The sequence below is a fragment of the Pelmatolapia mariae genome, linkage group LG17 (assembly GCF_036321145.2).
Source record: "Pelmatolapia mariae isolate MD_Pm_ZW linkage group LG17, Pm_UMD_F_2, whole genome shotgun sequence".
Taxonomy (NCBI): domain Eukaryota; kingdom Metazoa; phylum Chordata; class Actinopteri; order Cichliformes; family Cichlidae; genus Pelmatolapia; species Pelmatolapia mariae.
Window position 1 is genome coordinate 28408292 of NC_086242.1, and position 144179 is coordinate 28552470.

At 38.1% G+C, this 144179-nt stretch overlaps 5 protein-coding genes across 5 annotated transcripts; 1 reads left to right on the forward strand and 4 right to left on the reverse strand.

The window, feature by feature from the left end:
• Positions 1–927: 927 nt before the first annotated feature.
• On the reverse strand, positions 928–18386 carry LOC134615704 (fetuin-B-like). The gene is made up of 8 exons (XM_063460292.1): positions 18321–18386; positions 4681–4924; positions 4192–4305; positions 3882–3969; positions 3543–3709; positions 3105–3215; positions 2705–2791; positions 928–1688 (listed from the first exon to the last, which is right to left on the reverse strand). The coding sequence occupies exons 2-8, from the start codon at positions 4894–4896 to the stop codon at positions 966–968; spliced, it is 1506 nt and encodes a 501-aa protein (XP_063316362.1). The 5' UTR covers positions 4897–4924; positions 18321–18386; the 3' UTR covers positions 928–965.
• A 12281-nt stretch (positions 18387–30667) lies between these two features.
• Positions 30668–36918, forward strand: rgs4 (regulator of G protein signaling 4). The gene is made up of 5 exons (XM_063500992.1): positions 30668–30820; positions 31137–31244; positions 32751–32815; positions 34612–34775; positions 35152–36918. Exons 1-5 carry the CDS (start codon positions 30777–30779, stop codon positions 35395–35397), a joined length of 627 nt encoding a protein of 208 aa, XP_063357062.1. The 5' UTR covers positions 30668–30776; the 3' UTR covers positions 35398–36918.
• An 18910-nt stretch (positions 36919–55828) lies between these two features.
• On the reverse strand, positions 55829–67837 carry rgs5a (regulator of G protein signaling 5a). The gene is made up of 5 exons (XM_063500501.1): positions 67702–67837; positions 66923–67036; positions 65163–65224; positions 60396–60562; positions 55829–58868 (listed from the first exon to the last, which is right to left on the reverse strand). The coding sequence occupies exons 1-5, from the start codon at positions 67743–67745 to the stop codon at positions 58704–58706; spliced, it is 552 nt and encodes a 183-aa protein (XP_063356571.1). The 5' UTR covers positions 67746–67837; the 3' UTR covers positions 55829–58703.
• A 21545-nt stretch (positions 67838–89382) lies between these two features.
• On the reverse strand, positions 89383–91206 carry rgs16 (regulator of G protein signaling 16). Its single transcript, XM_063500829.1, has 5 exons — positions 91078–91206; positions 90777–90860; positions 90604–90665; positions 90272–90438; positions 89383–90184 (listed from the first exon to the last, which is right to left on the reverse strand). The coding sequence occupies exons 1-5, from the start codon at positions 91119–91121 to the stop codon at positions 89969–89971; spliced, it is 573 nt and encodes a 190-aa protein (XP_063356899.1). The 5' UTR covers positions 91122–91206; the 3' UTR covers positions 89383–89968.
• Positions 91207–106225: 15019 nt separating this feature from the next.
• On the reverse strand, positions 106226–130965 carry LOC134646913 (regulator of G-protein signaling 8-like). The gene is made up of 5 exons (XM_063500952.1): positions 130711–130965; positions 115262–115375; positions 113617–113678; positions 109858–110024; positions 106226–109220 (listed from the first exon to the last, which is right to left on the reverse strand). Exons 2-5 carry the CDS (start codon positions 115360–115362, stop codon positions 109026–109028), a joined length of 525 nt encoding a protein of 174 aa, XP_063357022.1. The 5' UTR covers positions 115363–115375; positions 130711–130965; the 3' UTR covers positions 106226–109025.
• Positions 130966–144179: the final 13214 nt, after the last annotated feature.

Here is a 144179-nt window from a genome sequence, read left to right on the forward strand (position 1 = left end):
GATGACGTATGAACCCTGCTTCCGGGTTCAAACTACTCTACGTTTATTAAGGCTGTTATGTTTTTAACATGTTTTAATGCTTTGTATTGTGTTCTGGTTGTTCTCCGTCCGTTTTCAGGATACTGCCATGTGATTGCATTTGTCCCTAACCATTTAGAACCCTCACGTTAACTTTTATCGAGTGGAAAAAAGTTAGCGTTCATCCTCCAGCTTCACTGTGCTAATGTGTTAATATTATGCTAACTTCTAATAGCTGTGTAGCTAGCTACCACGTAGCACATCATTGTATACCAGCTAGTCCAAGTTCAGTAACACTAGAAAAGTCACTGCTGTCTAGCTTTCTGTCTTCATTTATGTGATAGCAGAGCTGTACTTTTTACACCTGGTAAAGCAGCAATGCCGATCATTTCATTAAAGATCAAGAGATTTAGAAAGTTTTTAACCCCCAGTGATGCCACAGTGTTCATTTGACTTTGGGACCTGAGGCGGAAGTTGGATCCAGAAACGGCTAATGGTGTCAGATTTAAAGACTGGATTAGGTTATGGTTAGTGTGGCAGGGCGTGGGTCGTGGCGCAGCTGTGGGGGAGGCGGACACAGCTGAGCTCGAACAGCTCATCATATCTCCACTATTAAACAGGCCTGGACCTGAGGAGTTTTGGTTGTTGTTGTTGTGTGTGACTGTAGCTGAAATGCTGCAGCTGAGTGTTCTGAGAGCAGCAAACGGGAATAAAGTGTGTTAAACGAGCGAACTATGTGGTCAGGTACGTCATTCCCGTTACAGTTAGGTTTAGGCCAAGGGTTTAGGGTTAGGCGTTCATTTTTGATGGTTAGGATAAGAAGCTAGACACGTGAGAAGTGATGTGTTACAATGACTGTGAATGTTTTTATTGCAAATGTATCATATATCATAGAGTTTTCCATTCTTTGTTACACTTGAGTCATTGTGTACATCTAATAGGCCATGTTATACAGCAAGCATAAAAAAAGCGTCCTCAGCAAAGAGTTTCTCCACCAGGTCACGTCCTGCCTTCGGGACAGGACACTGGTCTGAGACTGAGGTTGGGAAGGGCTCGACGGCAGGTTCCATTTCTCCAGGAATCTGGGGGTCGGGTTTAAGTGGTAGAGTGACTCCGAGCTCAGGGCCACCAGCAGGGACATCAGGGAAGGAAGGCAGGGTCACAGGCTGGCCCAGAGCTGGCAGCATTGTCACCATGCCTTCTGGGTGGTCGTGGGGTGTGTTCTCATGTTCGTGCTCGTGGTGATGGTGGTGGTGCTCGTGTTCATGCAGGTGACCGTGCTTGTGATCGTGGTCCAGCGCCAGCTCGTGGTCATGTTCATGGGTGTGCACACCTTCAGCGTGCTTGTAGTCGTGGTGTTGGTTGGGAAAGTCACTGCTGTGGTTGTGTGCTTTGTCGTGATGAGTGTGCACGTGATCGTGGCTGTGACTGTGGTCATGGGAGTGGTCATGAGCGTGCCTGTGTGTGCTGCCTGTGGCATGGTCATGTGTGTGGTGGTGATCGTGGTTGTCAGCATGCTTGTGGGTTTGGTCATGATGAGAATGGCTCTTGGTGTGATCGTGTACGTGGTCGTGTGTTTGGTCTTGTTCGTGGCTGTGTGAGTGTGTGTCATTGTGGCTGTGGTCAGTCTCTCCGCCCAGCAGGTGGAGCTTCTTCTCTCTCTCAGCAGCCTGGAGAAGAGATAAAGAGTATACGGTACATTACAGTAAAGCAAAATCCAGTGACCCTGTGAATAAGTGCTTACAAAATCTGACCTCCTTCAGGTGGGAGCAAATTTAATGGTGACCAGAAAATGAAGCTGTCTTACACATGTTTAAGAAAAAGGTATTAAAAAAAATAAAGTCAAGATGGAAGAATTACAATCTGAACTTCTGCTAATGGCCCCATAAGGATTCTATGATTTGATCATAATCTATAGTGACTACCGGATGAAAACTCCTATATTGTAATTGTTGGTGATTGTTGTAGTTGCTTTTTTTTTTTATTATCATAGGGTCTTTATTTTACAACATTAAGCACCTCAAGGTCACTCTTGTTTTGAATTGGTGTTATATAAATAAAATGAAAGGAAATTAAATCAAATCATTCAATGATATTTTGATTGCCCTGGTGAGAATTTAGCTGTATCATCCGATTTTGTAATGTTAGAGCTTGAAACAGTCTAGAGCAGAAAAAAGGTATCAACTTTTACTTTAAATGTTATGACTGTAAAGATGACACTGTGTAAGGTTGACTAGCTGGATCCTGCTTTTCACCATCCTACCAAGCACCATTGTTTCAAAGTAAAACCTGCCACTAACTAAGCAACGGAGAAATTCTTCTGGTTCCTGTGGTATAACAGTTTACAGGTTGTATGTAGAAGTATGATGGACGTTATGGAAGAAAAAAAAGTGTTTGACATCACAGATAAAAAAATCAAAATAAAACTTGACATACAGAGGAAGACTTGCTGTCCAATAAAGGAAGCAACCAACAGCTAGGACAAACACAAATTCCCTGTTTTGTAGTTTTTCCTAATTAGAGTCAACAGTTTGTGTTCATTTGTTCAAGATCAGAAGCGGGAGACAAAGGTTTCAAAGGTTTAATTCTAATAAATTTAAATTTTAGACTCCATCCTGTATGTTTTTTCTGTACTATTGAAAGATGTTAAAAAAAAATACAGAGATCATATCCTGATAAGACTTACCTCAGGCTCATAGATCTCACACTCTATGTCGATGATTTCATCATTAGTGGGGGAGTGGTAGAGGGATGCCTTACAGAAGCCCTTGTGCTGAGGAGAGAAAAAGAGGAAGAAAGAGCAGAGAGGAATGCCCATTTTACTAAGGTTTAAGAATTAGAAAAACTGAATCTAGGAATAATCTCCTGCTGACGCAAACTAGCCAGTAATATAAAGCTAGAACACATCCTTGCTCGAGGCTTGACTGTAAACAGAGGACTTTGCTTGTAGTGATAAAAACTGATAGCCCCCTGATTGGAGAAGCCACAGTGGAGTAATTTCATCAAGCAGTTTGATCAAAATTTCTCATTTAAGAAATTCAGTTCAGATAAAATAAAAAAGTTGTGAAGTGTTAATCTTGACTCACGGCGAACTCGCAGTTCATGAGGGGGCACTTCTCAGCTGTTGCTTCTGCGCTGTTGCGGCAGATGGTCTCCTGGATGCTGAATTCCACATTGTAATACATACTCATGGCCATCTGAACACACAAATAAACAAATGTTTAATTGAGAAAATCATTTGCAGGGGAATTATTAAGTAATCTAGAGTGGTGGGAATAAAAACTGTTGAACATGAAAAGCAGGCCCATGAGGTTTGATGGAAAGCCAGTATTTAGTCATTTATTGATAAAGATTTTAGATTAACCTCTAAGAAGGATATTTTTGTGTGATTTCAACTAATCTCTGGTGTCAGAAATTCAGTCACAAAATTCTCAGCCTTGACACTGTGTGTTATGGAAGTTAAGATGATAGGATACATTATGTCACATGTGCTGATGTTCCTTTTGGAGGTATGGTAAGCTTACCCCTGCTGCAGCACGGCAGATTTTGAGGAGAGCAAAACGATTGGCGAGTCCGCTTTCATTGTTGAACTTTTCCAGAGAGTGGGACACAGTCTTCTGAACGTTGTTATTGTCGTGGTGAATTAAAGTTGGGCAGTCAGGACACATCTCATGTACTCTAGCTGCAGGAACTGAGTAGAACAAAAATTGTCTTCAAATTTTCATACATTTTGTGGTGTGCAAAAAAAGCGCTGTCTCAGATTTTGACATGTAGTGCCAAGTGTTGCCCTACACGTCATTTCTTAATGTTTTGCAAAGAAAACTGGAAATAGGTGAAACAAAGAGATGCAGTAATTTTCATACCTGGTCTGATAACACAGTTGTATTTGTAGAGACGCTCCACTCTGTGCACCTTGTTGATGAAGATAGCAGCTTTGCACTGTCCATATACCTGCAAACAGAAATATATATTTCACTGTACTGTACATAACAAAAGACCTTTATTTACATTTTTGAAAATTCTATTAAGGCATTTTACAATTTATAAAACACTGCTTATCGATTAAGAAAATAAAAATATAATGAACACAATTTTATTATAACAGCTACTCAAGAAAGCCTTGAGCAGAACAGTGTGAGTACATGCACTTGCAGAGTGTGTGTCTTTTCTAACCGGCATGTTTGCAGTGGGACGAGTCTCACAGCTCTTCCAGTCCTTCTTGCTGAGAACGCTGCATTTGGTCTCCACGACATCCAGAGTCAGGTAGAAGACCACACAGTTCTCTCCCTGTAACACACACACACATACAGTTTTATCAAAAACACAAACATTTACAGCCATTAAAACCTTAACAGAATTTAACAACAGTTTCTGGTTTTACTTCCCGAGATCTGTGAAATCTCCTGATTTGTAAGCTTGACCCCTTGCAAAATACAAACACTAGTTTTTTAGTGTTGCAGGTCTAATAGTTCCTTTCTGCCCATCTTTCTGTGCAATTGCGCTGTAACTGTTGCTGCTCTGTCTCCAGATTTCAGCCAAACGCTTTTCAGTCACAACACTTTAAATGTCTGGATTGTATTGAAAACTAAAAGTGTCCCAGTAAACAAACAGAAATGCAATGAACTGAACTGGTTTGATACTGCAAGCAGCAGCATTGCTTACATGTCTCTTTATGTGGGCGTTGGACAGGCGGTGCAGGCTGAAGATGTAGCCCTCCTTCCTGTCCTGGTTGATTTTGGTAAGAGCCAGCTCAGCAGCTGCTTTTGTTGATGCATCTTCACATGAGCCTGGCTCCATGTCACCACGCTCCACTGGTGCACCATTGATGGTCAAACAACCCAACGCCAGCATCAGTGATAACAGCACGCAGGTCTTCATGGTGGTACACACGGTCACACACAGGCTTCTAGAAGAGATGTGCAGTGGAGAGGTCACATTTTATATCCTGCTACTGTCGCACACACAGCTCCTCCTCCTGTAAAAAGTAAATATAACCACTGACCCCAACTCCTTATATAAGTCATGCTCATCTATCAGGCAACAAGTCAAATACTCTCCAGACTGCACAATGGAGCTTATTAGCTGAGATATAATCATCTTTTCAAGAGTCTTTCTTCTTTGGGATCAATGGGTGCAGCCAGTGGGTTTAAAGTCACATGTTCCACTCTAGCCACTGAGATTAAGGACAAGGCTTAATGTTCGTTAAAGACAAACAGCATGGACAAGATACAGGACCACAGCAGTCAATGATCTAAAAAGACAAAGAATGTTGGAGAGTAATCAGAGCAGCTACTGATCACTGTACAACTTCATATCAGCTAACTGAAGCGATATCAGGTCACCACTGTCTGATTAAATCACAGAAGAACAGTGGGGCTAACTGAAACTATCTTCTTTTTCCACTGCATTTGGAAACACAAGCAGTGTATGTATAGCAAGAACTTCATAACATACAAGGACAGCATGTTGCAAATAGAATTGATACATAGTCATAGACATCCCAGAATACTCACTAAACCTATGCATCAATATTTAAGAAATACAAAAATAAAAGACATTGCCATATACTTAGCCTTTTAAGTACACATTATTGTTTCAATATGTTTTCAGTTATGTTTTTCATTTAATTAAAGCTTAAACATTTTAGTTGTTAGTTTATTATAATTTCCTAAGATTAAACTAAGTGGTTTTGTTTTTAAATTTGTGTTGTTACACTTAGCATAGCCCCACAGAGTGCCACACAAACCCATTCTGAATGAATGAATTTGTCTGCTTTCTTTGGTCATGCAGTTTGCCATTTTTATAGCTCTACATTTATTCTTAAACTGTGTGATCTCATCCTCTCCCCACTCTTTCTTAACTGATCATATTCACTTCCTTAACATGCTTTTTGAACCATTTTTCAGAATAAATAATCTAAGTATTACATCAGTGAACGCCTCCCTCTTCAGTGTGTGCAAGTAAGGTATTTAAAGTGTTATGTTAACATTCTAACATTCTTTGGTCTTTACTTGATGCTGTGAGGATAAACTGAAGCAGAAATGGAAGATGAGACTTTAGGTGTATTACCCCTGTTACTAAATTTGACCCCGAATCCCACTGAAGGGAATGAGTTGTTACTTGTTTTCCTTTAGCTGCAGTGAATGATGTGACCTTTGACAAGCATAAAGTAGTATTTTTGGAAGAACAAGGTGATATCCATAGAGTTATTAGTAAAACAATTAGCTCTCAGGGTTATTGAAGTCATGTGGGATCATCTTGACACAAAGCAGGACAAAAAGCAGCCACCATTTAAAGAAGATCTTTGGAATGTCCTTCAAGAATTCTGGACTTACTTTCATGTAAGTTTGCAAATGTTTCAGAGAGAAAATGCAGAGGTATTCCATAGGTGAATATGCAATCATAACAACCTGCAGTGTTTAAGTACATACTAAGGAATGAAATTTTGAGTTTCTTGAAACACACTATCTTATTTCAAGCACAAGGTGGTGCTACAGTATAGTGCAATATCAGACCATCATTTTGCACACTGAGGTCCTGGATACACTGGTCATAAGTCTGAAGCTATTCTGCACTTAAAGACGCAGCACAAAATGCATCATTCAGCATTTATCAAAAGACACAAAAGACATTAAGAATTAATGAATAGTCTACCATGTGTATGTTTAGTTAGTGGTGTATGTATATGTATATGTACATATACGTGGGTGTGATACTGCAGCAATGTACATTCAAAATAAAAATTGTATCTATAAAAAAAAAAGTGTCAAATTATTGAACCCCTGAAATAAAACAAGATGAAACACAATTGTTTCTGATGCAAGGTACAATTAAACATTTGACTCCAGTCATCACTTTGGCCAACTGAGTGGGCCCAGTTCATCCTGATAACAGGAGGAAATCATCTCAGTGACTTTGAAAGAAGGCTCATTTGTCAGGGCACAGATGGCAGGAGCTTTAATCACAGACTGTTCCCCTGGCCAATGCCTCAATGGGAACAGTGACTAAGCAACATCTGCATCCAGATCTACTGAAAAGACATCAATAAATAGGTAGGAAGTCGTAATCAGCAGCGCATATATGCTGACTCTAATGCTTTTGATGCACAAAACAGCAGCTTCCTCAGGTACCTGAGAAAATCTGCAGACTGTAATCAGACTGTTGAATTAAGAACTCTAATTAAAAATTATAATAATGCGTGATACGGATGTAGTCTGTCAACCCCTTATTATAAAAACGTGGATTTGGAGACCCTGTGGTGCAAAAACCACAGACAATGTTCTACAGAGATGTGTGGAAAAATACTGATACGGTCAAGTGAGTCATCAGCAGCTGAGGAAGTGAGTGACACGCACAAAGAGAACAAAACTCACCACTTGATTCCCTCAATATTAGGGTCAAGCATTCAGGCCTATATGCTTTGGGGTGCATTTTCATGTCTTAGTGTCAGTCCATATTTTTAGTCCATCTTATTTTACAGGGTAAGGCCCGGCACATCAAGTTGTTCTGAATGATCACCTTTAAAATGTGAGGAAACACTTGTATCCTGATAGGACTCGTCTTTGATAACTAGCCTCAGTCCACAGGGTGAGCGCATGAAGATAATCTCTTCCTCAGTCGTAATGAAGAATGGGACTTCCAGCCGACTTGGACACTCAATGCTAAGGAGAATTAAAGCTATTATGGTGGTAGAACAGCTTTTTAACAAACCTGTTTTTTTCTGACTGTTTTTGAACTGTCAGCAAAACTACTCATCATCGAGTATGACAAATGTGTGGGATTTGTTTGCATTTACAGAGAGCTTGTGTAAGGTCGCCGTCTCACATAGTCAGAATTTAGATAGATCTCAAACGTCAAGGGTCAGTGGATTTGTAAACAATGACTCATATTATAAGGCTATAACCTGTGCAGGAGAAAGAGAAGGGTTTCGGGGGAAGATGAGGAAAAATTGTAGCTCTTGGCACAGAGAGAAGGGTTATCTCATCTGTCTTTCAGATCTCACAGGTTACACAGGGAGTGTGTAATACCACTTCAGCATGCTCAGACCTGGATTTGTTTGGAACCACACTTCATATTGTGTAAGATATAATTCATTGGGATTTTACTGACCGGTGCAATATTTCAGACACATGCTGTAAAAGGTTTAATGCAAACATTAAATGAAAAAACTGACTTTCTTGTCTGTTTCCTCCACAGACTGTGTAAAAGATGGTTCTAGCCACTTTGATGTCACCCAATAGTTTGTGGACTCAAACTATGAAAACTCAGCATGAGCATTTCTGGTAACTGCCATACAGTTTTTTTTCTTTATTTAGACAAGGGAGTGGAGTGTTAAACTACCAGGGAAGGCTGGCAAGCTTTCTTAACCCTCATGCCTCCATGTATGTTTGACATTTACAGACACAGCTATTTGCTAATTAGTACTAATAAACTATTAAAATGCTACATAAATTTGAATGGTTTGTATCTCACAGCAGATAATATAATTTCTCAGATTATTCTGTTGTTCCTAAAGGCACAAACATAATCAAGAGGACTATGTTATGGAGTCCATCTTAGAGACTCAAATTAGCAGAGGTGAAACATACAGCAGATAGCTATCACCTGCAGTTACCTGTGTCAGCACACACACTGATGAAAACTACCAGCCCCTAACTAAGCCTTAACAACAAATGAGTAGGTTTCTAATAAATTGCTAACAAGGTGATTTAATTGCTAAATGGGAGTTTATGGGGATTGATTTTCCTTTTTAGTCTCAAGTGGCCATAAGAGGAACTGCAGGTTTCAGTTCCCTAAAAAGACAGAACAAAACACACGATTTAAATTCTGTTGTGTCACCTCTTTCTCCATTCTGCTTTTGGTCTCACAAATCTCTACACTGTCCCAAAATAAAATTGATGAAATAGATTAATGTATAAAAGGAAATAATCCACAGCACAGAGAACCTTACAGAACCTCAGAATTCAAGCTACGGTTGTTAATACGCCCTTAGTTCTGAAACATCCCATAGCTTTTCTGATTGTTCTACTCCAGTTTGCTATAATGAGCACTGTCACAGTGTTTACAATGTTGCTGACTGGGAAAAGAAGCTATGTTGATCTGAGGTATTCCAGTACAGCCGCTTGGCTCCTTATATAGACTGTCTGGCACAATCCAAAAAACCCTCTTTTCACATTTAAATGCACACAGAGCTGGCACAAAGTTTGAGTGAGTGTCAAAATCTATTACATTTATGAACTATGATGCATAGTTCATAAATTAGAGGTGATGTAATCTCCCGGTTTATCATGCCAGTTATTTACTCTGAAACTAATTTTACCAGTGACTAAAGAAATGTAAATCAGTGCTTTTGTTCTGCTTATGTTGTATGAGTTTCCTGGACACTTGCCAGACAATCAGAGAGGAAAACTTAAATGTTTTAAAACTCCTTATAATCAGGATAATAATATGAATATAACTGGCACACAAATGTGGGACTATTCGGAAGAGCAATAACGGGTTAACTCCAGTATAACCAAAATTAGCTTCCTTTTAATAAGCTGAGTTGTACATGAAATGTTCATTGGCTAAGACCTAATTAAGATTTAAAACTAGATGTGGAAAAAAATTTAAAAATTAATGGACATAGTAAAAATATATAAATAAATTGTTGTGGCATGAATGACGGACTTGACTAGACCACATAGTTTGTTCTTTTAACCTTTTTATTCCGGTTGCTTTTCCTCTAACACATGGATGCAGCTTTTCAGCTGCGTCCCCCACACAACAACAACATCGACCACAACCTCAGGTCCCGGCAAGTTTTATACTGGGGAGGCGTGATGAGCTGATGGAGCTCTGGTGTGTCAGCCTCACCTGCAGTCATGCCACATACCCCCACGGCCCGACCTAATCCGGGGAGCCTTCTGGCCTAGCCCTATTCCCCCCTGCCACGAACGGGAGAGGAAATCAGGATACGACCATTGGTGTCCCCGACCCCATGGACCACCGGCAGGGAAGGGTTGGATCGGGGGGCCGACCGTGTGTCCAGCGGCAATCGACTTTGTGTTCAGCGGGATCTGGGGGCAGACTGTGCAGGCGGCGGACGCGCAGCAGGCGAGGACGTGCAGCAGGCGAGGACGTGAGCCGAGGCTCACAGTCAACTAGATAGGTGCAGGACCACTGCAGCTGTTCCCCCTGGCAGCGAAACACCGCCACCTGCTCCCGCTGCGTGGCCGTGGCCACCATTCGGGCCAGCGCCTCCACTGACTGTTCCAGTCATAGTTCCGCCATGCCACCTCCTGGGTTTCAGCACCACTGTGGCATGTATGACGAACCACGCCCCGCCACAATTGTATTTAAATTTGTCTACTCAGCAAAATGCATTTACCAAAAGTGTGAATAGCCTTTGTATATTAATTGCATTAATATACAAGGCAAAAAAAGTGTTCTACAAGGAGTTGAGCTGTCTGGGAGCAGATGGGAGTTTGGGAAAGGCAACAAAATGTACAGCCTTGGGAAAACAGTCTATTGTTGTGAGTTTGACAGTATCAACAGCAGAAGGGGGTAAGCAAGTGACAATCCAAAACAATGTGGGACCATTGCTGTCAGGGAGTTGGAAGAGGGTGGAGCAGACCAGCTAGCGGAGAGCTTCCAGACTTATTATGTGGATAGACTTGAAATGCAGACACATACTCTCAAACATCTGGTTAGTGTTGGCTATCAGAACAGGTGTTGAAGCAGATAGATTGTCACTGTGGTAAGAATGGCACAAGCAAACATGGAGGCATCGGCCCAGTGGATGACGTAGGAGCGAATGCTGGACAACACATACAAACGGTTGGCAGGACCACCCCTAGGACCGGGCTCATACTTTTGAGGATTCCTAACCAAAGATTCTACCTCCCAAGTGAGTAAGCCCACAATGCATGGCAGAGGGAGAATTAGATCTTAGAACCTAGAACTTTTTTTTGTCATTGTACAGTTTCTTGCACAGTGAAATTAGGTAGCAAGACCACAAAGGTGCGAAGGTAAAGAAAACTATATACAAAAAAAGAAAAAAGAAAAACAATATAAGAACACTATGTACACTATGTTTGGGTTACAGGAAGCATTGTGGGGGTGTGTACAAGGGCATCGTAATAAATTATAATAAATAATAAATAAGAGTGGAAGGGCTATGGGTTTTAAGGATAGGGATGGAAATTGCACATCTACCAAAATATTGCACAGGAACAAAATATTGCATGAAAAAAAAACAAAAAAAAAAAACAAAAAATGGCAGCAACATAATAAATAGCAGTGACAGAATGATTGTATGGGAGAGGTCTGCTTACACTCTTAATTTGTATTTATGGTTCTGACAGCCCATGGGTTAAAGCTGTTCTTTAGTCTGTTGGTTTTGCACCTGATAGATCTGAACCTTGAATGGGTGTAGTGGTAAACAGATTTTTTAATGTTGAGAAAGCCTTTTGACTACCATTATTTTGTTTAAAAGGAACCTTGGTTAAAGTGAGAGCAGTGAGATAATGCAACCTTACTGTAATTCCTGTTGAAACAGCAGCAGAAATTTTCAGACCCATTAAAACGCTGCAGATGCCTACGTGGCAGGAACAGGCCAGTGCACAACAACCTGAAACTTGGCTGGATCATCTCTTATCTGCTCCTTTTCAATAATATACCCCAGAAAAGACAGATGTGACATGAAGTTTGCATTTCTCACCCCTGACTTAGAGTTTGTTCTCTAGCAGGCATTGGAGGATTTACCTGAGATATAAATGATGCTCTGTAGAACTTCTAGAAAAGATGAGAATGTCGTAAGATAAACAAAGACAAAAGAGTTTAGAAAATCATGAAGTACATCACTGATGATTGCTTGGGAAACTGCCAGGGTATTTGTTAGACCAGACAACATAGTGAAACACTTAAAATACCCCGCGTGTTAAAGGTGGTCTTCAAATCATCTCCCTTTGTTATGTGAATGAAGTGGTAACCATCGTGCAGCTCAACTTTTGTGAAGATGGTGGCCCCTGGCAGGGTCCAGAAGCTGAGGATGTAACGGCAGTGGATATTTATCTTTCAGTTATGTTGTTAAGACTGCGCAAACCAATGCAAGGATGGAGGGTCTCATCTTTTGTCCATTTCAGACTTGATCCTTTATCAAATACTGACCTAAACTTACTTAAGGACAAAGCAGTAACTGCATACTAAAGGTGATCTTGGCCCCTCCAGAGGCATATGTGGAAATTTGCTGTCTAAACATACACCCACACTTCTCCAACTCACTAGAAAAAAACTCTGGATTAGGAAGGGCTCTTTCCGGAGGGTCCAAAGATGGCAGAGCAGGAGCTGCTGGAGGTGGTGTTTTAGAGACTTGCACAGGAAGGGAAGAGAGAGAGGTTAACATGCCACTCAACTCCACAATCTTTTGTAGCATTGCATCTTGCTTCCCTGAGATGTGCCGAAGATGTGTCTGGATAGTGAGAAAGTGACTAAACGGAGCGCAGTCTGCACAGTCAGAGTTCTGGAGGGATTGTTCTGCCATGTCTGAGCTTTTTTTCTGAAAGTACTGAATAGGCAGACACAATGACGAAGTTCATGGAATTTATTTACAGTGAATTATTTAACAAAAAGACAATGAGATCTTCATCTTGTTCGCGCCAGTGGAAACTCCGAGCCGTCTGAGCTCCAACTTCTTAGTTACTAAAGACGCCCATCACACAAAACTGAAATCGTCTTTTCACTCGATCACTCAGGTAACTCACACCCCAGGTCCTGATGTGCTGCGCAGTACAAAACAGAAGGTAAGTTGTTCAACATTCCAACAAAGAACAGCCAATTCTACTGACTCTTTCTTTGTTAACAACAATAAACATCATCCTTCAGCTTAAATAGGGAGCAGCTGATTCCCTAAATGCTATCAGGTGAGGCAATCAGCTCAGGTGCCCAGGTGCTGGCAGGTAAGAGCAGGAGGAGGGCCCACATCTAAAAAACAGAGTGTGTACACACACGTACAAAGAGAGAGAAAGAGACAATTGGCCAGGAGGACTGAAATACTATGATAAAATCAGTGCTTTGCAGTAGACACAGTTTTTATATAATGAGAGACACCTGAAGAGTGTTCTTAGTGCAAGGGGAAACACTTGTGGCAAGGTGTAATCTGACTTGGTGGTCCTGGTTGAATTCATTAACATTAGTTACCATTCCTTAGTGCTCTGGACAGCTTCACGGATACTGATGGAAGTACAATAAATGCAGAGAAAAAAAAAGTATTTTTCAGCATTTTGCATAACTTTTGCTGTATCTTGCACAAGTAACTCGAGAAAGATAGATAACCACACGAATTAGAAGTTAAAGAACAGCGAATATTGTGCATACATATGTACAGGTGAGACTGCAGATTCTTTTAACTGGATAAAAAGCACCTGGTTCCTTTCATGTGTCCCATAGCAGCTATGGGCTTTTTCAAGTTTTGTCGTTCTCTAGTTGTCTAACACTGATTAACATGTCTTGAGCCTTTTATTATTAATTCTCCTATAACTTTAGTAAGAATGATTAGTGGTGGTACATCCAAGAAGAAGATTTGAATACTTTTATCACTGAAAGTTTCAACCCATAAAAAGCAGTGCAGCAGGTTTCTGCCATGTGATTCTGTTGTTGAATTTCCTTTAAAGGATGTAACAGCTACACCCCCAGTCTGACTTTAATGAGGCTTTTAAAAAGAGAACAGTACATGTTGTTACTGACTGGCCACGAAGAACCTTAATAATATATGCATGCATTAAATTGGCCTGTTAACTTAAAATGGAAAACAATCGTTTCAGTCTTAAAGTGCATCAATGGATCAGGTATAACTATTACTCTTTTTCTTGTTTTTTGAGTATTGTTAAATTAATGCTGCCATTAAGTTACATAACAAGTAACAATATGTTCCAGTTGCTATTTTCTGCTTTTCAGTTCAGAGTGAAATACTGAGCTTAAACACTTAACAAAACACTAAACGTAGAAGCATTTGACTGTACCGCGACCCTCATTTAGATGTTTTAATGTGGCTTAAAGTCCTGTCTTTATCTAAATCAGCTGTGTCTAATTAGAAACCTGTTATTTTAAAAATGTTTTTAAAATCATACATCCGTTTATATCACCACATACAAGTTTGAACCCAGATTAAATCTACACTGTTGTGTACAATGACTTGTCCTTGCCCTTAAGTGTGATAGTGAAGAACAACTCAGAGGAAATGGCCTGAAATAGTATTTTCCATGGCAAACAGAGAGAGGCAACAACACTGACTGCAGTTTAAATCCTAAATTACACACCTCATGACTCGCTAATGGAGGACTTTGTGTGACCATTTAATCGGCAGTGAACTGACAAACACATGCACGAAGACACGGTCTGACACATGCTAGTTTGCACGCACATGCATGCAAAGATAACTTCAATTGCAATTTCACAGACCAATATATCGACTAAGCAGACAAACACAGGCTCAGTGAGTGTCAGCTGAAATAGATTTTCCTGAGCTCCAATCCATTAGCAATAACTGTGTGAATAAAAATGCTGCTGTTGTGAAAGCACTCCATTGTATGATGTAGAGCTGATGATTTTAAACCATTAGTATTAATTGTAAGGCACACTTTAATTATGAGCGAACGCAGTCAAGAAGCTTTTTCTTGTGCAATTTATTGATTTAAAAGAATAAAGCTGAGTCTAAGTGGCAATCTCAAGGGCTGTAAAATGAAGCTAGAATGAAGTGTCAGAAACTGCATGTTCTAGACTGGCCACTTAAGGTTTGCACATAGACTCTTATGATCAGCTGTAATATTTGCAGCCTGGTTCAAAAAACACTTGGAGGTTATAGGGATAGTTTCCCTCTTGGGTGAGTATATTTTTTCATGACTGACCAATTTATTAGTAACATTTATCGTTAGAGACTTGGCTTTTTTTAATTGATAGTTCACTAGCAGGGACCACTTCCTTGGTAATAATGGGCAATGAGGGATGAGGAAGTGTGAATAGTGCTGCGGTTTGGGGAAGGCCTTGAAGGGGACTGACGGCTCTCGGGCCGGGCAGAACCCCATGTACTAACGAGAAATAAAGGGAGGAAAGGAAGAGAGGAGAGGACAGGAGAAGAGAGGAAAGAAAAACAAAAGGGGGGGGGGGCAGGGGGGGGGGCATGAAAATGAGAACAGCAGGTATTGGAGAAGGGGGGGTTTTATAGCCTGAGGCCGGAGGGGGCGTGAAGGAGGAGTGGTCCCGCTCCTGAAATTCAGATGATATCTCCACATGGCCTGACTTAGATAGTTGTAGCTGATTAGTATGCTAGGTCTTGCCTTCATTAACTCAAGTTGTTAAACTCGAAAGAACAAGAAGTTTATGTTTCAGTTTTACTGAGTGAAGACCTCATTACTTATCACTTATTACAAAGTAACACGCTACTGTAATTACATTGTATTACTTTTTTCAGTAATGTACTAATGTAATGTGTTACTTTAGTTACAGTAATTACACTAATTACAATTATGTTGTTATTTGTGTTACAAAGGTTTTTTTTTTTTTTTTATCTATCTGTACATCGGGAAAGAAAGGTTGAGGGACCTGGTGGAGCGGTGGAACAATGGTAAAGTGCAAACTGCATCCAGGGAGAAACAACTGCATTATATACTGCTAACATGCTAATACTATGCATGCCGAACCCAGCCCAGCAGCCAGAGCTTGAACTTCAACTGTTAACAAAGATAGTGTTGAGCAGCCATGATTGTAGTCTCTGTTCCTACCTTTTTCTGTTTCTACAGTATCACTGTGACGACCGCTTTAAAGTATCATTGGGCTGGTTTTCAGTTCAGCTTGTTGTTGTTGGTTTTGTGCTCTTACATAAACATTAAAAGAAAGAGTTTATGTGTGTCATCATTAGGACAGGGATTTGTGTTGGTGTGCGGGACTGTAGCTTCAGCTTCACATTGTTAACTGGTAATTATGTGACAGTGCTTTTCAGGTCATTTTAAATTATAAGTAGTTTAATGAACTACTTTCTGTTATAAGTACTTTGGTAACATACTGGATTACTTTTAAGAAAAGTAACAATACATTACTTCTTTTGAATAACTATTCCAGGTGTCAAAATATAGACTGGTGTTGTCACAGTGCCTATGTTCATCTTTTGAAAACAATTCATGGTTTACCCTTGAAACTTTATGCCAGAAACCACGTCATATTTTAAGAGGATGTTTTTGTACTGACATTATTTCATTGGAATTGCTATAATCTGTGTATTGGTTTATGGAGGTGAGATAAAACATTTTCTTCCTCCAGGATTTGCCAGGACTTTGTAGGATTTGTCAGCTTTCACCTCTTTAGCTGGTCATGATGGGCCCCAGGTACACAATAAAAATGTATGCCACCTGAGTTGGAGCTAGATAATTACCAAGCCTCAGGACACCAAATTGTTTTCTACCTCTTTCTTTTTTTGGTTTTGAGTATCACAATAAATATTACACTGAAAAGAAGAAATACAAGGTCTGACAGGGAGTCTGCTATTATTAAAAACATTCTGCCGAATGCCTGATACACCATATGTGTTCTGACAGTAAACAGAGAATCCCTTTTCCTTCATGTGATATGAGACCTTGGCTTTTGTTATTACACATACCATGCCTCAGGAACAGCTGTGGCCTGTAACTACAACATGGTGATCTGGTGGGGACATTATAACCAGTGAAAACACTTCGAGGCTGCAGTCTGCAAGCGTACAGTCTTAAAGCTCGTCTCCAGAGGGGCCTGTGGTCAGTCTTGACTGCAGTTGTCAGTGTTTATATGACATAAGCACAGATTATATTTAAGTGCAAATTATGTGTGTGTTTATATCGTCATCTGCCAGGTTGCAGAGCAGTAACAGTTTCACAGACTGTTTGATTTGAATGTTTGGCTCAAACTTTCTTTCTACTTGTGAACTCATTGTATGCACAAAGAATGAGTTCACTGTTATGGAAAGAGAGGGAGCGAGAGAGAAAGAAAGAAAGAGAGAACACGCGTGCGTACAAAGAGGAATGGAGTTATCAGTTGTGAGAGTGACTAAAATGGACTTTTTCACATGGCACCATTGACACTTTAATTAGTGTTGAGGAGATTTGCGGTGAGTGCAGTGTCCAAGTCAACAAACATTAGAGGTGTCCAGCCAACAGGAGCCAATTCAGAGCTGAAGTGAAGCTTTGTTGAGCACAGACAAAAGATTGTTTTTGGTGTTAGGCTAACAAGTTGTAATAATAAAAACAGTTAAAAAAAAATCAACAACAGAGGACGTGCAAGAATTCATACTTGAAATCTTTTCTTTGTGAACTCTGTGGAGCGCACATGGGAAACATCAGTTTGACAGGAAGCAAGTGGAATATTTTTCAACAGATGTCTTCTTTTTTTTTAACCAATATCTGTATTAACAAGAAGGCCAAAAATACCTCATCGACCAAGTGCGACCTTGTGTTGATCTACTTGCATTACATCATTTGACACATTTTCAGATGGGCTCACAGCGCCAAGCTAAAACTGTCCAACATCGCACAGATTCTATATGCACAGAAACACACACACACACACACAGCTCAGTGACTCATCCATCAGCGCTGTCTCCATGTCAGATGAAAGCAGTGATTGAGGCCACCCAGGAAGAGTGATTTTGATTGTGAACCTGCATGTTGTTCCACACGTAGCCTCTTCACAGCTCATTATGGCCTGTCATGACTGACTTGCAGACAGTGTCTAAAAACAATCACTATAGCAGCGCTCTCTCTTCCTTTGCACAAAACACTCTGAGTTTGCTGCTAAGGGTCATTTAGCAGAATCTGGAAAAGTCTACCGCTTTGTTTGGGTTCGATATGCTCACAGTCATCTGTGAGTGAATAATAAAAACTGCCATCACAATTATTCCTGAGGAACCCATTTATAATTCGAGTACTTGCAGTTTACAGTAACGCCACAAAAAACATCCTTCGTTTAGCAAGCTATGACTTTTCATTAAACAAGCATTCCTGTCATGGTACCTTATCCGGAGAAGCTGGGATGTAGGAACTTGCATTGTGTTAACTGGATTGTTATCAGTGTAGGCATTTCCTAAAAATTCTACATTTGCTATAAGCAAAAGAAGGAATGGAACAGAGACTGGAATTTTAGCAAGGGATAAAATCAGACTACAAAAGCCGCTTCCAGAGTGGAGAAACAAATAGGTCTTAGAATTTTTGGAGAAAGTCCTCTTTACTATTAGCGTAACTTAACCCAAAACAGAAAGCAATGATAATCCAGAGCTAAGCCTGGGTTCTTTGTATCCTTACCAGCAGTGGAGGTCCTAGCCTGTTTCGTGCCCTGGGCGAACACCCCCTCTTCACTATCCCTACTAATTAATGTTATCTTGTTGTATCTCTGTTGTGGCCAGTGCTATCCTCTATGCTGTTGCATGCTGGGGCAGCAGGTTGAGGATCACAGATGCCAACAGATTAAATAAACTTATCCACAAGGCCAGTAATGTTGTGGGGATGGAGCTGGACTCTGTCAGGGAAGTGTCTGAGAGGCAGATGTTGTCCAAGATAAGGACAATCATGGATAATACCTCCCACCCACTCCATGACGTACTGGCTAGTCACAGGAGCACGTTCAGTGAGAGACTGAGATGACCAAAAAGCACCACTGAACGAGACAGGAAATCATTCCTGCCTGTGGCCATCTCCCAGTACAACTCCTCCATCTAACACACTGTAAACACTGCAATAGTTACACCCTTTTTATACACGCTCTTTTCTACTCTGTAATATTCTTGTCAATTTTCTTGATATTAATTTATAATCATCTCTGTTAATCCTTGATATTTAGAACTGAGTGATCTGTATATATTAATGCTTTTTCTTAAATGTGTAAAATCTGTAACATAATGTATTGTTTGGAGTTTAGTCTGTTACTGTTACTGTTTTTACAATTACTTCTTGGAGCAATTGTAACCCACATAATTTCCTTAGGGATTAATAAAGTATTCTGATTATGATTCTGATTGTTTCAGGATACATGACCTGCCATTATTCAATGACACATCTGCTTACCTGCTGTATCTTTTGCACCTGATGGCTTTGAACTCTTCTTGTTCATCTTCCATTGGTTTTAATTTTGCACTCCAGTATGAACACCCATCCCCCAACCTGAGGTTCACCACAACATTACAGACCTACACCTTAGTTCACAGATTCGCTTTGTCTAGGGTTTATTTCTGGGATTTCGCACAACCCAGGAACAAATCATGAATACAAAATGGGCTTGGATTTACAACATTATGAATGAAATGTGCTCTATTTGGAAAGAGCCGCCCCCCCCCTCCCCTTTCGGCAGGTTGTGTGTGAGACTTTAAATCATCAAATTGTAAATTATAAATTTTAAATTGTTATTGATCCCTTTACCCCTGGTCCTAAAGTGTATATTTATTTTCTGACTCTTCTTATATTTATTGTTTGTTTACTTGCACTGCTGTAACTGGAGCCTCGTCGTCTCGTCTCTCTATATACTGGACTGTATGTAGCGGAGATGACAATAAAGTTTACTTTGACTTCAGCAGTGAGCAGGCGCACCGAGGGCTCTCGCGCTCACTTTTCACGTATAGAATTTCGAAAAAACACCGGTGCAGGTTAAAAGTCTGTATTATAATGTCTGGTGTTTTCGTGTTTGTTGGTTTGTTTTTATTTTGTTTTATTTTGCGAGTTTGTTTTTAGATACTGCTCCAGCCAGCCAGAGAATCCCCCGCCACCCTGCCCTCTCCTCCCTGTGCAGCAAGCAGCAGGCGCACCTCGCAAACGGAGGGCGCCCTTACTCCCAGCAAATGGGCGATAGAAAACCGATCGGTGGGTATGCCATCCCCAAAATGAGCTGGCATGATGTCAGGGCAGCATGAGTACGAGCAACTTTTTTTGCCAGTCTTTCTAACTCCTGGCATAGACTTTTTTGGTCTTTGAAGCTATCCGACTACATGTGAGTGTGACAGTCTGCTAGAGACCAAAGCAATCACAAAGTGGCTTTTCGAGCAGCAACCTCCTTGCAACCTGTCCCACCAAGCAACAACCATCACCTTCCAGCAACCACTTGCCAACTGGTTGGGGAATCCACATTTTTCACTAGTAGCTGGAGGACACCATGTGGTTGCCGACCAGTCTGTAGGCCTGTGTGGCGGAAGCTTGACATGGGTCATTATGGCCTTAAATAAACTCCTGTTTTCATTTGTTTTGTTGCTTTTTAATATTAACATTTTTAGCAACAAAAAGGTGGTTAGTGTTGTTTAAATCTTTCTGTGTGGCATTTGCATGTAGTCTGGTTTCCTCCCACAATCCAACGACTTTTATATTAGGTTAATTAGTTATTCTAAATTGGCAACAGAGTTCAGGTAGTTAAAGTGTACATGGTAAATAAGTAATACTGAATGGGAAAGTATTTGCTTTTTGTCTAAAGCTCTTTGCGTTTGCTAGAGTCACAGTGGGGAGAAGAGTGGTTGGAGACCGTAGAGTGGTTGGAGACCATAGCATGACCAAAATTATTGTGACCATGTGCAATGAACTTGCACTGTCAGCTTCTGGGGAACCAACTGGTCATCGAAAAAAATTCACTGTAATCACTGGCCAAGCACTATTTTTTCACAGTTGCAAGGAGGTAGGTGTCATGTTTTAATTCTAGTTATAGATTCTTGTCCATATACCTTATCCCACAACCATTTTCTTCCACTATTTAAGTCAGCTTTTTCCTGGTAGTTCATGCCCACCCCTTCAATGGCTCTGTGAGCCACCAGGGGTCACCATACCATGCAAGCCAATAGTTTAATTGGAGGACTTGTTATACCTTAGGAATACATCAAAGCGTTTGGTTTCTGATTGGCTGACTTTGCTCCTTTAGTCCCTTGGTTTTGCTTCTTTGGTTTTCAGAATATTTATATATTCAAATTCACAGAAGGATAAAGTAAATACTTTGCTTCAAAATTGTTTCAGAACAATTCAAACCAAAAAAGAAAAAAACAAAAACAAAGAATCTTTACATTTAAAAGGAGAGCATTTTTGCACAGATATTCAAGGTTGCCTCACAATCTGTCCATACATCTTTTTTCATCCCCTTATTTTTCTTTTATTGTCATTATAAGGCTTAAAGCCTGCTGGATAGTTTGTTGTATGATCCATGTTTACACAAGCTGATTTGGGACTGCTTTTGTCTTATTCGATCATCAGAAATATTTAAATCAGTCTCACATCTATGTTGTGCAGTATTAGGCAATATTTCCACTGGGAGCACTTTGTTTTGAAGAGATATGCATCCTCTGTGTTTTCACAGTGGATGTGTCAGTCACACTTTCCCCTGATTCACAAATAACTGAAGTGAAAGAATTTCATTAAGTTCATATTGGGTTATTTACACATCCTTTAAAGACTGAGGCATGATTCTACGAACAATGCATGTAAATTTAGTAGGCCCAAATGTGAAAAGTAATACTGATATTTTTAATCGAATTGTAGAGCACAGTAAACAACTCAAATGAAAATGGAATGATGATATCATAGGACGGCTAGCTGTACTCCGTTACTGTATTAGATTTACCCATCACATTTAATGTCTCTCCAAATGACAGATGCATCTCTTTACCACATGAGATATGCAATTATCCTTCACTAACTGTCCTCTACAGAACTGATGAGAACAAAGTCGACAGCTTATGAAGGGCTAGGTCGTCCTTCCTCAAAGGGGTGACTAGATCACTGGGGTTGAGGAGAAGCCTGTGTGGGATAATTTACTGAGATTATGCCATTTTACCAAGGCTATTCCCTGCCACCTGATGTGCTTTATGAGGATCTATATCTAGCTGCCTAGGCTGTTCTTGACCTTTGGAGCCATTAATGTGATGGGAAACACACCCTCATGCATTAAACACACCATTAAAAAAACCCCTGACTGTTGTCTACCTACCAAGCTGTTACCTAAAATAACTCACTTTGCAGCTAATATTATTCACTTCACTTGTTTTGAGCAAGCAATCAGTTGCAATGTTTTGCTAGGGAAATGCAAGCTGCGGAACGCGTCCATGAAAAGTGAAGATTAACACTATTTTGAAAGCACATAAGCACCATCAACCCATCAAACAGCCCCCACAGACTTAACTTCAAGTGTCAAATTAGGTGTTTTTGTCAGAAAAACATAGCACTCAAGCTGACCTGTTTTTTTTTTTTGTTTTTTTTTAAATCTTTTGAGCTCAAGGATTTCTTGTTTTGCTGTGTTTCACCTGAGAGCAGTCTCAGAGGAGTCGTGTTGTGAGATTTCATTTGGCCAAGAACTACCAACCCACTGCTGGATTCAAAAGTCTCATCTTAGTCCAGACTTCACAAAAACATTTATTTTGCCTGAACTTTATATTTGGAAGACATTTTCTTCCAAAGAAACTTGAAATTTTTGATTAACAGTGACATTCTAGGACCAAGATTGGTTCAAGCATATTAATAATAATACTAGATTTTATTTGAGGGTGCCTTTCTAAAACCCAAAGTCACCTCACAAAGAGAAAAAGACATCAATAAAACAGTAGATTAAAATAGATTCTAATAAATTAAAATACAAAAAACAGCAAAATACAACCACAAAAAACAACAACAACAAAAAAACAAAAAACATGGTAAAATCTGTATTAAGTAAGCCAGTTTAAACAAGTAGGTTTTGAGTTGTGACTTAAATATAGATTCCCTTTTCTTATTTCTTAAGGCTGAAGGAAGTGAGTTCCAGAGCTGAGGAGCAGAGCGACTGAAAGCTCTGTGCCCCATAGTGGTAAGGCGAGCAGAAGGAACAACAAGATGAGTGGCAGATGAAGATCTGAGAGAGCGGGAAACTGTGGTGATATGAAGCAGATCACAGAGATAAGGAGGGGCAAGGTTATCAATACACTTAAATGTGAGAACTAAGATTTTAAAGTTTATCCTGGCTTCTATGGGCAACCACTGAAGCTGTAGAAGAATTGGGGTGATATGGTCTCTTAAGGGAGTACGAGTTATGACCTGAGCTGCAGAATTCTGAAGAAGTTGAAGTTTATGGAGGGACTTACTGGGGAGACCAAATAAGAGGGAGTTGCAATAATCGATCCAGGAAGTAATAAGACTATGGACAAGGATGGCAGCAGCATGGGGAGTAAGGAAGGGACATCTTCTACCTAATCCTTTGCCCTACATTCAAACATATTTTTGTGCACCATATCGTAAGTGTAAATTCATTTTTGGTCATTTGACCTGTCTTTGCTACATCCCTACCTGGCACTAACTGGTAAGGCTTAAGAGCCAAAGTACATTGTAGCCTTTTTTTCCCCTTTCTTCTCAATATTAATACATTAAGAAAGTTTTATATGCAAAATAAATTGAAAACTGAGCAACATTTAGTAGATAAAATAAATGTATATTTCCAAATCATGCCATCGAATTTAGTACCTAGACTTCATGTTCACTCTACTGTTGTCTTTATGTGTGTAATTCAAATTAGGATCCTCTGTGCATTTTCCATAAGCACACACGTCTGTGTGAAGCTCTGCATGTGCCAGGAACACGCAGAGCCATCATCACCTTGCTGCTGTGTAAGCCTGGCCTCTGGTGCGCTGATCATATCCTGCTGTCTGGTTAGCAGCAGGAGATAGCATGGCAAAATTCATTATCAGTTCCATGCTGACAGAAACCAAACAGAACCATTTTACCTGACCCCACACCATTATTTGGAAAGCCAAACTGTGAAGGAGAAACAAAATATCTGTTATATGAAAAGCTGCTGATCTGTTCGGTCTGATTTGTGAAGCTTGTTTTTAGTCGCTCAGCACTCCTGTGAGCTGCCGGGGTGTTATATTGTACCCATTCAGCATCATGGGGAGAGCAAGAAAGTGAAAGAATACAAAAAAGTTGAGCACTTGTGTAAAGGGGAACTAAAAGTGAAAGACACAAATCTGCAAATCATTTAAAATGTGCTTGAATTACTAAAATAACATAAGAAAGATGAAAACTTAAAGGTGTTTAGCACTCAGCCAACTGGTGTGCATAAACAGATAAAACAGATAGGAAGAAATGTTTTCATTGTTAAACTGCAAAGGGAGCTTTGCCATAATTGGTATAAAATATAAATAAAGGACATTTATAGAGAAATCTCTGTATTCCAGGCACAAGGCTGAAAAATATTTTTGTATGGCTTCAGGCCCTCAGACAGCACTGCATTGAAAATCTGTAGCAGATGTCAGCTCATGAGCTCAGGAAGACCTCTGAAATCCACTGACAGTGAAACCCAAAAAGCAAGCGAAAACTCTTGCGTGCAACAGAAAACATTTATAAACAAACGCCAGACACGGCACAATCGCGCCTATCAAAATCTGAAATTCTTTTTTGGAAATCGGGGACAGCACATCCCTAGGGCCAAAGAAGAACGGGACCATCTGGCTTGTTAGCGGCACATGATTCAAAGACCAGCAACTGTGACGGCAAACGGCTACATAGCATGGGCAACTTGCACATCTGTGACGGCGCCGTTGATGCTGAGTTACAAACACAGGTTTGGGAATGGAGCCACATACTGTGTTGCAATCCAGATGACATCTTTTTCAGGGAAGGCCTTGTTTAATTCAGGAACAAAATGTCCACCCAGATTCTGCACGTCATTGCGCTGTAGAAAAAAGGGTCCAGGTGCTAAACTGGCCTGTCTGCAGTTCCAACCTGAAAGTGAAAAACTTTTGGCTCACTGAGAAACCAAAATATGACAAAGAGCTTCCTGAACATTGAGCAGACAAAACAGTCCCATTTCTAAACTACAGCAACTGGAATGTTCAGTTATCAAATCCTTGTTTTTGAGTGTTGTTAAAAGAAGAGGCAACATAGCACATGGGGAAACATGCTCAAAATCTTCTTCTTTTGATGATTATATTTAAAATGAAAAAAGCTTCGAGTTATTATAGTCTGCTTTCATTTACATTTTACAAAAAGCCCTAAATTTTACAGTATTATTATAACCACATTTTCTAACCTGCAGCTGACATAGAATGGCTAAAAGCTCTTCATTCACTTATGAGCATGTAGTCGGCGAATTGGCTTTCTCTTGACAGAACATCATTTTAATGCTTGGGTGGAAATCTCTGTTTTAAGCCTTGCAGTGTCCGCAGATGCATATGAAAGGACTATTCTATTCAGACACATTCACAAATACAACGTGCAAATGAAGAAGTGTCATGTTTCTCAAAGTTTTCAGTAAATAAGTTGTAGAAGGCGGTGGTTTTAGGCTGGATATTTCAAGTAGTTATTTTGCTTGAAAGTGCACTGCAAAACTTGTGAAAAAAATGAAAAAAAAAAGCCAAAAGCACATCAGAAGATGATGGGGGCGCCGGGAAAATACCATCCACCAAAAGCACAAACAGCACTAACAATCTCCTCCCTGAGTGCGTCCAATTTTAAAAGGACTGCTCTCACTGTTTGGAAATCATTCTACCTTAAAAGGAAACTGCTGGCAGCCCTCCGTTGTTTAAATGCCTCCACATGTTGGCTGCAAATCTGAAAGGTACGCTCTTAGAACTTTTGGAGACAAGAATTAAAGCTGCTGCTAGGTATCAGATCAAAGGGAAAAATAATGCATGGCTGCAGCTTTGGCTATGAGGTCATGCGAAAAAGTCGCTGGGACAAAGAGAAGGAAAGAAGGAAATGATCCTCATTTTCAAGGATGCATTTATCAGAAGGTTATCCTCCAGACTTTGAACAAACCTCAGCTTGCTTATCAGTTAATCTTGTTTATATATTACCTGTGAGCAAGACAGATGATGAATTAGTCTGTCCCTTTGGGTCGAGATTAATGAGATGGTCAAAACAACCTGCTCAGCTTGCTCAGTTTGAGATCCAACACTTTAAAAAGTGCTCACAAAGACTGATACATCAAGCTTACACATATTCATCTGAGGTGCCTAATCATCTCCCTTCTATTCTATGTTTAACATACTCACTATTTCAATATTTAAGAGAAACAACAAAAGAAAGGAAAGAAACAGAGATTTTAAAGTCACAGTCTACCTACCGGCAGATAATTTATTCTCCTGACATAAAACTGCATCAGGTGTAAACAGGGAAGTGAAAACATTGCGCCTGCAGTACTGACCTGAAAGTTCCCCAGATAAGAAACACATAGGCTGCAACTAATGCAGCCCCATACAGAACAAACTGTGATGCACTGTGTATTCTGACACCTTTCTGTCTAATAAAAACCAGCATGAACTTTTTCAGCTAAGTGAGTTACAGTAGCTTGTCTGATGGATGGGATCACACCGACCAGCTTTCGCTCCCCACGTGCATCGGTGACCCTTGATCGCTCTTGACCTTGTCTCTGGTTCACCACTGTTCCTTCCTTGGACCGCTTTTAGATGCTGACAACTGGAGACCCAGAACACCCCACAAGTCTTGAGGGGTCTAGCCATCACAGTTTGTCAAACTCACTGAAATCCTTATGCTTGCCCATGCACGTCAACTTTCAGGACAAAATGTTCACTTGCTCCCTAATATATCCCACCCACTAGCAGGTGCCATGATGAAGAGATAATCAGGCAATTCACTTCACCTGTCAGTGGTCATAATATTATACCTAATCAGTGTATATCATTACCTGTACTGAGTTCTCATTGGGTTGCTCACCCCTGTAACGCCAAGTGTATTACATTTGATACATGAGCTTTTATGAGTTCTCTACATCATCAGTGTGATTACACATGACAACAAATTAGATCTTATATGTATATGTATATATTTATTTAATTGTGAGGGGTTTAGGTTAAGATTAGAATTTTCAGGCATCTATTTCATGGTCCAGGTTTTACGGGGTTACGTTTTTCAATACACACATTTAAAGATGTTTCTTCTGCTTATTTTAAAAGTGCCGCTGCTGATGAAGACACATAGTCTTATATACTATTAGAAAACAAGCTTAGAGTGTGTGGGCTGGATGCAATTGCAACTGGCCAGAGGAAAAGCACAGAACACTGGGGTGGGTACATTTCAGATTTCAGGTTTATTCTTTGCAATCTGATTGCTGTTCTGCAGGCTTATTGTTCAAAAATAATTACAGGTTGCAGGATAATGATTTTAACCCCTGATTGATATGCAGTGCTTTAGAACACAAAGCAGCCTCTTTTGTTCAGTATTCCATTTTAGTTCGTGACTTATTTGTTAAAAAATGCCTATCTGCATTAATATCCTCCACCATTCGTGACTCCTTACCTTTAAATTAAGCATGCCGTCAGAAACTCAAAAAAAGAATTACCATAACAACAGCCACTTGGCTGCATCCTCAAAAAATCACTTTGGGCTGGTTTACTGGCTTCTGTATTCAAGGATAGATACATGGGTGATTGAATATTGCGTGAAGTCAGAAAAAGTTCTTAAGGAGATGCTTGGAGATGTAAAGTAGGAGGAAATTGCTGCAGAGGACTCATCAGAGCCACAAATCAAGTCGTGTGGGGGACTTTGACTTTCCATTTAAACAATTCAGGGCAGCGTAAGATTCATAAGATTCCAACCTTCCACTGGTTTGAATTTACTGGGTTTAGTTTTATTTGATAAAGAAAACATTTACTAATTTACAAGCTTAGCAATCCCTGGGCACCTTATATGGTAAAGACCATCCAGAGACTGAAGAGTAGACTAAAATGCTCAGATGTTTTGGAAACAATAGAAACAGGGTCAGCTATGAGACAGCACCTTACCCGAGTCTCAGTTGCGTCACACAGTAATTCAAGGTCTGTGTGTAATTTGCTGAAATTTGTAGTGGCACATTTTGTCCCATATTGACAGTTGAATGACAATGAGAAGTGGAGTGGGTTGAGTTCAATAGGGTCAGCAGGTTTAGTGCTGCGCTGCCGTTTCTTGGAGTTTGACTAAGTTGATTGTTGTTTTTATACTTGATCAGAACAGTCAGTTCTGATCTACAGTAAGAGGAAAAACTGAAGTTCTCAGTGCTATAAAATGATCTTCTAAGGTAGTGAGAAAATGCGTAATGTAGTGAGGAAATGTAGGCAAAATGTAAACAAAGCAAAATGTGTTTCATATAGTTCATATTCTGCAAAGTGATATTTTTATAGAACCGGTAAACACTCCATTCGGTGGCATTTAATGTGCAAAAGCACAACAGCACTACAGGAATAGTAAGCTTCTCTTCTGCTGTCTTAGATGATGAGTCCCACTTCTGATAAGGTTGGAGATTGCATAAGGATAGTGGTGTGTGGTTGCTTTTTAAAAACTACTTACCCTGACACACCTAATAACGGGTGATTAAACAAAACAAACAGACCAGATAAAAACATACCCTTTCTGGTTAAAGAGAGTTTACACACTTTTATGGTGGTAAGATATTTACCATTAACTGACAGCAGTGAAAGAAATCGACAGCTAAATTAAAGCATCTTTACCAGATGAAAAATTATAAGTAAAAGACCTGCATGCAAAAACCTCAAATAAAAGCATTCCTGTGTCTCTTTTTGAATTTGCTCTCTGACCTGCTCTCTACCCGTCCTTCATAGAATGTTTTAGGATTAGGTTTATTATAATGACTTCACAAGGTTAACCTGCTGCTTTCTACAATGCATTATTAAACCACATATATTCTATGACTTTGACTGAGCTCAGAGACTCAGAAATTTAAGCTAAAGCTACAAAATGAAAAAACTGAAGAAGTTTAAAAGACAGAGAATGTTGACTCTAAACTTGCGCAAGTAATTTGACGAATGAAATCAGGGTTGTGTAATTATCAAAACAATTGTTTTTTCTCACATGTACTGTCTCTTGAGAGACATGCTGAGTTTCATATTGAACTCGCCTGCTCATATCAGACTCTTGCTCTTGTCATTGTGGGAGGTGGTCTTCCCTTCTTGGTGATCTCAGATGTTTTTCTTGCCATAGTGCTAAAACAGCTAATACACTCACACATCTTGAGGAAAATGATTTGCAATTTATCCACTGTGATATAAAAAAAAAAAACTTGCTGCCGCACCCTCTTAACACTTAAGATACATTTTCATTGACCTTTCCTGAAGTTCAAGTAGTTTCCTGCTAATGTATAAAATGAACATGAGGAATATAATAGCTGACCTGAGTCTTGCTGACAATAGCTCAGGGCCGGCTTTTGTCAGCAGGGCATGGCCACACCTACTATAATGAAAGAACTTAGATGTAAAAGCTAAACGTACTGTAGCTTTAAGAGAGAAAAAAACCCAACTGAAGTGAAAAGAAGGCACTGTATTACAGAATGAATGCATGATGAATGGTACAGTAATCAGAGATCCACCATAGAACAGCATCCTTTCCTATAGGTTGCTTTCACTACTTTGTCACTGTAACTTATCTCTATTTTTACCTGTAACTAGCTAAGCATTGGTTTCCTGTCTTGCTCTGACTATGTGTCCATGTGGATATGTGCTATATGATCCCTGGCTGTAGACTTCCACAGAGCTAATGGCACAGTCAAACCACCACGGAGAACCCAGAAAGTGAAACTCTGAGTATTGTTTTGTATTTTCAATTATAAACCAAATCCTGAAATGAGAAACCTGATGAGGACAATTAGAATTACACAGAGAGACAGTTATTGTGTTTGTGAAGGAATGGGAAAACTGCATAATTACTTTTCAGACTGATTCATTTTCAGGCTGTAAACTCTTCAAAACAACAGCTCCAAGGTAGTCATCATGTCATGACATGAGTTGCTTAGCTAAGTAGAGAGAAAAGACTCAGTAAGCAGTAAGCCAACAAAAAGGAGACCAACAGTTACAATGGCTGCAGTGTTCATTAGAGTTATCCTCAGAGAGTGCCAATTAACAACGCATTGGATTAAGTCCCATATTGATGCTTTTAAGATATCTACTGTAAATAAATCTCTAATGGCCAAATTGCTGGAATGAAACCATTACTGTTTTCTGTAACACATAATAAACTGTTATTCAGGATGCTTATTACTGTATATTATAAACGTTATAACATTTGTGTCTGGTAGGGAGTTGTGGGAGTTTTGATACAAGTGTCCTGGTGGACAGATCTGCTGCAAAACATTCAAGGCAATTATTGATTTGATGAGATTATAATTGGATCCTGAAATCATCTAATTTACTGAAATGTGTTTATTGCATGCATCACATTATTAATAATGCTATGTAGCACATAATTCTCTTTAGGTACAGTAGTATAAAAAAATGGTTGTTAATGCTTGAATATAAACACTCGCTGCTGTAAGCTGAGTTAACAGTAGGTCCAGCAACAAAGGTCACATTTTCCAACAATGACCTCACAGAATGCATTGAAAACAAGAGTCCCGTGACAATTTCCAGGTCTGGATTTTAGATTTGCTCGGTTTGAAAAAGCTCTGTTTTCTTCCACGTGATGTATGACTTCACCAGTTTCTCTAATGCCTTAAATCCCTCAGTGAAAAACACCTTTATTGTGGTTACATGTGATCCCATCTGTTGTAAATGTTCCCCTATTTTCTCTCCCTCTGTTCCTCCCTCTCTGTTGTCCCTTTCTAACTGTCTTACACTCCCCCACCCCACCCCTCGCCCGTCTGGTGGGATTGTCAGTCCATTTTGGAGGTATAAAACCACTGCTGGGGGTGGAGACAAGCACAGCTTGCTGTGTGATACTGAAAGACTCTTGCAAAAACACCGCTGCTCACAACCGTGTGGTTGCCTCTCTGTTGTCATTTAAAACAACAGAACTGACTTTGGATTTTTAGATTTTTAACCTTCCATCATGTGTAAAGGACTTGCAACACTGCCTGCGACATGCTTGAAAAGGTAAGTGCAATATTCCTTGAACAACAGGTGGATAAAAGCATTATTTCAGAAAAAGAAGAAAGACAGAAAGAAAAAAAATTAAAACATTGTTTTTGAATATGATGTGTGTACATGTAAAAAATGAAAGAGCTGTTATTTTACAGCAGCAACTCAAAATCTCAATTTAAATATGGAAAAAGAGGAACTAGCTGGCAAGCTGTTAACCACTTGTTTACACAGATAAAGGAAGTCTCTGTGCAGATATCACTAATGGAAACACACTGACATTTTCTGAAATGCATTTTGCTCACGGTCCTCTCGTTCTGCCTCTCCACAGTGCCAAAGACATCAAGCACAAAATAAGCTTCTTACTCCAGAAGCCTGAACCTCAAGCAGCAGATCAGAAGCAGATGAAAGAAAAATCAACCACGGCTGCTGCAAAAAGGTTAGAGGAACAAGCCTCTCTCAGCTGAATTTGCTGTTTAAAAGATGTGTTCTATGGTTTTTTGTTTTTTTTTGTCTGTCCCATTTGGTTCTTTAGCCGTCAGAATTGTTGTCTGAAGACCAACAAGGATACCAAATGGATTTATTTTGCCAAATGGATCATCATGGCATTGCCGTATTGGTCCATTTGATCAACCTTTGTTGTTATTATTTATTTTATTTTCGGTTGTTACAGATGGGACAGATGTGTTCTATGTGCTAAGTTGCACATCAAGCCTCCTTCGAAAGAGAGAATTTTTATGATGAAAACTAAAATCAAGCCTGCCACACATGCTGCTTTAAAAAAGTATATTGCGTTTCCAATCTGAAGGAGTTGAAACTGCTTAAAAATGTGATGGCGGTGTCTGTTTTAGATCAGTCTCCTTCAGACTGATGCAGAGCTGAATTAAGTTTATTTTTGACTTTAAACTCAGCGACTAGCACCTAACATGGCACAGATAAGAAAATCCTGGCTCGTGCTTTAATTCAAGTTGCAGACCCTTAATATTGATGTGCCTCTAAATGAATCACTGAAACTCGCAGGACTTCTCTGTTATCTGAGGCTTGTTGGGAAAGAGATAGGGAGGTGATTAGAAAATAGATGGATGGATCTTTCCACGTAGAAGATGAGCTCACTTTGACGCAATAGGCTGAAGAGCCATTTCATTTCATGGAAAATAAATGATTTAGTACGTTTTTTTTTTTTTTCTCATATTGGCCCAGTGGCATAGCCAGTGCCTCCTGTAATTGGACATAGATGTGATGACTTGTGTGGCTAACAGTCATTAAGCTTTTATAGTTGATAAATTCTGTATAAATTCTGAAATCGAATTGTGTTACTGAAGAGCACAATGTATCAGATTTCTCTACACTTCCAGAGCACGTCTTCCCACGGGAAGCCTGTTATTGTTCTTTATGAGAACGTTTGCATTGACCCTGCTCGCATTGACCTTTGCTTTTTAGCAGCATCCCGAGACAGCTATGGATGATCAATATTCAGTTTTCCTGCTATAATTGCACAGCAGCAATATCAATCACTCTATGCACAACACAAAGACTCGATGTGGCGCTTACATAACGTTGTGTATAATGCAAATTATGATTCTAAATGCTGACTATATTAGTCTTTTATAACTGAAAATTATCATTTTACTATAGTCTGGGCTTGCTGCTGTCAGATGACGTCCATTGGCATGATTTGATTTGCTGTAATTTTGATAATTGAATTGTTGTGACTGGGATTTGAATGTGTTGTTCTATTTACAGCAAAAGATATCTCATACAGATATCTTTGTTGTCATGTTTTGCTATGTTGTTAAGAGATGTTTGGTGGCTACTTCACCTTTTTGGAGAAAGTACAACAAAAAGACTAGATGAGAGACAAGGTGAAAATGTCCATATGTACTTTATGTAAAAATGTTTTTCTGTGCAACCTTACTTAAAATGGCATTGATCATTTGTGTTTTAGGGTGCCTAATACAGCTGAGGTGGAGAAATGGAAGGAGTCTTTCAGCCATGTGCTGAACAGTGAAAGTAAGTATTACATTAGTTTCACACATAAAAGACTGGATCTGAATTAGAACAAATCAGATGAGGCTTTTAATCCAAAGCTAGCTGGAAGAACTTCTGACTTTGTCATCCCAATAATAATAATGCCATCAGCTGTACGGCAGAAGCTTCACTCATTTGTTCTCAACAAAATGTGCCTGTGGCTTTATATATTTAATCATTTTCATGTAGTACAATACAGTTGCAATCATGGGAAAAACTGGCTTTAGCATATCACTCTAAGGATTGACAGTAAGGCTTTGGTAATCCCAAAAGTGATGCTGAAAATCAAGCTGCAGAGTTGAAATAAGCGCAGCATAGCAGATGGTTGGGTTTGGCTAATTAAGTATCATCACTGTGCTCATTACTGCTGTTAAAAGAAAGTTAAGGGGACTTGGCTGGGACACACAAACACGCAAATGGAGCACACACACACTCAAGCACTTTCCAGCACATTCTCATGCTCTAGCTTTTGCTACGTGTCACGAGGCACTACTAGAGGGCCTCTCAGGGCGTGCTGACCAGTGCAGAGTGTGCACGTGTGTGTGTGTGTCTCTGCGTGTGTGTGTGTGCGTGCGGACGCATAAGACCTCTGAGAATCATATTGTCTGCGTGTGCATGGGGAGCAACGGCCTTACGGGAACCAGTGGAGTTCTGACCTGTTTCTTTCCATGACCTCCAACATAGTTATGGCTTCCTTCTGCTGTCCCTACTACATCTGTCAGCTGCTACTGGTCCTTCATTTGTTTACCATATTGAGACCTCAAAGGTCTTCTCAAACTCTTCTTGTAGTCATGTTAGACATGTGAGACAAGATGTAGCTTTTTAATATAAAGTAAATCAGTGGCGTGTTCGTGTCATGCTACAAAGCAATGTAAAACTGGAGTCCAGCACTTGGACACGCTGCAAAAAAATAAGGCTGGTAAAATTCTTACCCAGCACTCAGAATTTATGTATTCATGATTCATTGTTTTCTGGCAACTAATGTGCAGTTGGGAGCTGATTAAAACTCCTATTGGGGAGGTGGCATAATTTTTGACTAAGTCTGGGCAGGTGCTGGTACCTGAAATTGGACTGCTCTATCTAATTCTGCTGCATTATTCATCAGGCAGCCAGCCAAATTAGAAAATTTAGACTGGCTTTGATGAGTGCAAAGGCTGCCACACCATTATATTAGAGCATTGATTACACTCTGGTGAGGCTTATTCATTTTGCTTCATTAACACACTGCTTTATCTTTTTGGCAATGCTTTACAATGACGACAATGTTTAAACTGAGACTTAATTAAACTTTGGTAAAGACTTATTTCACAAAAAAAGAATAGTCTTTACTAATCATTAGTAGTGTTAAAATGTAAGTTTATATAATTAAATTTCGCTCTGCCAAAATTCTGACCAAAACTTTATCTAAATCTAAAAAAACAAGGAAAGAGGAAATAAACATAAATAAACTAAATTAACCAGTTAGAGAAGCAGGACACAAGGTTCACACTGAATTACACAATCGCCATGTCACTGGGCTACTTACATGTGCTTTATACAAGTGTTACAAAGGTCATCTGTGAACATGATCTTAATGGTTACTGGAAAGTTCCAGCTGGTTTACAAACAATTTACCAACTAGTAAACAACATTATTAATTGTAATGTTATTAATTAATAGTTTATTAATAACAAATATATATTAACTAAAGTTATTAAGTTGAATAAATAAATAAATGGACTATGTGACTATTGAGTACGGTTGGATCAAAAGAGACACATTTTTCTTTCTGTGTTTAGTGGGTCGCACAGTCTTCACCAGCTTCCTAAAGTCGGAGTTCAGTGAGGAAAACATGGACTTCTGGATGGCTTGCGAGGACTACAAGAAGACTGCACCTACCAAGCTAGCAACCAGAGCCAAGCAGATCTACCAGAAATATATTGGTGCAGATGCTCCTAATGAGGTAATCACAACAATACTGAAATAAAATGACAAACAAAATCAATTTGATTAATAAGAATAAAATCCTTCTACATAAAAGAAGATTACTTGCTGGGCAGGTAAAATATGACTCCCCACACCCCAATACTATACCTGAACATTTACCTTCAAGTAAAAAAATAGTCCACCTTTACTTTTAAGATATCTTTCTTCTTTACTTTTTTCATGTATTCATTTTATTGATAAGCCCATCTGTTTCTCCTGCCTCGCATCAGCAATGATCCCTATTACCAAAAACAGTTGCTGTTTCTCTGTGGCAGCTTAAAAGTTTAGGCTCTTGATAAGTGAATACATTAGACCAGTACGTTTCACTTTTCTTTCATTCTGTGACCTTTTAGGTAAACTTAGATGCAGCGACCAGAGAAAAAACAAGACAGAACGTCGAGAACGCCTGCCCTTCTTGTTTTGACGATGCCCAGAAGATGATCTACACACTGATGGCGAAAGACTCCTATAGGCGCTTTCTCAAATCCAAACTGATCCAGGATCTGTGCCAACAACAGAGCAACGCTGCTCGGGAGAAGAAAGAGAAGAGAAGCTGTGACATGACTGACAGCAGTCAGGTGTTAGCTGGTGGTGCTTAGTCAGGACGAAAGAAGGAAAAGCTCGAAGCAGGTGCCAAAGACCGACAGTCAGTTAGGGCTGACACTGGGAATGATAGGTTTGCTGGGGTGTTCAGGGTTTCTAGATAAGGAAGGAAGAATGGTTTTGAAGATGTCTGATGAAGGTTCATGTGAGGTAGTTTTTTTTTCTTCTGTTTTTGATACTTGCTCTTTATTTCTGGGCTTATGTGGTCACTCTTGTAAATATTTATATATTTCCCATTTTTGCATTCATCAGGTGAAATGTTCTACAGACTGACTGGATGTTTAATATTTCCATGCACACGGGAACAGAGAATGTAAATACATCATTGCATTGTGACGTTTTCCTTCTGGATTAATTGCAAAACACAATCTGATCTCCAAGCTGTGACCAGGTTATCTTGATACTTAGAACAGAAAACTATTGAAAGCTACCTCCAGCCAACAGACACACAAACTGGTGCCACTGGAACATTTTCTCAATGGAACGGCACAGATTACTAGTTTAGCTATGTACAGACCTGAATATTTAAATTAATACATCAAGCACTTTTTAAATAATGCCCCAATTCCCTTGTGTATAGGAGTAGAGTCTCCAAGTTTAAATGTTGTACAATTTTATACAATTATAAATATAAAGTAATAATTGACCCTGGTACAGCTGGAACAACAACGTACCACGTATACTGTATTGATTGGCTTTGCAGTTAGTTTTAGGTGTCACAACATGGTCACAGATTGGTTATTTTCCATCGTGTTGACTTATGGCCTCACAATTTAGTGGTAATGGAAAAAAGCTTTATATAGTCATTTGAAGTTCCAACTCACTATTTAATACCATATGTTTGTACAACAGCCCATGGTTGACACTGATGTCTGTTTATTCAAGTGAGTAAAACCCGGTGTATATCTCAACACTTTATCATGGTAACAGCTGCCTCTGCTGTTTAAACATCCTGACATGATCTCTGCACTGTGAAAACACCGACTGACTAGTTCTCGTGGGAATTTTAGGCATGTTTTAATATTAGTAGAAGTAGTAATTGTCATAGAGTCTGTTAAATGGAGTAGGATATATTTTTAAAGCATTTAGAAGTTGCGCTGTTTGGTTTCAGTGTTTAATGATGCCATTCGTGCACAGTATTTGATCATGTGTTCATTTTAACTGACCAAATTTTTGGTGGCCACACATTCTACAATGTCTTATCTAAATGTATACTGTGATGATAAAAAACTACATATTATATGTAAAAGAACATGTGTCATTGTCCTATTTCTGTATATGGCTACTCCCAAATAAAACCCTGTGCTTAATGATGAAAATCTGTGGTTGTATTCACATTTTTGTTTTTTGTGAGCTTTGGTGATGCCACTCGTGGAAAGTGTTGTGGAGTTGTACTAGCTTGCAGATGCTCTTTTAAAATGTGAAGCTGAGAGAAGGTGGCAGTCAAAATAATAGCTGTCCTCTGTACCTACTAGCTGACTAACACAAGTGGTGAAATTCTCCTGTAACTATAGGTAACAAGATGTGAAGTAAATAAATGTGGCATGAACAGTATGTTTGTGTGTGACATGTTGCTGCTGGAGGATAAGCTCAAACACACACTTCTTTGTTACACAGTTACACTTCTTATGACTCATCAAACATCAAACATATTGTGTCATATTAGCAAATGGATCACCAAGGACATGAGGCTCGATTGATTATTAAAATGACATAATTTCAATTAATGCAATTTAATATTATTTCAGATTTATAGATAGAGTACCAATTCACAACAATTCTCAAAAGGCATCTAATGATTTAAGGTAAAAACTCAAATATATAAGAAAAACCCAACAATCAGATGATCCCCTCTGCTACTATGTGGAGGAAGAAGTACTTAGAAAATCATCATATAAATGTAAGTTAATTTATGCTATTTTACTGAATCAAAAAAAATCTTAAATCAAATTTTAATGAAGAGCAATGATTAAATTAATGTTTAAATAAAAACTGTGTTTTGCAGTATTGGTTGTAAACTGATAACATTTTATTTCATGTAGAGATCAACACACGTTTTGATGCCAGTTGACTCTTTCTGTTGTGATGTCTAAAAGAACTTTTTCATGACCTCATCACCTCATCTGTCCCTTCATAATCAGACAGTAATCATCTATAATCAGCAGGGAAAAGGTGGCCTCTTCTATATCTAGCATTGATTGCGTAATGTCTGCAGATTATAGATGATTATCAGAAGGTAACGTTATTATTGAAAAATTACCAGAGAACATTTCACACATAGGAAAGACGGGTTTCATCAGGATTAGATCATTTTGTTATGAAAGCATAATTTATAGAGGTGTTTAATACACTGTCTACAATTTAACATTCTATTACTAAACAGTTTAAATTTTAAACTTCAAAACTTACAAGAAGCTACAAATAACCTTCAGACCTCAAGCTCCACTATTCATACTCTGGACCAACTTTTTGTTTGGATGTGCCTCATTGAAGTGAACAGTGTTTACAGCATCTGTGTTCATACCCACTGCATAAAGATGCCTATTTAAGGGGAACATATCTGAGAGCATGAGCAACTACACAGTAAATAACTGATCAAATCTAATCTGGGAATCTAACTCGTACAGACAAGGAGACGGCAAACATGCATAAATATTTGCTTTTGGGTAATTCTGCCTGCCTGCTTTGCTGCTTAGTAAGAGCACCAAAATAGAATATAAAGTGCCTTGCTCCTTTAATAGAGGCAGAATCTCTAAAAATACTTGAATTAATACTTAAAGAGCATCCTTCCAGATGAGCTTCAAAGTGGGATTAGTGGTAGCATGACTGAACTGTTGTTACGAGACTTATGTTGTTTAAGGTAAGATTCCTTCCTGTGGAAGGTTTCTGCAAACACAGAAAGAAAAGGATGCACACATAGTTGTGTCTGCACAGACACACATTCTCGTTTCTGTCTGATATACTGCTGTACGTCAGCTGCAACATGCAGGAATTCTGCAGCTCGAGTAAATCACAAGAAAGTGATAAATCCACTGGTGTGCTTGTGTGAATATTTCTCTGTCATCTAAAATGTAAAAGTGTGAGAGGAGTTTGGAGAACAAGTGAGGACCAGGGATGAGGAATCTGGACAAACACACTTGGGACTGGAGCTACAGTACCACTGGCTAACATTTTTCTGATTTCATTCAATACCAGTACTGGGGCACAGTGATGGGAAGGTCCAAACACGAGACAAATTAGTTCATTAATCAAGTATTTTTTCTGGTCACTCTGATGAATGATTTGAGGCGTTGTGAATTCCAGTCACGCACAAATTTTATTTCTTTAGTTGTTCCAAGAACGATTCCTTCTTTAAGCCATTTAATTATAAATATAAGATAATATGGTTTTAGTTGTTGAACTGTTGAAATCAGCTCTTGAAACTTTGTTTTTTTGGGCTGCTTTGGGAACATTGTATCAGTATTAATATAGGACTATTAAACACGTCATTCTCTAAAGAATGGTCAATATAAATGAATAAAACTTAAATCATTATAAAACTGTTTATGTTTTGTGGCCTACGATGGACAGGCGACCTGTCTGGGATGATAGCTGGGCTAGGCTCCAGCATGTCTGGCACCCTGAATTGGAGAGATGGTTAAGAAAATGAATAGAGGAACTGATGGATGTATTATGACAATTAACACAGAGCTAATTTGTCCCTCTTAGAATGTTAGGAATCTAAATATAGTGAGACACATCAAGGATCAAGGTTGATAAGAATGACATGACTACATTTAAAAGGTAGCTTGTAGTTAGCAAAATTAAAACTATTAGCTGTGAAACTCTAAAATGCTTAGTAGATAAACTTCTCTGGGCTTGTTTTTTTTTTAAAAATCTTATTAATAGTTAAGTAATTACCATTTTACATTAAGCCTATTGATTGTTGCTAATTTATGGTTAGGGAGTGATCATCTTGACTATTACCAAAAGAGAATGTTGACTCCTTTGTTTAAAACAAATATTAAAACATAGTACTTCTGATCTTTATATGTGAACATGTAATGCAGCTATAGCATAGAGGACAGTCTCTGAGCTAAGACAGCAAACAACTGTTTGCTAATGTTTTCAGCAGCATCACGATACGGTCTGACTAACTTTTACAACTGTGATTAAAATTATAAAAATTTGTTAATGAAAAAACTTAACACAATTTGGTTAGTGAGCATGTAGCCATTGCTGTTACCAGCTTGACTAAGGATTGCACTGATTTTAGAGAGCATCTGTCTATGCAAGTCCGATTTTGGGAAGCACATTTCATTTGTCCCTTTAGAACTACTGTAATAACTGGTCATCATCAGCTTGTGAGGCTGGCTTTAAAACATGATCTCAATCAAAATTGCAAACTCTTTCTACATTTTTCTATGGCCATACTGTGCATATATGATGTGTTTTAAACTAGGTTGTTATTACATGAATTTGTTGTGTAGCCTATAAAACTGGTCCACAGTTTAGGTTACATATTATATTAACAATTCATTTTATTTATTTATTCTTTACTCTGCACCTTAGTTCATATCCTCTCTTAAGTAACCTCACCTTTCTTTCTTTTATTTCTGTTATTCATTATTTATATCCTTATTTATTAAAGAAAGTAACGTGAAATAAGGCAAATGCCCCCTGTCAAATCTGGCTGCCTGTCCAATCCATATGCTCCGTGGGAGTACACGGACTGCACTTATACTCTCAGCATGAGCTGTTGAGCAAAACCTTGGCCTTTCATTTTGGACCCACTGTCACTGTGGTAGAAATTGTAACCCTGCACAGTGACCTTTGAGGATAAATCTTAGCAGAAGTTGCAAAGGAAATGCTGCAGTGCAAAGGCAGCTTCATCAGAAATAAATGAGAAAACTCAGCCAGGAAACTGAAAACATTTAGGATTTTTGATCCTTTTTCTGTTTTTGGTCCTTTTGGCTTCACATCCTAGAATTAACTTCCCTAAGTGGTGAAGTGTCTCTGCTTCTCATCCATTCAATCACCAAGTACAGTTTGCAGCCTGTCATTGAAACTCACCCCTTATTTCCTCCAGTAACATGTTTTCCCAATGATTCAAGGACTTTTTCTGATCTCAGCAGCTGATTAGAAACTCCACAATAGTTCAGCATCAGAATCAAAACAAACCTCCACATTTAAATGCTCATGTTTCAAGCAATACTTACTAAGCACACTGTGAGAAAGCTATTACTAAAGACTATTTTTAATTAAATGCACCAGTGAGTCCCGAAATTATTTCTGTTACCAGAAAATTCAGCAACTTCACATTGATCACATCACACCATTCACACCCTATGTTGAAACCTGGCCTCTTGCTGACAGTAAAAAATGCCCCAACAGTCTGCTAACTAGACATCAGACTTCAGAAGGAAGACCACAAAAATTCCGAGAGAAACGTCACAATTGTATAACACTGATGAACAACGTGCAGATTTGGAAAAGTGTGTGCAAGGCCTGCTGTTGGCATAAACACTGTCAGTGGTTTGTTTTTGCTTGTTCTTCATTCTTGTTGACTCTGCTGGACAGCGTGGCAATAAATCTCCATGAGAAATGTTTAACATTTAGAAGCAGATTCTGAAAACTTTTCAATTACAACCCGATTGTTTATTGCTTGCTGAGAAGGACTATAAGCAGTAAATACCCTCTAAGTCTATTTTTTCTTGTTGGATTTCTACCAACATTTTCTCTGCATTTTATTGTGAAAGACCAAGCAGAACATAAGAATGGTACTTTAACCTGGCAGTCTGGCTATCAAGTAATAAATGTGTTATGAAATCTAACTGAAACATATGGGTCTAACTGTCTGCTTGGTATGTTCTTAATGGGAAACACTGCACACATTTCGATGATGTCATGATGCTGACATACTCATGTGTTTATTTCCTTATGATTTTTGAAGTGTTTTTATTTATTTATGTATTTTGTCCATCCTTAATTATGATTATCACCTGGAAATTTGACCCACATTTAGGTCCTCCTCACGTGGTTCTTATTACAGAAGGTATAAAAACATACCTATGTAACATTTTTCACCCTATATTTAAAAGAAAAAGCAAAAGAGCACTATTTTTGAGAAACCTCTGCAGCACCAGGAGAATCTTTTCTGTCAGTCCACATGACATTTGCTGAGAGAACAACATATATGACTTCAAGGGTGTGTACCGCCTCCTTTTACATCACAGCAGCCACAGAGGTCATAGCATTAACAGCTGACCACCAAAACAGCTGTGGTCCTGCTTTAGCCTACAAATGTAGAAGGTATGATGCTGCTTGCTGCATTTCTCCACCATGCAGATTGAAACTATACCAAAAGCTGTGGGTTGTTGAAGGTCTGTATGGTCAGGGATAAAACAAGTTAACCTGGCTTTTCTTAGTGCTATCATCCATCTCTCCAGGTAACAGACCAGCAACAGAAAAGAAAAACAGAGAAAATGGCTTTTCAGAAAAATACAGGGTATGTGAAGCCCTGGTGGAAAGACAAACAGAAATGATTCGCTTTTCTTCCAGCCACAGTGTACAGGTATTCTCACTGGTGTAAGAAAAGTAAATAAAGCACAATATAGGCTGGAGGAATTGGAAAAGGTTAATTGAAGGCAAAAGTAGGTCTTATACAAAACTGACATGTAGCTCAAAGGAAAATATAAAAGAGGACATCACAAAGAAGAAAATCAGAGAAACTTTTTTAAAGCACAAAAAACCCCTTTCAACAGCATGAAAACAAATATAAATAATTAAAATGATTGAATGACCCTTCTATTGGGGGGTAATTGTTGTTGAATAGTTATGGTCACTGCTATGCCTTTAGTATTTCTAGTGTTCCTTTCTCTGCCAAGTTGTTTCATTTCCTGGGAGTTTCTTTGTTGGGATTTTTTCTTTTGTTTTGTCTCTTGAGTGCACATCTGTCTATTTCTCTCTTTATTTTCTCGTACACTCAAATCTTTTGTCTTTTTCTGGTCATTTCCCTGTTGTGTTTAGATATGTGACCTGTACTTTTAAATCCTTTCAGGGAAAAAAGCCTCTATATCATTTCCTCAGCACTTTTTCTGGATCTCAGTGGAAAACATCATAGTGCCAAGGTAAGCGAGATAAAGGAAAATCATAGAGCCTGGTGATCAGAATATTTGACTCTACCGAGCAAACCCTGGATTACTTTGTGATTTAAAAATTAAAGTTGCTGATGTGGTTGTAATGAAGCTGCAGCGTTGCCTTGATTGAAGAAAAAATGTCCATAAATCAAAAAACGGACATTGTTTTGGAAAAAATTACATAAGTTTATGTGATGGAATAATATCTGTTCACTGACATTTACGACTACAGCATGTAATCGTTTACAAGGTGGTTCACATCCTATGGCACTTTTTAATGTTTAAAAACTATAAAAATATGACTCAGTGAATGCATAGGTGTGGTGTAATATACTGTACAAAAATGAATGTCAAGTTCAAACATGTTTTTTGTCAGGTCCATGAACACTAAGTGGTAAATTAAGATAGAAACTACAGTTCCTAACATGATCACTTAAGGCTAACTCAAAAAGTACCCATAGACTCCCATGTCAAAATGGCTAACTTCAGGGCGTCAAAAAGCACATTTGAAGCCTGGTACAGAAACATTTTTATTCTCCATGGCTTTTGTCTCCCTTTTTAACGACTCTAGTGTACAGAGGGTGGACAGCATTACTAAGCAGCATAGCAATGACATCAAAGTCATGAAAATTAGAATTTGTGCATGCTGTGTGGTCAAATGTTTGTGCCTGTTGGAGACCTTTCCCCTCTTTGTTCTCATCACTGTTGGAGTCATTACTCAAAAAAGTAATCTATTACACATATTACACAGAACTCTTCTTACATGCAATGGAGTACATAACTTAATTGCTCCCATGAGAGAATGATTAGTTACGCTACTCGTTGCCTTTCTTTTTCATTTCCTTATGTAAAATGATCTGAAAAATATTGTTTTATAATTACCAGTCAACAATATAAATCTGAGGCTACACCCCAAAAACCAACACAAATCCCTATCGTAATGAGGACACACATATGATCTTTCTCTTTGTAGTTGGGTGTGAGCACAAAGCCGACAGCACACAGCAAATATCAAAACCTAGACTTTAATCTCCACAGGGACTCTACTTTTAATACATCAATGTAGAACTGTAGAAAACAAGGCTGCAGCATGACTGCGCATTAGTTTGTAACCTGTTAAAGTTCAGGCTCTGGCTGCTGGGCTGGGGTCAGCGTGCACTCAGCTTTAACATCACTCTGGGTTCTTAGCTAGCTTAGCATTAGCATGATGTCTATACAGGTGCTTGCAAAGAGCTGAGGTTAGCTGTTTAATGCAGTTGTTTCCGTCCTGGATAAAGTTTGCACTTTACTATTGCGCTCTTGCTCTTTTGTACATTAAAAATAAATAATAAAAGAAAATCTGTACCATAGACTGTGCCACTATTTTCCTCCTCTGGTACACAAACTGAAATGAACTGAATGTAGTGCAGGATAAGTGGAAGTCCAGGCAAGCACACTAACAATGTAGTGGGTAAAGTCACATTGTCTATGTCCGTTTTTCTCATATAGTTTATTAATATTCCCTAGTAAAGGGTGCGATGGAAAGTTTGAGAAGAAAAAAAAAAAAAAAAACAAGGACTAAATGTAGGCTACAAGTAGCATCTATTGCACTTTCAAATTTAAAGAAACGGACACATTAATGAATGAATGAATACAAGTTACAAATATAACATAAATTAGTCTGAAATATGCCATTATTCATAATGAATGTTTTTACTCTTTTTTTCATTAAGTGAATTTTGATGCTTTTTATTTTGAGTAAAAATGTAAATGACTGCTTTGTCCACATAGTATTTCCAAAGTGCAGTGTGGCTACTTTTACCTAAGTACGAAATCTGATGATTTATCCACCTCTGCGTACAGCACTTGTGTTTGTGTATGTTTCTCCGCCTGCAGCTGTAATAACAGCCAGAGTCTGCTCAGGCTCAAACTCCCAGACCTGAGCAGAGCTTCACTCAGTGTTAATTTGCTTATCGCTGGATGTTCTCTCCTGCCTTTCTAACGGTAAGCAGCTGTGAGGCCTGCTAATTAAAACCTGAAAGGAGGGTCTGGTCCTCTAATGTGATCATACATGCAAGGAAGCACGTACCCACTGACACGTGCACGCGCAACGCCACTAATCTCTATTGTTCGAGCACATGCACACACTGAGTACATAAACTATATACATTACTTGGTCTGCATATCTGGATCTCTGGTTTATAGGACAGTTTGGGTAATAAAGACCACAGGGCTAAAATTGATTCTTGGGTTAAAAGTTGAAAATGTGTTTTTGAACTTTTTAATGCTTTTTTTTCTGTCCTCTCGCAGTTGGCAATAATTGAGCAATTCATGCACATAAGGACTTCTTAGCAAAACTCACAGTTAAACTCCAGAATGAAAACCTTTTTTTTTTTTTTTAAAAATGACCTCTATACTGTAAGTAACTATGCCAACATTTCCACTCCCGCTCTATTAGTCTGTCGTACATTATGTCATAACTTCTACAAGAGCAGAGTTCCCTGTGGGAATGCTTATAACGTTTTTTACTCACTAAGCAGAAACTCCCCTGTACCTGCTTTACCATGCTTTGGTCTGCATGTGTGCAATTTTTTGTGATATGACAGAACTATAACACCTAATTTTAACACTGTGTTTTTGTATGTGTTTGCCATATTTGCAAACTGTTGTCCTGGGACACAAAATAATCATATCTGTGGAAAATGCTGTCTAAAACTTTACAGGTGTGTAGGCTTACAGCCGACATCAAAATAAAGAGCTCAGTTCAATAACGGGTGAGGTCTCAGAGCTCATTAGGGATAAAATCAACTGATGTGTGGTGAAAGCACATCCTTTGAAACCGTTTAGCATTATGGATATATTTGATAATAAATGTAATTAAAATTGACAATTGCTGCATTGTTTGTACTGTATCGGCAGTACACACAGGTAATTCCACGGATCCCTTTATTTGAAGTGCAGTGGCATTGATCTGTCAAATAACACAAAACACAGTGAGAAGAGATTTTTTATGTTTTCACTGCAAACAATTGGCCTGGCTTCTGCCGATGGGCCTCTTTTTTTGTTCTCTTTGGCCCTTCTAACTCAGATCAACATTTTAGAAATCACATTATCCAATATATTGTGTAATGCAGAGAGACTTGGGGAACACAAAGTGCAGTCTTAGCAGCAAATCAATTTATGTGTCCTCGCTGTGTGAGATAAAGGGAGGACTTCCGGTCTGATCTAACCTTCTTTGTTGAGGTAAGGAAAGGAAAATTGCTTTTTTCTAAAACTAATGAAAACGGATCTTTCCCTCCAGTTATGCTACCATACATTTTAAAAGTGTCACACTCGTTTGTCATTTGTTAGCTAATCCCATTATGCCACTGGACTGACTGCTCTGTCTTTTAATTTGCTGACTAAGTGATATAATTACTTTAACAGCAGTCTGGCAGTTATTGGAAAGCACATAGGGGCTGAGGCGAGTCATAAACCATAAAATGACATCTTTGCCAAGTTTGACACTTAAAAGATTTGCGATGATATAATTACTTACACAGGTAGGTGAGCCAGCTGGGATTTATACAATAAAGCAATTTTAAGGATCTAATATAGACTAGCTTCTTTTCTTCATAATCTTTGTAAGTGGATAAACATAAACATAGTGATAAACATAAAATGACTATTCGTGTACACTGTACATGTATGTGCCAGTGTAAACAGGAAGCAGAGGCTTGATTGTTTGTCATAAAGAGTTGAAGGACATATCGTAGCTGATTCTATCAGGAAATAATTGTGAGATTGCTTCCAAAAGTCTGTTGTTGATGTTGATGAAAATACCAACTTACTAAATAGACTACTAAATAAACTGTTGACCAGGTTGTCTAAGTGTATATAATCTATTTAAAACCCTTTTTGTGATATCATAGTTTCTAATATTGGTATTGGTAGCCGATGAAGTCCAAGCTTGGTGTCTGACAGTGTCCGTAATGTTGACATCACTGTCACAGTTTTTGCCTACTACATGATTAAATAGTGATGATAGACTATTATCGGTTATGGTTACATATTAATGTTTCACACATATCTCGCATAACACGTTTATTAAGCATAAATAACTAAATGTTAGTGAGCTATTTCAGTGCACACAACAAAATAATAATAATAACAAAGTAATAATCTCTTACTTACTCTGATTTATTTACTTTCTCTAAGTCTGAATAATTCATCTTTGTCAGGAAATTAATCATTAAAAATGACCCAAAGAGGACTGAATTTGGGAGAGTGAATTTGGCTTTCAGGATATCATGCTCTTCAGCGTTGGGATGTATTTTGAGTTTGCAATGCAACAGGAATATCATATCAGTGCAATTTAGTACCCTAAATAGTACCGATTTTGTACCCAGTCCTTATGAATTCCCCCTACTTCACTGACTTTTCCATCAAAGTCCAAGAACAGTGTTTAGGAAAAGATATAGTAATTTTTGGGACTTTTCCTATCTTCAACTTGCAAGACATTCTCTAAAAATCAGTTGGAATTGACCTAAAGGTCTGTTTGCATGTATACAAAGGACAAAACAAAGCTTAAAAATACACCCATATGTATGTGGACACAGTTGGAGTGAATGTTATACATCCTGTCAGCTTGATCTGACAGACACATGCAGCTGGGCAGGCAGGCGGCAGGTCAGGAGCTGATTAGCTGATAAGAAGCAGGTGTGAAGGCTAAACCCGTGAAGGAGAGGGTGTCTGCTGGGCAGGTGTAACGTGACTGGAACTGGCAAATAAAAGACTTTCCCTCTTAACCATAGAGTGTCAATCCACATGTAGACACAGCTGTGAAGGCCACTCCACACTAAAGAGTTAGGTAGGAATCAAAAGGTATATCAATATCCATGCTTGCCACTAGGCAAGAAACATCCGTCACCATGGATACTGATACACTCTTTTCCCTCTTGATACGGCACGTTCTCATGCGTCATCTCCTTGTAAATACAGAGAGCAGCATGCTTTTAAAAGTAAGTGGTTTCCAAGTTTCATGCACAGCTAAATTAATATTTTTGATGCAGAAACACTCATATCTAATTATATGATATATATCATTCATTTTGTGAAACAAGTGCATGCATTTGTGTTACCAGATTATGATATGTAGGTCAGTACCCCCACAGACTCCCTGTTACTGGGTTTTGAGTTCACTTGCACTCCACACCATCTGGTTTGGATTGATCTAGAAACATGGAAAACATGGAAATGGAATGGAAAGGAGACTGACTTGGGAGTTGCAATATTCATTCTTTTAAGATTATTTACAGTTTATTCCCTTTAATATATGATATGTCTGTATTTCTTCTCCTTGACATCACTTAACGCTCTCTTTTCAGAGGGCAGAATCTCTGTTTGGTCAGTCAGTGATTTGGTTTTAATTAGGTTGTCTCTGGTTAATGATTTCTAGCAAAGGAGACTGTTATTCTGAAAACTCTATTTGAATGCTGAGCTTTGGATTATGTGGTTTTTATAGTTTAGCCTGTTTTGTGAACTTTTTCTCCAGATTATAATTATTTATATACATTTTATTTTTTAATGATCCCACAGGTGGAGTAATAAATATGTTGTTTATCAAAAAGGAACAAGTAAAACATAAAATTATACCAAGTAAATTTATTGCTGTATTTCTGTAACAAATAAGACTGAAGGCAGAACTTGTGTATGCTGTTCACAGGTATGGAGACCATCTGGCCTTTAGACTGGTGACGTGCTGCGGTGCTACTCTGCTACACGTGACAATTTTCATCTATTATATTACCTCTCCAGTTTTCATGGAGATGTATTATAGCTGTACCTTGGAGTTCTTATATTGAGTAACTATGCAGAGAGTTTATTATGGCTGTTTACTGCGCTGTGGTAAATCCACCCTGCTGCAGGCCATGGGTTTTAACTCCTGTTGTGAGTTACTGATGCTCTAGTGTGTGATGAATCAGATGCATTTTAATTTGACCCAGCATGCCAGAGTGCAAACTGTTCTCAGCGGTGGCAGTCATCTGAGCTTTCCTTTATACATGCAAAGAACAACAGTTAGAAGGCTTCGCTTATTAACTCAACTGCTAAAGGTTTCTAATTCATATATCATAAAAGGAAATTTGGTTTCTGTATCTATAGCTTTCTGGTGATATACACCTTTGCCCATATTATGCTTTTATTGTCTGTGGGCAAGTGTTTCAAATTGTGAGTGTTATATGCGTGAGTTAGGGTTTCACCTCCAATACCTGTATAAACGATTGCTGTGTAAATATAGTGTGCAAAAAAACAAACAAATCAAAAACAGATCTTGTTTCAGATTAAGTGCAGAAAAAAGAAATCCCTTGTAGAATTGTAGTTCTGCAGGTGTTTCAAAATCAAATACCTGCAGAACTACAATCTCTATTCCAAAAAAGTAAATATAACCAGAATATAATGATTTAAAAATAAATAATCTAAAAAAATCAAAAAAAAAATATAGTGTCTCTTTTTGAGTTTGATGGCAGCAACATGTCTCCAAAAAGCTGGGATGGTGTCAACAAAGAGCTGTAATTAGTATTAGCTATTAGTACAAGTTAGGGCAGAAAAACTGCATCTTCAAATTGTGGAACATAATCAGAAAACATTTTCCTCAATATAAAATTGTGAAGACTTTCAATGTCTCATCACGTACAGTACATAATGTCGTCATAAGAGTCAAAGAATCTAGAGAAATCCCTATGCGCAATAGACAAGGCCAGAAAGCATACTGGATGCCCGTGAGATTCAGGCTCTGAGACAGCACTGCAGTAAAAACAGGCATGAGTCTGTCATGGAAATCACTGCATGGGCTCAGGAAGACTTACAGAACTCATTGTCTGTAAACACAGTTCACATGCCATCCACGAGTGCAGACTAAAGCCCTATAATGCAAAGAAGAACCAATACATGTGAACATGATCCACAAACACTGCAATCTTTTCTGTCCCAAATGGACTGAAATGGAAAACTGTTTTGTGGTCAGAAAAATCAAGATTTGAAATTATTTTTGGAAAACATGGACTCCATGTCCTCTGGACTAAAAAGGATAGGTACCATCCAGTTTATGATCAGACCTAGGATTATTGAGCAGCTAGAATCCTATATCATGCAAAAATGGGACAACATTGCTCTCACAAAATCCAGCAACTGGTTTCTTCAGTTCCTGGACATCTACAGACTGTTGTTAATGCTACTCAGTAATAAAAATGACTCTGTCCCAACTTTTCTTCAATGCATTGCTGCCATCAAATTCAAAATGACCCACAATTTTTCTTAAAATTGTATATTTTCTCAGTTTGAACATCTGATATGTTTTCTATGTTCTATTGTGAATAAAATATGGGTTTATGAGATTTGCACATCATTGCATTCTGTTTTTATTTACAATTTAAACAGCACCACATTTTCTTTTTTTAGAATTGGGTTTGCAACAGACCCTAACAACCTGGTGCATCTGATTGATAAAAAGCATGGGCCCAACAAGAGCGATATTGTTATTGTATCTTTATTTCAGACATATACAGAAAGAAAAAAAACAATATATACACAAGTACACATACTTGCATTTACAAATACGAATATATATGTAAATACACATACGTATGTGCTCAAATAAAAAACAAACAAACAAAAAAAAACACAGTCCAAATGAAATGAAATGACAATTATTAAGTCTGAAATGGAGTAGGAAGAAGTATAACATACTTATTAATCCCTACCCCATGCTCAACATTCTATTGAATCCCACCATTCATTGTTACCCCTAATTCCCATCATCACTTACCCCACACAATAAACAAGGAGGACATGTATAAACATAGCTACAGTGATAGATATAATTTAGATACGATTTAGCATAGTTAAATATACAATGGGTGATCAACTTTATCAGTTTCATATTCTTCCAAAAGTAGTTTTCCAAACATCTTTATGAACTGACTAATGATTGAACATTGCTGTAGGTCCACAGTAAAACTGTTCCACAGTTTTACCCCACAAATAGTAAGACAAAAAGTTTTAACCTTTGTCCGTGCTTTAAGAGTCTTCAGATTTAATTTTCCCCTCAATTCATAGTCCCCTTCTCTGTCAAAAAACATCCTCTGTACATTTCCTGGTAACATATTGTATCTGGCCTTGTACATAATTTTTGCAGTTTTATATTTTATAAGATCCATAAACTTCAGAATTTTTAATTTCAAGAACATGATGTTAGTGTGGTCTCTAAATCCTGCTTTAGTAATCATCCTGATTGCTTTTTTCTGAATTTTACATAATGGTTGAAGTGAAGTTTTGTATGTATTTCCCCAGATTTCCACACAGTATTCCAAATATGGCAATATAAGTGAACAGTAAAGTACCCGGAGTGATTTGGAAGGCAAAAAATGTTTAGCTTTACTCAGTACAGAGATGCTTCTTGACAGTTTAGCTTGTATATGCTTTATGTGAGGTTTCCAGCAGATTTTGTTATCTATTATCACACCCAGAAATTTTTGTATGAGAAACTTGCTCTACTTCAACATTATTTATTAACAATTTTGCTCCAGCATCTTTTTTACAATTTCCAAATAACATAAATGTAGTTTTTTTTTCAAATTTAGTGATAACTTGTTTCTGTCAAACCATGTTTTCAGTTTAATCATTTCTTGTGTGACAACTTCCAAAAGCTGCTGTGAATTCTCTCCAGCACAAAAAATGTTTGTATCATCTGCAAATAAAATAAACTGTAATATATCAGATGTTTTACATATATCATTGATGTACAGGATAAACAGCTTTGGTCCCAATACTGACCCCTGTGGAACTCCACAAACAATGTCCAGGCACTCTGATTGATATTCACCAATCTTCACAAATTGTTGCCTGTCTCTCAAATAACTCCTGACCCACTCTAGCACCACTCCTCTAATGCCATAGTACTCCAGTTTATCAAGTAATATTTCATGATTAATTGTGTCAAAGGCTTTTTTTAGGTCAATGAAAATACCAACTGTGCATTGTCTTTGATCTATATTGTTGGTGATATTTTCAATTAGTTCCATTAATGCCATAGATGTTGATCTATTTGGTCTGAAACCATACTGACTGTCCATTATTATTTTATGTTTATCTATAAATTTGTCAAGTCTATTAATGAAAACTTTTTCCAGTATTTTTGAAAATTGTGAAAGTAGAGAAACAGGCCTGTAATTTGTGAATTGGTGTCTATCTCCATTTTTAAACAGTGGTATTACTTTAGCTGTTTTCATTTGTGTTGGGAATGCACCAGTTTGTAGAGACAAATTGCAAATGTATGTTAAGGGTTTAGAGATGCCGTCGATCACTTTCTTAACGATTTCCATATCAATGTCATCAAAGTCTGTAGAATTTTTTGTTTGTGATTTCCCAACAATATCAATTATTTCCTTTTCTTCTACCACCGTTAAAAACATTGAATGAGGATTACGGTCAAATGATATCAGTCTGTAAGATGTTAGTTCTCAGTTAACTAAACTGGAAAATAACTGGGAAGATAATAAAATGAAAACATAGATGGTGCTGCAACTTTTATACAGTGTTTTTCCAATGAAACACATAGAGATGACTGAAGAAAGCAAGAAAATGTCCCACATCATTTATGATACTGGGTCGCATTACAGATGTGAGGAGATGATACTCATTATCTGAACAGTAAATGCACAGGTATACATTTAAATTTTGGACACTTTCTTGTCCATCAGAGAAAGTAGGTTTGATGATGGTGATGATAATGGATCTTTCCACAGAGCAAAAAGGGTAAACACTTTTTTTCAGGAGATTCAGATATACTGAATGACAACTGATGGTAGAAATTGAAAAGAAAAATGGTCCAGGATAAAACTGAAATCTGCAAAGCACTTCTGAGATGTTTGGAACCAGCTTGATGGAGAATGTTGTTTTTCCTGAAGTCCATGCCTTACACCATTCAATGCATGGTAAAAGTGTGAGGAGATGCAACAAAGTATTAACTGGCATATTTTTCCTCATGATCCCAACAGGAGATATATGTCCTATCCTTGATCTGCAAAGGAAAAAAAACCTCACAGCCTTAATTAAAATAATTTTACATGTTTGAGTTGTTTGTTGTGGGTTGATTGCATAATTTTTTGCCAAGGCTTGTACACTGGTCATGCATGTGTTCTTATATGATTGTGGTATCTAAAAGAAGAAAAACAAATGATGATAAACAGTGACCACCAAAAAGTGTTTATGATGAACTACTTGCTAATAGCTAATCCTATATGTGCCTGTCCATTTTTATTTGACACCTTCTTAAATGAAATTGTTACAAAAGCAGGTTCTGTTTTTGCATTCACTAACTGATTACTGTGCATGAGGTACACATTTTTATTCCTTTCATATATGTTATGACGCAAGAAATTGATCATAAGTGTACTATAAAGTCTAGTCCTGCCAGCATTACTGCACTTTAGCATGACGCTCACAAACCTATCCTTATCAACCCAGCTACTCAAACGAATCAAGGATTGTTTGAGTAGACAGACATTATACAGCAGCAGCTATCCAAGGACTATGAAAGCCAATTGTACAGATATCTTGAGAGAAGGAAAGTGTATTTATCATGCTGATGATGGGAACTGTAATCTAAAATATGTAAATTCCACTATTAAATATTTAATAACCAACTAAATTATTTCTTTATTTTAATTTTGTAGTTTATGACATGCAGCCCCCATACCATCCTTCAGGGGGTGCTACAGCATGCTTAGGCACCACTAGAGTATCAAGACACTACTCTGGGAAATTGTTCATTATTATAGAGCTCAAAAATCCCATTCATATTCTCCCTAGGGACTTTGACTATGAGCCATAATGTTATAACCATCCAAAGCAGACTTAGTATGATCTACAAAATAGTGAATAGTGCTCATGTAGAAACCACAAGCCTACATGATATCAACCTTGTTTTACAGACAAAATGTTGTAGAAACAGCAATGTCTCTGGTTGTATAAATTCATAAATAAATAAATTCATGTGAGATAAAGAAGTGACCTTAAATTAGATGATGCAGATATTTCTGCTCAGAGATCTCCTCTCACTTCCTTGGTGTCACATTTTAACACAGTTAGTATGCTCAACATAATCCTGTGAGCAGGCTAATGTTGAGGTTAGGTTTTCCTAAACCTAACCAATTAATTTTGGTACTCTAATCAAAACAGTGGAAACAAACTAGGTACAAAATAGAAGCTGTATTTGGTACCTATATTTGATGTCTAATAAAGGAGATTGGGTTGGTTCACACAGTTAAATGCGGCAGTCTTTTTTTTCATGTAATGAAATCTCTCACTTGATATCATGTTTTTACCTCAAGTTTCTTTTCCTGGGGTTTTTATTCTGAGGCCCTCTGTACCTCTGTGTCATTCCTAAGCATTATCATTTACTGTATAAATATTTTTAACACAGCTAGAAGTCAAAGTCCACCAGCCACTATGTTTTCACAACTTAACCTGGCTAGAATAATACACCTTGTGTCAGGAAAACAATATCACTTTGTGGACAGTAGCAATTTGATATAATTAGAATTGGTAGTATTTCAAGCACCGATGGTACCTTAACTCCAGTCTTTTATGAGTAGTTCATGTACTCTCAATTCTGTTTACAGCATCAGACTTTGATGAACGTGGAGGCGGACTGTGGCTAGAAACCCTGTGGGTGCAATCCTGTCAGCAGTGGATCTCACCGCCAGCCACAGATCTCACTGGGGGATATTGCAGAAGGTTCTATGATTTTCTCCCACAAATACAGATCATTCTTCTCCTGACAAATGTATAAAAAGCCCTGAAACCATGAGAACTGTTTGCCATAATATTATCAATGTTACAGCCTTCTTTATGAGGAACTAAATGAGCAATCAGCTTCCTGTGTGCTCACCGATCCTGCAGCACCCACGCCCTCTGCCTTTTAACGATGCTTAAGTAAACATAAACAGCACTGTATAGTTTTATGGTCTTAATCAATCAACAAAGACTATTTTGGACTCTGGGGATTGCAGCTCTGCTTTTTCCCAAGTCACCAACATGTCCCTAAAACTTTACACAGATCCCGCCGCTATAGGTTGAACCTGAACAAAACATCCATATTAGATTCACATTTTATGTTTTATATTTTCTTTTTTATTCTCATGTCTGATTACCTTTTTTTTTTCCATACTTGAAAATGTCTGGATTCTATTTTTAACTGCTAATAAGTCTATGAAAACATATCATAAAACATAAAATGCTGCCAGAGTGAAATGCTATGTCTTGTGGCAAGAGACAAAAAGAAAAAACAAAATATTATATGACAGGTAAAGTAAACTGAGAGTGACAGTGTGTGAAATCAGAATACCAAAGATGTTTGAGTTTTGATCTGCTTATCCATCTGTTTCATCAGTGATTGTTTGAAAGAATACTGATAGATCTTTGGCTATCAAATAAAATGTCAGACTTTTAGCTTGCCATGTTTTAGCGCTCAGACTTCAGATGCTACAAGTCCGAGTCTATAAATATGACAGTGTCCCGCACATGTTACAAGCTCAAGAAACATTTGTCAGAGAGTCACTAACCTCCTTTGGGGAACAAAGGCATCTGACCTTTTCCATCTATTTCTAGGAAGCGCGGTAGTGACGGATGCATCCATGCAAGCTTCTGACAGTGTTTGTGTTGGCAGCTAGTTAGTCAGCTGCATCTGTTTCCGCTCTGCTTTTTAGTCATCGCTGATGTTTCTTGGTGGTGCACTCTTTACATGCAGATTCTTTAAAACAACCCACTCATTCCAAGAAGGGATGGAAGAAAAAGGAAGTAAATGTATAAACTAATATGTTTTCTGAGAGCATGTTGTTTTTCAGTGCTGTTTGTCTTTGACTGTTTCGGTTACATAATTGCAGGCACTTTTTTTTGGGTGGTCGGTGGGGGTTGATTATTGGCCCTGAACTAAGGTCTTGAAAAACACATTTCCCCCCCTTTTGTTTTATATCAACTATATATCTATTTATATCTATATCTTTTTTGATTTATGCTCCAACTATTTGATAGGAAGGCAATTTAGAGCGCTACAACCAAGCTAGCAGATATTTGAAACAATGCCTAGGCCCACAACAGATTCTGTACGTATAACTTAAAAAAGAAAAACAAAATGACAATTTAAAGACAGATGTTTCCTCTTTTATAAGAGATACAGAACACTAGAAAGAGTACTTGCCTTATCTCCATTCAGAGCACCATGGATTTCACTGTTCAGAAAATCTTTACACGTTTAGATATTTACATGTATAAATAAATACATCTTCAGAAATTGTGTGCATATATATTTTTATGTGATTGACTCCAAAACGTACATGCAAGCTACATCCAATAATGCATTGTCAGCACCATTAAAGCCCTTATTGATTTTTTTACATTTTCATTTTGTTTAATTTTTTTCTATGATGTTGATTGATGACTTCTCACTCTTCAGGTTATGACACCAGACTGGCCAATCTGTGCCATCATGAACCCTTGTCATTGCTCTTTAAAACTGAAATGGATCTTTGTCAATTTGTTGGTCCGATGCATTTCATAATAACACATTTAAAAATTGAGATAAGCTGAAAAGGTAGAAAATATATCATGCCTGATGTCCCGATTGGCACAATTTTTAGCTTTTCTTTTTTTTTGTGATATATTTGAATTTTTGGGAACAATAAGGACTTATAAATGCTGATTATATAATTATATTTCTGTTGGTTAATACATAATATGCTTTCACTAAATATGATGAAATCAAGATAAATCAAGAGTAAATATGATCACACTTAACGATTGCTACATTTAACTAAATGCATATATCAAGGACACTTGAACATTGCACACCAACACCAAATCCAACATTACATCTTATCATAGTCTTGTGTAAGTTGGTGAATACTTTTAAGTATAGAAGAGTGACAGATAACTTGTGATTGAAAGTATCAAATGTAGTCTGAAACAGGAAAGTACATATAAGGTTGGCTTTATCAACTGATATTGCGCATACTTTTGAATTTGTAATGCTGCTATAATTGTTGCTAACATTACACTTTGATTTTAGGAGTTAACTGTGTGCTCCATTCATTATCATAAGTTCATTCTCATTAGCCACTTGAGGGATTGTCTAGTGCTGAAAACTTGCAAGATCAGTTTCCCATGTTTTTCAAAAGTAAATTTACACTAAAAGCAGATCTGGAGCTTTTTATTGACTTGGTGTGCATACATACAGTACAGCTTTGGTGTTGTGACATGGGAAAAAGATCTTTCTTTGTATGAAACCACTGTTCTGTTTACTTCTATTTATGAGATTCCCTCCTACTTGATTTTCCCATCTTAGCAACTTGCACTTAGGTGGTAGACAAGGAGCTACACCACTTAGCCAACTAGCCAGCACTGTCCTCAAAGATGGCTCACACAGGATGCATTACAACCAAAAGGTTGGGTGTAGTGAAAATCCACATTTTTTATATCTATGTGAGGGTGAGATAACAGACCAGAACCCCCCCCCCCCAAAAAAAAATAGGTTATGTGATAAACATTAGTCATGCATTGATAGTACTCCACTATGTGAGATATTCTTTTATTAAAAACACAAAGTATTTGGTCCATGCTACAAATTATTCAGGCAATCAACTGATTCAAAACAGCCAACTGTTTTACTGCCATTCCGCTTAAATTTCCCTTTGTATTACCTTTTAAAAAGTCATATGCTCTACTTTCCATGCAATGAGGTCTTAAGGGGGGGAAATCACAAAACACTTCACATATCACAGTCACATCTTTCTGGATAAAAATTTAATGTCGGCAGCAAGGGAAGAAGACCAACACCAGTGCTCTTCTATAATGATTTAACATTGTTGTACATTTAAGGTGAATCTTGAGGTTTTTTATAAAACAAAACTGCAAAATGTTTTTCATCGTCTTATCTTAAACTTGTGACTTGGTTTACAGTTTTTTTTTCTTTTGAAAACACTCACTATGTAACCACTGAGCGGTAGTGAAACTTGAAACAGGCAGTATTCCATTTCAAAGTAAAAGCTGTGTCTTATCACTTTTGCTTTCAAGGTGAACAGTCTATGTTTCCGGTATGGGTCACACTTTTCAGAGTTTCACAACTGCATAATGAGTAATTGGTGAGTGTTTGAGGACAAGTCGGCACCATACATGTATTCATGTTGGAACCCCAGCAATATACTATTGACCAAAGACATTGGAAGGAGGTTATTGGTGCAGCAATTTATAGCTCTTTGCAACCAATGTCATTTAGCAACGGAAAGCAATACCAATGCGTGCGGTTAGATTTTAGTGACTAGGACTTAGCAATTGATTTAATAATGACTGCTAGCAACCTCCAGCAACTTCTTCCTACAACTACAGTAGGGGAATTCTCATTTTTCTCCAGTGACTCAGCTTTATAGATTTGGAATGCTTTAGTTTTTCAGACCAAATGGAGCAGGTCAGAGACAATAACCTTCTCATCTTCTTCCTTCATCTCTTTTACGTTTTCATGCTACCACCATGTGTCAAAAGTGCATGGTAAACAATGGGGCCCAGCTTACACATAATGATAAATCTGTCTGACAAAGTTCCAGCACTGTGATGCAAGTAGTAAGTGCAACTATATGTTAGGTTATGTTTATAAGGGATATTTTCAAAAGGATGATTTTCAAATCCCAAACTGAAGAACTAACTTTCTGACCTAGTTAAAGATTTGTCTGGTTTCCATATAGATTACTTTTTATATGATTTGATATAGATTTAGTGTGTATATTGGTGGGTGTTGGTGCATCCCTGTACTTTTTTCGAAGGACATTTTGGTTTACATTTGAGGTCATGCTAGGAAACCATCAAGTTTTAGAGTCCAAATTTAAGAACGTGCGCGTGTGTGCGGGGGTAGGTGGGTGGAAAGGTGGGGCTATTTCAAAAGGCATTTTTTTTCACTTTAGCTGAATTCAAAATGTAATTTTGAAATGTAATATCTATGACATTCACAATTTGGATTTTGGAAAACAAAAGTCTTCCAGATTATAGTTTGCACACACACACACAGTAATTTATTATAAATATTTAATCGAAATTCTTCATTAGTTTTCTTTTTTTCATACCATCTAGCTAGTGTTTAAAATCTCCCCACCTACCCACCCCTGCCCTAGCGCCTCAATTTAGTTGACCAGGAGCTCCTGGTACTGCTCAGACCGGAGGAAACGGCCAAAGGAGTCTTTCTCCATGAGGGCATAGATCCTCTTCTGGGCCAGGTCAAAGGTTGAAGGGGAAAGCTCCACCAAGTTCCTCAGGGTCACATCCTTGGTGAAGTGGTCAATATTGACCTGTTAGAGAGATATAAGACAAAAACCAAAATTCTCTCAGAAGCAAGTAAATCTAGGATAAATAAGAGAAGTTGATATAAAATATGGGTGAAAATATGAGTAATATTTTTATATGTTAGCACTAACAGGCAGGCATCTGTATCTGTTTCGACCTAGTCTAACCTTTTATGCAAATATGTTAACTTGTTCCAACAAAAACAAGACGGTAATGGCAATAACCTGAAATTTTACACTTAAATGTGATGTCACAGTGGCTACAGTCAATGTTATTTGTAATTTTATAAGATCATTCTGATCAAAAAGGTAGATCTTATGAAATAAAAAAAAAGTATTCCTAAAACTTGTTCACTCAAAACTCACTTGGAAGACTCAATCATGGTTTTCTCCATGTTAGTTACGGGGTGTACCAATGGTGATAAAAGCAACAGATAAATGATTCTTTTTTTTTTCTTTGTTGCAAAAGAGAAGAATTACCACTGCTCCAAATACTGGATTGATTTTCAGTTTTAAAAAGTTTGGTTATATAAGGTTGATGAATATTATGCTTTTGTTTCTAAATAATGCAATTTGAATTCTGCCTCTAACCAATTTTATATATTTCAGAGCTCTCTGTGGAGTGATTGCTAATCTAAGGTTCTATATGTTTTGGTTCTGTCATTCTCCTGCTTTTTGTTTTTTAACTTTTCTTTTATTATTTTCAAAAGTTACTTAATCATTCTTAGCCTGGTTTGATGACTTTTCCTTAAGTGGCCCAAAACACGCAAAGATTAAAATATGCGAAAAAGTTATGCAGTTGTACCAATGCTGCAAATATTTGTACATTAAGGCTGTTCTGAGTCAAATTTAACCTGTATCTAATCAGATGGATTTTAGATCCACCAGTATGTCTCAAATTGTGGAAAACAATGTTCTTAGTTAGTCTTGAAACTGTGAACCTGTGGCCTGTGGAAGGCAGGCAGAGCACCCACAGAAAACCAACACAGGTGGGGGAGAAGTTACAAACACAGAAACGACCCAGCCGTGTTTAAAACACGGCAACTGCTTGCTTTTTTGGGATAGCGCTATTAACTCCACCATGCTCCCTGTATAATTATTTAGTATAAAATAATGTTAATATAAAATGATATAATTTAATGTAATGAATTATATTAATACTTGAAGGTTGTAGTTATGGTACTTTGGCATTGTAAAATCAAAAACAAATTCACTATCAACTTAGGATACAGGATTAATGAGCCATTTAATAATGTCAGATAGACTATTTCTACATTCCAAACAGATCTCTGCTTTGGAATTCAGTGTAGACAGTCATTGTGGAAATCTTGTCCTGGGTCAGTTTGACCTGGAACATACTGTGAACACATGAAATACTTAGAGTATGAAGAGTGTTAAAGTAAGACGTCAAGCATCAGTTTCCATTTTGTGAAACAAGCAACATATGATTAATTTGAAGATTAACTATCTATCATCTCTATGAGGCTGAGCTGATGAAAGAGTAGGGATAGGGAAGTGACATGAGTGCCTGACCTCTCTGGGTCCCTCAGACTGGATGAAGTCTTCATAGATCTTCTTTGCCTTGGCAGCCATCTTTGCTGGGTTCTTGGTCTTCTTGAAATCCTCACAGGCCATCCAGAACTCGATGTTCTCATCACTGAACTCAGACTGCAGGAAGCTACGGAAGGCAGACAGACCATCTGATAGAGGGAGGCATGACAGAGCGTGAGAGAAGGTCATGAACTGATATGTTATAGGATACAGACTCACAGGTTGTTATCAAAACCTCTCTCCTGGTATGCACTTCACTGAGGAAATATGTTGGCAATTGTAAGCTTCAGTTAAGTTACAGTGACAGTCTAAGTCAAACTAAAGATGATTTGAGTATATCCGTTACACTTCAAACATGGCTCAAGAATATGGGTAATGTCATATTCCCGCAAAGGCTACAAAGTTAAAACTGGAAAGGAACACCATAAAAAACGCATCTTATTTTGAAATGGGTTCTAAGTTTGTCACTTAATGAAGAGACTTTCAATTTACTAACAATACAGAGGAGTCAGATGTTAAGGTGAAACGTCAGAACAGTACAAAAAGATCTCTGCACATCACAGTATTATATCATCAACCGCTGTGCTTATTAACAGCTTTTGTCCACAAAAAGGGACTAATCAGAGAACAGCTTACATACAGCAATATAGAAAGAAAGGGAATTACATGTGCTATAATGTATCATTTCTTTTTATTTGATCACTGTACGTAAAAAAACAAACAAAAAAACAAACAAACAAAAAATAAACTAAAGGAACAGAAAGCTACAATGTAATCCTAGTAATGGTGAAATTGATAAGGAACACTGATAACAAAAACAAAGAAAAAAACTTGACATGGGTTGTTCTGACAGTACACCATTAATATAACTTGAGGAAACTGTTTGCATCCAATGAAAAAATAAAGACTTCTGTTTTTATTCAGTTTGTTATGGATGGCAGCCAAAGTAGTCAGTTAGGCTTAGGAAAAGCTAATACTTTGGATTGTAGAGGAGAAACTCCTTCTTTCCCAAGCAACAATGTTTCGTGCTAAAAAATGTAGCCACTTAGGTTGTCTCTAAGAGCACATCCTCTCTAAAGTGACAGGATCTACTTATCAGCTCTTTAATGCTCTTTTATATTAAAAGTGCTGAAATCCATGTGCAAACCCAGACATAGTTGGCTCTATTTCCTACTTTGACACAGACCACCCCCCTCCCCCCAAGCAACAGTAATGACAGACTCTCCTCTTGCAGAACAACACTACTTGTCAAACAGTAGAAACTGTTTCCGAACAACTCAATGAACACAAGAAATGGTTCAAAAGGAGTGTTGACCCAGCCTCTAGATTTTCCAAAGACTAATCCCACTGCATATTAACTGAAATAAGTCTGATCCACAAAGGCCCCAACCTTCAGCCCACAAGGCCCAAAGGATCTATTGCCAGAGTCCCAGAGCCATGGTTTATGTATGAAAGACTGTTTTTTTGTTAATTTCCACTAAACTTGGGGAATCAAATGCAGGACAGAGATCCAAATGTTTAAGCTCACAATAGCACGTTTTTAACTGATTCTGGTCTCTGTGGCTAATTTCCCACTAGACTGCTTTTGCAGAGCTGGGGTAAAATTTTATGAAGGCTTAAAAAGACTTGTTAATACTTAATAGCCTGTTGCTGCTCGCGCATTAATGCCAAGTGACAGGTGTGTGCTGACTAGCTGTCTGCTGATCACTTCCTCACCTAAGTCACTGAACTGGACCTTTCAACCATGTTTGTGATGTTGGTGTCTTTTGTATGATTTTTCCCAAATTATTGTTATGTGACACATAAGTCTGTGGATGCAGCTTGTGCTAACTTTGCACAACTCCCCCTTGTCCAAATATGGGCACTTCTGGCTCCCCCTGCAAAAAGCTGGCAGTGACATAAAACTAAGTCAGTGCTTCACATCTGCTTTTCTCAATGCAGTGGGTGATGTCAGTCTTTTGTATAATGCCTGTGGTTACTCCTCTACTTTCTGTTACCACACTCCAGGGAGAGGGTGACAACCAACCCTTCAATAACTGACCACTGTTGCTGTTTTTTAGAAAAATATCAGTCCGCCTATACTTTTCTAACTGCTACCTGTTTTCCATTTGTCATACGCCTGTTTTTCTCTCCTGACTAAAACCATAATTAAAGCATTACATAACAGACACCTCAGTTTCAAAAGCCTTTATTTGACAAATGAAACTGCCAATGTTACACATTCCATGTCTAAATAGGACTTTACATGATTAAGAAGCTGACAGAATTAATGTAAACTGTGCCTAGATTACAATGCATTTCTGTTGTTACTGATTAAAAGCGGATGGATGGTGTATGTTATTTAGTGGGGCTTCACCGCATACCTTTAAAAGAAATCCACAAACAATTAAAAAAAAGCCCCCACAACTTTATAAACATTTAGACAACTACCTTTCAGGAATGTCAAAAAGTAACAAATTGCTTATTTATGGACAAATATAAAAGCACTTTGGTTATCACAAAATAATTATCCAAACTAAAGCTTGATAAAACAGCCACTCATTTCCCCGAAGGCCATTGTAGCTCAACACAATGCCTGCAAAAGGTCCCATTGTCTATACAGGCATATGCTGCAAATGATAAGCTTTCTGCTGCGGCCTCAGGCCTTTATCTTCAATCTAAATGGCTAGCTTGATTAAAAATAGCACAGAGTCCTAATCAAGTTGTTGCTTTTTCTTTTTTTTTTCTTTTTTGGAACGAGTACAAGGGCACACAAAAACCAAAGCGCACATGCACAGGCACAAGTTTGTAAATGAGAGCTGCAGCAACCAAAGAACACAGCCTCGTGTTTAGTGTTTGTGTATCTGCCTTTGACTCGATACTCATGAAATTAGTTTTATTAAGCTCCAGTGAACCTTCTTGCTGATAGTAAGTGAATCATTCAGCAACACTTTTAAAAACAAAACCCCTAAAAATGAAATTACTGTAATTTAAACCAAATTACTGTGCCACCTATTAAATCCTTTTTATGTCAAGTGTAATCTGTTTTTTACATTTTGACAGGTAGTTTCGCATTATGTATTTTCTTCATAATATTGACTGTTGTGCGAGGGCATTGGTGGTGGGGTTGTGGGGGGCAGAGTGTATCTCTGTGCATGAGAGAAAATAATTCATTTACAATCCCAGGGGAATTAACAAGGAAAAAGCCATAAAGACTAATGTTAATGCAAAATATCATGTAGATAAATAATCACGGCGTGACAGTTAGCGGCAACTGCGCAATAAATCAGCGCTGCTGGAATCACTTAGACTGCTCCCTAGAGATGTAACCAAAACACCCATAACCTTCCTGGGCTGGTATACACATTTATTCAAGCATGCAAACACTGGAGGAACATACATCTCTCTCCCCCAGACGGTGCTGAAGGAGCCACTTAGAAAGGTCCGTTGCCCCTCCACTGAGCTCGGTAGAGGAAATGGTTCTCTGTTCACGTATCAGCAACATCTGTATCTAGGGTTTGTTTTAATGTGCAGGGGCCACCTAAGTGACTTATTAGCTGGAGAGTTTACATGTAGTACTAAATACCGCTAACCATTAGAGTTAATCATCAGTCTTGCTGACTCTCAGGCTTTCTGTTCACTTTATGAGGTAAACAGCCGAGCCAGAAATTGAGTGTTTATTGCGCATGGCGACTGTAAATATTCTTTTCCCTTCTGAAACATTGCTTACATTTTTCAGCATCTACGCCAAAAAACTGTCTTTATATAACTCTGTCTCCTGCAAATTATTTCATTATGTGTATTATGTTTTTTTTTAAAGTAAGACTTGGATAGGTATATAATTAGATAAATGCATTTTATCCCCTTTTTAAAGATTTAAAGATGTTATATAAAGGTTTTTTATTAATATTTCACCAAGCTCCTGCTACCCATAGTGTACTGTAAACCCATGCAGAGTGAGCACATAATATTGGATGAGATAAAGATCAAAACCTTATCGTCACCATCTCTCTTATCCAATTAAAACACCATGGCCACATGTAGGTCTTAAGCACACACGTTTGCTGTCATGGAAACCAAAGCCTGCTAGCTGTACTGTTTCTGTTTAAACTGTCTTGCAGACAGACACCAGACCTCAAAGAAGGCATGTTTTCACCCTTTGACACTGATTAAAGTTAAACTACAATGATAGCTCTTACATAATGGAAATGACAGCTTTGGACAGAAGAAAATAATGATGTCCTTCAGGCTTCTCTATGAGGAGTACAACAAAGCAAATTCACTGTGTAGTGCACGTAAAAGGGTATCTTTACTTGGGAAATTGTTCAATTTTGGGATTTCAGAAAGCAGAATTGTTGGTGTGCACTTCTGGCTTTGCTGTTACATAAAGTGAAAGACTTGTGAGGTACAATATCAAGAAGCAACAACTTTCAGTTTTTTTGAAAAAACACTTTAGAGACCAAACACTTTTTAGTAACAGCCACATCCACCTATTCATGCGGTGCTTTACTTAACACCTTTAAGCCCTTTCTATCTGCCACACACATTTATAAGGAGACATCAGGGTCACTACTTGAACATGTGGACTGGAGGAGACCTTCCAATCCACTCTAACTTCTCGAGCCACAGATGTCACATAAAAAAATAAAACTCAGCCTTTTACAAAAAATAGGCAAAAACAAAGAAATTACAAGAAACGCAACAAAATGTTCAGCTTGAGCTTTCTGGTTAAGAAAGTGTAAGTGTGAGAAATAGAGAGGGTTGACCTACAGCTGTTGTTCAGGACCCGGTCCAGACTCTCACGCCATTGAGAAGCCTCTTCAGGAGTAGGCCTGTGTGCACAAAAACACCTCTTTTCAGTCAGGAGGAAAAACAGTGTAAAACTTACCTCAGGAGCTAACAAGGCTTTCTTTACAGTCTTTAGCTGCCATGTTGTTGGAAAACATTTTTGCTTTTAGTGCTTATACCCGGATAATGCTTGAAGCTTACAATTTGAACTGCAAAAAAAAAAAACAGTTATTAAGGTAAACTTATGGTACAAAACTGCTTCCTGCACAATGCAGAGACTGCTAAGTGGCAGTAAAGGTAAAATGTATGTATTTAATAATAATCAGGAAACATTTCAGCCTTCTCACTGAATAACTGTACAGACACCTTTGTACATGAGTGCTGATCCAACCCAAAACAATCCTTGACTTTGAGAAATCTCACTCAGACTCTTTTTTTTAAAGCAGCCAGTTAGACGTAGATCGTTGTTGATCAACACAGGTGTTAATAATCACAATAATTAAGGCTCAGACCTAAAAAAAAATTGCTTCTTTAATTCTTTAGTGTTTGCCTTGTTTTCCTTTGAAAATGGTTGGGGGAAAATAAAAATGACTGTCAACAGACACCAAGTAAACCTCTGATGAACTGTTGCCAGACAGCTTCAGAAAACAGGCTATAAATATTCAAATACATTGCTGTATTGTCCTTGTCTGAAAAAGTCAGATGAAAGCTTTTGAACTGAGTTTGCGCTATAAGATTTCACATTTCTGCAGAGGAAAAATAGACCGTCTATGTCTGAATCTTTCCCCGTCATTTCCACTGAGCTCCAACTTTAAACTCATTCAAAGTGGAATTTATTAAAGAAATTGGACAAAGAAGTCAGATTGTGAAACAATGCTGCCTTCCAGTCACCTTTTTAGGGAGCATTTCCAAAGCAGCCTGCTTTTTTTTATGGGGAAAAATAGTTGGAATAGCTAGTGAGTGACACTCAATCTGCGTCTTTAAAAAAAAAAAACAAAGGAAAAAAAGTGTGCTTCAGAAAAGCTGACGGTTAAGAATAAATAGTAAGAATTCAAACCAAAGCTTACGGAATAACGAAACATAAATTCGACTTTCTAGATGATATAAGAAAAAAAAATGGAGTTCTGACAGCTCAGGCAGGAGAGCTGCTGTGACTGCTGTGAGCCAAACTAAACAAAAAGGTCAAAGGAGCTGCAAGACAAATGAATAATAAATAAACCCAAATAAAGCTTCTGCCACAGCCACGTAAACCTTCCTCAAAGCTGCACTGTGGCTGGTTTTTAGGTGGTAAAAAAAAAAAAAAAAATCATCATGCTTTTACTGACACAAGTCAAGGTCTTTCTAGTCTCCATTATATGCTACAATTTATTTAAAACATTTTCCATTATGTTAAAAACAAACACTAAAGGCAAAAGTTTTCCTTACAACACCAAAAGTCTAGGTGTACAGTAACAGAAGACAAATAAACACAAAAAAACTGTATAATTTAGCATCTCATACATATTTTACCACAACCGCAGTCTGTTCAAGGCAATGCATTTGAAATCTCAAGCTTTGTACCGTCACACTCCCAACGTCTGAGCCCACTCAATGTCTGGGGAGGTTTCAATGGCCCCTTGATCTCCACATCTTGTACCTGCTCTGGGCTCTGTTCTCCCGCTTTACCATCAGTTATCTGGTTAACACTCAGGAAAACGCTACCCACATCACAGACATTCGGCCGTGGAGGGAAAAACACTCACTTTTGGAGCTTCTCCGGTTTCTTTTCAGTCTTCTCAGGGTAGGGGATGATGAGGTCGATGGCATTTTCCGGCTTCTGCAGTAAGACTCCCAATTTCGACTTGATCTCCTTAGCCCTGAATGACAGAAAGCAGAAAGGGACGACAACGCTTTAACCTCTAACAGCCCGGTCCAGGTGCTTATCAAATTGTGACACTGTGATAAGTGTCATCCTCTAACCAGAGTAGTATATTTGAACAGGACACTGACATTACACTCACAAGTAAAAATCTGCTTTAACAATCAGTGTAACACAGCTTCAGATATAAAGCTGCTAAAACTGTTAAAAAAAAATAAGTCAGGAACAAAACCTAAAATCCAGGTCTTGTTTTTATTTTAGCATTTACCACACTTTTTTTTTTCTCTTTCTCTCATTAAGCAACGTGCCTGACCTCCCTCAGTGTTTGAATGCTTAAGCAATACACTATTCATTTCACCAAGTTGAGTAACTGCCACAAGCGCTTGTAAAACAATAAAAGCTTTAAAACAAGTCATGTACATTATTCTCTGTGTCAAAAAGCCTGTTTAAAAAGAATTTATAGGAGGCAGAAAATAGACCAGAAAAGTAAAAACTCATAAAAGTGAACTTCTTTTTGCTTTAAAGTGCTTTCCAGTGCATACTGTTAACTTTAATGGCACAGAACTCCCACAAACAGGTTACAAAGTTTAGTCAAACTTCGCGGGATCCAAACCACATCACAGCAACACACCATTAAGATGTAGGCAATGATTCAGTACTCACCTTTCGAGGCAGGTTTGGGGTAAAGCGGCTAATCCTTTGCACATTTTCCAGTGCTTTCAATTGCAGTAAAGAACAAATTCAGTTTTCCTGTTAACCCACAGTCACTCCAGGGTTCCTTTTCCTTTCTGACTCTGCCTTTCAGCACATAGGGAGTTTTATACAGACGCCTTTTGGGCTGCGGGCCAACAGCTAAGCCAATCAGACTGGAATGTGTACTGCACGGGTAGCCTGGCTGAGGAAGGGTGGGTTTTCAGATGTGAATGGCTCTTTGCTTTGAGGTTTCAATTAACTGGTCCAGATACAGAAAGGAACATTAGATTTCACTGATTTAAAGTTTATGTAACAGGGATCTGAAGGTGCTAATCACGGTGTGGTTCTCATCTCGTCAGTGTGTTTGTTTTATTTGCAGTGATGCATTTGAAAACAGTTCTTCTGGATTTTGCATTTGTAGTTCCTGTTATATTTGTTAGTACCAATTTGTTTTCTGATCCTATTTATAGGATGTTTTTTTTTTTTTTTTTTTTTTTTTTTTTACCATTTTACACATTTCTTTTAATCTGACACATGAGTGTGGCTAAGAGTAAATGTGTTTACAGTTCAATTGAGTTCTTTTTGTATAGCGCCAAATCACAATAACAGTCTGCTCAAGGTGCTTTATGTTGTAAAACCCCCACAATAATACAGCATGTTATTGTTTAAAACTATAAAACTATAATGTATAACTGAAGTTTGATGCTGAGTATGAGCTAATGTTTAACTTGTTTTGTTCCAGTTAATTGTGTCAGCTGTGTATACATAGACTTTTTTAAAAGTTACTTTATTTGGCTTTTCCCCGCCCAATGTACTGAGCAAAGAAGAAAGAAAAAAGGCAAATGTACACGTTAGTTATAAAGGTATTTTTTGATTCACCTCGGGCTATCGGACTAATTTTGATTACAAACAAAATTCTGCAAAACTGTTGTTATTTTTAACCAAATTGAACTTTTCGATTTGTTGAGTATTGATAGTTTAAATCCATTTATATGGACATCTGAAATCCCAATCTGGAACTTTTGTAGGCTTGACTTGCTGTCACCAGAAACTCTAAATCAAAGAAGCTAAAAGAGAGCCTTCAACAATTTTCATCTTTTGACTGACATATTCCAAGTTCCAAAGTCTGTAATTGTAACTTCTAGTATGATAGTTCTGTCCCCACTGCTCCATATTATAGCTTACCCTGCGACTTAACATTTTTAATTACAGATCATTTGCTCATTTTGTTTATTGTTGTTTTATGTCACACAACTGACTGTGCTGTCTAAATTACAACTGACCAACCACGTCTCCTAAAAATTGCATATATACATAACGGCAATAAATTGTTTACCCAGTTACATTTACTGGCAATGTACATCTATTTGCTGCCTGGGTTAAGCTGCGCCTCATTAATTATGTGCATCAGAGTAGACATGGTGGCTGAAATGCATGACTTGTGTACATAGCAATCAACTCTCTCACCTGAGAGCAAGATTTACATCCTGGCTCGAAGACACCCGTACTTTGGCAGATGCTGTGCTGCTTTCTGCAGAAGTATGAACTCAGCTTTAACCAGATTTCACCAGAAATTTGATCAGAGATAATGCTTCACTGAAAGAAATTATGACCACTAAAAACCCTGTATCTGACTTGCACATAATGCAAATGCAGTAGCCAGTTTTCTGGCTGAATATTCCTCTGATTATATATAAATATATAAATATATAAGAATAAATGCTCACAGTGCCACATGTGTTCACTCTCTGCAGATTCACTGCAGAAATACATGCAGTTTTGAAAAATAGGCACTTAAGTTAAGGTTAGAAAGGTTAGTGGGGTTTACTATATGCCATCCGTCTTTTTCTTATACACTAAGTATAACTTGGTCATAATTATTGTTTTCCTCAAAATCAATTTAACTGTAAATGTTATTTTCACAAGGCTGCATTGGACTGGGAGACGGTGACAGTTTTCTCTAATCTTGTACATTCCATTGAGTCACACAATATGGTGCGATGACAACTTCAGGGTTAAGTGTTAATTCACACATTGAGTGTCCTTAAATGTCCTTCAACCATGACGCATTCATCGATTCAGTCTGATTCATCCCAAAAGATTTTGCAGCCTCTAAAATGTCGTTCTACATCCGTTTTACTGTTTGAACAATTGCAAGCTTAAGATTAATTTCAGAATATCAGTGAGTGAATGCACCATTCCTTTTAGTAACTTCAGGGACAAAATACATTCTTGTAAATACTGCTTTTTAATATCTCTGTATACGATAAACACAGCAGACTGAAAAATTTTTAACCTTGACATCTATTTTTTCTTTTTTTTTGGCATGATTGGAAAAACTGCATGAGTATATATCAGAGAGTACTCTTGATTGCTGTCAAATAAATACATCTATCTGTCTAGAAAATTAGTTTTCAGCTGTTACAGCACTTATTGAGCATTATATTGAATGTACTGCCCAAGGTCCAAAGAAGAACATTCTGTTGAATGACTAAAGCATGATGTGGTCACAAGCTTTTCATTGACAACGTAAGCCACCTACATTTAATTGAGAAAAATAGTGATGAATTTCTTCATTCACATGCTGCTTGCCAGTGTTATAAAGGCCGGACATGTTATACGACCAATTCATTACAAAGATAGTGCCGACTAATCCGAATTCTCTCAAAGTTTTGATGCTGATCAAGATTCTAATCGGCAGCAGAAGTTATTAGAAAGCAATTATGAGGCTTCTGATGTTAAAATCTCGGCATGAGCAGGTTATTGTACCAACTTCATTAACCTTAGTGTCATTACTCTTTTGTGCGTGCATTTAAGTCACTGCCTTGGGCCCCTTTAGAGCCGAATTTAAATCTGTTTCTGAAACGTGACATGAGTGTAATACGTGCGACATGTGCGCTATAAGTTAATTTGTACCACTGAGCATACACGTAACTGAATACATATGCATTGACCTGCTTTGGAAAGGAGGAAGACAGTTCACTGTTAGCTCTCAAAGCTAACTGCAACAAACCTTTCCCCCAACAACGATCAAGACTTGAATACTTATACTTAGTTTTTAACATACATGTGACTCACTGAATTGCTTCAGTTTACTTTTCTTACTTTGGTATTTGATTTATCTGCAGTAAAGAACACTGAAAGTAAACAGAGCTCAAAATTTGCTATGGTGATGAACCCCATGAGATGAAAATCTAAATATATGAGCCAGAACAGCCCTGGAAAATTTCTAGTTTCACACAGTTTAACACTAATAACAAATAAATAAACAGCCATTTTCCTAAGAAAATTGAGACTGCTGAAAAAAGAGAGGTAGGGGTTTCTCAAATGAGCCCGAGGTGCCCTCTGGACCATGATTTGCATTCTGTAGCCTTAAAAAGAAATCATCATGTTGCTACAACAATGTAGTCAGAAGGCATAGGCTTCCGTACGGCCAGTGCTGTAGGCCAGACAAAGGAGGATGGTAAATTATGCAGCACTTGTCAAACTGAAATATCAGTCTGTCTTGGTATAGGTGTTTTTATTAAAATACCAAAAACATAGCATAACCTGGTACAGAGCTGTTTGTTGTCATTTTCTCAGTTTTTTTGTTTAGTTTTTGAGCACTTTAAGCTACATATTTGCTCTGAACTTTAAGAGGTTATGGTGAGGAAAAAAATTAAATTACTGTTAAAAATACTACTTGTCTTATATTGTGTGTTAGTGTTAGGGTCATTGTGGAGTTTTGCCTGAGTAGACCAAGATTGTTCCAGCTCATCCTGCAGATAATTTACCAGATTGGGATCTACTCTGTGTGAAGACAGTCATGAGCAGTTTTTCATATTTGGTAGCGCTCACTGTTTTGCTGGTGAGGCAACTGCTATCGGGGAGTGCCATTTCCACAGGGTGAGTGGGTCTTGCCTTCTGTAAGTGTTTAGGTAGGTGGCATGTTTAAAAGCACCACCCACAAAAATAAGTTGATTAACATGATAATCATCATCATGTTAATTGCGGCTCAAGAGCTGGCAGTTCGTCTTGTAATCGGAAAGTTGCCGGTTCGAGCCCCGGCTCGGACACTCTCGGTCGTTGTGTCCTTGGGCAAGACACTTCACCTACCGCCTACTGGTGATGGCCAATATGGCAGCCTCGCTTCTGTCAGTCTGCCCCAGGGCAGCTGTGGCTACAACTGTAGCTTGCCTCCACCAGTGTGTGAATGTGAGAGTGAATAAATAGTGGAATTGTAAAGCGCTTTGAGGGTCTCAAAAAGTGCTATATAAATGCAATCCATTATTATTACCTAGATTGCTTTTGTTGTTGGTGGCTGCTCAAGTATGTTGTTTGGGCTTATCACCTAAAGGTTTTAGGCTATGCTGTATTCTTGCTGTCTACTTATTTGTAACAATAGTGCTTCAGTAATGCGGTGACAGGCAAGAGAAGCAAACAAAGCTGCATAGGGGATTTGCTTTCATTTCCTGGAAACCAAAGTTGAAGAAGGGACGGGCCTTTGAGTAGATGTGTACTTAAGGCAACGGCAATGGCTGGACTGCTGTCCAAATAAACTGGCACGAGTTGGCATCCAGGTGCTTTGTTTGCCACTCTGACAGGGACTCTACACTCAATTTACACATGTAATGGTTGTCTGAAAATGCAGTCAACACAATAAAGTAGTCTTTTTCAAAGGTAATGGACTCCAAATGGCACAATAAATGCATGTATATTGTGTGAAAAGGTAGCTTTAGCAGCTGGACTGGACTTATTTTTATTTTGTTTTTCAGATGAGTTCACCTTCCCAGACACTAAATGTAGAAAATTAGCTTTAGGAGTTGATGAAAGTGGATACGTTAGAGTTTCTCCTAATTAAATATATAGGGAACAAAAGCTGCTGTGCCCTTCATAGTCACAGATGTTATGCAGGCAGAGTTGGCTGAATACACTTATTGTACTTGGAGCTCGAGCTGTTGGGTCTCATTATGTAGGATCTTGTTATCTGAGATGTTTGTTGCTCTTCCACACAGCAACACCTGGCTTTAGTTCACTTGCAGTACGTATTAACCCTGACAATTAGCTCTTTGAACTCAGATGAACAGACACTTAACACTCCTTTTTCAAAAGGACAACACATTATTTTCTTCACAACCATGTTGTTACTCTTACACAATTATCTTTTTTTTCTGTCTCAACATAGAGTTTGTCATAATTGCTGTCTTCCAAGGAAGAAAGTAAAGCAATGCTTCATTGTTACCAGATGCTTTTTTTTTAGCATAACAGGAAGAAGAGTGGCTAACATTATTCTAGAAATACAAGCAAGCGCCAGTACTGGGCTAATCTCAGGGCTCTGCTATGACTCTTTGGCTCAGATTAAAGAGATTGCAGACAGTTCCTGACATTTCACTCACTTCCCACTAGTTAAAGGTCAACAATGAGCGTTCTGCGATAAAGACCGCAAAGTAATAATGCACTGGAGGAGAATTTGTCTATGTTTGAATTGAAGGCAAAACAGGCCTCCAGTGATGTCAGAAGGTCAGTAGGCGTTTTGTGATAAATACAGAACGGGTTTTTATTGTTACCACTTCCTTTGCTGAAACCAGATTGGTTCTGAGATCGTGAAGCTCTAAAAATATCCAAACGGTTTGATCAGCATTACGGAGGTACTGTACTCCTTAAAAACTCCCTTTGGAAAAACAGAGATATAGCAGATAAATAGTTCTAGGCTTTTGTTTGATTTCAGAATTTGATTTTCAGAATTGCTGAAATAACTTTGATGCCATAAGTTTTTTGTTTGTACCTCCATGCTGCCGATCATTTTTCCTCACTACATTCTTTCTTTTGTTAAACCTACTACAGACTGTCGTGACCCAAGATGTGGACACACCTGTGCACTTAGAATATTATTAGTGTTTATTGCAGTTTGAATCGGATCATTTTATAATGTTTGTATGGAACATCAGTATCCTGGCCACTTTTTTTCCCCTTGCCAGATCATTGTTGTTATAGCTAATAAAAACTAGAAACTAAAACTCAGTTAAAAATAAACTAAGTTTATTTACATAAAAATAAAAACTAGTTAAAAACCCCCCAAAAAGAATACTGTGTAAGTCCACAACTAATAACTCTGGTCTCTGAGGAAAAACATGTATTCTCCAGCTGTTTGGCGAGTAGTTGCTAGAAATTGTAGCTGTTGCTAATCGATTGCAAAGAGGGTGCTGCAACAAAACCCTCACTGTGTTTGCTTTGGTCATTAGCAGACTGCTGCAGCTGCCCATAGTTTGGATGGAAGAGGTGGACTTGTTACTTGTTATTGGTGATTGCAACCTGCAAGTGACCAAGGAAATCACAAAGAGGAATTCGGTGCTGGTTTTTTGTCACCAATTCCCATAACTGCCAGCAAACACAACAATAAAATTAACACTTTTCCTTGGTGACAAGTGGTTACCACAGAGTCACTGAGTGGCCTCTGAGCCTGTGTGAATCGAGCTTTATTTCATAGCCAACAACCTCCAGCAACCATTCACAAGCAGTTGAGTACACATTTTTTCCTAGTTTATTGCGATGTATCTTACTGATATTTTATTACATAATTAAAATAATTTCTGTTGAGATCAAAGAATAAAACTGTATTTACTAAAGTCTAGAAAAAACAGAAGTAAGAGAGCTAACCAAAACAAAAGGCACTGGGTGTGTCAGTTAACTTTCCAATCCACAGGAAATGATATAACTATCCCATGTCCTGAGATAACACTGGTATTAATCTACGTTAACCATGGCTGCATGCTGACAGAAGAGAGGCAAGTCAAAGAGATCATGAGCCAGTGGGATCAAACACATACACATACCACATTCAAAGGGAATTTTGTACATGCTCATGCTATGATTTTTGTCTTTATTAATGTCGCAATGGAAACACTTTTGATGTGTTCTTCCTTTCTTAGTAAGACGGCTGTGCAGAAGTGCAGGCATGAGGCTGGTTGAATAAGGAGGTGTCCAATTTCTTAGTGCTCTGTCCACAGGCCGGCGGGAGGAAATTAAATTGCTTTTCCCACAGCACCATTAATTGTTTTTGTTAAGTTGTTTATTTGTAAAGGCTTTTCCGGTGAACCTGGCTTTAACATGGGGAGGGGGGCAGTGAAAAGTGGCAAAGCTTGTTTTCTCTTAAATTACTGTGGATTTGACTATTACGGAACTGGCATTAACGCAGGGAGGAAAAAGATGTGTGGATAAATAATGATGTATTCGTTATCATTCCTGCCTTAGTTAAATAAATTGCATTCTCTGTTTGGAGAGCAAATGGATTTTCCATTGGAAGGTCAAACCTAAATACTAGCAGTGGATCTGTTGCTAGGCTTCTTTTATGTAACACAGTTAAACACACCAAAAAAAGATATAAATTAAAATAGAATAAAAGATGATTTGCAGCTCATGTACTTCTATTACTGCAATGCATATTCTTCCAGAAATGTACCTTTCCAGCTGTTGCTGGCAGCTACAATAAAGAATTACAGCTACATAAAACATTGTACAAAGTATATTGGTTGGACAGTTATGTTCTAGAAATGCTGGGTCCAGATGCAAATGTGTTTCCTTTGTTTTTGCAGTTAAACTTCTACCACATCAGATCAGATAATCCACAACTTTAAAACAACGCTGATTATCACATCATTTTATTCAGTCCTGCAGTCTATGTGTGTTTGGTTTTCAAAGATAGGGGCACACATCAGATGAAATGGCCTTAAAATTGGTGATATAAAAACAAGCCAAGCCAAACATGACAGTGAAACTAATGCTGTGTATGGAAAATAGCAACAGTTTGAGGTGACTGTTAGAAACACAGAGGAGAGTTCAATCATGTGGTGTGAAAGCCTGTTTCCAAACGAGCTCACGTACATTGTGTTTGTCATGTTCACACTGCTGGGGGGGTTAATGTACTAAGGAGCACTTCAAGAGCAGCTTTGGACTGGTGGCTGTCTAATGGACTCGAAGATGGGAACACTGATGTGGTCACAAGCAGAAATGGAGGGTCGATTTTCCTATGGCCAAGAGACACACTTTCCAGTCACATGTCTGATATCTCTTTATGCTGGTTTTAACAAAATTCCCTGTTTTTCATTAGTGTTACACATTAACGTGACTGTTCATCATTTAATCTCCAGACCAAGGATATTAAATGTGATCAAATGATAAAGAAAAAAAAACACTCTGTAAAGCACTTTGCCCATCCATTGTTATTAAATTTGCTCGACAAATAAATCAAGTTTCATTAATATTCCACCTTCACTAGTTTTTATATGCAATTTTGAAACATGGCTCGAGTGATAAGGCTTGGCTTACAGTCAGGGTTTTAGTTAGTCCCAGGGGTCTGTTTAGTCCTGGTTAAGTGGAGACAAGTGAAGTGCTTCCACATCAAACATCTTTACGGACCCAGCTTTGTGCACAGGGGCAGTCTCATGCCAAAACAGAAAAAAAGATTTCCTTCAAAACATGGAGTGTTTTTACTTTCTGTGAACTTTATGGATAGCAGTCACAAAAATGTTTTAATTAGGAATAGGCAAATAAAGAAGTCAATATTATTTCCTTAGCATACCTTTATTTTAAGGATAGTTAAGGTTAGCGGAGGTTGTGCTTGCGGGAAGCTAACAACAGGAAATTGCCATTGACGGTCCCTGAAGAGCAAGGGTTTCTACATGAAAACCAGTCATGCTGGTATGAACATGTGATGTATGACGTGTGAGTTGTCCAGTATGAAGATAATTCCAGTGAATAGTATATCGAATTGAAAGCAGAGTGTTTGAACTTTCACCTAAATGGCACCAAGAAATAAATGCTAGAAATGGGTCTAAGTTATTTGGTCATGTTGTCATTGCATTTAGTTAAAAAAAAGTGGCAGATTGAGGAGCTAATGAGACTGAATATATTTTACACAGAAGTGGTTAAATTAGTGTGCACTGGGAAGCTACAGTCTGCCAAAACTGACAAATACTCAACAAGAGAGTATGAAGAGTAGCTCATTTAGAGACATATGCTGGATATAATCAGCCAGATGGTTACTTTTTTATGCAATAAACACTTGAAAAATGAAAAATAAAAAAATCAAGACAAAATCTTAACAAACAAGATAGAGCATTCAAACAGACTTTTGTAAGTAAACCTTGGGATGGATGGAAGGATGCCCACATCTAAACTTGATGTGAATGATGTGGCGACGAGGTGCTTTGCTGTTTAACAGCTATTCTGTTCGTCTTCTGTCATCGCTGCTGTCCCCCTTTCCTGATCCATATTATGTGTTACATGCTCTCATAACTTTCCAGACCATTGACCTTTGCTAGATTGCATAACTTTGCAATTTTCTCAGCCAAATACAGCTTAATTCATAAAATGAATATTTTGAACTCTGCCACATTAAGTGTTGCCTAACCCCACTTTATATACTTCACACACCCCATCATCACTGAAATTCTGACTTTGCTTTAATTTTAGTTAATGAAATAGGGCAAAAGTTTTTTGTTTTTTTTTTAACAAAGAAGCATAACCAAACACTTCATAGTTCAGTATTAATGCACAGATCAGCATTTTTTTTGCTTTATCTGAAACATGCATCAATGGATGTGTCAGAAAGCATGCTTTATTATTGTCCAAACATCTGGTCTCAATTATTAAAGCATTTACAACAGAAATATGTCAACACTGACACTGTGGTACAATACATGAGATTAGATCTGGCATTCAAGAGTTCATAGTGTTGAAGAGTTCAAAGGGATGACCATAAGAATCTCACACACAAGCATGCGCAAAAGAGATCAGTGTATCTCATCTGAATTAAGTCCCCAACCTCCATAGCATGCCTTGCAAACTTGGAAAGTTTTAAAGTCTAACTGAGGCCTAATTTAGTGAAAAATATAAAAAACAATAGCGTACATGGAATAGTCATAAGTGCTTGGCAACGCTGCTGCAGTTGTATCCAAAGTAACCCCAGTTACCTCATGTTGACACAATGGATTGCTACATCTGTTGACATTTTAAGCAAGAATGTGTGACAGAACGCTCACAATTTAACGTAGGCAGATTCTTTTGTTTTCCCCTTTAATCGTTTGCAACTGGATTTCTATTTGCTGAGTTCTTAGGGCTGCATTGTATATTTTAGACCAGCGGTCCCCAACCCCCGGGCCTTGGACCGGTACCGGTCCGTGAGTCGTTTGGTACCGGGCCGCGAGAGTTGAGGCTCAGGTGTGAAATGTATGGTTTTCAGGGTTTTTATCGGTTTTCAGCGTTATTTTATTATCGTTTTTATCGTTAACTCAGTTTTCCTGGGTCTTTTCACGTGTGTTATGAATAAATCTTCTTTTTTTCGGTACCGGTACTAGTTTTATTTTGTTGTATTTATCCGCAACACCTTAAAGGCCGGTCCGTGAAAATATTGTCGGGCATAAACCGGTCCGTGGCGCAAAAAAGGTTGGGGACCGCTGTTTTAGACTACTTAATTACTTTGGTGCAATATTTTGGTTTTTCTGCAATCATATTACACTATGTCAGACTGTTCAAAAAAAACTTCATGCATTCAATTACTGTATTTGCTGTAAGTAGCTGCTTTATAAATAATTAAATAGTTTAGTCATGTGGTTGGATTAGGGATCTCACTGGTCCCACATAGTCATAAAATGATTAATGGAACAAAAAGAATAACAAAAAACACACACAATATGCTTCACAAATACATAGTCGAACTAAAAGATTATAGAATGACTCAAATGCATTCTATGAAATAATGCATTCTAGCACTGTTTACAGTCTAGATTAACATACCTTTTAAAGCTTCAGAGTAATGACTTCTTTGCCAGTGAGATCACACATATTGAAAAACTTTGCACATTACTCCATGATCAATCATATTTGCTAAGTTTTTCATGCCTCTCAGTCACGAAAAGGCAAGATTTCACGATTCCACCAACATGATAAGAGACAAAAATATTGTGTAATCTGAGTCACTGCATTTTTATTATTTAAACTGTGCAATAAAAGATACTTTAAATCAAATATTTAAGACATGCTGCATGCAAAAATATATACATATTTATTCATATACAGTTCCATGATGGTTCCTCCTCCTTGGGTTTCTGCGGCCTGAGGTATTCATTGAGCATGCGGTTGGTTGGGGCCATCTTCCTGATGTATTCATGGATGTTCTCTGTCTCATCCTGGACTCTGGTACCGACACTCACCAGTCCCTGGCCTCCTTCCTTCCACTTAGCGTACAGCCTCAGGGTGCTGGACTTGGGGTGAAACCCTCCATGCATGGTCAGGAGCTTCCTTGTCTTGATGTCAGTGGCTTCTATCTCCTCCTTTGGCCAGCTTATTATCCCAGCAGGGTACCTGAACACGGGATTCTATAAAAGATTATAGAATGACTCAAATGATCTCAAGATCCGGGCTATCAACACGTAGGTGTTGATAGCCCGGATCTTGCTCTTACTGTTCAGCTGATTTCTCAGGACTTGCCTGACCCTCTGCAGGTACTTGGTGGTTGCAGCTTTCCTAGCAGCCTCTTCATTGTTCCCATTTGCCTGTGGGATCCTCAGGTATTTGTAGTGGTCTTCTATGTCTGCAATGTTGCCTTCTGGTAGTTCGATCCCCTCAGTTCTAACTACCTTTCCCTCTCTTTGTTATGATCCGACTACACTTCTCCAGTCCAAATGACATGTCATTGCTGTATATCCTGGTGGTGTGGATCAGTGCATCGATGTCTCGTTCACTCTTGGCATACAGCTTGGTGTCATCCACGTACAGGAGGTGGCTGACAACTGCTCCATTCCGTAGTCGGTATCCGTAGCCAGTCTTGTCAATGTTCTCTCTGAGAGGGTTCAGGCCTATGCAGAACAGCAGCGGGGACAGAGCATCTCTTTGGTAGATCCCGCATTTGATGGTGACTTGTGCTACCGGCCTGAAGTTGGCCTCTAGTGTTGTACGCCACATCCCCACTGAGTTCCTGAGGAAGGCTCTTAGGGTCCTGTTGATCTTGTATAGGTATTCTTGCCAATCCCATTCTGTGCCCCACTCATATATTGACCCTTGTGCCTGTTCATCTTAGCCACTATGATGCCTGACAGGAGCTTCCATGTGTTACTGAGACAGGTTATTGGCTGGTAGTTGGATGGAACTGGTCCCTTCTTGGGGTCCTTGAGGATCATGACTGTCTGGCCTTCGGTTAACCATTCAGAGTGTTATATATATATATGAAGAAAAATCTAAGTTTTGGCAAGTCAACGGAATTAGTAATTAATATGGGATTATCTTGATGAAGTACAAAACTTCCACCCATGGACTGGGTGGCAGGGGTCCTTCGTGATATACAATGCCATGATTCTACCTCTGTTAATATAATGTCCTCTAAAGAAAAGAAGCTGCCATTAAACATTTTGGAGGCCAGGTTTAACCACTCTTTGCAGCAACTTCTTCTTAGCATTACAGCAATTGCCATACTAGATAATTATAGAGGATACATGACATGACGCTCCACCACACAATGATAAAATGAAGTCAAGCTGCACCAAGGCCAGCCTGCTTAATTTATGAAAAACAGCCATTGATGAGCTTTCTTTATGATACTGGCTGTATTTATGGCCCTTGTGAGGTTACTGGACATTTGCAGACCCAGGTATTTGACTATTGTCACCAGCTCAGCTTCTCCTCTAATAAAGAGGGAATGAGGTGTCTGAGCTTTCCTCTTAAAGTCTACCACCATCTCTTTTGTGTTCCCCACATTGATCTATAGATTTTTTGCATCACACAAGCCAACATGTCGCATACATTATTTTGAGCTTTCAGTTTTCAGCTTCACTTTAGTCCATCTGAAATAAGCGTGTGCTTGTATCCTGAGCATGTTTGGATTATAGAAGTTTTTCTTATGCAGTGATTTTCACCACAGAGTGATGACTGAAAATGCTAAGTGAGGTTTCACTGATTTACCTAAATCTTTTAATGATCAAGTTTGAAGATAAATATTTGCCCTAGAAAGCTTTCAGCAAACCCCTGTGCACCTTGTAAAATCTTCACGCTTCACCTAATCATATCACCAAAAGCCTAATCCATTGTAAGATTTTTTTTTAACATTACGGTACTTTTGGGTAGAATAACAGCTGCATCAATACTTTACAAAAAATGCTCATTTTTAGTGAACTACATAAAATTATAAGTAATATACACCAAAAAGTAAAATTTAACAAAATATGTCACAGACGTGATGTAAGTGAAGCCTTTTTTTTTCCAGGCCTGAGGGATCTGAGAATACAGAGGATGTGAACCCCAAGGAACTAAGTCACTAGATAGCACAGTCGTCTCTTCTCACTAGGGACCCACACCAGGAGATTTCCCACGCTTGCAGCATTGTGTCATTGCCGTTGCACTCCCTCACTCATGTCTGTCTGTTCTCACCCACTCATTTAATACGTTTGGTATAAATCCTCTCCTCCTCTTCTCACCCCTCTATATTCTGCTGCTGCTGGATTTATTCTCTATCACAAAAAGACATTATAAGCCAAATTTTTTTCCTCCATATCATATAAAAAACTCACATACTAAAGAAGTAAATGAGTAAATAGAGCAAGCTTCAGTTTATGAGCTTGGTGGAAAAGATCATTTATTAAAATGCTATCCTTCTAAAAGACAGTTGTACATTATACATTTCAGAAATGCAGGCAGACAGAAATTTGTTTTCCTGTTATGTGAGGGATCAGCTAAGAAAGAAAAAAAAAAAAAGCTGCTAGGAGGTCCAGGCCACACTGAGGTGCGTCTGCACAGCACATGCCTCGTCCCTATGGGAAATAGTGAAGAATGTGCACTTTGGGTCCTCTTCTCCATATTTGCTGTTCTTAATGGCTGCTAAGGGGTTTCCTAAACATACAGCCAGGACACTGTGTGTTTAGAGCACCTATTTTAATCTCAAGGTCACAGGGTTCAGTACAGCCATATGCGATGAAGATGATCACGGCTGGTGATATGATGAACATACAGTGTGTTCTCTTGCGTACATACTGGCTCTGTTAACATTCAGGATGTAGCTGACAGTAAGGACATGGAGCACATGTTGCCTGCATCCTTTTTTCATGTTCATTTCTGCTGGTCACACATGAAAATCTACATCATTAACAAAATGTACAATTATATTCTACACATTATACACACTAAAGTCATATTTACCTAACCACCACCCCCTCCTTATTCTTTTAATGTCCTCTGCTCAAGAAGTGATGTTTTTGATTTTTTTGAGATGTGTTACAAGTGACAAAAACCGAGAAAATCCATGACCGCATGCTCTGGTTTATTCACAGCTCTACACTGCCCCCTTATGCTGAGAAAGTAACCTGCACTCTGCGAACCTTGTGAGACTCTCTTACTTTGTCCAGGCCTACGAGACGCAGGTATCTGCTTCAAACAATTACTTCTATTCAAAGACAACTACAAACCTTGACACTGTATTAGCAAAAGATATTTGCTTTCCTTCTGCCACCATAACAAAGGAACAACCCACTCCTCCTTAGCAGAATTTATGATCTGGCAAACCTGTTTATCTGGGTCACAATTCTGGTATGACAGAGGGGAGAGAGGGGTTTTCACCGAAGCCATAGATCCAGATGATGAACGCTTCAGATTGAATGGTTGACAAGCGGACAGGAATAGAGCTGGGAGCGGCAGAGGAGTTCACTTGAAAGGAGAATTGTGAAACAGCTTCAAAGATGAAAAAATACAGCATAAACAGCATAGTTACTGGCCAAAGTGACACTTTTCATCATTTTTAACAGTCTGTTTTACTTCAGTACAGACTGTACTTATTGTACGTTATAACTTCACTCTTCACTTTGCCTGGCAAACCGACCAAGAACAGCACAAGCAAGAGTGACCCATAGACTGGTTGTAGAACAAAGTTTGCACGCTGCTTCCACCTGACAACAGCGCTCACTGCAGGCAGATGGGTAGTCTTTGGAGTGGAGCAGACAACAAACAGGCTACCTCAGCTGGGCCATAAATCCTGCTTTAGGAGTGTTTGCCACAAGGTCTTGGATAACATCTTTGAGCTAGCAAGTGTCCTAAATTAACCACCTTCTTCCTTACAAGTCCCGTCGCACTTCTGCAATAAAACTTCACGAAACAACAGTTAGAACTGCCAGGATGATTTCTGGGACTTTGTAGCGAAGCCTGAGCAACTATGAGGCCAAAACGTCTGAACTTGAAATGCAGCTAAAGGGCCAGACACTCTGAAGACAACCTCTTCAAGCAAGAGTCTGACATGCATGTAAAAGTGCAGGAGGCTCCTACAAAAAAAAGGGACAAGTCAGCCATATTACTATACACTGTGATGTGGAGGACAAACTGAGACAGGAGGAGAAAACACAGAAGCTAGGGCAGGAGAAAAAGAAAGCTGCAGAAGCAGAAAGACAACAGCGATGAATAAAAAAGGGGGTATAATAGAAAGATGAGGCAAATAAGAAAAAGAAAGCAAAAAACAAACAAACCAGTCAATAGCTGCATGTGGAAAAAAAGACAAGGCCGCAGACCTTTCGGCTCCAGCTGGATACCAGTAGCTCATCTCCCTTCCTGGTTTATCAACCTCTTCTCATCTTTTCCACCTGTGGTTCATCCCTTTCATTCATACCACTCCACAGATTATCCTCAACCATTCCTCTATCTCCCACACTCCCCTCCTCTTTCTATTCTCTGTTACCCTCTTCACCATTACGCCTTTGCATTTCCTCTGTCTCTCTCACACCCTCTTTTCCTTTCTCCACAATCCCACCCACATCTCCTTTTCTTTGCATCCTCCATCCACCTTCTTCTACTTACCCCTGTGTCGCTCCTCTCTCTCCCACTCTCAATCAATCAATAAATCAACCAAACACACTTTATTTGTCCCCGTGTGGCAGTGCAAACACTGCTGTTGCTTTGTATCACTGTGAACCAACCAGAACTAGGTGCTGTTAAAATAAATTCTAAAAGTGAATCACTGGATTTTTTTTAAAGTTCATATTTAGTTGTAATGTCTGGATTGTAAATCAATTGGCCCAGGCTATCAGAACATAGATGTGAAATATCAAAACTATTCAACAAATCAGCTTTTGTGGCTTAAAAAAGTTAAGATGTGCAAATTTTACTTCATCACATCAGATGTTGTAACCTTAGTGAGGAGATGACGAATTGTCCTAAGTGCGTGAGTTGAGTTGGGGGTTGAAATTCCTAAGGAAGGGATGAAAGGACTTTAAAACATCTGTGTTTTCAGTCCAAATTGGGAACACTGGCATCTACGAAAGCCTGTCCTTTCTACTTTGAGTGCAGGTCAACAGCTGATTCTTGTCCTGGTGAAGCCGCTCTGGATATTTGCTTTCTCCTATGTAGAGATATAAACAGTCCTCACTGCGCTGCATGACATACATTACGTAGTCTAGCTTGTGTTTTGTCCCTGGGATGATGGGATGAACAGCTTTTTCTGACACACCCACCCACACACACACACACACACACACACACACACACACACACACACACACACACACACACACACACACACCAGTACCTACTCTTTGACTCCCACCACCAACTGGAACACAAACTTGGGGTTTACCAGGGTGGGCAGAGAACATCGCACTTAAGGCAGAAATGGAAGAAATGGACCAAAACACACATAATGAACACTAAAAGCATCCAGTTATCCAAACTGAGCCTTAATTAGGTGAGCAAAGGGGCATGAAAGATAACCTCAGATATCCAGGGAACAGAATGCCTGGTAAAACAGCTTTGTTATTCCGCATGTGACTCAGGTTAAATATCCTGGACTCCCCATCAGAGTCTACACCTGAAGAAGCCTGTCAGATGTGAGGTCAGATATCTTTATGAACCCAAAAAAAAGTCCACCTGCCTCAAGCGCTGAAGACTAGCATGACCTGGGTGACTGAGAGCCTACACAGGCAAGAAACTTGCCCATTTCACTTTTTTTATTGCATATAAATTTAAATAATTCCCTGCTACAAATTTCCAGAACGCAAATAACAGTTAATTACAACCCACAATTTTTGCATTTTCATAGTGAAATGTACACATAATAGAATTCCAAATATAGTACATAATTAAACCTTTTAGTGCAGCTAGTAAATGATGTAATTACAAAATGAAACCACTAGATGGCAGTGTAGTTTCACAATTACACCTCCGGGTGGTGTAATTGATTATCAATGGTTTTACAATTCTATTACATAAAGAAGTATAATTTATAACAAGTAACGTACAGTAAGCTACTGCTGTACGAAAAAAAAGTTAGATTTTGTCACAATAAAAAAAGCAGTTCAATAATTTAAAAGAAATAGCTTATCATCACTACATTGTCATTATTTCTAATTGTGACATAAAAGAGAAAAGAAGCTAGAGGTCAGTTTTGTGTCAACATTTTTCTTTTGGTGCACAATCAATGCTTTTTTATGAACACTAACAATTAAACAATCTACATTTGTGCTTTTTCTTTGCAGTCTTTTTGCTATTTATACTGTGAGTGCTTTGTCCGAGAACACTTTTTAACCTTATACAGCAAGTGCTTGAATTACATTTCAATATTAATTAGGCAGTTAATCAGACTAAGCTAAACTGGCTGAAACTGGCAGAGGCCTAGCGCTCTGTTTCCCTGTCAAGAAAAACATTTCCTCCCACGAGGATTGTGGCCGCTTGGGGTTTAAGCCATCCACATTCCAAATCATGTATTTCCAATGAACTGGGTGGTGGCAGAAAAATTAGAAGGAAATCTTGTAGATAAAAGTCCTGCAATGTAGTGACCCATCTATGCTAGAAAAGCACCAACACTTTCCCACAACTTGCAGTTAAATAACCGTTACTGTAACTGAGTAGGGTGAAAATTAGTTTAGCAAATGATGACCAATTTCAGTGTGATTTACTTACTGTGATTTACTGTTTATGACTTTTTTTCAAAATGAGACACTGACAACGATGAATCATGTTGTCTGTTTCCAGAGAACATTTAGCCAACATTTCCTGTTGTTTGCCTGGCAGCTCTCACTAAGATTAACCATTGTTGACCAACTTTTACTATACAGTAAATAAAAGGGGATCAATGATCATACTTTCTGCATCTATTTATATTCTTGGATGATAATCTAGTTTTCAGCTGAATTTGTTTGACCTATTACTCATAATAAAACTCAAAAACAATAAATCCATCCTGAACTAGGGGCACTTAAGAAGTAGGAAAGGACAAAAGAAAAGGTGGCGCTGTGAGGCTAAGCTGGCTAAGCTAAAAATGTTCATCTGGTGCCCCCACAGTCTCTAAAACAATAACAAAACAGTCCAATTTGAAAGCTGTTCCCCCTTGAGTTTCACTCCATACCCACCTTTTAGGAGCTGGCAGGTGACCTTTTTGGACAAGACGTTTGAGAGATAAATTGTAAGCTAACGCTAGCTGATAACTTAACTACAGCATTAAGATGTAGGTCCAATGTACAGACACACATATCTAGAAATTTTTGCTATGTAGCAGTCTAGCTGAAACACGAGAATGTCACTCACCAAAACCGGATCACAAACATGACAGAAAGGTCCAGTGCCAATACTGGGAACACTTATCAACCACATCTTAACTGTAGTCCAAAATAGCATTTTGTGCAGTTCCTCAAGTGTTGGCCCCTTGAGGAACTGCAGTTTTTTCCATTCAGACTGGCTTCTTTTTTCATTTTTGTAGGTTGCCCATGTGCTGAATCTCACAAACGAGAGAGCTTGACTAATCTAAATATGAAGTTACTTTGTTTTGGGAGCTTTTTTTGTTCCTGGGTCTGTTCGATATTAAAGTAGAAGTTTTTGTCTAAGAGCAGAGTGTTTAAAGCAGTGCGAAGCCTGAAAAAGTAATTGCTTCCTAAACTTAATAACTGCTTTTGCCATCCTGCAAGAGTTTGCGTTATCTAGCAATGAGTCCTTTCTTTACTTACTTTCCTTACTGTACTTTGTATAATTGGTTTTATTCAGCCACAGTGGAGAGTTTTTGAACATCAATGACCTGCTTAAGAACTTGCAAAAGTATCTCAATCAGGTTTAAGGTTTATCTAATTGAAGGACTTTGACTAGGTCTCTCGAAAACATTTGTTTTGGGGTGTTTTAGCCATTCAGAGACAGTCTTGCTGGTGTGTGTTGATCATTCATCAATCTTTGTACATAAACCAAGTGTGCTTGAGCTTCAGGTTACCAACTGATGACCAGACATTCTCCTTCAGGATTTTCTGGTAGGAACAGAATTCATAGTTCCATCAATTATAGCAAGTCCTCCAGGTCCTGAAGCACCAAAGCAGCCCCAGACAGTCACACTACCACCACAATGTTTGACTGTTGGTGTGGCATTCTTGTTACGAAATGTTGTGTTAATTTTACAATAGACGTAATGGGACTCAAAACTTCCAAAAAAGTTCAGCTTTTGTCTTCTCAGAATGTTCTTTTGGCGGAGGCTTGAGAGGCTCTTGTGAGACGAGGCTTTGTGTTCTTTTTGGTCAACAGTGGCTTTCACCTTGGAACTTGGAACATTTTAGCCCAGTCTCTTTTTTGTGGTGGATTCATGAACACTGGCCTTAACTGTAAGTAAGGCCCGAGGTTCTTTGGAAGTTGTTCTGAGTTTTTTTTTGTGATCTCCAGATGATCCAGTCTTGGAATAACTTTTGGTAGGCTTGCCACTCATAGGAAGGTTTTCCTCTTTCCCCTGTTGGTAGATAATGACTTGTTGTTCACTAGAATCTCAGAGCCTTAGAAATAGCTTTGTAACACTTTCTTGACTGATAAAGAAATTTTGTTTCCCATCTGTCACTTTAGATGATGGCATGTTATGTTGCTTTTTGAGATATTTTAGCCTACTTCACAACTGATTTCTTGATTCAACAGGTCTGGCAGTAATCAGACCTGAGTAAGGCTAGTGAACTGAACTCAGCTGAACTCGCCAAAAAATCTGGGCAGTCACAGATCATTCACAATTTAACAAGGCGTTAGCAATTACTTTCAGAGTAGCTGAACATATTAAGCCATTACTTTTCTCACAAAGGGCCAGATAAGTTTAGATATCTTTTTCCTTAATAAACAAGATCGGCATATTAAAACTGTATTTGTCTTTACATGCTTAATCTTTTACAAAATATTATTGAATGATCTGAAACACATGTGTGACAAATGTGCATAAAACTAAGAAATCAGGAAACAACAATGGTTTCTCTATAATATTAGCATAATTCCCCGTAACTTCAAACCAAAGATTAAAACCAATATTCTTTGCTTTCAAAGAAGCTTATTTGATTAGTCTTATACATCAACCAGTTGTTGTTTCAGACAATTTTTTATATAATATCAATAAAAGCTATATGTAGCCTAAAAAGATAAGCTTGTTAATGATGCAGAGGTAAACCGATTACTTTGAATCCTGCTAGTGAAGGTCCATCAAATCTTTTCTAATAAAACAAAATGGACTAAATGGGTTTCTAAAATACTTTGGCTTTAAGTGCACCATATAAATAAAATGTACTTAGTTTCTTACTAATATGTATATCCATACATATTATATCCATACAAATGTTGTTTTTGGGCATTTTCAACTAAGGCCTTTAATTCAGGCTTATTTCTGCCTTGATAACTGAAGATATACTTCTGGATGTCCACTGCACTGTTCACAACATGCCAAAACGTACAAACCCCCTAACCAGTTTTACAGATGGTCATTGCTATGCTTAGAGCTAGATAGAAATGTCAAAGGATTACTATGGAGAAGGGGGCGGCATTATGCTATATTCATATGGATCAGGTCTGTGGACCAGCTGTTGTCCACCTAATAATGGCTCCACTCTGCACTGATGACATATGAATACACAAACTAGACATTCAGACACATTTTGTACAGTGCACCGTACCAAAGCAATCATAACGACAGTATTTATCATTTTAATGAGAACAAATTATATAACCACCATCATAACCAGAGTCATTGTTACCTAACTACTGCAGACTCTGGATGGCATTGCAGCTCTTTTTCCTGCGGTTTCTGTTTATTTGGTTAACAGGCAGCAGTGGTTGCGCTCTAAACTGGTAGCAGCTTCGCTGTCATTTATTTCCTGATGTTGATGTTGGGTGCAAACAGTGTCTATGGTAATAATAAACTTTTACAGCTCCTGCTGTTGCGTTAATGCTGTCATCATCTCTTAAGCTTCCTATTTGCCAGAAAGCTCCTTCCCATTTACACACTATGGGACAAAAGCTAGAAGCAGGGGGGTGCTGTCATTGTCTGAGTTCTTTATGATACATTTTAGAGCAGAGCAGTTTCCTAGGTGAATAACAGTTGTGCACAACATTAGCTGCAGAGTTCGTCATGACAGAGGGCAAATATATCATTGTTACCTCTACACCAGATAATATGAATGATTAAACATCCATACTCTGGGTATTTGCACAAATATGAGCAAACTCTGCCTGACCACATATTGACATTTGATGATTCGTCTATGTCACTAGACTAAATAAGACACTTAAAGTACCCATCAGCTTTTACAATGGGTGATTTTTTTCCCATCGTGCTGTTGTTTAGCAAATATAATTTGAATATAAATAATCTTATAGAAGTAATTTTAAACCATGATTTTGTTCAGTAAGAAAAACACATTTAAGAAATAGTCACACTTTTTCAAATAATTTAATTTATTTGGTATGTAGAAAAAAAACAGTCATATAAATATTATAGTATAAATTAAACTGCACATTATTTTCCATATTTGATTGAAAATGCAATATATACATACAGGTAAATACATAAAAATCATAAAGGACCACACATGCCCATACAAATACATACAGTGAACAAGTTTGACAGACATTGCACGTCACAACTACAAAAGTTTGCCTAATGGCTAAGAAAAGTGCATTTTCCAAATGTGCTGGCCTCTTGCTTGATTGTCACTCAGTCTGTTTAGTAGAACTCTTTCTTTACTTTGCTTTCCAAACTCTAACTGTATCGACAGCAGTCCATTTTCAGGCACCAGCCTTCAGCTTTCCTCCATTTTCCTTTTTTTTTCATTCTGTTGCCATCTTCAAAGTGATGGCTACTACACTATAAGCCCATCCACAGCTGCTCTCATGTAGCACTCAGCATCTGTACCAGTATTAGCACACGCTTCACAATGAAGCACCTTGTGCTAGACTTCCCTTCCGTTCTCAAATCTTAAGGCGATCGCTAACAAATCCCTTTTAGGCTCATCGACAGATTTCAAGCCTTCTTCTCCTGTTGGGGCAGATTTCTGGCCTTGGTGCTTGGCTTGGCTTGGCACACCAGATCTCTGTAGGCTGGAGAGCGGAGAAAGCGTGGATAGCAGTCTTTGGCCATGAGCATGTAGATCTTGTGCTGGGCCATGTCGAAACAAGAATGTGTGGGGGCCAGCATGTTGGCTCTGGTGATGTCACGGGTTTCGTGGTCAATATTAATCTACAAAGAAAGGACACAAAATATTAGGTTGAGTTTCTTTTTGACCACTTATGGCTACGTCTTCTTTGAGATTTAGCATTTACTTACCTCCCGGGGAGCTTCGCTGCCGATAAATTCATCATAGATCTTCTTAGCCTTAGTAACTAGCTTGGCAGGACACTTGATATGTTTGTATTCCTCACAGGCAAAGTAGAACGCAATGTTCTCCTCGCTGAACTCAGACATAAGGAAGGCTGTGAAGGCATACAGTCCATCTGCAGAAATAGAAGAAATGTGATTACTCATTGCACATAATGGACCCAGAGTGGATGAATGTGTATGTGTGTGCATCCACACAATTTACCCACATTTGAATGCACTTTTTTTTTTTGTGAAAATGGCACAGAATAATAAAAGAAACAAACTGAGACTTTACTTACATTTGCTAGAAAGAAGTTTTTCAAAGGACTCTTTCCACCTAAGGCATTCCTCCAGGGTTGGCCTGAAAACAAATGAAGCATTAAATCCAATTAGATTCAAACTGAAATTTTGACCAAACACACAATGGCAAAAAATGCACCCAGCAGTATTATATTGTATATGTGAGCCTTACTTATTTTTCCCTATTTTGCAACAGGATAGATTCCAGTTGGGGATCTGCAAAACACTTCCCAGCCTTGCCTTCAGCTCCTTGGCCCTAAGAGAAACAGAAAACAGGTTATTTACATTTTTGACCAAGGTCTTGATGGCATACCTATTGACAAGCCGTCTAGATTTGCATAACCTAAAACTTACATTGTATTTTAGCTTCTCAGATGCTCACATGCAGATGTACAGTGATAAAGAAAAAGAGCTGTCCTCTATCATCTAATCCAAATCCCCAAACATCAGTGTTTGCAAGAAGCTTAATGTACCTTTCCAAGCAGCAGGTAGGCAGTGATGCTAGTCCTTTACACATAGCAGCAGGTTGGAGCTGGTAGGGGTGGTGTTTCGGTTTTGTGGTGCTCAAATATCCGTTGAGTAAAGCTCAGTATGGAGCGAGATTGTCTGTATCTGAAGAGAGTGAGTACATAGGCTTTATAGTTCAACCGCCCCTGCCTGTGATGTGTCATCAGCCACCTCAGCCAATCACAAAGAGGGAGAGAGAGAGGGAGAGAGAGAGAGAATATATGCAAGGACAAGGCTGGGAAATTACTGTCAGAAGATAAATGCTACTGATATTCTCCACTTTGTTTTTCTTGTATTTCCCTTAACCAGCCACAACCAAAACAAACCACTCTGCCTCTTCCATGAACAACCCCAAAACAAAACAAAACAAAAAACATCAGTGTTCAAGTAGAAAAAACACATCTGGTGTTTATATGTGAGCTCATGGATTTATTTAGTGCTAAGAGAGCACTGGTGCTTGTGAAATTAGTTTTTATTGGCAGCCTTTAAAATTGTCTTGGGCAAGGGAACATACATTTTAACATGACAATTGATATAATACAACAGGCTTCAAGGTCAAATGGAAAAAGCTTTTTATTTCTGTGGGTCTCTCATAGGTCTTATCACATCCTCGCGAGCTGTGGCTCTTCCCTAAAACATGTGTCATATTAAGTCATTAGGACAGATTGCCACTGAGATATCTCAGTGGCAATCTGTCATTCATGTGAGTTTGTTCTACAAAGACTAAAAAACAGAACAGAAAAAGGAAAAAGAATGCAAAGAAAAACAACACACTATACCCACACTAAACATATCCAAGTTCAGTGAAAGCAGAATCCCAGCAAGAAATCTCTCACAAGCAGAAGATTAAAAAATAAATAAATAATAATAATCAAATCTGATCACTTCATACTGCATCTAATCTTGATATACAGCTCTGTTGTAAACTCCATCAGACTAAACATCAAGTCCAGTGTATAACAGACTTTGAAATAAAATAGGTTGCTAAATGCAATGATAATAATAATATAATAATAATAATAATAATAAGTATGGCACTGCACAGGTGACTGCCAGCATCACAGAAACTCTTTTGCACATCACTGGGTTTAATTTCACAGTAAAATGTTCAACTGGCATTTGTCCTTTTAAAATTTTGTGTTGTCAAATTGCTTCTCGACACCTCCTTTGGTTGTTTCCCCTGATTCAATGCCCTCTAGGTGCAAACACAATCACAATTTACACTCTTTACGAGGCAGATAAAGGTGTTCATTCCAGGGCATTATGGGAAGGAAATGTGATATTCACTCTGTTTAATTATATTTTCCTGAAAGCAGGGTGGATGTACTGCCAACTGCAGGACACAATAAAGCTGAAGCTAGACCGTTTCCCATATGGCAAGCTGGGAGTTGCTTATCTGGGATTTGTTTGTCATATTCATATTACAGTAAAAAAAAGGGACAGGCACATAACTGGTGTTATAACTAGAACCAATAGAACAAATATTAGAATCGGGGTTTCCTCCTGACAGTTGGAACTTTGTAATGTGCTACTTATGTAAGGTTGCAGCCATGGGCATTTCAAGGAACTGAGTACCCACAAGGGCAGTGTGATAAATGCAATAGCCTCTGCTGGTAACATCCCTCCCCCCTAGGATTAAAAATCCCACTGTAGTGATTGTCACTTGTGAATTCCTAAGAAACAGCTAGATTCACCATAACAGTATTTTAAACCACTTCAAATAAAAGCCATTATACAAAGAAGGATATTCAGCTTTTTTACTGTTTAACAAGGAATCACATATCAGCCTGGAATCTCATTAGACATATTAAGCTGTTACATGCTTAGAATGAACTGATAAATTAAGGTACAGCATCAAGACATGACATACATGAGGTTACCCTGACAACTAATTAATAATTCTACAATTCCTTCTCTGAACAGCACCAACTATTAATTCACGTGACATTTTTTGAAAGAGTTAATAACTGTAGTTATTAGCAAAAGCAGTACAGTGATACGTAGCTATGAACTACTGAACATCAGCAGGACTATACACTGATCACTCTGTTGAGGGCAAACACATGGGACCTGTGCAGTTGTCCTATGATGTCTGGCACCGAGTTTGAACCTTTGCGTCCTGTGCGATAGGTCCTGGGGGGAGTCTGCTGGCTGACTCAGTGACTTGGGCTCTTTGTTGTGCTCCTGAACAGTGGAGTAGGGTACACTGCCCGGCCATGGGGCAGCCAAAGCCATTGGGGAGTGCTGTTGCCATATGTGGGTGTGCTTGGTCTTTGACAACTTTTAGGCGGGTGGTACATGTCAAAACAGTATGTACATAAATGCCAGGACCCATGATTTCCCAGCTGGCAGCTAGGGTCGCTCCTTTTCTTACAGTAAGGCCTTGCTTTAAGTTGATAGCTGATATCTGGATAAGCACTATCTGGACTATCTGTTTGGCACAATACAAATGACCCATAAGACATTTTAGTCCAAGAATATCCCTAAAAAGGAAGTAGTGCAAACCACGCTGCCTTTGATACAAACACATTTTAGCAAAAACATTCACAGTGTGCCAGGGCCAGGCAGCACTGATTAGGTTAAGTCAGCTGATACAGAGGGGACTCATTTTGCTGGGGAGGATTTAACTGCGCCATTTGGTGCCATCAAAGAACAAAGGTTTGCCTGAGAAGCCTGGGGGAACCCGGCTACCCACTCACCTACTCATACAGTCACGGTGATGTCAGCACAGCTCTTATCAATCCTGGTGACAAAGCCGGAAATGAGACAATGTAAGAGACGGTGTGAAAAATGACTATGACTGACCAAAGGGCATTTCTGGAAGTTGGGTAGTCACTGTCCTTGGAGCTGGGTGATGCTAGTACTTGATACTGAAAATTATTCTCACTATGAAAGGTTTCTTGCTGATTGTGATGACTATTACACAACTGTTCCAGCCAAACAAAGATTTAACTACTATGTGCTTCTGACAAAAAAAAGCAAGAAAGTGCTCCGAGCAGTTAAAATGTTTTTGCCTCAGTTTTCTGTTGCTTTTTTACAGCAGAAAACTGAGGCATTTAAATGGCTATAATTCAGGTCAGGAGAATCATATTCACCAGAACATGTTAATGTTTCATAACAATAGTTTCCAGTGTTACAAATAAAGCACAGATGTGATGCTGAGATAAAGCTGCGAGTGAAAGGCGTTAACATCTGATTTCCCTGAAACTCTTTTGGTGAATTGAATTTAACCATGAGTTTGGATCATCTGTCAGCTAGCAATGCCCTCGAGCTTCGTTCCATTGTTTCACAACAGCACCACGTATTCTTTATAAAGTGCTGGTCATTTTTTCCTGTTGTTAAACTGCTACAGCTCAGACTTCCTGCCAGATAAAAAAAATAAAAAAACACTAATGCTCCCAGAATTGAGACTGCACAGACACTTTTCTCAGAAAGCCCCCGGGTGTCTTTACCCAGTAGTCAGACTTAGAAAGAGTGTTAGTTTACAAGTGATTTAAGAGAGTTCTTTGATCGCACAAAAGGTCATTTGATATATCTAGGGGGGGCTTTAGCTCAATAAAAACACAGGGTAAATGACTGAACATTTCTGCTTCAGAGCAATCTCAGAAGAGGTTATCACTTCTCTTCATCTGTAGGCTTTAAATTGATTTCAGCTACTATATTATGATATCATGATTTACCGGGTGTATTGTAATGGTGTAAGAATAACATGCATTTATCATGCTCCATACAATGTCAAATGCAAGTCATTTGACATTGTACTGAGCATTTTTTTTCTTTTTTACTTTTTCATGTGCTATTTTATGGCATGTAGTCTTGAGGTGTAACTGCCTAGCTTATATCTATTCATGTGGCATTTAAATGGTGTAAAAGTTAGTAGTCAAAATGGATATGACGTGCTATTTATGTATTCTATAAGAATGATGTGCTATTATTTTCACCCGGGGTTCAGTGAGAGGCAAATAGCTGACAGTAAGTCAAATCTTCATTTCAAGCAGAGCAGAGCTATTCAGTGGATGCACAATATAGCAACAGAAATTTTTTAAAACATCTTGCTTTTTTCCCTTTTCCTCAACAGCATACTCTGCCTCAACAAATAAGACAGCCTCGTTACTTTGGAGACAAACTCTTTATTCAGAACAGTACTTATCATTTGGCTGTGTTATAACAAGAGACAATCAAAGAATTAAACATTTTCAAGATTCATGCCTCGGTCCTCAATCAAAATGAGAAAATATAAAGAGAATTTTTAAAACTTTCATTACAGTCTGGTTTTTGTTTGTTAGGATAGGATTTCTTGAAAGAGTTCTGGATTTTCTAGTTTATAGTTGTTACAGCTATTTAGTAACTTACCATGTAACCAGAAACTCTTTTTAACCTTCCACGAAATCTGATATGAACCTCCCTGAGAAATGGAGCTACATGTCAAGTAGCTGCAGCCCACAGAGACTTGAATGGGACAGGATTAAGAGATGTTTTTGGTTACATTATAGGTTAGACTTGAGTTGGGCTCGGGGTATGCCCCCTTTTGTTGGTAAAATGTATTTGTTTGTTATTTTCGTAAAAACTCTGATGTATACTATGAGCAAAATTAAGACCAGTCTAAAGACCAGTCTAGTTTCAGCCTCTTGGTCTGTGACCAGGAGCTAAGGCTACAGTTACTACTGGAACCTGGGGCTGAGATTAGGTTGAGGTTGGGCTGAGAAGCACAGGAGGACAGACTGAGGGAAAGTGAGCTTGGAAGGATCCAAGTATAACCACTAGATATACCACATGATAGTATCACATTGTCTCGGCTATGTTCATGTATGGGGTTTTTATTTAATCATTTTAATTTAAATTGCAGACAAAAAAATATTTTTAGCTTTGACTGAATAAAAACTGCAAAATTGGCACCTTACCCAGTGTGTACCATGCCTTCCACATTGCATAGCCTCTTTCTTAAGGAATTGTAACGTTTTCTTTGCTATATACATTTTAATGTTAAGATTATGGATTCAACTGATTACATTCAATTTCTCAGGTTTTGAACAGAAAAAAATCCTATTAATTAAAATAATTTATTTAATCATTAATTTCTGAGGTATTTTTTACAGCTATCAAACAAAGGCAAAGTAAAAAGGATGAATGAATAATGAATTAATGTCTGGTTATTATTTTTTAAAAGGTTACTCACACTAGAGTAAAAATAGGATAGCAATCTCCTTGTGACTAGAAAAAAATTGTGTTTGCCCAGTAACTGCACTGAATAATTTTGCACTCAGCACCCAGTTGCAAGAAGTTGCACAGAGATTGAGAGTGATGCATGCTTAACCACTTTCAATCTCAAACTATCTTCTAACAATCTCTGTCTGACTCAAACTGACCGTCACAAGGGTTTGAAATAACTCCTGTCTAATTCTTGTTGTAATGTCTTTACCTTACAACATAGTAAACTTTGAGGCAACTGCTGTTGCGATTTGGCGCAGACTGATTGCCTACATGTTACAATACATTCGAGTTGGTCTGTGCTGTTGAGTGCAACTCGTCTGAAATGTGCATCTTTGCAATAGAAGACTTGACTCAACTGGTTGTAAAAATCAGTGATGCTGAGCACCTATGAGGTTTTGATGTTAAATTGCCGTCCTGCAGCAACTACATCACTACTTGTAAGCAACTTTCTAAATTTCAGGTTCAAATATATGAGATCCTGGCTGTGGATTTGACTTTCTGTGCATGTAGAAGGCAACAGAAATGTGAAATTTAATCAGTATCACAAACAGATCACATGTAATTGACAACTTGACCCAATTCAGACTGACTTTAGACTAACTGTCATATTGCTGTTTTATTACTGTCTTGATGCTTTGAAGACAGCACATGATTGTGATACCTGGTTCCCATCTTGGAACCAATGATTTGAAAGGCAACAAGATCAGAAATTGCACAAAGTCATAATAATTCCAGTCATGACATAAACTGCAACTACAGTTTTCTCTAGTGCAATTGTAGCATAAGAGCTGAGGCTGATGAGCCAGAACGTCTATGAGTAGAGGTTAACGCAGCTCTGGTCACAGGGAACAAAAATGGGAGTAAAGCCAGCTCTGTCTACCCCAGTCAGAAAAAGAAAGCCATGAGTATGATGGTATGAGCAGTGTCTGTTGTGAGTGGTGGTGGCAGAGCTGATTGCTGGAAGTGGGACTGATTGGGGAAGTGGATGCAGCTGGTGAGACTGTGCTCAGGTTGTGGTGCACCTGTCTCCACTCCTGCCATCAGGCACACACCAAAGCACAAGAAGGGACAAAGAGAGAGGCTACAGGCATACTACATGTTACTTTTGGGATTAATTAAATTAGAATGATGCATTAAGTGTATATTGTCTGCACATATATTATTCTACTTGCTCCAATTACAAAATGTCTCCATGCATGCATGTGTTAGAAATAAATACAATTCATATTTATTGTGTCAAATCAGAATACTGAATACCACCCAGGAAATGCACCACAGGGCAGTCCTGATAAACCAGAACTGACATTTACCTTCATGAGTGAGTTTTAAATCAAAGGTCATATCTCACCTCTAGCTTGCTCAATCGTGTCTGGGTCAGAAATGTACCTGGGGCTAATCTAGGACACTTAAGTCGCAGGGCCTTACTTTACCTCTGCAAACAGCCCTGTCCATATTACTTGCTGGCCTGTTTACCTCGTGTAACCTAAAATTGCAAGTCATTTAACATCAAAGGCTATCCATCTCAAGCCTAGTGAAGATCTTTTGGTTTCATTCAGCCTCATATGTCGAGGACCAAAAGCTCATCTTAGACTCAGCATGCTCTTCTCACAGTTCACCTCTTGCGTAGGTTTTTGTTGTTGCGATGAAAAGACCGCATTGAGATCATCGTATCTACATGAGCTGCTGCATTGCTGCCTTCACAATTACCATTGCCAAGGAGAAAATGAAAAATGACACTGTGGTCCAAATTCACCTACTAAAAAAATGACCAGCAGGCAATAATATCTGGTTATTTCATAGTGAGTTATACCCTGATGGAAATTCTTATAAGAAATCTTTTCTTCTTTTCTTCACTAAGAGCTTCCATTAGCATAAAAAGTAGGTCAAGGAGCTAAAGAGATTCTTCTTATTCTTCTAATTAGGTTACAGAGAGGCATACCCAAACTTTTCATCGTTTGATATAATTACGTGTTCAGGTTAAATTTTTCTATTTGAATAAAAGGCAGCTGAAAATGTCAAAGGCACACCTGTGTTCTTGTCTATGGGTCTGCACGTAACATGTTGTGAAATTCACCTACTTTTGCTATTATTATTAGATGATGTTACTTACCACATGTACAGCATCTGGACCTTGCATGACACCTGCAGTTTTTTTCCTAGTTGCTAACAATGGGGGCCTTTCACGTGTCACGCTGTAATAATTCCCACCATCTGGTAATTAACTGTGAATATTTTTAGGAAAAAAAATATTTTAGGGTGTAAAATTTAACTCTGTATTGACAAAAGAGCCCATTAAAATACAGATATAATATTAAAAATGAATTCATTATTATTTTGTGCAGTTGAATATTGTACCAATACAACACATGACAAAAAAAAAATCCTTCAGCACAGCTAGGCTTGCCTCTCAGCATACTGTTTGGGGACCACTGGTCTGCAGTTTGTGACTTTGGTGGTAACGTCATTGTCATCTTACAGCTAGCTATGGTTGGGACACTCGGTTGGATATTCTAGGTCCTCTACATTGTTTGTGAGTCATTGCTGTCCATGCTAGCAAAGTTGCTGTTGCAGTTGATGGATACCATGGTAATTAATATATGTCTTGTATCCTCTACAAAGCGTAGCAGAAATTTATAACAGTGGTTGCCATGGGTGGTTTTCATTCTAATAATTTGGATTGCACTGTTGTTCCCACATGAAGCCTTAACCAAGGGTTAAATTGGCTTTGCTCTGTGGTGCTGATCGTAAATCACTTAAGCTGCAGAGTAAACACATTGAACAGCTGATGACACTTCAAACTAACTAAACAAGTTGTCTGATGTGTAAGCTTCCAGTGTACTGCCTGGCCATAGATGTTTGTATCAGTGTATAGCCAAAAGTGAATCATTGTGTTGCTCCAGAATGACTTTACACCCGAGGAGCTGATGAATTCGTAGCAATCATTTTTCAAATAACAGCCCCACGTTTTCCTGCCTATCTGGGCAGTTTGTGTTGAAGACAAGGTCAGATAGAAACTCCCCCTCCCTTCCCAAACATCCGAGTCTCAGGTCATTGCCAGTGGTTCCTGGCATTACATCCGCTTGTTTGTTTGTTTGTTTGTTTGTTTTTTTTCAGAAGGTCCATCAGAGTGGTGACTCAGTAAAGAGCGGAACAGGAGAGCGAAAAGCCCATGAATGGAAATATTTAAACAGAAAGACGAATTTCAGGGTTAATTCTTGCTGGTTAATCTGCCCAGTATAAGAGGTTTGCCTAAGAGGTGTTTTACAGGGATATCCAAAATAAGACAGACGTCACCAAATCAAACAAAACTTTTTTTCTAATGATTTTGTGCTGTCTTTTTTTTAATATGCTGCAGTATGCATAGACTTCATTACCTGTTTGCACGGCTTCCTGGCTCAGAAACTGTAAAAATGGTCATTTATATATTTATCAATACATTTACCTTTAGCTGAGAATGATAGAGAATGATTGATAGAAGTCTTTATTTAGTAAAGGCAATGAAACACTATGAAAACACCCCACTACACATAGTGTAGATTGCTGACAAGTTGTACATAAAGTACTGAAAGTATCCCATCAGTCTTATAAGGATTAATAGCACCGCTACAGATATTTAAAGTTAAGCTCAATTTAAAGTTTGTAATGTGTTGAATAACGCACAAAATGCACCATTCAGGCCTGTATTGTAAAGTGGTCAGTAAAATGCACATGACAGCATATCTGGAGTTTGCCAAAACAGACCAGGACTCTCATACGACTAAAAATAAATTTCTCTCGTCTGATAATACAAAGATTGAACTCTTTGGTCTGACTGTCAAGTGTCATGCCTGGAGGAAACCAGGCACAGGTCATCACCTGGCCTATACCAGCCCTACAGTAAAGCATGGTGGTGGCAGCATCATGTTGTGGGAATGTTTTTCATCATTAGGAAATTAAAATCTAGTTGGGGTCAAATGAAACATTCAATGAAGCAATGTATAGAAACATCCTTGATAATAACCTGCTCCTGAGCACGCTGGATCTCAGACTGGTGTAAAAGTTCATCTTCCGACAGGACTAAGCATACAGCCTGTGAATGTCCTTGAGGGGCCCGGCCAGAGCCCTGAGTTGAACCCAAGTGAACATCTCTGGAGATATCTAAAAATGACTGCACACCAATACATGCCAAATCTGATGAAGCTTGAGAGGTCTGCAAAAGAAGAATGGGAGAAACTGCCCAAAAAGGTGGGCCAGTAGGTGTGGCAAGCTTGTAGCATCACACTCAAAAAGACTTGAGGCTCCAACTGCTGCTAAGGGTGCTTCAAGAAAGTGCTGAGCAAATACTATGAATTCTTTTTTATTAATTTTTAAGAATTACAAGCAAATGTTTTTACGTTTTTTACGTCACATTATGGGGTAATGTCCACTGATGTGAAACAGTGTATAGGTGTGAAAACTACATGTGAAGATACCTGACAACTGTAGTTCTGTAATAAATTTTATTCTATCTAGACAGACGCTTTTCATTCACTAATTGAACCAAAAACGCTGGGGGATTTTGTGCTTGGACAATTCAACATTTGTGTAGTGGTCATGTTCGGTCTCCCTGGGAGTCATCTGGCTTCGTGCATGTAAGAGCCTCATGGTGCTCATCTGTCTGATCGTTCTCTAGGGAGGAAAGAAGCAGCCTACAGCAGGGCCAGCCAGATGCTCTCTGTGACTGTTAAACAATAACTACTGAAGTGTGCTCCTTCTTCAGCAACACTATGATCTGTAACTACTCCCAAGGGGCATTTTAGACAGAGGTCAGACAAGCCTACAATGTGCAAAATGTCCTGATATTTGAAGTGATAATCTGTTAAATTCAGTTTTTCATTGCTGGTAATAACTGATAATGTGTGTTTTTGGAATAAAATGAATTAATTTATAGAGTTTCTTTTTTCTCTCCCTCAGTTCTAATTGTGATTACATGTTTACACCGCTTACATGATTGGCATTCTTAAATTTCATCACTTGTGACTAGGAACTATAGAAGAAGGCTGGTGCACCAGTATACAATTACAGGCATTACAGATCTGATTAAAAATGACTGCTTATACTAAGAGCTGTCAGTCATTGTGACACACTTATAATCACAAAGATAAAATACCAGTGTGAAACAAGTAATGCCCACCAATGCCCACGTGTCACTTGACTTTATGCTGGTGCATGCTAACATTTGGTAATTCACAGTGAATTCTCATTGATGGCAATGTCATTAATCTGGCAGATGTTTGTCTACTAATTAAACTAAGGGGAAATTAAAATTTTCAGCTCATGATGGGGTAAGATGAAAAACCAGTGCACAGGGATTCATTATCAAGAAGCCATAATGATCTTTAGCTTGTCCCAAGCCATTTTGTCTTGCTGGTGGCATAAAATGGAAACTCAACCTTTGGAAACATGTATATATTTACCAAATGTTTTGACAGGTCAGTAATACATGTCACAAAAAAGTGGCAGAATCCATCTTTGGAGGAACAGAACTGTGCCTAGGCCTTTGAAGCCCCCCCCCCCCCCCCCCCCGTGCAAAAAAAAAAAAAAAAAAAAATCAATCAATTAATTTAATAATAAACACATTACGTTTTTATTATGTTTTAAATTCATTTCCATATTAAAACCACCCCATTACTGTGTTTTTACTTTATATTACTGTGCTGTTTCATCTGTTCTTGTCTACCTGTTACATAATAGAAATATATTTTGGGGAGCAAACTCTACCACACTCCAAATCATTTGTTCAGACCTAATTTGAGTTGTCTAAAAATAAAGTGAAGAGCACAGTAGAGATACAGACAGTCCCCTCTAGATTCAATACTGTGCTATTGATAGAGGCCGGTGGTATTATAAACCCTTTCAGAATGCATTCCGTTTTACAAGTGTGTGTTTGTATTTATATGTGTGGTGCGTGTACATTGTGAAAATGTAGACTGTAATGAGAGCTGAGCAGGGTTATCTTGCTGAGCTGAAACAGATTTCACAGCCATGAATAAAATATAGCCATGATGCTCCCCCAACAAAAGCACCTCCTGCAGTGAAATGACAGACTTGTAGGTGGTCCTTTACCAGCAGAGCATGCCTTGGAGAAATCACTGCTAATCATTAACTTGAAGCTGGATGGCTTTGTTTTTTCCCGCTGCATCCCCACAGTTGGGTTGTGAAATATTAGGCCCAGACAACAACACCGTTGATATTTGACCCTTGTCAACATCACATGCACACAGTATGAATGTACCTGCCACCTTGGAGATCATAACAAACAGTCAGCAATGACAATATCAGAGAGCAGCAGGTATTATTGCTCCTACAGGCTGTTGTAACTAAAAATAGGAGCTGACACACAAATGCATTAGCTTATATAAAAAAAATGTTGCAATTTGATTTCCAAATTACAAAAGAACATGCTTATAGCCGATATAATGCTGTATCACTGTGAATTTAAAAGAAATCAGCGTTTTTCTTACTTTGTGTTTAGAGTTGGACATTAAAGACAGCCTCAGTCACACTGGATCAAAAATATGAATATGAAAATATCAACATCCATGTGACTAGAAAAAAACTGTGGGTTGCTCAATGATTGCATTCAAATATTTTTGCTTTCGTTCACTAATAAATAAGCAACCAACTGGTCACCCAGAGGTTCATGTGAATACTTTTGATTGGAAGGCAATTCAGTGTTTCACCTTGTAGGAGGCAATCAGTCACTATCCTGCAGCAGCTACATCACTGTTTGTGGAGACATTTCAGTTTCAATTCTGGGTCTGGCTGGACCAGAAGTGTCAAACATATTGTAAATCACGGCCCACATACAGCCCACTTTGTTCTTAAGTGGGCCGGACCAGTGAAAGTCCTCTTCCTGTCACATTTAATCTATGGGATAACTCACCTTTTCTATAAGAAAAGGTTCAATTTCAACAGCACCATTCAGGTTTTTTTCGTTTTTTTGATAAAGTTATGCTATTGTTCAAAAGTCCAAAATCTATGCCCTCCTTCACTCATTCAGTGGGCTGGACTGGAGTCATTGTGGGGCCGATTTTGGCCCCTGGGTCTTATGTTTAACACCACTCTTACTGTAAGTATGTGAATATCTGTGTGATGTGAGTTTCTCTGCATGTACACAGTAACAGGTTTATGATTTTTGTAGATTTTTGCCATTATTATCTTAAACAGATTACTTATAATTGCTAACCTGACCACTCTCAGTTACAAACAGACAGTTTATTGCACCAAAATTGCTTTGGTGTGTCAAAATGGCAGCTTACTTTGAATAGTCACAGACTTCGTACCCATCTTTGAATAATTTTAAAGGCAGCAAGTTTGCAAGTTCCTGGTGTCACAGCTTCCAACCACTCATGTGGATACGTCACTGTATTGCTGTGAAATAATGCATTAATGTTCCAAAATCCAGCATTTACAAACAGTTACATCAAGTGTGTTACATAAGTTCATCATCATTAGGCGCCCTTTCCTGTGCCTTTTTTTAGCACAAGCATTCACCTGACGTCAGTTTATAGGAGAGCAAGAACAAAATGCCACAGACTAAGAAGTCTATTGGATTGGGAAGTGCTGTAAATGTTTAATCCTAATGGCTTGCTTATTTGAAAAAGTGATTAAACAACTAATAGCTTAAATGAACAATAAACATATTGTGTTATTAAAAAAGTACTCTAAGGGGTTAGTTTGTATTATGCTAGCCTCAAGACTGTTAACAATTAATGTATAATATATTCCTTCACAGTAACAACTCCAATCCCCAAGTTAGCTTGTATCTCTACTACACATCGTTGGGTCCTTGTAGAGTTGGGTGCATCAGTCTTTCCTTGTTTTGATGTATGGGATGAGGACTGAAATGCACAGTAAATGTACCATAAAAACAAAACATATGGCTAAAACATTCTGTGTTCCAATAATTCATATTTTTTGTGTTCCTGCACAAAATGGACCTTCGCGTTTATAGTACATCTTTCATTACCAGTGAAAGTAGTGCAGTACCTAATAGAAACAAATGTTTTTTTTTTCAGGTTGTTGCAAAACAGGCAATCCAATATGCTTTGTTGTTTTCCCGACACTGCTTCTGTTGTTTGTCTCAGGGCTGAACAGGAGGAGTAATTAAATGTTCTCTCATCCTCACCATTATCCATAGTCAGGGCAATGACTTCGCCATGGGTATTGTGCTTACTATTGATTAAGAGACTAGAGAAATACAGACTGATTGAGAAACAGAAAAGATATTTTAAAGCGAAAGAATAGATGGAAAGATAGGAGAAGATTATAGAAAATGAGCCACAATTTGCCGTTTGTTGCAAACCACCCAAATCATCTTTGTAGAGCAACAACTGGTCAAGAGACATATAAAGCCTTATGATTGTCCTGTACATTTACTGTAGAAATCTAGTTCCTGCACAAGGACTCATTCTCCCTGATATTATTTGTTTTCTAAAAAGTGCATGTTTGCCTTTTAGACAAAATATTCAATTTTTACACAAGTACAATGCTTTTACAGCTGCAAGAGCACCAAGACAGGGCTCATAATGGATCGCTTCAAAAGCTCCAGGAACACCTTCACGTAGTTTACTCTATCTCTTATGTTCAATTACATTACTGTAATTTACACTTTCATAACCACAGACAAGACGGGTCATTATTTGTTGAGTTGATGCTCTGCTTGCAGTTACTTCCGCTGTGAGATATGCATTGACTGCTTGCAGTCTGCTGGCCCAGATAGGCTTGTGTTGTGTCTACCGAGCAGGGCACTGTCCCACATTCAGACTGCTCTTCATTCCCAGAGTGACTAACACATTGACAACAACAGGAAAGTAAATGGATGTGTAATGGGGCAGCGGGTGACTGCGTCCCCCCAGTGCCCCAAATACAAGGTATATGTGGTAGTAAAAATAGTATCATGAATGTTTGATGATGCTTCTGCTCTTTGCTTATTTGCTTACTTTTAAAAGAAAAAAAATTAAGTCATCTAGTCATCAGTCATCATGTGAATCACTGCTGGTAAAACTTAAAAAATCTTACTTAGCATAGGATGAGAGGTGAAGATGCTGAGCAAAGTTCTCCATACCTAACCTATCAGCACGCATTTTAATTTAGTTTAGTATTGCAGTAGTAGTTATTGTGAATTAAAATGATCGACTGAGTTTAATAACTGGTAACTGTAATTCTTGAATATGATCATCAAATAATCAAATATCAAACATCAAATAATTATAGAATAATTCTAAATGTTTTGAAGTATCACTGTTCTCTGGAAAAGGATGTTTATTGCTAGAAAGAACAAAATGAAAATTGTTGATGTGGCTGGGAATTTCAAACTCAATATAAAAAGTGGAATTAAAATTGATCATGACATAAAGTTTGCATGTAGCTGCCTGTGGCTCAGGATGTTTGTAGGTTAGTTTATGGCATATACATAATAAGAGTCCTATTGCTTCATTTTTAAAATTAATTATTTACATTTAAAGAAATAAGGAAATGCAGGTTTCTCTTGTTTTTTCAATTACATTCAGCTCATTTACTTCTTTGAATTTATGTGAGAAAGACTGAAAAGTCATTAGCACATGTGCTCAATAGATTGTATTTACTGAATATTCAGCATGCAAAGTCTTCTAATACAAAAGAAAAATTGAACAACCAACAATGCAATTTTGAATCTGTTCTTCAAACACTTAATTTTAACAGAGGTGTGAATCATGCAGATGGAGAAGTAGCTTCTCATTTATTAGAAATGTTTTGGTCTGCTTTCATTGCTGTTATAAAATGGCTGGGAAACGAGGTCAACCCGTCTGTCTGTGTGTCTGATCAGTGGATGAGTGCATTTTCATAACTCTAATACCGTTTTGGTATAATGAGAATGAAGTCACACAGTGCAACAATAAATGCAGATTAATTTTTTTTAATGCAAAAAGAAGAAGAGGGAGATTACATTCATGTGGAGCACAGTAACATACCATATATGGCAGTATGCTTTTTTTAGTCTTTATCCGTTTTCTGGCATTTCAAACAGGCTGACTTATGTGGTACACATGCACTAAAGAAAATATTTACCACTCTTTAAGTGCTCAGGAAAGTTTTGCATTTAATTCATTTAAAGGATTGGTAAGTTAAGGAGCACATCTAATGCAGAAACACATCAAATGCTGAAGGAGCACACTGACATATTATAAATAAAGTTATCTGCAGTATTTGTTTAACATACTGTACATGTTTAAGAATATATAAACAGTAAATCTGAGTATTGCATCATGCAGAAAACTATTTTCAGCAAAGATTGGATGGAATTCAGTGGAAGAGTATCAGCAGGACGTTGTATTTCATTGTAACCTTGATGGAACGTCTGCTGTTTATGCTGCTTGTTTTGGTTAATTAGGTATCAATCCATTATAGAATGGAATTTAAATTACTCTTTAACTCTACTTGGAAACTTTTTTGCTAGTCGATAATCCATAAAAAACTCATTACAGTTCAGTGACATATTTTAAACCAACCAAATCACCAGAAATAATGAAGGGAATCTCATTCGGGAATCTTTGACTGCCTAAACAATTTTTATCATTTAGAACAGAAGTGAAAGCTAACCTCTGCCTGTTGAGCTGAGTGAAATGAGCTGACAGATTACCTGCAGTTTAAGATACACAGTATTATGCAATAACAACATCGAAGTGCAATTGATTATTTTGGCACAGTTTCAGATATTAAGTGGTCACTCACTTAGTTGTTCATTGTAAACACACAAACTACCACAGCAGGTATAATTACCTGCATACAACAGTGTCTATTTCACAGACAAGGTAAGACAAGTAGTGGCAGGGCTGAGCAATAAAGCAATAATGATAATTACCACAATATAGTTTCCTCAGTGATAAAATATATCAGAAATATTCATAAATCCAGTGAACTCTTGAAAAGAGAGAAAATAAAGCAGAGAGACCCTCTTCCCATTCAAAAAGACACCCTGCACAACATTTGTGCTGCTTGCTGTGACCCATGTTTTATTGTGATAGCACCCTCTACTTGGCAGAGTAATATAATGAAAGCAAATAAGAAGGTTGATGCAGGGCTGCAAAGTCCACAAAAAGAGGGTTGGGAGTAGATGCATAAGTTGGAAAAGAACATACAACATGTAGGCCACCCAATGACTTTTATATAACCTGTGCTGTTTATTATCCAGGAAAACTTTATTTATTTCAACCAATGAGTACTTGAAATGTGTTGCTTAAACCAACACCTGGTTTCTATGTGTAATAACCATTCAGGTTAGGAACAGTTACTGGTTGTAATATATGTAAAAGAATGTGAACGGGCCACAACCAGACAAATCATTTATTTTGCTATGAAAATTCCTACAAATTTCTGACCAACTGCAATCAAAGAGGTAAACAAAGGTGCGATCAAAAAGTTCTGAATTTACCAAGGAAAAGAAAGAAAGAAAGAAAATTCAAAAAAGAATAATAACTCAGTTTTAGTTTGGCTAGAATTCCGCACACCTCTTCCCCGCCTCTGCTTTTTGCAGATCAGTCCAAGTGGTCACATCATGACTACTTGGACTGGACAAGTCAAATTTGGGAAGTAGGCAGCTGGTGAGAAAAAATAGTGTTGGCAAGGCCAAAAAGCTTCAGATTCAGGTTGCAGAATGTTCACTGTTAGGATGTTGAAAATTCACAGTGCACAACCATAGTAATCAGTCACACACACACAACCCTGTTCAGCTATCTTAGTGAAGACCTTCATTGACATAATGGTTTCCCTAGCCCATTACCCTAACCCTAACCATTAAAAATGAATGCCTAACCATAACCTAATTGTAACCCTGACACTAAAACCACATTTTGAGCCTCAAAAAGGCCTTCAAACTTGTGAGGACCGGTGAGTGTGTCCTCACAAGTGACTGTTGGTTCTCACAAGTATAGTAGAATGCAGATTTCAGTCCTCACAAAGATAGCTAGACAGGAACACACACACACACACACACACACACACACACACACAGATATGTTCTTGGTCATAATCCAACTACTTGCTGTGATATGAAGTTTGGTGTCTGGTCTCTCAAGTCTAAGGATCATTGTGAAATCACAGGTTCACAGTTGGTCACAACTGTACTTCCATGCAGTGATCAAACAGTAACAATCCAGAGGTGCACATGGAGATTACCATAAAGGGATTTCTTTTGCTTTTAGGACTATTTGATTACAACTCATTTGATTTCTTTATTGACTGTAAAGTTTCTTTACTACAGAAATGCATATATCAATTCAAACTACCACTTACCACTCTTTATTTGAGTCTTTTATTTGATTTTATAGCCCAAACATGAATATTTGGGCTATAATCACATAGTGCATGACTGATATAAAAATAAATAACTTACATAGCTAAAGAACTAACAAAACACAGCAAATATTGTGATAACTATCATTATTGCATGATACTGTACTTTTATTTTGATATTTCAGACAGATTGCTCAGCAAACCATTAGCTTATAATGATCCACACTCATTGTACTTTATATTGCAGTCCACAGAGACACAATTTATCTAGAGGGATTGCATGCATGGAGCTGGTGTTGATAAAGGAAACAGTCAAGCAGGTCACCCCATCCTTGCAGATTCACAGTATTAAGAGATTTCAAAGGATAAATGATCTACAGCAGAGGTCCAGTTTTATTGCCACTGTTTGTCAAACAGACCTTCGTTGTCCTCGCGCTTGTGCCCTGTTGACTATATCCTGGTACATCTTGGACCTGAGAAACCGTGGGTAGGAGTCTTTCTCCATGAGGCTGTAGATTTTACCTTGGACTTCATTGAGGCTGGTTGGGGTGGGATCCGCCAGGCTCTGCTTAGTCCTCTCTCTGGTACGGTAGTCAATGTTAATCTGCCAGGACAAAGAGAGGAAAGAATAATTTTGAGGATAAGAGTCATTTACTTTCAATAATGTAATAGTCAGTTTGTTAATTTGTCATAATAAATAATAAAATGTCTCCCTTAACTACATGCATGAACCTCCTCTGAGCTCTTCCTCTTTTCCTCCTGCCTGGCAGCTCCATATGCAACATCCTTTTCCCAAAATATGCACTATCCATACTCTCCAGTATATGTGCAACCAATCTTGGTCTTACCTCTCTTTGCCTACAAACTTTGTCTACAAACCACTCAACTTGAGCTGTCCCTCTGATGTACTCTTTTCTAATCCTGCAAATCTTGGTCAGTCCCAGTGGACATCTTAGTATCTGCAACTCCTCCACCTATAGTGCCAGCTTCTGTCTTTTTGTCAGTGACACTGCCAAACCATCATAGCAGGTCTCACTACCATCTTGTAAATCTTCCCTTTCAGTCTTGCTGCTATCCTTCCTTGTCGCACATCACCACTAGATGCTACCAGCCTACTTCTATCCTGTTACCATGATAAGAATCTTTTAATTTCTTTTGACTGGGTTTAAACAGTGAATTATGGGTTTAAAATTAATAGTCTTTTTATCAATTCAAGTCTGTAGAAAACTGCATTAACTCACCTCTCTTGGTGCCTGAACCTCAACAAACTCCTTAAATATCTTGTTTGCTTTTGACACCAGCTTAGCTGAGCCCTTGATTTTTTTGTAGTCTTCACAGGCCATCCAAAACTCAATATTCTCATCACTGAATTCTGACTTAAGAAATGTCCGGAAAGCTGCCAGCCCATCTGAGAACAAAAAAAATGAATCAAAAAGTTAAAGAATGTAAAAAACAAAAACACATAAGACTCACGTTTCTGCACAGCAGCTCATTTTACCCTTTATTATCCGTTGTTGTAGGCTGAACATAAGCAGGAAATTGTATTATAGTTACACCATAAATAAATCAGAACAAAATACTCCCACAAAGAGAACACATTTTTGTCAGCCAAGATAAGTGAGTAATTAATGTGCTCCCTGTTGACGTTATGAGAAGTGGGGCATGTTTTTCTTTGTGCCTGTGTCATGCTGACATGTCATTTCCACCCTTTCTGGTGTTTACCTCTTAACACGGTGCAAAGCATGTTTTATGTAGCAATACTGTCTTGATTGGCCTCCAACAGCATATACGCTTACCGTGGTGCTCGGAAATTTGTAAACCCATTATAATGCTTTGTTCTTCTTACCAACAAAAGCATGAGAAAAAAAAACAACTTTAAAGCCCCCCCCCCCCCCCCCCCCCCCCCCCCCCCCCCAAAAAAAAAAAAAGAGAACTCAATTAAACCAAAATCAGACAAAAAATATCACACTTCATTTATTTGAGGATGACTGACAGAAGAATATGAATATGTTTTCTGTATCATTTGGGACCTCGTTTATCACAAATGAGTGCGAGAACTGGAGCTAAACATTTCCAGTAGCACTAAATCACTGTTGGATATCAACTTAATGGACGTTTTGCCATATTTGTCTGTGAACAAGTATAGGTTGATGTCAGGTTTTTGCACATGAACTGTTACGTTTAGGTTGCTTCTCAGATTTTTGTGCTATTTGAAGGTTGTTTGTAGATAAATGAAACAAAAATAAACCTGTTTTATGTTAAAGATACACGAGCAATCCACTTCTATGTCTATATAAGCACTAACAAGCACATGGGCACAATTCTAGGTTCCTGTTAGACACCATCACCAGACTTCTTACTCCTGCTCAGTCATGACTGTGATTTTTTTTTTTTTTTTTTTTTTTTGCTGGTAAGGTCAATGGTATCAGATCACAGTTCAAGCCAGGAACCTTCCAATTTGTCCAAGTGTCTCAGCCCACCCCGTTGTCTGAGTTTTATCCAATTTCCATGACAGATCTGCCAGATATAGTTTGCATATGTGCACTTCTTCATGCCCAATTGATATTCGTTGCAAATCTTTTAATGAGGTTCTACTTATCACCTCCACCTCCTGTCCATTATCAGCCTGTCTCTATCTTCTGTGTGCATGCCAGATTTCTTTAAAACAGTCACTGTCATCCTTTTGCTTTAAAACCTCTCCCCAGATCCCACCATTTCAGACATTTACAGTCCATTTCGAAACCTCCATCAATTTGCTAAATCCTTAAGAAAGTTGTGGACCATAAGTTACTTATTTCTCCTGTCTATTTTAGACATCTCTGGTACAGAAATATTAACGTTTTTTTCCTCTCAGTATTTTTTCTCTTAATCTGTTATGCATAAAAAAAAGGTATTGCTTGTTATTTTGTTCTAACAAGTCACATATTAGCTAACAGTGCCCACAGGTTGAATGCATCCAGATGAAATACACAGTATTCCTTTTAAAGCAAATTAAGGTTAATACCTTATTACAGGAACATCCAGCACTCTGTTCCTATTGATTTAACATCACTTATGTAATCCAAATATGTGTGTGTGTTTGTATCTACATTTTTTAGTGTGCTGCTCTAATGCTTGGTCAGTTGAAACAGGATGCACAGGTGCATCACGCTCCCTGTGTCTAGGGAAATCCTCTAGTTTTGCCTGGGAAACATTATTTTGTTGTGTGTCAAACTGATGTGTTATGTCATAACCTCAATTTTAATAAAGCTGTTCAAGTGAGTATGACTTTGCTTCATTCAAGACTACCATTTGTTAGCCTAGTGTTATGGAGTTCATCACTGAACAAAACTGGGATGCAGCTGTTGCCACCCACCCTTTGGACTCCAACTCTTACTAATTTTTGCAAAAATCTTGTCCAAAACAATAACTAATAACTACACGCGTATTACTGACTTGGGAGTTAATATTTCAGTGTCTATTAACTGACAGCAATCTTAAAAGTGCAAGTAACACCGTGCAACAAGGATATATTGATTTGGATAGGACTTACATACACCAGTTTTGGTGTATGTATGAGAATTATGGTGTGTTTTAAAGTCTTGTTCTTTATTGTCTTTGCTGGTGAAATGATGAGGAAACAACAGAGGGAAATATGTGTTTTTTAATCTGCCAGGTTTGTAACCGTTCATAAACCCTGGTATCTTTCACCTGGAAAAGCCCTAAATTGTACAGTATGTAAAGAGGAATGAATTTCATATAATTGTACTAAGAACAGAATTCACAGACACCCAGCTAAAGCATTCACCTAGCATTTCAATTAAAAAACAAAAAAAGAGGGTAACTGTGGATTGACATTTAGTTAGCAAGGACAGTAAAAATAAAGATGGTCCTGGGTGAACTTTAAAAAAGTGAAATGGTACAATGATGGACACCCTAAACCTTTCCTGTAATAGAAATACTGGGATAATCACGTTATGGTTTTAGACATTTCATCATTCACCAAATATTCAGCAATTCAAGCTCACTCATGTCTGGTAATATTCATGTATAACAAATCAATGATTTTAATTATTTGAGACAATATTTGGCAGAATAATTGGCAAAAAAACCAAACGAATAGCTAGTTATAACCTCATGTGTTTCTTTATCAAAAAACATTTTATAGTATTTCTCTCGCCTTGCTACAGATACTGACACATTATTGCCACAATCATTGGTCATATAACTGGACAGGTATACAGTGTTTTTATTACCATTTTTAGGGAAGCATATGTTGTAAATTGTGTGCTTGATCTATGTACATGTATGCATACGTACAATAAGGAAGAGAAAGCTGTCAGCTCATCAAATGTTACTTGGGGTCAACAGTCCCGAAGGTATCATTAAACTCATCCAGTATTAGTTGACTGACCCAAGATTTTGAGTTGTTCCAGGAAACGTGGATAGGACGTCAAGCAGCCTAGATTAAAAGTTCACTTCCTACAAATGACGATTGATTTCTATATTGGTTTTAAAAAAATGAATTTGACCTTTGAGGTTCAGCAAGACACGAGCATCCTAATTGTAGGAGGAAAATATTTGAATTTGATTTGAGTTGATCCGACTCTCACCAAGTGGATGTGCCCTTTACTCTTTTAGTTCAGAGTTTTCTGTCAAAGACGTTACGTCACATGGCTTGTCAGCAGAAAATAAATACATGACCCATTTGTGCAGACAGACGTGTGAGTTGTGAGTGCATGCTGCTGTCTGTTTGGTCCAAGGGGAAGGTCAAAGACGAGGATGTGACTCATTATGCGGCACGGACTCTTAACAACAAAGAAATGACACACTTGCATAACATGGGCTTGAAAGGAGAACAGTAAAATTTGTTTGTCCTGAGTGAAAAATAGAAAGTATTAAAGAAACTGAAAGGGGCTCGTTTACTTCTGTATAAGGTGGCTTTCATTTTCTTGGGGCTGGCTATGGGTGTTTGGTGCAGTACGAACTGTTCCCACAGAAAATAGAAAGTGTTCACTTACACTTGTGAGTGAGGAGGCTATCGAATGATTCAGACCATCGAACAACTTCATCGGTTGATAGTCTGATGGAGAGAAAGACAAGAAGTGCCTCAGTTACATGCTAATCAACAACTATGCTTTAATGTATTTTGAGTCCTCTGCAGTGTTTTATATAAATTCTTGAATGGCAGCTGAGTTTAATGCATGATTAAGTCCTCCTCATACTAATCCTTCTTCTCAAGGCCATAAAATATTTCAAATACCAGGTTACTTTTAAAGATTGGAGGAGACAACAGAGCTACAATAAAATGATTAATGTCTTTACATTAGTATAGCATGTGTATAGCAGTCTGAAATATTTGAAAACAATGCCACAAGTTTCTTTAGTGAGGATGTGTTAGAACATCTGACTGTGTACCTTTTTTCAACTGGCCAAAATAATATTTATTTGATTTATAACTATTACTGAGCCTAAGTGCAAAAAGGGCTATGTTAAACAGACAACTATGCTGTACAGTTTGCTCTGTTTGTGCTTTTGGCTCATACAGTTAATCACATTAAGAAAAGATTTTAAAAAATTGAGTGTTTATATATATATATGGAAATCAATGTAAGCAAATATAAGTAATCTATATATGATTAAGGGACTGTGTGTTTCATTGTCAAAAGAATAAAAATCATAAAAAGTAGCATGCAAGATTAAATTCAATGAAATATTTTGTAAGCAGATCTATAAAAGAGAACTTTTTAATTTTCACTATGAATCTGTATTTACATGCATTATGGTGAACCTGTACGTATGTGTAACATGCACCTGACAAAAAAATTCTTTGACATGCTTTAAAAAAACGACTGGAAGGTTGGTTGGATCAATTCACACAGCTTGAAATGCCATCGCCTAACATACATTTAGAAGGTTACTGATCCAACATTAAAGTTTTGATGTAACCCCAAAGTACAGTAAGCTTGACTTCATAATATGCCATATGATATAATGTAATTTCGAGGCCGTAAACACAATTTGGAAATACCAAAAACAGTTATTTAACATTATATAATATTATTATATTATTTTTGATATATTACATGTCATTGTGGTGAAATTAAACTGACCAAAGACAATTTTATAAAATGCTATACATGCTATAAATTTCAGCCAGTTTATAGGTGGGTGCTAGGCAATATGATGATATCATAATATCTGATATAGATAAGAATCAGACAGCTTCGAAGCCTAAAGTGCATTTGTTTGCCAACTTAGGTTGGGCAGACAAACAAACAGAATGGTTTAGTGCAGCAGTAACATTCATACAGTCATTACAGCAGGACATTGCACCGTTGAAGTTATGTCCTCTAGTAAATGCCAAGGGTGATTCTTGCAAATATGTTATAACTTAGGACTTGCATTAATAATAATAATAACTATAATAATAAAAATAATACTTGTGTCATTCTCAGAATGTATAATACTTTTGCCGACATACTGCTCAAATGTAAAGCAATAAATTACATTCATATCACCTCAAATTAAAGGAAGTCTTAAAGGCAACTTTTCCTTGAAAGGTCTGATAATTCTAATTATTTTACACAACAACAGGTCAAGCACAAACATAATTTGTAGTCTCATAAAACCAGCACAGGAAGGCTTTTTTTCTGGCAAACTCACTTCAGACACCTGGCTGTGGTTTCGTGGGCTGGAGGCAGGAATTCTGAGAAGTCATTGTAGGAGTCAGATTTGTGGGACAGGCAGCCTAGTCTGGTCTTCATGGTGCAAATTTTGCTGAAAAAGAACACAGTATTTAATGGTTTTCAACAATTTTTTTTTTTAAATCATGAAAACTGACTTTTGCATCATTTTCCATATTGTCTTGGTACTTTGCAAGAGTCGCCCCTTTATGTAACACTACCTGCATCAGGACTGAACCTGTGCTCCAAAATCATTCACAGCACTTTAACCACAACACACCTCCAACCTTCTCCACTGGACCCCCTACCCCCAACCCCTTCTTGCTTTTCCCTGTGCCATGCTATTTATAATATACCGGAAACACCTCTGCTAACAAGAACCTTGCTCTTACATAGTTGCTGTTACCAAGGTGGCTAATCATATGTTTTGTCTTTGCGTAATTGGGCTGTTCCTTCAGATGGTGTATTTATAAGTTCTCAAATGATGATGGATGGCCTGCTGAATAAGCTGATCATAAAGAAACAAGATGCAGGCCAACTGAATCCAAAAGACAGGACTAAACATGGACAACAGGTGCAACTCCATATGCAAAGAGCCGATTCCGTATGGCTCTGCCTCATTCAGAATGGAGCTTCAAACATCACTGATACCCAACTTCCCTTCCTGAGAAAGTGTTTTGGTGTGGCTGTGTAATGCACGTGATGCAAAGTTTTAAATGAGTTTCACAGAGTGTGAAAGGTAAAGATTTTTTTTTTCAATTTTTCTGATCATTTTACCTGCACTATAGATGATAAAACAAATAAAAAAATGTATTTTTGCTGCTATTCTGCTCATCATCTTATTTATTACCATTAAACCAATCACAGTGATAGAACACCCACCCAATAGCTAGGCTTATTTGTGATTTCTCTATAAATGTATCATGTTTATAGTATTTAGATGACCATTCAACATGTGGGGAGTCTTTAAAAGCCCCACTGTGTATTAACACTCTCCCCATCCCCCTCCCCCCACACCCAACCCCCAACAAAAGAAAAAAACAGCGTCTCTCATGGACCACACTGAAACAAACCATATCTCCATCTCTCATCACAGTCTGTCCTGTTTCATTTGTACACTGCTGCTGCCATGTACAATTTGTCACTGTTCTGCCTCTGGGACAGATGGGTCACTCCAGATGGGGCATGGTTATAAAGATGCTGTTTTTTAAAAGTAAGTCAATACGGATAGTCTCAATAAACTGTCATTAAGTGTCAGTGTTGTCATTAGTACTACTTCCTTACGTAATTTTAACTGTAAAATGCTACTGTGTATTTAAATCCAGTGATGTCTGTCATCACTGAGGAAAAGACGTACCCTAACTAATAATTCTATGCTATATTTATTTGTGTAATTTGGCTTTCACCATGTCTTGATATTGTAGATCATTCATTACATTTCAGATTTTAATTTTCATAAAATGCTTAGTTTGCTAACTGGAAAAAAGCTAAACCATTTTTGCAAGTTATCTATCAGTTGACATACGCTACATGAACAAAAGTACTGAGCTACCCACACGTTACACCTAGAGAAGCTGCTCTGCCATGAAGCTCCCAGCACACAGTTTTTGTCCTGATGTGAATGCCAAGAGGAGTTTTGGAGAAACATTGGTGACTTTATGTGGCTTTCTTTCTTGGTGACTGAGTTGTTGTGGTTCGTAAACACTTCTGCTTTGCAATAACACCACATACATTTGAGCATGGAACACACAAACTGACTTATTGCTTGTGAATACAGACAGAGTGACTAGGTTCTTGATTCTATACAACTGTGGCACCTTTGTGACTGAAAAACCTTGAATTCAAAGATAAAGAGGTGCGGAAAAGTATCGTTGTCCCTACCGTCTACGACATTTTACCAGATGACTGCATGACTTCTGTTTTATCTGTAATAAAAGCCAAATAAAGTCACTCTTTGTTTGTTTCCAGTCTTTCAGCTGATCTAAGGTAAACAGCTGCTGACAGTAGCACGTATTTGGGTAAAGATTTGTCTTGTCCACTCACTTTGTTGCAGTGTTACATCCACAGGATGTTTGCTTGGCTTTGGTGATAGTCCTGTTATGTAAACATTTCCAGAGTGGGCTACTTTATTAGACACTGGTGAGCTTTAGAATGACTCAAGCAGCTTGAGTCTCCATCCTTCTTTTCATTGTAGTTGTCCATCGATCATAAAAAGCCATTATTTTGGATAATTATCCCAGTTTAGTGTCCCTTTTTCTTCGATGATATCAGTGCGGCAGAGGAGTTGGAGCACTAGATTGTTTTGATGTTTGGACCTTGAAGTGGGAACATTGCATGAAATGTACTGTTTATTAGCTGACCGAAATCCATTTGCTGGACATAATGGGCTTCATCCACCACATGAATTCCAAAGCTCTTTAAAATATTACTTTTTGTTCTCCGTCTATCCACTCCTGGGTGTTTTGAGGTGTTGCATGCATGTAAGAGAGTGTACGTTCACTTATGTTTGGGCTGCACTAATGCAGAAGGTTTGTGGTATTGCTATTTAATTAAATTTGTTCAGCACTCTGCCATTAAGTGGAAGAGGTAAGCCAGTGAAGTAAATCTATGTTCACACAGGAGAACATGAGGTTACAAAACAATCAATGAAACCTAGAAGATTGTGCAATGACAGATTTGTTTGGGTTTCGGTTAAGAGTTAATGCTCTGTCAAAAACCTTTTCTACTCATCAAACGTAAATCTAAATAAAGACTGTAGGCGGGTTGTTTCAGATGCACTGCAGATGTGATGCAGCCTGCCCCAGAAACGCCCAAGTTATATGTCGGATGTTATATATAAAACAAATCCACTCAACTAGAAAGGCAGCTTATGTGTCATCTATATGAGTCATATTCTCAAGGTGCACTTAACACAAGGTATTATTGAAAATTAATTTTCAGAGAGGAAAGCTAAAATAATAGGCAGGGATATTTTAAGCATAATAGACTATGTATAGACTTGTAGTTAACTAAAGATCACTAGTGAGGGCCGAGTTGTGCGTCAGTAGTTAGGAACATTATAAAAAAAGACTGATGTTAGAATGAAACAAATATAGCAATAACACAAGAAAGACTAAACTTTAAGATTTAAAATATGACATGACAAATTTGTAATGTCATATTAAATCAAAATTGTCAAATTTAGTGGCTGTTATGCAGCTTTTACGCACAATTTTCCCCACAAGATGATGCAAAGCTTTAAACCTATTAACATCCACCAGATTGCTGCTGATTCCTCTAGTGCAGGACGAGCATTTGGTCCCATTAAGCTAACAGGCTAAAGAAGCATAGTTTCAGATACTTAAACATACTTCCTTTCAAGCTCTCGTACATGTGTTTTGGCCTTGCAGTTCTTCACTTGTAGCATTTTGATTTGGATCTGCCATATAGGTGAAGATTTCATAAGAGTTGATGTGCATATAAGCAACCTATCGAAATATATGAGGTTAAGTGTTCAATGATAATAGGTTTGGCAAACTCCATCACCTGGATGGAAATGTACATGTGTCAAGTAGCTTTAAATCAGCTGTGGAACACGGAAACATAGATCTATACATTGCAGAAGGTGCTAACTTTTTTTTTTTTTTTATCACTGAAGTAATGTAATCACCAAATCCATTTCCTTGTGTCTATGTTTGATTCAAATCCATTTCAGTCCCAAGCTGAAATGAAAGCATAATGTATTTCTATTTAGTACTGTCTATTATTAAATTCAATTTGGGAATACTTATTCATATTCAGCAACATTTCTATTCCATTTTAATTTTGACTTACAATATATTTGTCTCATATTTTCTAGGCTTAAAAGAATAACCATGCTTATATTCAGGCTGTTTCTATGAGATTAAAATCAAATGTCAGTGTTTTTCATATTTTATTTAATTCTATTCGTGGCAGAGGACGGGCACAGGCATTTAGGTGTGTGCAAACAGCAAAAGGCAATGCACAGGCTTTCCTACATGAATAATAAAACAATAGTGTTTATAAGGTCCTATTCTACAAATATTATATTTGCCAAGCACTTTGTGGCAATAAATATCTAATGTAATCAGCTGCTTCTTCAATAAATTTCAATAAATGCTGCAAGTAAACCCCAACTCCACCTGCTGCAGGTGCTGTAAAGTAAGGGACCTTCTAGCCAACAGAGCAAAAGGAGCACTGCAGTCAGCAGAGCCGTGTTTGCAGTCATGAACTTTTCAAATGTAATAGCATGGCCTACTAGTAAATCACAAAAGTGTTGTTTCCTCAAACAGGTGATTAAAAAAAAGGAAATGAGTGAACATCCTTAGGTGTCAATTTATAAATCTGGGCTGTCGAGTCATATAAAGTCTGTGAGTGAATTTTACAAAAGCAGTATAAGAGTGAGAAAACTGACAAGGGTGCACTTAGCAGACATAAACAATGACGCAAAGCTGCAAGACTCACAACAAATCTCACTTAAAATACTCTCCCAAAGAATAAAGACTAGTCAGAGAATAGATGGGGATTCATTCCATTTTAGTGGTGCACGAGAAACCAGATCTGCTAAGGTTAGAGCACAAATGGGGAGTGTCTACATTACTTATTTGCTACTTTACTTAACATAATTTGTAGTAACCAAGCTATGCTTTTAAACTGCACTTCCTGCAAAACAGTGCAGTCATTTAATCATCCCCTTTATGAGCGATCAGTGAAAATGAAAGGTTATTTCATGCAGATTGCATAATGCATCGAACATATTGCCTTTAGACCGCAATTAGTGATTTAAATTGAAATGCATCTGTTCATATTTGGCAATAATACACGAGCATTTAAATTTGAAATACTGGCACGTTAGACAGCATCTTTCATCCATTAGTTCTAGAAACAGAAACTATGTATTATAGTTAGATTTTGTTTGTGTGCCAGGCTGTGCCATTCTTTAGCAGGCAGAGGCCATCAAGTGAAATTGATAAGGAGAGACATTTATATATTGATAAGCTTGTTTGGTGAGACAAAATTGTCAGTATCATGGCAACAGATGCCCTCCTCCTGCTACTTTGTCTTTTCTCCCTGTCTCTTCTTCTTTGTTTAGACAAATCTGTATGTCCGTGGCTGTTGTGAGGTACATTCTTCATCTGCAGTATGATGCGGACACGTGCTGCTGCTACCGCTGAGCTATTTATAAAAACCCCTGACAAATCCGTGTAGTCAGGGGGAAGCAGTGCATGTTCTATTCAGCCATGCAGCAAGGCTGGCTCCTGGAGGAAGGAGGCTAAAAACAGCAACAGCGCTCGAATGCCTCAGATACACACAAGTACGCCTCGTGAATCTAAAAGTACAGGAAGCATCCGCTAGACTTCCAGTGTCTGAGATCCCTGGTGGGGTTGGTGGATTAAGATGTTAACATGTAGATCATGGAAGCTGCGTCTGTGTGTGTGCATGTATACGAATATCCTTTGATGTTACCTAACTTGGTGCAATGCAGGTTTTAAGACGTCTCTCCATGTCCTCATTTTTGCATGCTGACAAGAGACACTCTGCAGTTCTATACACTGTATGTGTGTAGTATCAGCTTTTAAACAAATCCTGTAAAAAGGGATTAGATTGACGTACATATAGCATATTCATCCAAAAATTCTCTACTTGTCAGCATGCTGGTGTATACTGGTAAAATGCATTTATTTGGTGCTAAGGAGAGGGACCGTATTGATTAAAAAATTAATGTCGTACTATTCTATACACTGCATGACCGCGTAGGGTACATGTACAGGGACCTGGTGAATATGTCGGCAGTGACGCTGCGTTGACGTTAAAAGCAGAGGGCATGCATGTCAGGTCATCTCTCAAGTTAAGAGAAGATAATCTTATGCACAGGTCACATCCCTGCTCTTGTTCCTGTTGAGTGCCAGTAAAAATAGCAGCCTGTCAAGTTAAAGTTTTATACATTGCTCTTACATTTTCTTCCTACTTCCGAGCCCATCTCACAGCATACGTCATACTGTTTCGGCACTCTGTTTTGCTAAAAGACACTCACACTTTATTCCAACATTTATATGTTTCCCATTATTGTAAAGTTATTGACTGTTTTACACTATAGGTTTGTCTCTTCTTGATTGCCACTACTGCTATTCTGTTTCTACTTCTACTTTTAGAAGTACTCTAAAAATTGAAAATAAAAACTCTAGAAATCCTACAATAGTGTGTCACCTCTCCAAAGCCAGACATCCATCTAACAACCCATGCATCCATCCATACTTGACTGCTTATCCAACTAGGGTGTTGAATTTATCTGAAAGTGTGGTCTCCATGTCTACCATCATGGGCAGGTTACCAATGCCTAAAACTCTACCCTGAATATCAAATGTTTAGTCTAATTAAAAAAAAAAAAAAAAAATCAAAGCTCATAATAAGAGCTAAGAGGATTAAAATAAGTAATTATTTTGAAAATATGTCTCATTTTGAAAATATATTTTCAAAATAGGCCAACACTTTAATCAAACTCTTTTAAATAAGAGCCTTAAAAGAAAAAAAAAGACAATCATATAAGCTAACGTAAAATGTGTAACAACATTAACTCCCAAAGCTTTGTAGAGCTCACATTGTGTGACATGTCATTCCAGTTCCAGTAAGAGCTGTCTATCTTGCCATTAAATTAAAGAAACAACCCTGAATATGTCACTGTCTAGGTCACGCATAACACTGATTGAAATAATGAGGAACTGTTTCACTTTTAGCAGGGTGACTCAGCCTTCCCACTATTTGTTACTATTATATAAAACCTTTTAAACCCCAGACCATGTTGGATGTCAGTAAAATGGTCTTGGTTTCTCTCTCACTCTCAAAAACCCCAATAAACTTTATTATGAGGGGAACTCTTACACTGATTACTTAGGACATGAGACTTGTTAGGGTTGTTCCTGAGTGGTTCATGTGCCAAAATAACCAGCTGCTGTAGTTCTATTTTTGTAAATTATATAATATGGACAGTTTTTGCTCCTCAGCTCAGTCTGTTGTGTATAGTCATGTTCATAATAGAGCCACCCTTTAAAAACAATGATTTTGCAGTGTCTGTAATACTGTCCTTAATAATCATCATAAAGAAAAGCATTTGAAAAATATATAGTTATTATTATATGCCTATTTTATATGATATTTATATTACAAAAACAATATATTATGCAATGTTACTTATGCTATTATTGTTTCACTCATAAAAAAATCTTTATAAACTTTCTTCTTAGTTCTTTGTCTCAGTATCACCACATCACAATATCATTTGAGTACTTCACACCCAGACAGGAACTGGCATTCACACATCTTTTAATTAATGGATCTATGAGCTGCTTAATTACTCCACTCACTCACTGTCAGCCTTACACTTGCTCTTTTTCACACACATTAAGGAAAGTGTACAGTTGCTTATGTTATCTCTGCAAAACCACTCATGCATGCTGACTGATTTGCTTCTGTGGCACTGTGTCACCTTGATGTGCTGACCTCTCGCTCTTTAGAGAATAAGTCAAAAATACTCTTTAAGGAATCAGCAAGTTCTTCTGGACCAAGTATGGCAAGAAAAATCACACAGAATCTTTTTATGTACATACATTTAGTACATAGATAGAAGGAGAAATGCTACTGGAGTGCTAATATTATGCTTAAATTATTAGTGAAGAAACAACAAAAGAAAGTATTTTCTTTTGCCATTCAAATCCCCAAAGTACTAGAAAACTCTCAAATCTTGGCTAGTCTGCTGCCAAATGTCACAATCAAAGTGCGATTGTTTGTCTAGCTCTACTCTCCATTCATTACATAAGCCTGTTTTTGCTGTTTTCGGGCTAATTAAGATGCACTGTGACTCAGATGACAAGTTATAAGGGTGACTGCTCGGCAGTTCAGCTTTGGCAAGTCCATCCATGTCCGTTCCCTCTCTGCTGCAAACTTGTCAGATTTGATACTTGAGTCACAGGAGCACAGCTGTGGTCTTGCACTTGTGCCTTCGCCTGTGTGCATTTGTGTACACTTGGCCACGAGAGCGGAAAACCGACTGCCCACAGAAGTATGTGTCAGACCATCTGATGTGTTGCCACCTTTAGCAACAACAGAAGGAGAAATCATGGCCGATTTCAGTTTTATTACTGGTCTCAGGACAGGCCAATTCACAACATGCATTGCCCTGAAGAACTGTTAGCTGCCATTCTGTTCCAGAAATGTCTGCAGACTAGATTCTTTCTGTTGTCAGAATTGAAAGCCAGTTCAACAAAAAATTGAATAGGTGATAATCAAAGTGTTAAAGAGAAAATGAGGACTGTTTTTTGATATACAGTTAAGTCTATATATGTTTGGACACTGAAAAAAGTTTAGTTTTTTTTACCTGGTTACAGAAACATATTTGGCCTGAAGCTGATTTGAGGTGTGGTGTATATTTTGCTATGGACAGACAACATTCACTCAAAGGAGGTCCCCATGCAGGTGAAAAAAGCCACCCTTAGGCTACAAAAATTGAGAGAAATTGCTACAATAGTTGGAGTGGCCAAATCTACAATTTGGTACATCCTGTGAAAGAATGAAAGCACTGGTGAACTCAGCAATGCAAAAAGACCTGGATGTCCACAGAAGACAACAGTGGTGAATGATCACAGAAGTGAACAACACTCTGAAGGAGTATCTACCAAGTCTACCATAAAGAAAAGATGGCATGAAAGTAAATACAGAGAGTTCACTGCAAGGTGCAAGTCACTCATAAACCTCAAGAATAGAAAGGCTAGATTGGACTTTGCTAAAAAATATCAAAAAAAACAAACAAACCCCAGCACAGTTCTGGAAAACCATTGTTTGGAAAGATGAAACCAAGATCAACCTCTACCAGAATGATGGAAAGGAAAACCTGCATCTGGTGACATCCATGAGCTTAAGACTTGCCAGCAAAAGTTTTCAACCAAGCATTAGAAATGGCCAATTTATTTTCAGTTATTTAATTTGTTTTTTTGTTCACATGTGAATTTTGTTCCATTCCATTTTCCGATAACTTTGGTGAATGCTGTTTACAGTAAAGTCTTTTGGATTTAAGGCAGTGTTTCCCACTGTAGTTGCATTGTATTGCACTGTGGCATGCTTTTATGCATAACAGCAACTCGAAATGTAGAGGGAACGTAGAGAGGTTGTACAATGGTAAATGAATGAATGAATGAATTGTGAAGGATAGAAGAAAAAAAAATATTAAAATACTACAGCAAGTAACTGGGTAGCTGTGTGGACAGCACTAAAAGAGCAGCACAGAAAATGCTCTGCAGTAGAAACGGTACTAAGAAAAAGCATGAGAAAATACAAAACAAAACAGGGACAGATGTAAGCAATCCAATGGGCCAAACATACATTTATGAAATCTGGTTTAATTGTTTTGGGTCCATTTTTCTGATTCTTTTTCTTTCTATTGGATTCATCATTTTATTATAACTTATTCTATTTATGACTGATAACTTAGACATCGCCATAAAAATGAATGGGTCTATATATAGTCACACCCATGAGCAAAAGTTGCATGTACAGGTGTTTTGATATGTAGCGAACCTTGATGTTGTTGCAAAATTAGCAAAAAAAAAAAAAGAAATCCTATTATTTTCGCTTGGTTAGTCAAATAGCTTTAAAACTACAATTATCTGCCCTCTTTTGTGCCTTAAAAAATGTCATATTATTGTTATTATTATTATTCTTTTCCTCCATTTAGAACTTTGTAGTCATGGACTTCTCAAGTTCCATACATTTTCCATCTCAGAAGCAACATTCTAAAAGCAATGAGTTCTAAAACTACTCTCGAGTCAGAGATTTAAAATTTTCATTTAGTTAATCATGTTCCATAACGCCACAGTTCCTCAGTCCGCCGAGGCCTGCCATGAGAACACCTGAGCTCATTACTCACTTCACGAGTCAACCTGGGATAAGAACTGCCCAGGGGCTTTTCAGTACATAACACCCTGTTACTATTTTCATCTTCCTTCTACTCAAAAAAGTACATTCATGTATGGTCAGATTATTGTCACTTCCCTGCTGCAGGCTTCTCTTTATCAGTTTATTGTGTAGAAACATAATCTGTGTTCACTTCACAAGCTCCAGCGGATTATAACTTAATCTCAGACAGAATACAAATGTACAGCACTGACCATATAAGGGCACAGAACATTATCTGTTATTGCAGTTAGTTTGGGATCCTGAAAAAAAAAGACCCATCTGCTCTATGAGTGCTACTACGCTTTTCATGTCAAGCGAATATATAATGACACGCACAATTTTGGTCACCCACAGTTTGGTCGAAAGTTCATTCACTGTGAGTATATATGTAAAGGCTGACCTGAGCAGCACTGCTCTTTTATTTCCATCTTTTACAGTTTCAAAGTAACAAAGAAGGAAAATTGCTTGAAGCAAATGTTTGGGCACACTGCACGGTCTGTACTTAGTAACCGTCCCCCTCACCCCCAGCAAGTATCACAGCTTGTAAACAGTTTTTGTAACAGCCAAGAGTTCTTCTTGTCTGGGGGAATGTTAACCCAGTTTTCCTGAAAAGTGCTAGTTATGTGAGAATTTTTGGGCCATCTTGCATGCATTGACCTTTAAAGGTCTATTTTCAGATTTTCAAATCTGATGTGTGGTGTATTGCAAATTAGAGGCTTAGAGAGTTTTGGCACCCCTTTTTGCAAACATACTTTTACTTTTTGCTGCTGAAATATACTCTATTTAAATACCTTCCTTTACAGAACTTGTTTGCAAAATGGAACAAGCTTGTTTAGAACTTTACTTGATAGTTCCTAATTTTGTGGCGAGAATGCACAAAGCCTTGATAATTTTTCAAATGTGGCTGAGTGATGGACCAGAACACCACCAACCTGGATTCTCAGAAGCTCTTTTACAGTTAATTGGAGAAGCAGTTCTCCAGAAAAGATCTCTGTCTTCTGAATCTCCAACCTTGACACCTGTGGGTACTGCTCACTGCTATGTCTTCATTACATTATCAGCTGAGGAAAGGGCTGACTAAAAAGGTTTTACTATCATTGTATAGCCTTATGTCTTTTGGAGTCCAATTCTTACTTAACCTATACAGAAAAGAAATTAGAACAGTGGGGTTGCTGAGTTCAGTTATAAGCACTTCAATGGCATGCCATTCTTTATTTCTTTGTTTATTTTTTAATTTTATAGGACTCTACATGCACTTTTTATGTTGGCAGCTGAAATTAATGCTATGGACTGTCATCACTGAGTTAGATAAAGGCTTCAAAAAAGATGTCTGAATGTGGTTCAAAGATGGCTGCAGGAGCTGCAAGACCAACTTGTCGAAAGACTTAGTTTGGACCGAGGAGAAACAGAGCTGTTCTTTTGGACAAATATTAGAAATTTAGATGATTCACTGTATTATGCACATTAGAAATAAAGACAGTGATTTACATTGAACAGTCAAATTCTTATTTTTCTATTCCCCTTAAAAAATAAAGTTCCAAGAAGAAAGATGAAGATTCTTGAAAGTTACAAAGAAAGAAGTGAATGTAATGTAATATGAAAACACTGAAAATAATTAAAAAGACAATTATTGGTATGGGTGTCCTGTCATCCTTGCTCAAACAAACGTATTAGATATATAGTATGATAGATTGATATTTTGGGGGACTCATCACAGGAACCCTCTTTGGTGTCTCCTAATTTCAAAATTACTCATGTACACTCATCACCACTTTTGTGCATCAATATGATCAACTTCTAAAGACCTCTACAAGTACAAACTAAAAATATTGAGGAGCATTATAATTTCCTTAGCCCAGAATTAGAAAAGTGCAGTTCATTGAAGCAGTTTGCTGCTCTGAGGGATAATTCATTCAGAGTTTGATGCTACTGTAGCAAAAGCATTTTGACTGGTGTACATTGGCTATCAGAGATAATGTGAATAGTTAAAGCGGCACTAATGGTTTTGTCCACCTAGGTGCTTTTTATGGGTTCATTAAGTTGATTAAGCTCATGGTAAATCAACCTTATGATTAACAATAAACTTAATCAGCTACATTAATAAACCAACTGCAGAGTTTGGTGATACTTTTCTTTGGCAATGTTTTGCTTCATAAGTACAGCTATTAAATATTTTGCATTACATATACAATATTACACACATACAGACACACAGACACTTTCATGCTTTTTTATACCAAAGTCGACCCCAGCAACAGCTGATGATTAGTTTTCTGTCAAAGCATTGCTGATCTTGATATTTTAGGTATTCACACTGACTGTGATAACCTGGTATGCCTCTTGAAATCCTTACATTCTGTGCTTTAATAATGTGTTACACATCTTTGCTTTCACCTCCCACAGTTCTCAAGTGACCACCGGGAGCCCTTACCACTGTCACTCACCTCGGGTGTAAAGGGAGGGCGAACAAGGCTGCCCAGTCGTTGGCCAAGTATTTATCTCAGAGCTATGTCAGATTACACTCAAGTAAATCTGCTTGTCACTGGCTGCACAGAACTATTAAAAGCACACGCATGTTTAGGATGATAAGGGCACGGCAATGACTTGCATTAGCTTGTGGAGAACATTTTGCTTGGTGATAAAATTAGAGCTTGTCATCTCCTGTGGGCTAAATCTGAAAATGATGAGATGTGACTAGACTGAATGAATTTTTTTTTCTTCGGTTTTTTTTCCACTGTGTCTTTTTTCTCACAGTAGGCTAGTCTAGTGTTTTGTGTTTTGTCTTGCTTTACCTGGGTTCATTGGCCTAAGTGTCAAAATGCTTTGTTCGGTTAACTGCTCACTACTACAAGCTGTAAGCGTGTCTCTTTTTCTCAGCCCGCCTTCAGTCATTTTTGTAATCAGTTTGTTCCAGAGACTTATTTTAAATTGCAGAAAATCAGATTCACTCCTAGGCCTCATATTGTGTCTACTAAAAGCATTTCATTTCAGCAGGATTTAAAACTGTGTTTCATACAAATGTAACAAGAATACGCTGACTTCCATTGCTGAGCTACAGTGGTGCACTTGTGGTGACAATGCTAATTTTAAAAAATATGTGATTTTCTTCAATCTTATAAAAAAGATTACAGTACAACAGAACTGTTAACATGTTCTGCAAAATGCATTATGGTGATTGTACTTTATTTGTAGAGGCAATGTCAGACAATCATACAATAACATAAAACTAATGTGTTAAGTCAAATAATCTTTTATGGGAAATGTAATGCCAAGGGATTAGGCCTTTTTTTTCTTCTTTTTTTGTGACAACTGGCAGCTGGGACAGGCACAGAACATGAGGACAGAGAGCAAAGAGAATGAAACGTGACAGAAGTCCCTCACTGGAATTGAACTGGGTACATTGCATAATGCTCACCTTAAATCACTGGTGCACAGGGACACAATTCTGGCATATGCTTTATCGACACAACAGTGTTGTACAAATACAAATACATTGATTAGTATGTAATAACATCTTCCCAAAAAAACTTCTTCATCCTCATACACTTGAAAATAATCCATTAAAAATACCTAAGAGCAGGCATTTGTTAAAGCCACCATGTTGCCCCGCCCATCTTGAATACAGTGACTGCAATACAGTGATGGGCACTGGAACTCTGTCTAATCACATTGTATCCAAATAACAACAGACTGGACACATACTGTAAGTAGTTCTTATAGGCATTTATGTGGCATGAAGGCAAATTTTAATTCATGCCTGCACTTTCTGACTCAGGATATGAAGGCTCATACCTATGATGAATTGGAACCTCTTCTCAAATGATGAAACAAAGAAGCAAAAACGTGAAGCCAGAGGAGCTACATAAAACATTATCCTCTTCCTTCTCATCTGAAACTTCATATCCTGAACTGAATTCAGGACTCTAACACATAAAAACATGTATAAACGTACTCATTTATTATTACTGTCAAAATTACGTATTGTCAGCAGATTAGACATGTGACCCACCTGTCACTGAACAGCTGACAAGGACAAAAAACACAAAACAAAACAGAACAACAACAGCAACTGGTTATAAGCTAACGTGTTAGCTAATTTTAGCCAGTGTGCTAAAAATCAGATTTTCCCTCTGATAAACAGTTTCATTACATTCTCACGTAGTATGTAAATTATTAGTTAAGTGTTCCTTCAAGAACATTAACAACAAAGTTTCACTAACTAAGGGTAACAGAATCTCCTTCCCACCCAACATATTGACACTGCAAACATACTGATACATTGCAAACATAGTGGCCTACATCCACTACAGAAAAACTGGAGGCAGAGTTGATTGTCCTACACCGGCCACTAGGATAATGCACTTTAGTTAGGAGCAATAAGCTAACAGAATTCAGTTGACTGCAATTTGCAATACACTGACATCTTTCGGTGAGATTTTACACAGTGTACCTTTACTACTATTACTACTACTACTACTGCCCAAAAAACACTCACGGTAGCATTGTTAAAACTGACTAATCTAAACTTTACTAGTGCTGTCAGCGTTAATCTCGTTAAAATAACGTTAAATTGTTTGCCCCATTCCCAACAAACTGCATGTGTTTGCACATTTTGCGGTGACATTTTGCACATTTTTTGATTGAATTGACTAAATGCATTTCTGCTGGGGGTTAATGTTCTTTTTTTTTTTTTTTACTTTGCCCATCCAGAGTCTAGAACCACCACTGACAGGATGTGAAGGCTCCCTTCCAATGTAGAGATCCTACTATTAAAAAAAATTATCAGTACGACTCTCAGAAAATAGGGTTTCCTTGTCAAGTACAAGTAAAACTGGCTAAAGGTTCACAGAGGAAAGTGATAGAAATTTAAAAAAAAGTCATTCCATATTTTAGGTGAATTGACCCTTTATTAATCAAATCAATGGCTGAAAAAAGGTAATAAGGATTAGGAGTTTAGGAAGGTTCGGGATGCAACCTCACCCTCAGATGCCACTTGTGTAGACTTCAAAACCCTTCTCCGTTATTGATAGCAGTGCTGAGTGACATTTACTGGACTGAAAAGCCCTCAGAGCTACCAGAATCAAGGGAGGGAAAGTGGGAGGGTGTGAACTGATTTTCAGGAGTGCTTACAGGAAACGGAATTGAAAGCATGTGTAAATAAGAAAACACTTAGGAAGACATTTAGACTGGCAGTGTACACAAACACTCCTTAAAATTAGCTGCATGACACTGATTTTCAAAACTTCAATTACTCTCCCATAATAGTTTCATTAGTGTTTCCAATATTAGCCCCAAAGACGTCATATCACTTAGTCAACAGTGTTTTCCCTGATTTACTAGTAAGCCTCCATTCAAAGCTACACATAATAATCCGTGCTGTGAACCATCAAGAATAACAAAGACCTACATAATGCCTGGAGCTCGGTGTCTACAACAGAATTACATAACACTCTGTCACCCAATAAATTAATATGGATCCTTTACCTTGAGTCCGGTGTGAGAGAGCAGCTGGACTCTTTCTCCCCCTCTTTTTTATCACTGCCTATCCCCAACGTGCCTTTTGGCTGAACGCAGCCTCCGTCTAGCCAATGCTGTTGTGTATTTGTGTGAAACTGTACTGCTCAGCACTGAAGATATCTAGTGTTTCTGATGCCAGTGAGTGGGAGCTACATGCGGCATGCTCATTGGTGTGAAATTGTGAGGTGGGGGGGAGAGAGCAGCTGAGATGGATGGAGGCAGAGAGTGGGGCTGGAAACAGAGAGAGAGTCGTAGGGGAGGAGAGCTTTGTTTTCATGGGGAAATCTCCAAGGACAGCCCAGAGCACATCTGTGGAGAGGAGAGGTGCTGTTCGGTGATGTCAGTGAGGTTGCGTTTGAAAAGATGGGAACGTAAATGTAGCGCAGGAATACAGCTGTGGGTGGCTACTGATGCCTAAGGTTGACTACCCAAAATTCTCAAGAGGAAACTAAAACTATTTGTTTGAGATTAACACTCTAAGAACTGTTGAAATTGGTTTGATTGTGAGGTATTTTAGGACATTAGGGCGATAGCAACAGAAGTCATTTAATTTTTTATTTTTTTGTAATTTTCTTACAGTTTTCTCTCACTTTTTCTGGCCAGGAAACTGCATATGAAATTCAACCATTTTAATCTAGTGTTTAATACTTGACTAAGCCTCTGTGATTAATAAAGCATTTTGATGCTGATTTACATGATCAGCATAAAAGACAATCACTTTAATGTCCGTCCTCTGGATCACTAGATGCTGTGCATCCGAACGAACTAAAATAAATAAATAAAGATTACGTAACCCAAAACCTAGTGTACGCTCAGGCAAACTGGAACAATGATGATAACATGATTTGGTAGTCAACGAAAGCCCAGTTATCTTGCAGTAGCTTTTATTTATCTTTGTGTATGTGTAATCTTGGATAAAACATAAAGACAATGTGTGCAAGAAGTGGGATTGCACCTTCATTTGTTTGTAAGCCAAAAGCATATGGAAAATGGCACATGACAAGCTTAGGGCACATAGATGCGAGTGAAAGTGAAAATTATTTGTCTTACTGCAACGTGAAGAGAAAGATAAGATCTAAAAGGAACTGAGAATGTGGAGGAGGCAGTCTGGCTGAGAACCAATAATTCTTGCTGCTGAATAGGCAACTAAGTGTTATATAAAATCACACACATGCACGCACATGCACATGGACGCACACACACACAAAGCACTTAAACAGCACTGCCTACGTGCACATGCTCTGAGTTTCCTCCAGTCTCGTTTTCTCCAGCTTTGGATGTGCACTCACACATGGGTAAACGGTGTTACAGTGGTAAAGTGTAAAAAGATTTAGCAGCTTGAGTAATTTACACCACTATTCTTTTGAGAAAGTAAATCTACAAGCCAGTTAAAAACATTTTGCACTGGAGGTTTCAGGCAATGTTACACAATTTGACAAGTACTTTGTGTGAAGCATACTGATGCACTAACCCCCTCCAAGAGAGTGAAGTTAAACTGCTTACTTTCTTGCTGTGTTGGCATCAGTTAAAGAAGATTAATTCCAACTGAAACTGCTTTTTCACTTCAGAGCAAAGTGAATCCCGTACACTACATATTAAGAATTAAGGTGTACAAAGGATGTTTAAAATTGTTGTAGAAGTAGTGCATAATCATGCTTTGAGGTGTACAGGTGTACTGATTAGGGTTGCCAACTCCCTGAAAAATAAATAAGGGACACCTCGTGGCCAGGGCCGGGCAACCCAGTTGTCTTCACCCTTCCCAGTGTGGTGAATTTTGTAGCTCTTTTTTTTTGTGTGTGAAATTATGTTTTTAACCATTTGACGTGAATTTGATTTAAGTAGATGCATATTCTTTGTGATATGAACACATGGGAAACAAATGATCATTTAGCCATTTATTTTTAGCTCAAAATGACAACATTAACACAATAAAACAGGTCTCTTTCTTAAACAGAAGCCTGTCATGCTTAACTTTTGAGAATATAAGTAAATCTTTCTTTAAAAGAACTCTGTCCTGCTTAACTTAAAATTATATAAATTAATAGAAAACAATAGAACGAAAAACATTCCTGTAACAGTGCACATATAGTGCATTTAGTACAATTGGCTTCAGTTGAGGTATTATTTCAGCTTTTCTAATGCTAATCAGCTGCTCCCGTTTGTAAACCCGCTTGTTCCCATGATTACGCATCATAACTCATCATCATTATTCATCTATGTAATACTTTTATGTATTAGTCATCTATTTGTTGTAATCATCTATCCTTGCAGTTGTTTATTACACAAAATAAATTATATTATCACACTTCTGGCCACATAGCGCTGATATTCACTGCACATGCCCATATTAACCTTAACCAGAGGGTTTAAAAAAAACAAACCAATGTTTACATACCATATCTGCTTCTGCCGTGGCCTGGTGGACAAAAAATTGGTTAAGGGTTCCCCGAGCTTTCATGTTCTTCATGTGCCCACCATTAGAAGCATGCCTATGGAAAAAGTGCGTCGGCACACAGTGCAGTGCGCTTTATAGGTGTTATCGTGCACTTTTCCAGCCAAGTGTTTTCCTTTTCCCATTCCTCCCTGTACTTTTGCAGCCTTTTTTTTTTTCTTTCTCTGAGGGGAACAAACATTGCTGGTCTAATGCTGGGCTTACACTGTGCGATTTTTGGCCCATTTTGAGCCGATTTCTGAGTCGTGCGACCGATTTGGTGATCGGCCCGATTTTGGCCTTCATCGTGCATCGTGTAGTATACGTGGGGTAACGAGAAGCGATTAACACCTCACGACCAGCTCCCGATCATCAATCGCTCGTGAGGGTGTCACCGCAGCCGCTCACACTGCTCACGCGCAAACACGTAAACGTCGGTGAAAAAGATGGAGCAGCACGGCTGTGTAGCATCATGTGATCTGGACACAAGCGATGGAGGCACAACTTGTAGAACTTTGGAAAGCTCATCCGAGCCTTTTCGATGTGGCATCACAAAATTATCAGGACCACAACAACCGTGAAAATAGTTGGATTTACATTGCTGCTCAATCACAGCTGCCTGATCAATGTTTTTCATTAGCAATTTAGCAAAGTTGATGGTGGTGGTGTGCGTGTCTGTGTGAGTGAAAGACACAGAGGCAGAGTGAGCGACAGATTTTCTGTTATAACCTTTCCTTTTATGGAGGCACAGTGTGAGCACTCAGGTCGCATCAGAGCATCGGGCGGTATAGTGTGAGACCCTGCATCTGTCTCACACTATACCGCCCGTGACCCTGTGACCTACGAACTTATAACCCCTGCGAGTTAATCGTGCAGTTTGAAAATCGCACAGTGTATACCCAGCTTTAGGTGTACTGTCGTCCGAGACTTGCACCGCAGTGTCGGCGTTTGTTTCCCTGTTGGCCATGCTTCTTGTTGTGGTCATCTGTTGTCTTCCGGTATTTTCTCCGTAAGCGACCTTTCCTCGACCAATGAGATAAGCGGTAATCTGAATTGTCATACTCGAATTGTCATAAGTGTGCTGTCAGCTCATTGGTCACAAAGCAGGAGAGGGGCTGGGAATTATGTTTTCAAACAAAGCGTTAATTCCATTAACATTTATAGACTACTTTTGATTCTCACTGTATTACGGGACAAAGTGCGTCCCTTATTAGCTCAATACGGGACGTGTACTTTTGTTTCTAAATACGGGAGGATTCCGTTTTTTAAGGGACGGTTGGCAACCCTACTGATGCACAAAGCTCTATCTGATAGCTGGCTGCCAGAACTAGATTTTTTAATGGTGTTTTTGTCTTTTTAGATAGTTTTTCATGGAGTCATTTGACAGATAACATAATATGGCTTGCTGTGTGATTTATTAGGGACGTGTGAGATTCAGTTTCGGTGAATGAGACTGTGGCATTTTAAGACTTTAGGCTAACAAAGCTAGCTAGCCTCAGCTGTTAACTTAGCAGTCTTGTCTAAATATTGTAACTCCTGGCTCCAAAAAAACAACATTGTGGCAGCCATAAAAGAGCGTGTAACACAAGCCGATAGTCTCTGAACGCTAACCTACAGAAATACAAGTTTGCAGGGTTACTAATGTTGGGTAGCTGGTACACAGTGGTGTGCTACCTAGTAGTTAGCTACACAGTTATGGTTTGGATAATATAAACATATTAACAGAATGAAAATAGAAGATGAATGCTAACTTTTTTTATCCTCAATAAAAGTTTATTTGAGGCTCCCCAATGGTGAAAGACAAACGCAATCCTGTCAGGGCAGGGAAAAAGAGGCTGAAAACAACCAAAGTTCATTCAAGAGAGCACGTTCGATGGTTCATCCACAACACAACACAACGTTAGTCATTATGTTACTGCGTGGTTTGGATTACTCCCTATGAAAAAATTTGGTGCCTCAGCTTCAGGTACCCATTCAATTCTTAGTTAACCTCAGAGTGATTCTTTTCTGAATCATTTTAATGTTTGGTGTCTGGCGTATTGTGAGCCCATGGGCTGTAGTTACATAATATGGTTTTAAAAATTGAGCTTATAAATGCAATGCACATGAATGATGCTAACAAATAGTCAGACAGACTGACAGTCACCACTGAATATTTTTACTGGCTTGTTTATATATAAAAAAACAGACAGCCTTAAAGAAGGAGTTTGGACCCAGAATGAGGGTTGATAAGTCATATGCTCAGTCATATGTCAGATTTCTAATCACAGATATACTGATAAAGTAGATGGTACTGATAAAAACATTTGTAAAATTCAAAGTCACTTAGAAAGCCATGAATTGCTTTACCCTTTGCTGTAAAACTTTATTGTACTCCTTTATGAATAAGCGAAACAAAGTGGCACATAGTAGAACACTGTCTTGTCAAAAACTCAAGATCACAGACAATGTCAGATACTTCTAGCCCTTCACTAATCTTACTGAAAAATCTAAGTATATAATACCAGTGGGGCTGGATAAATCACTTAAAGGACATAATACATACAAAGAAAAGATTAAACACATGGCTACACTTTTTATGGGCAAAAGGCAGTTTGTTAAAAAGAAAAACAAATCCCTTTGGTGCACTTGAAAAGAAGAGTAAAAACACTAGAAAGAAAGTAAAAACACAAATAAGCAGTGATTCCTTGTTAAGTCTCCTTTTCAACTTGAACTTGATGAACAGGACAAATTTACCTTGTGAGTCACCAATTATGTATTGTGATAAAAGGGAGTGCAAAAAGCACACATCTTTGTCTATGCGCCCAAAACAGGAAATTGTGCTCACACACAACGACGGTTTACACAATCCATTTTTTCCCTCTGTGTGCTAATGTCATCTAGCAATTACACACATTACACAGAGCAGAGAATAATTTGAGCAATTCAAAGACCTTTTCATTTAGAAGAAGGCTGGCCACATAGAGAGGGTGTATAAAGAATGTTCACCCACACACATAGTTGGCCAGGTATGTGCGACTTTCATGATGCCGTTTACATCACAGGTTTCCCAGTCGCCTTTGTCTCTTAGTGTATCTCTGGGTGACTCATCGGAAATCCTCTCCTGGAAGCAAAAATCTTTACCTCATCAAGTGATTTATGTTTCACGTTGCCTGACACGCACACACCCCCAGCTCTGTCTGACATTTTACACAACTCAGATGTCAGTGATTGAGATTTGAAGGCTGAACAGAACAAAAGAACTAAAGTATTTCTTGTATGATCATTATTATTTGTTGGGACATCTTAGTCTAAACCTTCAGCTTTCTTGATGTTGGCTAACAGAACTCTGTTTCAAGGAGAGCAATCCTTGCAATTACATTCTTGAGCTTATATCCAATTATCTGGATGAGTAGTGTTGTATAGGTGTATGCCAATTCATGGGTTTCCAATATGCATTTATGTCTTTTTATAGTACTTACATTTCATTTCTAATCCTCAAGTCTGCAGCTATAACTGCCATTGCTGGTGCATCACTACCTTGCACTCCTTTCTTGTGTGGGGCCACCTGAGTAGTGTATAAATTCTGTGATTCCCAGTTGTGGCACCAGAGGCTAAGAGAGCAAAACGCTGAGCACCAAAGACCCAGCATGTACTGCGAGAGGGAAAGGGCACACAAAAACAGGTAATTACCAAGTGCATGCTGGGCCTGCTGTTTTAGTAGCATTCTGCATTTTTCTGTCTATCTAACAAGTGCTGTTTTAATGCATGTGCTTAATTTGGTTTAAGCCTCATGGCATGATGGAAAGGGGGAACATGACTCAAGAGAAAAAAAAAAAATCAGTGCCAGGGTGCAGAGTTAATGTTAATTTTGATATTTGTTTAGAGTGCTAAGAGTGTTCACCTTTTGCCAGGCTGTCATTATACAGGTGGTCAGAAGTTTACATATGCTCATCATGGGCAACAATGTCATTATAATTTTTAGGCTTTTAGTGATTTCTTTGAACTGTTCTTTTGCTAGGGTGGAAAGATAGTTAATGATGATTGTCTTTTCATAAGTGCTGCTGAGGAGTCTACAAGGTCCCTTAATTTGACAAGGACAAGACCTATTAACTTCATGTTAGTAATCATGATTGACTACAGATGGTAGTTTCTCTTTGCCAGTATAAAAAAGGAATTGATTTGACATCCCTCATTGGGTTGATCGATACTCAGAACAATGGGAAAGCCCAAGGAACTCGGTGAAGATCTAATATAGACATTTTCAGATGCAGATTTCAAGATCATCAGTTCAAGCAATTGCATGAAAGTACAAAATATTTGGATGTGAAACCACTTTTCCAACATCTGGAAGATCCAAGCTGTCCCCCATACTTTGCCAGATGACATCTAAAATAGCCTGAGCAGTCCTCAGAGAAAAACCCCCAAACAGTTCTTTGGACAAGTGAAGCCAAGCCAACTTGTAACTTGAATGAGGGGAAGAGAAAAGTATGGAGACAGGAAAGAACAGCTGATAGACATTATGTAACATGGTGGGAGATAGTGTTAGGAACTGATAAGAATTTAGCGTTTCCAGTGCAGTTTGCACTTGACGAACACATTCTCATCCTTTTGTGGAATAAAAATAAAAGTGTCTATATCCACACTGTAGAGTGTCCCCCTACTTTCCTCTTCTGACACACAACAACTGAAATTCACTGATTGTACCATAAAAGCAAATGTAACCAATAAGTGGGATCAATAGGCAAGCGGACAAAGAATTCCAAGGAATGGAATGGGGACCGGTTCTCTACAAGAATCAGTTCTCAATTCTCACCCCTAGTTGGTATTTTTGGCATGGTTATGCATGGCTGCCAGTGGAACTGGGCTGCAAGTGTTTACTGATGATGTTCCTGCTGATAAAAGTAGCAGGATGAACTGTGAAATGTACACAGCTACACTCAGATTGAGCCAAATGCTACAAAACTGATTGCCAGGCACTTCACAGTGCAAATGGACAATAGCTTTGAGAAACTGCAAAAGCATAAGGCACAAAATATGATGATATATTATTTAATGACCAACTCGGTCACCTGGTCTCAACCCAGCAGAGCGCGATTTTCAGTTACTGAAGGCATTGACCGCAAATTATTTTATTTCGTGTATTAAAAGCAAGTCTTATATTTAAGATAATGGTAGAATGTTTGAATAGTTTTAGGAATATATTAAACAAAAAAAATGTGTAATGTCAAATGAATTAATGCAGTACTTTCATTAAACTGCCCTTCAGTCACATCTTGATTGTTTAATTTAAAATCCACTCTAAGGGTGCACAAGGCTAGCTACAAAAACTCTTATTGTCCAAATAGTTATGACCTGGCTTTATGCATCATTGAAGCAACTTTTGCTCTCTCTGGACTGAAGAGTAGAAGCTGATTCAAAGCACGATTCACTCAGTTGTTCATTATTCTTCTCTGAGTGGCTTTAAGTTCAGAAGTCAGGCTAAATTGTGGAGCACTATTATTAACCCTGGAGATTTCCTCACCCTGTATGAACATGTATGAATATGAATAATAGCTCATTTAAAGTTACAGTAATATTGGATCAGTTTCTGCTTTGTTGGAGCTTGATTGAGTATTTTTCATCTACAATACCAGAGATGTTTTATTATTTTAGAAGAATAGTCATGATGTTGCTCTTTGTTTTTCTAGTTATACTGTAGCTTTGTAAGGGGAAAAAAGTACCAATAGCAGTTTCATAAAGAAAGGGCGGTGACCTGAAAAAGTATATTGTTGTTGTCTTCTCTGGACTGTTAAGGCTCCACTATGAGACAGAGCACTATGTGGAAGATTTACTGGATTCTAATTCTGGTGTCATATCCCTTTCATCTATTTGTGGTGTTTATGCCCTACATCTTCATTATTCTGTCATACACAGTGAAAAAAAAAACACACAAGGGGGAGGTTTATAGATTCGTTCAGGGATTTTATGTTACCCCTACTAAACCTGTACAATACAAAATTATTGTCCCCGCATCTAAATATAGAGATGCTGTTAGTCACTGTCGTTCTTTCAGTCTTTTCAATGATCCCATTTTATTTTATTGGTTCTATGCTAATCTTTCTGCCCTTCACTCATGTTGTATTTTTGTTTCGTTACACACATCATCTGGAATTTCCTGAGCTCTCTCTCCAAATGGTGAACATATAAACCTTGGTATTATTTAATCAAGAGTTATCTCATTAGAAACGTATATCCAATGTCATTTATAAATGACTTTAAAAACAGAAACCACTGACCAATGTTTGCGACATAGGATCAAAAATGAGTATATTATATTAAAATCAGTAGAATTAAAATCACAACACAAAACAAAAGCATAAAATAAATAAATTAATTAATTAATTAACAACTTAAACTGTGTCAAAAGCCAAGCAGAAGAAGTGGGTCTGAAGAGGCCTTTCTGTGTATATGTGTAATGAAACTGAATTCCACACTTTGGCCTAATTACACTGTGTCATAGCTATAGCTTTTAATGGTTATGGTTATAAAAAGGGTTTCTGTAATGCACATTTTCTGGGAGCTGTTTATTGTAGCTAATACCCAGAAATCTTCAACAGAAATTACTTGATGACCATATTGTCATATCAGCATGTGAGTGTGGCAAACAAGGAGTGTTTCACTACGGTTTTTCCAAATGGCTTCATAAAGGGTCATAAAGACTATCTGATGTCATCATATTTATTGGCCAGAGACTGTGACAATGTAGGCCACCACGCCACATGCCACAGTTTAATCATGACATTAATGTTACAGTGTTGAGGCTGAACAAAAGCTGAATAGTTGTGGCCTATATTAATACAGTTAGGGTCTAGCTTTGCTATCATGACCTACTTGTGAAACAGATTATGTGGATTGGTGACCAACAATGGTTAGGGTCTACCCTTCATTTTATTACTTTTATCCATTTCAAACACTCCAATGGAAACATTTTTTTTAAATACATTATCATCATACAGTATCATTTGTGTTAACCCACATACCTGTTGCATGATATTGCAAGGATGGAGTTCCAAACTAGCTCTTACTGTGTTATCCAGGGCATTATGCCCTCACATTATCTGGTACGGAGAGCGACAAAGTGTCAAAGACATGCTTGAAGCAGTATTGAGGAACACAAGTAAGAGTGTCCATGTGCAGTGTTTGTGAACTGCTGATCAAAGCAGAGAAAACTAGAAGGTTTCTTGTATAACACGTCTCTTAGTAGCCAGTTGGTAAGAGTAGATATGTGCAATAACAAGATATATCCTCTTCCTCTTTATTACAGTTAGTGTAGTTGTGATGTAACCAGTGTATTCTCTGCCAGCACATTGGAGTAGTCTGCTTCATCTAGCGCAGTGATTTTTTCTATTTCAACAGTTTGAGTAGAAAATAACATTATCAAGCACTGCTCACGTGCAGAGATTGCCTCCAAGCTGCACCAGATCTAGTACACCTTTTTTTTTCTTTGAGTGTTTAAGTAAAAAAAGAGAAATGAAAGTTGGGCAATTCTTATTATTATTGATAGGCACCATAACTGTAGAGTTAGTGCTGACTCACAGTTTTAGGAAATGTAAATGGCTGTCATTAATCATCACCACTCATATATCTGTAAGCTGAAAGAAAAGGAAGTTGACCTTTTAGAATGCACTTTTGCTCTATGTGTGGGTCAGTAGTCAACAGATAAGTAAAAATAAAGCCACCAGTTTTTGAAAAATGTGAGCTGCTGTAACAGTTCCAGATTTTACAGCTAAATGCCAAAAAATGTTGGCCATGTAACAGTTGTGCGTGGGATGGAGAGCAGAATATTCTCTGCACTTTCTTTCTGAATTCTCCAGAAAGAAAAAGAGATGCTGATGGCTGCCAGGAGCCTGTAGGACTCTGGCTCTGGTGCAGAGTGTAGGTTTAAAAAATTTTTTTACTGGTGGTGTGCCAATAAAAGTATAACTGCTAAGCTTCAAAAAATATAGAGAAAACAAGGGTTAAAACTGCATTTTCTCTTATTGTGACAGCCTTCAGCAGGGGTCAGCAAATTAGCTGTTTTTTTTGTTTTGTTTTAATTCTAATGATGAAGGCTCTCAAATTACCTGTTGAGCGCATCAGTGAATGGGTTTCCTTACGTGTATAGAAGTATACATCTATACACGTCACCAAAACTGACTCCGCCACTGGAAGCCATGCATGCCCATGCATCTCATTACCTCCAGTGACGTTTACATGTATTGTAGTGTGCTTCAGATAATGAGTTGTTTCAGGCACTTGTCTTTGCTTTTTTTTCCTTCCAATCATTCTCCTACAGATTGATGGTGAGTAATATCTTCAAAGGGCAAAATGAGTTTTTAACACATCTGTCATTAGAACGTATACACTGCATTCTAGACAGATTAACTGTGAAAGTAATCTGCAAGTTAATCAAATACAAAAAAAAACTTTGTATTGTTTTACAGCAGTGGCAGTGGTTTTGTGTATGTGTGTTTTTTATTTGTTTCAGACTGTAACTCCACCAGAAGACATTTTGACCCATCATAGCAGGAAATGCACAACTGCACAAATTGAGTACAAAAATTAGTTATGTCTGAATTTTCTTCAGCTTCTTCAATTTCAGAGTCTGGTATTGTTCATTGTGACTTAATGGCATGTCTCAGCCTACTGAGACATAATAAATAACTATTGTTAAAGTGATCAGTGCCAGTATCCATCCATCCATCCATCCATTCACCCACCCAGGTGATGAAGGGTGAAGATGGGACAGATCGTCAGTCTATCGCATGGCTTACCCAGAGACACCGCTGACCACACACTGTCACATTAACATTTCCTCTACCATTACAATCAAGCAAAGGTAGATATTTGTATATTCATCTGATGTTTTTTAATTTAAATTTTAAAAAAGGTCAGTGTCAGTAGACCGTTACAACACAAATAAAGTTAGATAAATGCAAAGAGAAAACTGTAATTATAAGAGCTCTAAAATGCAACAAAACAAAACAAACAAACACAAAAATCGTCATCATTGTGTTACAGTCTTAGATGTTTGTTGTTTCCAGTTAAAGGTTCCAGTTTTCCCTTAGATGTGGAATATGAGTTCTGAAAACAGCCATCAAACCCAAATATTCGATTTTTAGTTGTAACATCCACATAAACTCACTTACATCCTATGTTTTTATCCCTTCCTTTGCATGATTCTCCCGTCACCTCTCCTACAGACGTGTTTGACCAGCTGGTGAGTTAGACAGAGGATTATATATAAGAAACAATCGAGACACACAGAAACCGAAATTTAGCGAGGGCCACACTCATACCAGTGCCTCAATGTCATTTACATAGAAAAAAGCCCTTTCTCTAATCATTTATATCACTGGCTCTTGGTAAGTTGACTTTAATGACGACATAAAACAAGCTTAAGTAAACCTAATAATATTGGGAAAATAACAATTAGGTATTAATTTTCCAGCCCTTATTTTGGGTGGCAAATGTGGAAGCCACTTTACCATACATAGAATAAGGCTCCTAATTACAATGACGAGCAAAACCATGGGACATGCCATTGTCAAGATGTTATAAATTAGAGTGTGTGACACATATAATATGCCAGCTCATTCCAAGTAATCACTGCTCTGTTATCCATCTTGGAACCTTGATTAGTTTACTGACATAATTATGAATTATAGGTCAGACGTGAGCATACATAAATCATCTGACCACTTGTGAATGGTCATTTCCATATTTTCCATGATCTGACTTCTCTTTGGGGTTTATGAATAAAGGCAAAAATTAGTTTGTACACCGCCTGCCGAGAAACCCAGCAGAGGACAGCTGACTTTAACGAGGTCTCTTTTCAAACAAGGATAATGACGAAAACGGAACAAATAAAGTTCTAGTTCTTTGAATGTGGTTCCTGAAAATAACACATGTGCAAGTATGCACATATTTAATAAGCAAGCAATAATGACACACACAAACAAACAAACAGCAGTAGTGGTAGCAGATTTTTTTGAAAGAGGCTTTAAAGTCTCAAAAGCAATCGGACCTGTTACCTGGCAACAGCACACTGCTAGAAATATACTTTCTTTCTTTTTGATTAACAGCCAGCTCGGAGGTACTAAGGAACTGAATACCTCCGTTTTTGCAAAGAAAAACCAGGAGTTGGCTCCTTAGCAGTGCAGAAAAGTACTTTCTAGAAAGTCCAGGAATAGTCACTGTGCATTATGCATCAGGGAGCTAATGTTAGCGAGGCTATGAAGCACATCTTTCACTGTCACTTCATTATTCCAAGAAATCCCACACAATAATGTGCATGCATTGAAAAGGAAAATTAATAGCTAGGCAAATAAGTTTTTTTCATTCATTATTAATTAGCGGGAAAAGTTTTTTTTTTTTTTGTCTGTCCCATTTGGTTCTTTAGCCGTCAGAATTGTTGTCTGAAGACCAACAAGGATACCAAATGGCATTGCCGTATTGGTCCATTTGATCAACTTTTGTTGTTATTATTTATTTTATTTTCAGTAGTTACAGATGAGACAGACATGATTGGGGGATAGGAAAGGGAGAAAGAAAGAGAGGAAGGAAAAGAAAAACAGAAGGGAAGAGGGACAGTGAGAAAGGGCACTTACAAAGACAAAAAGAAAAAAAAAATCTCCTGGATCACCTGTTGAGAGAAAAAGAATAGAAAACAAGCAAAAAAAAAAAAACAAAGCAACATACTAAACACAACACCATCATGTTAATCTAGCTAAGTGTAAACAGCAATAAATACTAAATATTGAATGTTGTTGTGCAGCACAGACAGCGCACAATGTGCTTTGAAGTAGCAGCCAAGAAAGGCGCAGTCTATGTCTACGAACAGTGAACACCCATGTGCACACCTGTGTGGATCAGCGCGCCTGTATACAGAAGGTTTCCCCATGTAACGGTCTGCTAGAGGGTGTGGAGGGCCACAGCCCCGTCCCCCAGGGCATGAAGCAGGCATGGAGGAGATCCAGGCTCCAGACATCCAGGGACCCCAGAG

Bases quoted from the DNA above. Each gene is read 5' to 3' on its own strand.
- LOC134615704 (XM_063460292.1), bottom strand. From the start codon at position 4,896: ATGAAGACCTGCGTGCTGTTATCACTGATGCTGGCGTTGGGTTGTTTG. The intron at 4,306-4,680 runs GTAAGCAATGCT...TGTGTGTTACAG, and splicing joins ACGCCCACATAAAGAGACAT to GGAGAGAACTGTGTGGTCTT. The intron at 2,792-3,104 runs GTGAGTCAAGAT...TTCTCTCCTCAG, and splicing joins TCATGAACTGCGAGTTCGCC to CACAAGGGCTTCTGTAAGGC.
- rgs4 (XM_063500992.1), top strand. From the start codon at position 30,777: ATGTGTAAAGGACTTGCAACACTGCCTGCGACATGCTTGAAAAG. The intron at 30,821-31,136 runs GTAAGTGCAATA...GCCTCTCCACAG, and splicing joins CCTGCGACATGCTTGAAAAG to TGCCAAAGACATCAAGCACA. The intron at 32,816-34,611 runs GTAAGTATTACA...TTCTGTGTTTAG, and splicing joins CCATGTGCTGAACAGTGAAA to TGGGTCGCACAGTCTTCACC.
- rgs5a (XM_063500501.1), bottom strand. From the start codon at position 67,745: ATGTGCAAAGGATTAGCCGCTTTACCCCAAACCTGCCTCGAAAG. The intron at 67,037-67,701 runs GTGAGTACTGAA...TCTGTCATTCAG, and splicing joins CCCCAAACCTGCCTCGAAAG to GGCTAAGGAGATCAAGTCGA. The intron at 60,563-65,162 runs GTAGGTCAACCC...TCCCTCTATCAG, and splicing joins CCGGGTCCTGAACAACAGCT to ATGGTCTGTCTGCCTTCCGT.
- rgs16 (XM_063500829.1), bottom strand. From the start codon at position 91,121: ATGTGTAAAGGACTAGCATCACTGCCTACCTGCTGCTTGGAAAG. The intron at 90,439-90,603 runs GTAAGTAAAGTC...CTATTTCTGCAG, and splicing joins AAAACTTCTTTCTAGCAAAT to ATGGACTGTATGCCTTCACA. The intron at 90,185-90,271 runs GTAAGTAAATGC...CTTTCTTTGTAG, and splicing joins GCAGCGAAGCTCCCCGGGAG to ATTAATATTGACCACGAAAC.
- LOC134646913 (XM_063500952.1), bottom strand. From the start codon at position 115,362: ATGAAGACCAGACTAGGCTGCCTGTCCCACAAATCTGACTCCTACAAT. The intron at 113,679-115,261 runs GTGAGTTTGCCA...TCTCTCCATCAG, and splicing joins ACCACAGCCAGGTGTCTGAA to ACTATCAACCGATGAAGTTG. The intron at 110,025-113,616 runs GTAAGTGAACAC...TTTTGTTCTCAG, and splicing joins TAGCCTCCTCACTCACAAGT to ATGGGCTGGCAGCTTTCCGG.